Raw genomic sequence first — 144179 nt, forward strand, 5'->3', positions numbered from 1 at the left:
TCAAATGGCTACCCACTTTGACTGCTTGGGACGTGCTGTCCCCTGGTTACGGCCCTGATTGCTTTTCTTGCATGTTGATATGGCATTTACTGATGACTGTTACTGACTTGTTATCTTACCATGTGAAATTTAATAAAAATAAATAAATAAATTATTCCTCCATCCTCTGCTAAGGTTTCTCAAGTGGAGCCAGCTTGTTCAAATGTATGAGGCAACACAAAGCTCTCTGCCCCTCTCTGTAATACAATGCTGTAGAAAGTGAGGTGGGAGGTTAATGGCTGCAGTAAAAATAATTTTCAGTGAAAAACGCACTGCTCTCTGTCCACCAGAATGCTGACATGACTAGGAGGTGAAACGCTGCTGTAAAAAAAAATTTCTGTGCAACACACAGCGCTGTCCGTCCCTATCTATCTCTGCAGTGAAAGGATGAAGTGACTAGCTGGAATATGGCTGCTGATTATATAGGGCTGTGACATCACAGGGGTGACTGGCTGCTGATAGGCTGCATCCTGCATGTGGTTCAGGGTCGTTCCGCCTACCCTTTTTCCCGCCTTCCCAGAGTTCCTTGCCCCATGTCCTCACATGTGGATCTGCCATTTTAGATGCCCTGGAGCCTGGACCGCACTAAATGGAGTTTAACGAAGTGATTTGCGCGATAGAATCGCAGCGATATTCGCATTCGTTGCCAATGGAATTTTTCATGAAATTTGTAACAAATTCAGATTTATCAGATTCGATTTGCTCATCTCTAGTGGTTACAGGTAAGTAGTCATGTTTTAAGCCCTGAGCACAAGCGGATAGCAGATGGGTTGACAGATGCAGGAAAGAATGAGAAGGGATTGGGACCATTTTAATGGCCCAGAAAGGATTAGTTTCCTTACAGGTCTAGGAGGCAGCTGAGCCATAAGTGACCATAAAACTAAGAGGAATTGCTTTATGCATGCAGGTTACCTTTATGAGTACCACTAACTATAATGAATATGCAATAGGTATGAACATATTACCTTAATATGCATCTTCACGATACCCAGTGTAAGAGCTCACACACCGGCACAGAGCTTGTATTGAGAGACATGGAGTCCATAATTGCAACACAGTGTTTTGCCATTGGATCTCTACTAGAGTCCTGTGTGGGACTGTTTTTTTAATCCTGCTTTCACTGGATTTTTGACCATTCCCACCTGCTGGAGAGTCACACTCCCACCCACTCCTGCTAATGGGTGACCCTAGTGTCTGTATCTGTGCATTACCATACACATAGAGATATGTGCAGAGCATTGCTCCCTAGTGTCTGTACTACAGACACTAGGGTACAATGCACTGCACATACTCCCATGTATCTAGCAGTGTATTCACCGGTGCCCCCACATGGACTGAGCCCCCACAAGGATTGTGTCCCCTCATTGACTCTGTACCATCCCCCATCCCCACTCCCATCATGTGCAGGCAGAAGTTCATGATGGGAGCTGTAGCTCTGCAACTACTGGAGAGTCAAAGGTGGGGGAGCATGACTGTTTACCTTACAGTTTCCCCAACCCAGGTGCCGGCAATGCTCCGCTGCTCTTCTGCCTCTTCTAGCTAGGCCTGGCCAGAGCAGATTATGCAGTCAGCACTAATCGCCTCACCTGCATCGCAGAAGAAGTGCCTGACCGAATGTTCCCGCCCACAGAAGCCTCATTCCCACCCGAGCCCACATGTTTGGGAGTGGGTCCCGTGGGATCCCAATCCCAATGCAGGGCTCAAATGTGTACTTCTGCAACGTGTAAATATACTATAAACATCTACTGCTACTTTTGGTTCTAGGGAGTCTTCACCTCAGTTCAGCTTTGAAGCCTGATAGAATATATCCGATCCATGAATATTATTGTTAAAGCGGTCTTGTCAGCATTTTTTTTCCTTCGGTATATAAACTAAGGACATGCTGTATAGGGCTTCTGATTCTTAATCCAAACATACCTTTGTTTTGATAACTGATTCCTCTAGCTCCAAAATATCAGGCTTTTAACCCCTAGACAACACAGGACATAAATGTGCACCCTGGACATCTGGTACTGCAGTGCGTACATTTACGCTGCTAATGGCGGATATCGGTGATCATTGCTAATAACAGCATCTAAAGTAGAGAATTACTTTTGTCAGTTAGCTCAGTGGTCTGAAGCACCCCCCTCCGCACCTCCGTGCTATCCGATCGGTCTTCTTCTGATACGGTCTGCTTAAGAAGACTGTACTGTACTAGAAGAGCAACAATGTCACTATACAATGCTATGCTATGGCATAGCATTGTTTAGTAAAAGCTATCTAATAATATATAAGGTATATAATAGTCCCCTATGGGGACTTAAAAAGTGTAAAATAAATATTTAAAAAAGCCCCTCCGATAAAAAATTTAAATCACCCCTCCTTCCCATATTTACATTTTTATTATTTTACAAATAAAAAAAAATAAAAACAAACAGATTTGGTATCACCCTAATGTTATTGTTTTTTAACTACACCAGATACGACCAATACCAAACATATGAGGCTGTGCCTGGTAAACAAAGGAGGGGACATGGTGCTTGCTGGTACACTGTGGCCCCTCCAGTTAGTTGATCAATTTAGGTGGAGGGAGTCCTATCTTAAAGACAGGTAATCGATATCACAGCCCCAGAAAACTCTTATAACAAAGTTTTTTCTATTATTATTTTTATGTGTATTCTAAATACTGGTTTTCAAAAGTATTTTATATTCTCTTTGCACTAAACATCTGAGACCACAGTTATATGGCAGAGGAGATGAGAAAAGGAGAAGTTACAATGGGTTTATGACAGCCATAAACTAAATTTGTTTTTAACACGATAGTTATAAATTAAGAACTAGTTCAGATGCCAGGGTTAACAGCTACAGTATGTCAATATTTATTATGGTCCTGTGTAAATAGAATGAAATTATGAAGTTCCGGCTGTACACAGCCACCAGTAGCAGAAGCTTAGAAGCATGTTCCATAGTGCTAATACATTGAACTCAATAATACATAAGTGAGATACAATATATGGTTTTATAGGAAAGCATTGTGTTCTAACACTTAAAGCGTTATTGTCATTAGCAAGAAAAAAAAAAGCTTAAATCAGTGTAATAATATGCCTTAAGACCTGTATGCAAAATAATACGCATGTGTTAATATGTAAAATACCTTTTGATCTATGCATTACTGTGATGAGTCTTTCTGCATTTCTCTGAGAGGCTTGGGGCATTTCCCCTGGAGTATGATGACCTTCTCCCCTCCCCCCTCCCCTGTCATGAGGTCTGCACAAACATTTTTACATTTGCAAAGTTTTCTACCTGAATGCATATATACCTCTAATGCAGCCATGTGAAACTATATGGTGCTAAGACAGAAGATTTTTTTTTTTGAATTTTCACAACTTTGTAACCAAAGTGCATGCTTTTTTATAACCCTAAAGCAGCCATGTGGAACCTATATGGTGCCAATACACAAGAAATAAGTTCATAAAATGACCAAAAACCATTTTACATATAAATAATAGTTTAGCACCTTGTCACTGTGCAGAAAATAAACTTTGACAGGTAACAAAATGTGCAAATGTTTTACTAGACAGTAATTAAATGTAACAGTTACAATAAACTTGCTGTTAATTCTGTTAATGTGCAAAAATTCAAGAAAGTTAAAATTCCTTGAAACATATTGCTAACTAGCTTTCTAGTCCAATTTTAGAACAGGAAAATAGTACCAGTATCATGCCAAGCAAACCAGCAGTTTTCAAAACTTAATGTGCAAACTGTTACGCCGAGCGCTCCGGGTCCCCGCACCTCCCTGGAGCGCTCACAGCGTTCTCCTATTCGCAGCGCCCCAGTCAGACCTGCCGACCGGGTGCGCTGCGATAATGTTCCCAGCCGGGATGCGATTTGCGATGCGGGACGCACCCGCTCGCGATGCGCATCCCGACTCGCTTACCAGACCCGTTCCCCGTCTGTGCTGTCCCGGCGCGCGCGGCCCCGCTCCCTAGGGCGCGCGTGCGCCGGGTCTTTGCGATTTAAAGGGCCGGTGCGCCACTGATTGGCGCATGAGGTTTTAATCAGTACCTTCACCTGTGCACTTCCCTACTTATACCTCACTTCCCCTTCACTCCCTTGCCGGATCTTGTTGCCATTGTGCCAGTGAAAGCGTTTCCTTGTGTGTTCCTAGCCTGTGTTCCAGACCTCCTGCCGTTGCCCCTGACTACGATCCTTGCTGCCTGCCCTGACCTTCTGCTACGTCCGACCTTGCTCTTGTCTACTCCCTTGTACCGCGTTTATCTCAGCAGTCAGAGAGGTTGAGCCGTTGCCGGTGGACACGACCTGGTTGCTACCGCCGCTGCAAGACCATCCCACTTTGCGGCGGGCTCTGGTGAATACCAGTAGCAACTTAGAACCGGTCCACCGACACGGTCCACGCCAATCCCTCTCTGGCACAGAGGATCCACCTCCAGCCAGCCGAATCGTGACACAAACATTAGTCAAAGTGCTTTAAAACAAGTAAATTAGTTTGACAGTAGATACAAACAGGGATCATTAACCTTTAGGACAGCCTGTCTAATCTGCGGCCCTCGAGATGTTGCTGTACTACAACTACCATGATTCTTCTAATGAAACAGCCAGGGAATTATGGGAATTGTCGTTCTGTAACTTTTGGGGAGGGTGCATGTTGGAAAGCCCTGATTTGAACAGTTTTCTAAAGTTTTAGAGGATAAAATATGTAACAACTTATAAAAGTAACAACTTAAAAAAATCTAGTCAAGACTTTGAAAAAAGAAATATTAACCAACATTGTAATTTACTGGAATAAAGACTTGAAGAATAACTTTGAATTCCTTGAAGAGGTCAATTCACATGTCGGGAGGGGGAGAAGAGACAGGACGACGTCCGTTGCACGGCTACACGCCGATTCTGCCGGTCCCTAGGGACTGGCAGAAGCGGCGTGTAGCCGCGCAACGGACGTTGTCCCGTCTCTTCTCCCCCTCCCGACATGTGAATTGACCTCTTGAAGGAATTCAATGGATGAAGCATGAACATCGAGTGCCGTGAGTTATTCTTCAAGTCTTTATTCCAGTTGCAATAAATACTGTCCTTTCATGTTCTCACAGAGCACCGGTACATTGTCATGCCATAGACTGTTGATTGTTGGCATTCATGGGCCTAATTCAAGCTAAGAGTGGTAGTGTGGACGGTTGTAGCAGTGCCGACTGCATTTTCTTGATAGAATAATTGTAATTTACTGACATGCTTATAAGCAACATTACTTGTAACAAGCTGCTTTTTGAAGCGAAAACATCAATGATGGTTTCATTGCTTAGTCCAATCAAGGCCTCTTTCTCCACGGACATAAGCATAAGGGCCTCCAAATGTGTTTGAGAGAGGGAATTCCTTAGTTTATTTAAGATGTATTTCAGTTTTGAAAATGATCTCTCACATGCTACTTGCGAAGAGGAAAGTGTCAGTGTCAATTTGTATGCATTAAAAAGTGAACTTTACGTCAGACTGTATAAGTTGTAACGCACCAATACATTGTAGCAGCAGGCTATACAGCTCTTACAAGTCTTGCACTTTCCACTTTTATCACCAACATTGGAGTATGGCTGTTCCTCAGTTTCAGAAATAAGATTAGAATGGATGGTGTCTTCATCTTGACCTTCATAGTTAGCATCACTATATTCTTCACCAAGTGACATTTTCAATCTTTGCTACTTTGATGCAAAATCAAGTAGCTCACTTTGCAGTTTCTCTTTAGTTGCATTGGAGTCAAATTTAATTACAAGTCTTTCTAATGCACTGTTGGGAAGGTCTATTAAAATATCTTCAACATTTTTGGGATCTAAACATGCCAAATCTGTAAATAACTGACCATGTGTTGTAAATCGGCCCCTTAGGCTATTAATGATCTTGTCTAAGGTCACATTGTACACCTCCACCCGGAACTGATCACTCGCTAACAGAATTGGTTCGTCTACTGCAAGCTCACAAGCCATTCTTTTCTTACGTTGTATTCTTCGAGGTGATGGAAAGTCATCCTCAATCACAACTTTGCAGTTCGTTGTATCCAACTTGCTGTTTGCCCAGACTGCAAACTTCTTTGCAGCATCTATAATCATTTGGGAATCACGATCATGTGCTTGGAAGTTGTTTACTGTTTCTGTCACCATTCGGTATGCTTGCAGTACATCCATACCTTGTGTTTGCAGGTACAAGGATAGTGGAGTGGTATTCTTGAAAACAAATAAGTACAGCTGCACAGTTATAGCTGTGTGGAATTTTTTGAGGGATTCTAAGTAAGTTCCAGCCTTGTATCTGATGTCAGCATTAAAATGATCAGACTGTGATATCTCTGCCATGGTATGGATCAAATATACATACAAGGCATGACTTGGATCATTAAATGAATCAAACACCTTTGTAAGTGCTATATCTCTGGACCACCATCTTGTTTCTCCAATCACAGAAAGAGATCGAAATCTCTCTTCCTGTGACTTTTCACGCTGTACATTCATCCGGAGGTAGGATTCACGGATAAATACAGCACAGGAGTTTAACAAGCCAAACAGCAATATTGCCTGAACAGATATCTTTGTGACATCCATCATTACCAGATTTAGTACATGTGCATAGCAACACACATGAATCTGGCCAGTTGCTTTATTACTCAGCCAAGTGCTGAATCCGTTGTACTGACCCTGCATATTAGAAGCACCATCTGTACCCAACACAGTTTGTTACATCAATTTCCATGGATTCTAATACATCGCCAACCAGTTCACACAAAGCCTTCCCTGTCGTGGATGTGCAGTTTACCACTGCAACCAGACGTTCATGGACCACATCTGTGACATACCGAATTATTATTGAGGACTGGTCTGAGACATTTATATCCTGTGTAGTATCGAGTTGTATTGAGAACATGCCAGCATCTCTGATCTCTTGGGCAATACCTTTTTTCAGAAGTGCTGAAATTACACAGATGATATTGTTTACTGTAGTTTTTAAAATTAATGTAACAAAGCCACCACGTCCTTTGCTACTTGTTGCACTTTGATGCAGCTTTTAACTTTTTTTTAATAACTGTATCGAGGTGATTTTTCAGCAAGGGATCAAATTTGCTTAGAAGTAGCAAAATCTCAAGGAAATTTCCATGGTCCAACTTTTCATTATCTAAAGTATATGCTGCGTCAGCTGTTGCCCGATAGCTTAGGCCTCTTTTTCCAATCAACTTGATGGTTTTGATTATCCTCTCTAGGATAACACACTTTCTCTTCACTTCCTCTTTTCTGGCTGTTGTTTGTTTCTCAAAGAAATGACTAGATACGTCCATATTCTTTGACCTCATCAAACAGGATTCAGAGCTATTATTGCGGAGGTTGCTTCTTTCGTGCTCTTCAATTTTCTGGTATGTGCTTTTCATCAATGCAACCATCAATAAAAGCACTGTCATCTGTCTTTTTACTGAATGCAGAAAAAAGCACCATGTCCATGTGAATATGTCAACCAGTGACGCTTCTTTCCATCCCGCCTCTGATATCACTTTTTTGAATTAAAAGAAAGGACAACTGGTTGTCATGGATGAAACAATAAGAAGGAATCTACATTTTCAGATCATCTGTGTCAGACATACCCTCCTTAATGCCAACTATTTCTGAAATATCTTCTTTTGCCAATGATTCTTCATGTTCATCCGTTTCTAGATTAACAGGAGCATCTGTATCTATATCTGACTGTACCGTGCTTTGCACAGCGCTATGCATTGCTGTGCTTTGCATTGCTGTGCTAGCACCACTGTCTTCATGTGGAGATGCAGGTGGTAAGTCATCCTTTGTTGCCACTATCTTAAACAAGCTACTGACTTTTTGATACTGGTGTGCATCTTTTTCTAACAGTTTTTTTTTCACGTTCTTTTTCTGCTCCACCTTTCTGTTTTCTTTTACCTTCACCTTTCTTATCCATGGCAATCACTAAAAAAATAAAAATAAATAAAAAAATTTTTTTAAAAAAAGAGATATTTGCTATATTTGAGTCCGCTACAAAACACAAATGAATTAAATCTGAACCATGGGCAAAACGATCCAGAATCCCAAACTATGGGAAGGGTAATTCTAATCAAATTGCTTAGAAATGTCCGCTGGGTCATTTGAAAATATTAGACTGAAACATGCCCAAGGAAGCAGTATAGTTAGGTGCAGTATAGTTCTCCCACATAAGATGCAGTATAGTTCCCTCACATTAGGTGCAGTATAGTTCCCCCACATTAGGTACAGTATAGTTCCCCCACATTAGGTTGGAAGTATAGTCCCCCCACATTAGGTGCAGTATAGTCTCCCCACATTAGGTGCAGTATAGTCTCCCCACATTAGGTGCAGTATAGTCTCCCCACATTAGGTGCAGTATAGTCTCCCCACATTAGGTGCAGTATAGTCTCCCCACATTAGGTGCAGTATAGTCTCCCCACATTAGGTGCAGTATAGTCTCCCCACATTAAGTGCAGTATAGCTCCCCCAAATTTGGTGCAGTATAGTTCCCCACATTAGGTTGGCAGTATAGTCCCCCAGATTAGGTGCGGTAAAGTTCCCCCACATTAGGTGCGGTATACCTACCCCACATTAGGTGCAGTATAGTTCCCCCAAATTAGGTGCAGTATAGTTCCCCACATTAGGTTGGCAGTATAGTTCCCCCACATTAGGTTGGCAGTATAGTTCCCCCACATTAGGTTGGCAGTATAGTTCCCCCACATTAGGTTGGCAGTATAGTTCCCCCACATTAGGTTGGCAGTATAGTTCCCCCACATTAGGTTGGCAGTATAGTTCCCCCACATTAGGTTGGCAGTATAGTTCCCCCACATTAGGTTGGCAGTATAGTTCCCCCACATTAGGTTGGCAGTATAGTTCCCCCACATTAGGTTGGCAGTATAGTTCCCCCACATTAGGTTGGCAGTATAGTTCCCCCACATTAGGTTGGCAGTATAGTTTCCCCACATTAGGTTGGCAGTATAGTCCCCCACATTGGGTTGGCAGTATAGTCCCCCACATTAGGTGCAGTATAGTCCCCCACATTAGGTGCGGTATAGTTCCCTTACATTAGGTGCGGTATAGTTTCCCCACATTAGGTGCGGTATACCTCCCCCACATTAGGTGCAGTATACCTCCCCCACATTAGGTGCAGTATACCTCCCCCACATTAGGTGCAGTATACCTCCCCCACGTTAGGTGCAGTATACCTCCCCCACATTATGTGCAATATTGCTCCCCCACATTAGGTGCAGTATACCTCACCCACATTAGGTGCAGTATAGCTCCCCCAATTTGGTGCAGTATAGCTCCCCCAATTTGGTGCAGTATTGTTCCCCACATTAGGTGCAGTATAGTTCCCCCACATTAGGTGCAGTATAGTTCCCCCACATTAGCTGCAGTATACTTCCCCCACATTAGCTGCAGTATAGTTCCCCCACATTAGGTGCAGTATAGTCCCCCCACATTAGGTGCAGTATAGTCCCCCCACATTAGGTGCAGTATAGTCCCTCACATTAGGTGCAGCATAGTTTCCCCACATTAGGTGCAGCATAGTTTCCCCACATTAGGTGCAGCATAGTTTCCCCACATTAGGTGCAGCATAGTTCCCCCACATTAGGTGCAGCATAGTTTCCCCACATTAGGTGGAGTATAGTCCCCCACATTAGGTGCAGTACAGTTCTCCCACAGACATACAGCCTTCAGCCATATACAGTGTATGGCTGGAGGCTGTACGCCTGTTTACTGCCCCACTTCAGTATTCCGACCACCGCTCCGGGGTCACGATCTACTGCTATGGCCTATGGGTCGGAACACTGAAGATGACGTGCCGCTGGTCACTTACCATGCGCGCGTCCTCCTCACCGCTCCGCTCTGCTCTGTTACTATGGGCACACGCACGGGATGTCAGTGATGTCCCTGCGTGGGCTACCTCCCGGCAGCCCCTGCATTTTTAAAGTTAATGCGGGGCCGCAGAGAGGTAACCGGGGCATTCTTGTGTCCCGAAAAGATTTTTTGGACACAGGGATGTCCCTAATGTGATGACGGCCCCCTGAGGGCCCGGGGCCCGGAGCAGGCGCTCAATGAGCACCAATGATGATCCGGCCCTGGCGGCCGCTGGAGGGCGAAAAAATGCAGCCACATCCAAAAGCGGCCCACCAGAAAATTTCCCGGTATCCGGATTGGCCAGTCCGGCCCTGTTCAAAGCTGTCACCACATGCTGTTTATGTGTAACAAAAGAAAAGGAAAGCTGACAACTATAAACCGATGCACACCCAATAAACCATGTCTATGAATATGGAAAAATTGTTTTTATTAGACACAAAAAGAACTGCACAAACATTTAAAATCCCTTAAAATTTAATGAAAACGAGTGGATGAGTGTAGTCCTCAAACACTAAACCCATACCATGGCTACCATAGCCCAAAAGGGAGGGTCCCATCAATCTAATATATAAAGATAGTGGCTACCTACAAGACCTCTAGACAAAGAATTAATTGGATAATGTATCCATAATTATCAAATTCAATATGTACACAATTCATAGCTCTAAACATGTAATCACAATATGCATGATACCATAGTATAATTGTGATAAAAAAATAGGCTCAATGTCAGTGAGTATGAAGAGCCAACTAAATGTAATATCTCTAGTAACACCGGGACACCATTACCTGGCTACAGGGATGAGCAGACTCCACTCGTTACGCCACAGGCAAAGGTGGCTTCCTCAGGAGTGATTGCAAGCTCTCAGTGTCAATAATTTATATGCTCCATAATTGAAAAAAATTGTCATAATTTCCTCTTTTTGTGGCGTGGATCCGGTCAGCATGCTGGACACTGATCATCGCGCTATGCGCTCTATTACTGGAAGTGGGGCAGAAGCATAGGACGGAAGTGTGCAGGGAACATCCAGCCCATATTCTGCACATCACCGCTCAATAGTGGGAGCGCATCTCTTACGTAAGAGATCCTACCACACTTCCTCTGGCCCATAATGACGCAGAGCGGAAGTGTGGCATAGGTTAACCATAATGGACTGCGCATCCCCGCCGGAAGTGGGGCAGGAGCGCAACTAAGCAAAAAATGATAAAATCATTATGGAACCAAATATATGTAAATGTATGCCACAAATGTAGGCAGCTAAATAACTATGGAAGGTGAGTATGGCATCTAAAGGCATATCTAACATCACTTTGCATACAAATAAATATAAAAATTGCATAGCAAAAATATCTTATACAGAATTACCTTTAAAGTGGACATGAACTGTTCATGCTCACAGCGGGAAGATTCTCCTGCTGCAGGCATGCAGTGCTGTCCTACAATACCTCCACCAAAAATTACAAAGTGAATATATCCAAAAGCATATTAATTTAAAAAAAAGGGTAAGGGAGAGAAAAACGAGGAAGAAAGACAGAAAGGGAAAAGGGGGGAGGTGCCGGCACCAAAAATAATGTGAAAGACCCAAAACTATGATTACTACCCCCAAAAATGTTTAAATAAATTTATATAGAAATGATTAGGGGGCCCCCCTAACTTATACTAAAGATCCGCAGAGTCCAAATTTCATGTTGAAAAAAATATAGTAATCCGGCTATTGAAAAAAGTTAATCTAGGCATCGCAGAACAGGTGTCCATCCAGAAATTTCTAATAAACACAGCGTCCAGTTGGTTGCCCCAACAATAATGTTCATGAAAAGAGAGCTGCCAGCCCCCAAAAGTTCCACACAGGTATAGTCAACTCTTCTTTTTGGGTTTTGTTTTTCATCCTGCTAGCACCGACTTGTAAATAAAAGGACCTCAGAAATACCCATAATTAAGTGGTTACCATCAATCCTGAATCAGTAAAACATACTATTTCCTCCTCTGTTAACATCATGATATCAAGCCAAATGAAATCCTAGATAGATACAGTTAGAGATGAAAAATGCAGCAAAAATAAAGCTTAAAGGGGTTATCCACCATAGGTTATTTTAGTACGTACCTGGCAGACAGTAATGGACATGCTTAGGAAGGATCTGCGCTTGTCTTGGGGCTAAATGGCTGTGTCATGAGATTACCATAACACTGTGGCTAGCTTTTTGTGAACTGGTATTTCCTGTTTGTTTTCTTTTTTTGCCTACAAATCCCATAATTCCATTTTCCTCCCTCCCACACATCAGCCACGCCACCCATTGAAACATAAATGAGCTGCATCCATTCAAAAGCCCTATGGTTTTCAATCAGGGTGCCTACAGCTGATGTATTAGTTGCAGATTGATCTCTATCCCACCAAACGATCCCTCCACCCAGTGAAGCAGACAGGCTCCCTGTCATCAGCTGACTAGTGAGTCATGTCTCGGCCGCATTGCAACCTGGGAAAAATCTGAGACAACAGTCATTTTGTATGCTGTTAAATATAAATATTGGGGCGAAAATCACATAAGAATTGTGAGAAAACCATCACACACAGGTATAGACACTATATTATGAACTACATTAACTGTACAGCCCCTATAGCATAATCAAATTAAAAAAATCCTGGAATACCCCTTTAACAGTACAAAATCAAAAGAGAAGTGAGGAGAGTGGTGATGGTGTGTAGTCTGAAAGTTACTTAGTGTGTAAAAAAAAGTATATAAAGGAGAATGAAAGTACAAAAACTACATGTAAGAGTGGATAAAGCATATTTACATGTATGTGACCTGAGTGTAGCGACTGTGTAAGAATGGATGTGAACCAGGAAAACTAAGTGCAAAACGAAAAACACTAGTGAAAAAAATAAAAATAAAATATCTGTATATAAAAAATAAAAAAAAAAGTAAAAATATGTTATTTTTTTTATATATATTAGGTATTATGTATGTGTTACATTTGAGTATAATATGAATATATGTTGAAGAGGAGTATATAAAAATAGATGTAACCTCTATCAATATATGCGGCCCTATTAGTGCAATGTTGGAATTATTTACCCAAAAATCCAGTAAAAGTCAGTTCCTCATTGAGGCCATGGGGTGTGACCGTGTTCAGGTCATAAATCCATTTGGATTCATGTCTCAAGAGGAGACCCACAATGTCTACCCCCCCCCCCCTTATAGCATAGGATACTTAGTCCAAATCTACCACCCTCATGCCCCAGACCTGGTTGCAAGGACACACAATTGCGTATACCACGTTCCCAGTTTTGCAATTTACATATTGCTGTAGCTCATATTTACTTCCATCTCCAGTATGGAGATACTGCATGTTGTTTGGCACAGAAATCGGTGCGGCTTCTGCACCAAAAACCATGCAGTCTATGTGAACATGCCTTTAACCCCTTAAGGACGCAGGACGTAAATGTATGTCCTGGTGCGGTGGTACTTAACACACCAGGACGTACATTTACGTCCTAAGCATAACCGCGGGCATCGGAGCGATGCCCGTGTCATGCGTGGCTGATCCCGGCTGCTGATCGCAGCCAGGGACCCGCCGGCAATGGCCGACGCCCGCGATCTCGCGGGCGTCCGCCATTAACCCCTCAGGTGCCGGGTTCAATACAGATCCCGGCATCTGCGGCAGTGCGCGATTTGAATGAATGATCGGATCACCCGCAGCGCTGCTGCGGGGATCCGATCATTCATAACGCCGCACGGAGGTCCCCTCTCCTTCCTCCGTGCGGCTCCCGGCGTCTCCTGCTCTGGTCTGTGATCGAGCAGACCAGAGCAGAAGATAGCCGATAACACTGATCTGTTCTATGTCCTATACATAGAACAGATCAGTATTAGCAATCATGGTATTGCTATGAATAGTCCCCTATGGGGACTATTCAAGTGTAAAAAAAAATGTAAAAGTAAAAAAAAAGATCCCCTCCCCCAATAAAAAAGTAAAACGTCCGTTTTTTCCTATTTTACCCCCAAAAAGCGTAAAAAACTTTTTTTATAGACATATTTTGTATCGCCGCGTGTGTAAATGTCCAAACTATTATAATAAAATGTTAATGATCCCGTACGGTTAACGGCGTGAACGAAAAAAAAAAAAGTCAAAAATTCCTACTTTTTTAATACATTTTATTAAAAAAAAAATTATAAAAAATGTATTCAAATTTTTTATATGCAAATGTAGTATAAAAAAAAAGTACAGATCATGGCGCAAAAAATGAGCCCCCATACCGCCGCTTATACGGAAAAATAAAAAAGTTATAGGTCATCAAAATAAAGGGATTATAAACGTACTAATTTGGTTAAAAAGTTTGTGATTTTTTTTAAGCGCAACAATAATATAAAAGTATGTAATAATGGGTATCATTTTAATCGTATTGACCCTCAGAATAAAGAACACATGTCATTTTTACCATAAATTGTACGGCGTGAAAACGAAACCTTCCAAAATTAGCAAAATTGCGTTTTTCTTTTTAATTTCCCCACAAAAATAGTGTTTTTTGGTTGCGCCATACATTTTATGATATAATGAGTTATGTCATTACAAAGGACAACTGGTCGCGCAAAAAACAAGCCCTCATACTAGTCTGTGGATGAAAATATAAAAGAATTATGATTTTTAGAAGGCGAGGAGGAAAAAATGAAAACGTAAAAATTTAATTGTCTGAGTCCTTAAGGCCAAAATGGGCTGAGTCCTTAAGGGGTTAAAGGGTTTGTCCATTAATATAAAGTTAACTCTTATCCACACTATATGGGAAAACAGCAGTCTTACTGCTGGGACTCCTGCCGATCCTGAGGATGTAGACACAGTTGTCCCTGGAGTGAACAGTGCAGACCTCACCAGCGTAGGCACTGCTCCAATCATTTTCTATGGGGCCACTGAACATTTCTATGTATTCATTTTGGGGACAATTATACCCCTATCCTCAGGATCGGTGGGGGTTCCACTGGTCAGAACCTCATCAATCTGCTTGTTATCTCCTATACTGGGGATAGAGAATAACTTAATGAAATAGGAATATAAATTTAATTTATTTTGCCTATAAAGCAGTCGTCTCCAAATTTTGGACATCCAGTATGCCTGGACAGCCAACAGCTGTCCAGGCATACTGGGAGTTGTATTTCTACATCTCTCAGCATGCCTAAACTCCCTGGCCCACACACAATGAGACAGTCCACCGGCACTACTAAGCAGAAGCCATACATCACCGTACATATTACCATCATACCTTTACTGACCAAACTTTATACTGAGACCAATATTACCAATAATAGCAGTATACAATGAGGACTACTATCACTATACATATAACCACCATACTGTTACTGACCAAATCCTGTATACGGAGACCAATTTTACCAATAATACCAGTATACAAGATGGAATATTATCACCATACATATTACCATCATGAAACAAAGGAAAAAAGGGGATCCAGCTCCTTGGTGTGCAGAAAATCCAATAAAACTTTACTTTTAATTATGCATGATAAAACAAGGAAAATCTACCACATAGTGGCAAGTGACATGTCACTGGTAAAAAGGGGGTGAAACGCTGACGCGTTTTGAGCTATCGCTCTTTGTCATGCATGACTAAGAGCGATAGCTCGAAACGCGTCAGTGTTTCACCCCCTTTTCACCAGTGACATGTCACTTGCCACTATGTGGTAGATTTTCCTTGTTTTATCATGCATAATTAAAAGTAAAGTTTTATTGGATTTTCTGCACACCCAGGAGCTGGATCCCCTTTTTTCCTTTGTTTCACTGTGCTACGGGGAGTGGCGGCTCCCTGCATCCGTGCTCCGGGACTATTACCAGATGCCTACATGAATCTTATGGTGAGCTGATCAAACTCTCTGTGTTTTCATATTACTATAATACTGTTACTAACCAAATCCTGTATACTGAGACCAATATTACCAATAATAATAATAATACCAGTATACAAGGAGGAAATATAACCTACATACAGTGTCCATATAGTGACAGATATCAGCTCTACGCAGGCTCTACAGACCACATAAGTGATACATACAGTTACATCAGGTGACATCTTCTCTGATCGGAGTCGTTCACTTTACTTATTCTTCTTTGTCTGGCCTAGACCATCATGGTGATTTTTTTTCAGCCACAACTCATCTCTGTGGAACCTGCAATACAAACATTTTAGGCTCTGCACTTTTCCAGAACCTATAGCGCTCCACACAGTAATAATAACCCCCTTGGTGTCTCACACAGTAGAGTGAATAGATATATGGGTTAGGGAAGTGTAGGTTACTTCCCCCTTTAGGTGGTCAGCTCACTCCAGTAGGTAGAAAGTGCCCGAGTAGGTAGTTGCCACCTGTAGGTATGTCCCCCTGTAGATAGCTGCCCCTGTAGGCAGTAGCAGACCCCTATAGGTAGATTCCCCCTGTAGATAGTAGCCCCCTGTATATACCTAAAGTCACCTGTATATAGTTGCAGCAACCCCCCTTTAGGTAGTAGGCAACATCAGCCGCCTTTAGGTAGTTGTACTAACACTAGCAGCCCCCTTAGAAAGAAACAGTAGTCTCCTTTAGGTAGCAATAGTAGCCTCCTTTTGGTATGCATAATAGCCCCCTTTAGGTAACAATAGTAGCCCCCTATAGGTAACAATAGTAGCCCCCTTTAGGTAGTAACAGTATCCCCTTTAGGTAGTAAACATTAGCCTCTTTAGGTTGTAAACACCAGCCCTTTTAGGTAATACAGTATCCCCTTTAGGTAGTAAACAGCAGCACCTTTTAGGTAGTAAACAGTAGCCCCCTTTAGGTAGTAAACAACAGCCCCCTTAAGTAGCAAACAGTAGCCCCCTAAAGGTAGTAAGCAACAGTAGGCCCCTTTAGGTAGTAACAGTAGCCCCTTTAGATAGTCAGGATGGGAAAAAAAAACACACACACTCACCTAGGGACCTGGCTCCTGCGTAGCATGTCCTCTCTTCTCCTCAGTTCTGTTCTCTGGCGCGTGATGACGTCATTCACGGATCGGAGTGCAGAAAAAAAGATGCTCGGGCCTCTTGTAGCAGCCACAAGAGTGATTGACAGGATGTGGAGCCATACAACAAGCTAGGCCAAAATACTTTTTGTTCCCTCACCTACCAGACAATGGGAAAAAAAAGTGATAAAAAAATAATGTTGCCAATGAAAACATTTAGAACAACCTTCACACGTCTCCAAAAAGTAGGAATAAAAAATTTATTTTTAGGGTGTTTTTTGTGAAAAGTAGTAAAACATTACAAATATTTTAATTTGGGATTGCTGTAATTATACTGACCTACAGAATAAAGTTAGTCTTTCCTTTATACCACACTGTAAATGTCATAGAAACTAAACCCGTTAACAAACACCCAAATTGTAATATTGCTGTTCATTAAATCAGAACACAGTGCAGAAAACAGGAAGTAGGTCAGGACACAATGGTTTAACAGAAACAGATCAAGAAGCAATAACTAAACACAGAAAACAAAACCGGAAAGGCAGGCAAAACATAAACGAATAATAAGGGTATATTCAGGGAAGACACAGGCGGACATTCCGCACATTTGAAATTTCCGGCCTACTCTAGGATCTCTTGGCAATGCGCCGTCTCATAGACTGCATTTCCGTGCGAAATCCGCAGAAAGAATAGACATATCTATTCTGTCTATGGATGCCGGAATTGGAATTTCCACAGAAATTCCACGGTGTGCACAGCGCAGCGGGATCCCATTGAAATCTATAGGACTCTGCTGCAGCGGAAAATTCTGTCGGAATTTGGCACGGACGTTCCGCTGTGTGAACATACCTTAAAGAGTACCTCTCATTAACTTGATACATTTTATAATCCTCCCAGTTCACTGCCCCCATCATGATAAACCACCCCCTGATTTTATTTTTATTATTTTTTAGTTTTCTTCCTTGATATTGCTCTGTATTTTCAGCTCAGGTTCAGATTCACATACTGGGAAGGGGTGTTGCCCAGCAGACGTGACATCATCTGAAGCCATACAGGGGAGAACTTCCTCCCTTACTCTGCATTTCCTTGGTTCGGACTTCTGCCTGGCCAGCAGGAGTCCAAAGTATGTGCAAAAGTTGGTGGGAAATGTGCTCTGGACAAGCAGGGAGACACCTAGTGGCAGCTTTTTTAAACACAAAACATAGAAAAAAAAATTTTTTAAACAAAATATATTAGAAAGATTTTTTTATACACCATAAGGAGTGCAATAGCAAACAGTTTTAATGAGAGTGCCCTTTTAAGGCAGGGAACACAAACAGAGAAGCAGGCTCAGACTAGCTGTGGTCAAAACCAGGAGGACTACAAGGTGCAGAATGGCATGCAAGAATAGTCTGGAGTTATCAGTCAGTTACACAAAGCAAACAGACAGTTACAACACCGATATATCAGGTATGAGCTGCAATCACGAGTGCGGGTGGTACACATCCCACCCGCTGGTGCTGATTGGACTGGCATCTGTAGCTTCAACAGGACCTCAACCAATAACTTGCCGCAGCCGGGTCTCATCTTGACCAGGGATTGTCTAAGCAACAAGTTCCTGGTTAATGAGCAATGGGGACCTGAGATATACAGTAGGTAAGTATCACTCTTTTTATTTTCACATTTTTCTAAGCAACATATGAAATATGCCTTATGCTGGAATAAGTATCAGATTGTGTGGGTTCGACTGCTGAAACAGAGCCCCGACTCTCAATGAGAGCACTTGCTTTATGAGAGTAACGGAGCTGCACAAGTTCTCTACTCCCATACATATGAATGGAGCATGTGCCGTCAACAGCACGCGCACTCACCGAGAACCGGGGCCACGGAGCTGAATTCCCCTCAGAAATTCTGCCGTGTGAACATAACTTTTATCTGTGTATCACCAAATCACCAAAATTCTGGTGCATGCACTTTTGTTTCTCTTGTTGATTTTGTTGATAAAATAAATACTACTATTTTTTTTTGTATAACACAGGACAAAATGTAAGTGTAAATGTTGACTACCAAGTGTATACCACAAATCTCTATGTGAAACCAGGATGTGTATCCAGTGGCTGTGAAGGAGTGGAGAAACTCAAGTATCTCATAGTAAGCCTTTGAAGATATATATATATATATATTTATTTATGTAATTTATACTGTGTGGAATTGCAGTGGGTGCATTTGTGGTGCATACTGTTAAACTTTGCCTCATTTTGTTCTGCAGCAACAAAATAGACTTGGCTGTGCCATTCTTGGTCCAACATGTACTTATGCCACTTACCAGATGCTTTCGTAAGTAAATACCTTAATTGACAAAAAATGACATAGCAATACTATTACTACTAATAACATGACGCATTTCCATTTTAAATCACTGTAGGTATAGTTCACACCTATGACATGGGTCTATTGCAGTTCTGCCATACATTTTTCCAGTAACTTATTGGGAAAACCCATACCATCCATCTATCTGTTTCTGCAGCACCCATATCGGGGGAGATTTATTAAAATCTATCTAGAGGAAAAGTTGTTAAATTGCTGAGTTGCCCATAGCAACCAATCAGATCGCTTCTTTTTTATTTTTCAGAGGCCTTTTCAAAAATGAAAGAAGCAATCTGATTGGTTGCTATGGGCAACTGGTCAACGTTTCCTCTGGACAGGTTTTGATAAATCTCCCCCATTGAGATTAAATTTTTACTTATTTCTGAGAGACATGTAGGGTATATGTAAGGCTATGTTCACATCTGTGTTGAGTAACCTCCCTTAGGAAATGTCTGTTATGGACATCTAACGGAGGTTATTCAATGCAGATGTAAACTGATGTTATCAGAAGTTTATTAGGCATTCTGATGCCGATAATGGAAGCCGGTACAGAAAACTGTACAGGTGAAGGAAACTGTGCTCCCGCCAGCACTGCACACCCTCCACCCAACCACCCGCCTGCTATCTGTTGCAAGACTACAACTCCCAGCCTGCCCATACATTGAGGACATGCTGGGGGTTGTAGTCTTGCAACAGCTAGCAGGTGGGTGGACATACACCTGTACAGTTTACTTCAATACACCAGCTGAGGCCCCCCCCCCCCAAAAAAAAAACCTTCCCCAGCTTCCAAATAAAAAATTATTTAATTTTTAAACATCTGAAATTTGTTGACTACATATCCCTGGATGTGGAATTCTTGCTTTTATTTTAGGCTGCTTTCACACTATAAAATTCATCCGTTTTAAAGATCCGTTTGATGTTCCGTTATGAAAACTAAACGTCCGTTACTATCTTCCGTCACAAAATAATGTCCTTTATTAATAACGGACTATAACGATTAATGTAAAAATCCCATAGACTATAATGGGATTTTCTAACGGACGTTTAATGGCAGATTTTCAGGGTTTTCATAACGGAACATCAAACGAATCTTTAAAACGGATGAATTTTATAGTGTGATAGCAGCCTTAATGTTATTAATATTACTTTTATTTATTTATTTTATTGAAAAAAAAAAATGTACAAGAGATGCAGGAATGACAAGGCCAGCATGCAAGGATATGTTGTCAACAAATTTCACATGTTTGAAAACTAAATAATTTTTTATTTGCAAACCGTGGAAGTTTTTTTTGGGGGGGGGCGGGTAGGGACCAGAGTCCCGTCCAGTAAATGGAAGGTCACTGCCCGCCCCCAAAAAACTTTCTCAGCTTCCAAATACAACATTTTGTTTTCAGACATCTGGAATTTGTTGACTACCTATCCCTGCATACTGAACGCGGCACTCCCGCTTGTTGTACCCAAAAAATCCTGCATGCCCATTTTTCCTCTGCTTAAAAAAAAAAAATTAAGGGGTATATCCCCTATCCTCTATCACCTGCGATCTCAGTGCAGCTCCCGGCATTCTGTGCTGGGCGCTGCTTCAGAGACGTGACTTCACGTTACGCCATTCACGATAGCGTACACGTAATAAATACTAAAGTCCAAAATTGCTAATTTTGGTCATTTCATATACCATAAATTTTTTTTATAAAAAGCATTCAAAAAGTCCCATCAAAATAAAATTTGTACCGATTAAAACTACAGATCATGGCACAAAAAATAAGCCCTCATATAGCCCCATATGCGGAAAATGGAAAAAGTTATAGGGGTCAGAAGATGACAATTTTAAACATATTCATTTTGGTGCATGTAGTTATATTTTTTTTAAAGTAGTAAAATAAAATAAAACCTAGATAAATTGAGTATCCCTGTAACCGTATGGACCTACAGAATAAATATAATGTGTCATTTTTACTTCAAAGTGCACTGCGTAGAAACGGAAGCCCCCAAAACTTACAAAATGGCGATTCTTTTTTTTACTTTTACCCCACAAATAATGTTTTTTTCTGCAGATTTTGGTATAAAATAAGTGATGACATTACAATATGCAATTGGTGATGCAAAAAACAAGTCCTTATATGGGTCTGTAGGTGAAAAATTTAAAGTGTTATGATTTTTAGAGGGGGAGGAGGAAAAACGTGCAAAAACAAAATTTGGCCTGGTCCACAAGGTCAAAATGGGTTTTGTCCTTAAAGGGGCGCTCAAGTGGAAAACATTTATTTATTTATTTTTTAAATCAACTGGTTCCAAAAAGTGAAACCGATTTGTAAATTACTTCTATTAAAAAATCGTAATCCTTCCAGTACTTATCAGCTGCTGTATTCTCCAGGGAAAGTTCCTTTCTTTTTGAATGTATTTTCTGTCTGACCACAGTACTCTCTGCTGACACCTCTGCCCATTTCAGGAACTGTCCAGAGCAGGAGAAAATCCCCATAGCAAACCTATCCTGCTCTGGACAGTTCCTGACATGGACAGAGGTGTCAACAGAGAGCACTGTGGTAAGACAGGAAAAAAAATTCAAAAAGAAAAGAACTTCCTGTGGAGAATACAACAGCTGATAAATACTGGAAGGATTAAGATTTTTTAATAGAAGTAATTTACAATTCTGTTAAACTTTCTGGCACCAGTTGATTGAAAAATTATTTTTTTTCCTCTTGAGTATCCCTTTAAGGGGTTAATCATGGTACGAGACAGAATAAATATATTTGTGTAGAATCTATTATGTATCTGAAGGTTACGTCTGGTTTCTCTGATCTGTTCCCTTAACAGGTTGCAGGATATATTTGCTGTCCCTGTAATTTCGGCTGGAAGCTTTGGCCTGTCCTGTGACTACAAACAATTTCTCACTCGCATTTTAATCCCAGCCAGGAAGATAACATATTTTTTTCATAAGTTTTGGAAATATAGCCACCCTGTCAAGCCGCCATGGAATTCTGTGTATATCTACAAAAGGGAGAACTCCTCGGAATCCTGCTACTGGTAAGGATAAAAAAAAGGTATTAATGTATTTATTGGTGGGAAAGATAGGCCATAGGCTATACCATATATATATATATATATATATATATATCCTGTTCCAAATTATTATGCAAATGATATTTTTCTCATTTACCTAAATAATTGATGTAAATAACAGTCTGCATAATTCTTATGTTATCAACTATTAAGAGTGCAATTCAAATTGTATTGAACAAACCTCCTAATGATAACAGTATTTTTTTTTACATAAACAAACTTACAATGCGCTGTTCCAAATTATTATGGACAGTAAGTTTCAAAACACTTTATAGGTTGTAAAGAACTGAAAATGTTAATTTGTTGTGTTTGCAGCATATTTACTGAAATCAAATGCTATTTTAATCAAACTTTGAACAATATTTTAACTTTTTAAACATTTTAACAGGTCATGTTACATTTTAACACAGGACCCCTTATTTGATAGCAGCTTCACAAGTCTTGCAACCATTGAAGTTGTGAGTTTTTGGACAATTTCTGCTTGAATTTGTTTGCAAGATGTCAGAATAGCCTCCCAGAGCTGCTGTTTGGATGTAAACTGCCTCCCACCCTCATAGATCTTTTGCTTGGGGATGCTCCAAAGGTTCTCAATAGGATTGAGGTCAGAGGAGGATGGAGGCCACACCATGACTTTCTCTCCTTTTATCCCCATAGCAGCCATTGATGCAGAGGTATTCTTTGCAGCATGAGATGGTGCATTGTCATGCATGAAGATGATTTTATTATGGAAGGCATAGTTCTTCCTTCTGTACCAGGGAAGAAAGTGGTCAGTCAGAAACTCCACATACAGTCAGATCCATAAATATTGGGACATCGACACAATTCTAAAATTTTTGGCTCTATACACCACCACAATGGATTTGAAATGAAACAAACAAGAAGTGCTTTAACACCAGACTGTCAGCTTTAATTTGAGGGCATTTACATCCAAATCAGGTGAACGGTATAGGAATTACAACAGTTTGCATATGTGCATCCCACTTGCTAAGGGACCAAAAGTGATGGGACAATTGGCTTCTCAGCTGTTCCATATCCAGGTGTGTGTTATTCCCTCATTATCCCAATTACAATGAGCAGATAAAAGGTCCAGAGTTCATTTCAAGTGGGATATTTGCATTTGGAATATGTTGCTGTCAACTCTCAAGATGAGATCCATCATTAGGCTGAAAAAACAAAATAAACCCGTCAGAGAGATAGCCAAAACATTAGGCGTGGCCAAAACAACTGTTTGGACCATTCTTAAAAAGAAGGAACGCACCAGTGAGCTCAGCAACACCAAATGACCCAGAAGAACAAGGAAAACAACTGTGGTGGATGACCGAAGAATTCTTTCCTTGTTGAAGAAAACCCCTTCACAACAGTTGGCTTGATCAAGAACACTCTCCAGGAGGTAGGTGTATGTGTGCAAAAGTCAACAAACAAAAGAAGACTTCCCCAGAGTGAATACACCACAAGATGGAAATCATTGGGGAGCCTCAAAAACAGGAAGGCCAGATTACAGTTTGCCAAACGACATATAAAAAAGCCTTCACAGTTCTGGAACAACATCCTATGGACAGATGAGACCAAGATAGACTTGTACCAGAGTGATGGGAAGAGAAGAGTATGGAAAAGGAAAGGAACATGATCCTAAGCATACACCTCATCAGTGAAGCATGGTGGTGGTAGTGTCATGGCATAGTGGGCATGTATGGTGCCAATGGAACTGGTTCTCTTGTATTTATTGATGATATGACTGCTGACAAAAGCAGCAGGATGAATTCTGAAGTGTTTCGGGCAAAATATTAACCGTTCACTTGATTTGGATGTAAATACCCTCAAATTAAAGCTGACAGTCTGCAGTCAAAACCCATCTTGTTCGTTTTATTTCAAATCCATTGTGGTGGTGTATAGAGCCAAAAATGTTAGAATTGTGTTGATGTCCCAATAATTATGGAACTGACTGTACTTTGCAGAGGTCATCTTTACACCTTCTGGGACCCTAAAGGGAGCCCAAACAGCTCTCATGATTTCGGCCCAAAACATGACTCCTCTACCACCTTGCTGATGTCGCAGCCTTGTTGGAACAGGGTGGCCGTCCACCAACCATCCACTAATCCATCCTTCTGGACCATCCAGGGTTGCACGGCACTCATCAGTGAACAGGAGTGTTTGAAAATTAGTAAGCCAGAGGTCTTACCTCTCCTTCTGTGCTGGTCCCGGCTCTCGGATTGATAAAGCCTGGCAGGACCAGGCTTTATTAATTGAGTGCAGAGCACACAGATCAATGGAGTTCTATGGAACTCTATTGATCTGTATGAGGAATCTAACGATTCCTCCTAAAAGGGGACTTTTATATACTTGTACACTGTGATCAGATCACCCCTAAGACGTCTTTTTTCTAAACGAAATAACCCCAAGCTTGATAACCTGTCTTGGTCCTGTAATCCTCCATTACCATCTTTGTCATCCTCCTCTGCACTCTCTCCAGTTCAGACATGTCCTTCTTATACACAGGTGCCCAGAATTGGACACAATACACCATATGTGATCTGACTAGTAATTTATACAGAGGCAAAACTATTTTCCTGTCACCTGCCTCTATGCCCCTCTTGATACATCCCATTACTTTAATAGCCTTGTCAGCAGCTGTCTGGCACTGATCACTAAAGTTGAGTTTACTGTCCACCAGTACCCCCAAGTCCTTTTTGGTAGACATTTTCCCTTATGTCTTATTTTTTAGCACATGATTGTACATTTTGATGTCTTGGCCTGTGTTTGTATAAACTAACATTTATCCACATTAAACGTCATTTCCTATGTCTGTGCCCAAGCCTCTAGCTTCCCCAGATCCCTCTGTAATATTATGTTATCCCCCTACATAATATCATACAATATTATCCTCCTATGTAATATTATGTTGTCCTACTCTGTGGTGATTACAGTATTCTAATAAAAATCATTGGGGAAGATTTATCAAAACCTGTACATAGAAAAAGTGGAACAGTTGCCCAAAGCAACCTATCAGATCGCTTTTTTCAGTTTTCAGAGGCTTTGATAATAATGAAAAAAGCAATATGGTTGTTATGGGTAACTGCACCACTCTTTCTCTACACAGGTTATGATGAATTTCCCCGATTGTGATTAGAGGGATGGGAAATTTACATTTATCTACTTATACTAGTAGTACAACCAGCAATAACAATACACAGTTATATATCGTAGAATATATTACACAAACTGGGAACTAGGAAACAGCTTGTCCTCCTATATGTACAGGAGGACAAATGGGCATTTTTAAAGGGGTATTTATATCAACTGGCTCCAGAAGGTTAAACAGATTTGTAAATTACTTCTATTAAAAAATCTTAATCCTTCCAATAATTATCAGCTGCTGAAGTTGAGTTTTGAGACTTTTTTGTCTGGCAACAGTACTCTCTGCTGACATCTCTGCTTGTCTTGGGAACTGCACAGTGTAGAAGAGGTTTGCTATGGGGATTTGCTTCTACTCTGGACAGTTCCTTCTGATACTTCACCAGCTCATAAGTACTGAAAGGATTAAGATTTTTTAATAGAAGTAATTTACAAATCTGTTTAACTTTCTGGAGCCAGTTGATATATATTAAAAAAAAGTTTTTTCTACATGGATTTCATCACTTCCTGGTTTCCTCTCTGAACTGTGACCCTGCTGTTGCCAGGCAACAAGAGCTCACACTTTCCCACAATCCCACTACACAGGGGGACAGTACATTTTCTGGTACAATAGTTTTTATCCAGCAATAAAATAGCTATGGACGTAGACCTACTAGGTATAAGTATAGAAATTAAATTAAAAAGGCGACATGGGACCAATATTTTAATAAACATATAATATTTGGCTAAGCGACTCACATCTTAGCAGGGCCCATGCATCCAATGTAGTGGTTTAGATATTACAGTGTGGATAAAAAAATTTATGAGAATACAGATAAAAATAGATTAAAATATATGATGAAACAATACCAACTAAAGAGCATAGGAACACTGCTGGATGATACGGTCTTATAAGTCACTGGTTAAAAAGTTCCTATGCTCATTAGTTGGTATTGTTTAATCATATATTGTCATCCGTTTTTATCTATATTCTCATTCATATTTTTAAAAATGTGATTAAAAAGGCCCATCTAAACACAGGTGTTACAGATAAAAACTAAAAATTATGGTGCAAAAAATGAGCCCTTAACCCCTTAAGGACCACGGACGTATGTGTACGTCTAAGCACCCTGGTAGTTAAGGACCAAGGACGTACGCGTACGTCTGTGGGCATTTTGGTCCCTGCCGCATGCCGGGCTGGGACCGAACCGGGGTGACTGCTGATATCGATCAGCAGTCACCCCGCGCAAATGCCCAGGGGGTCATCAGACCCACCCATGTCGGCGATCGGCGCAAATCGCAGTTGAATTCACACTTGCGATTTGCGCCGATTCCGGGTCATACAGGGTTATGGTGACCCGGAAAATAAGGGGGATCGGGGTTGTCTAAGAAGGGATAGGAGTGAAGTGGCAGGGGTGCCACCCCTCCTATCCCTGCTATTGGTTGTCTAGAAGCGACAACCAATAGCAGATCGGGGGCGGGGGGGTTAACTTTTAAGTTTCCCCGTTCTGCCCACCCACAATAGGCCGGGCAGAATGGGGAAACAACAGAGGACCGACGGCAGAAGATCTTCTTACCCATCCGGTGGATGCAGGCAGCGATGTCGTGCGGCTGGCTCCCTGGATCCTACGGAAGCCGGTGAGTTGCCTAGCAACATCTGGAGGGTTACAGTCTGAGACCACTATACAGTGGTCTCTAAACTGTAGCCCTCCAGATGTTGCAAAACTACAACTCCCAGCATGCCCAGACAGCTGTTTGGGCATGCTGGGATTTGTAGTTTTGCAACAGCTGGAGGGTCACAGTTTCGAGATCACTGTGCAGTGATCTGTAAACTGTGGCCCTCTAGATCTTGCAAAGCTACAACTCCTAGCATGCCCACACAACAGTTTGCTGTCAGGGCATGCTGGGATTTGTGGTTTTGCAAAATCTGGAGGGCCACAGTTCGGAGATTACTGTGCAGTGGTCTCTAAACTCTAGCCCTCCAGATGTTGCAAAACTGCAAATCCCAGCATGCCCAAACAGCAAACAGCTTTCTCGGCATGCTCGGAGTTCTAGTTGCGTAACTCCAGCTGTTGCATAACTACATATCCCAGCATGCCCTTTGACGATCAGTACATGTTGGGAGTTGTAGTTTTGAACCAGCTGGAGGCACACTGGTTGGAAAATACTGAGTTAGGTAACAGAACCTAACTGAAGGTTTTCCAACCAGTGTGCCTCCAGCTGTTGCAAAATTACAACTTTCAGCATGCTCGGTCTGTCAGTACATGCTGGGAGTTGTAGTTTTGCAACAGCAGGAGGTTTGCCCCCCCTCCCATGTGAATGTACAGGGTACATTCACACGGGCAAGTTTACAGTAAGTTTCTTGCTTGAAGTTTGAGCTGCGGCAAATTTTTCGCCGCAGGGCAAACTCCTAGCTTGAAACATACCGTAACCCCCCAGTGCGAATGTACCCTAAAAACACTACACTACACTAACACATAATAAAGAGTAAAACACTACATATACACCCCTTAAACCGCCCCCCCCCCCCCCAATAAAAATGAAAAACGTATTGTACGGCAGTGTTTCCAAAACGGAGCCTCCAGCTGATGCAAAACAACAACTCCCAGCATTTTCGGACAGACACTGACTGTCCAGGCATGCTGGGAGTTTATCAACAGCTGGAGGCACCCTGTTTGGGAATCACTGGCGTAGAATACCCCTATGTCCACCCCTATGCAATCCCTAATTTAGTCCTCAAATGCGCATGGCGCTCTCTCACTTCGGAGCTCTGTCGTATTTCAAGGAAACAGTTAAGGGCCACATATGGGGTATTTTCGTACTCGGGACAAATTGCACTACACATTTGGGGGGGATTTTTTCCTTTTACCCCTTATGAAAAGGAAAAGTTGGGGTCCACACCAGCCTGTTAGTGTAAAAAAAAAAATCTTTTTTACACTAACATGCTGGTGTTGCCCCATACTTTTTATTTTCACTAGAGGTAAAAGGAAAAAAAGACCACCAAAATTTGTAACGCAATTTCTCCTGAGTACGGAAATACCCCAAAACAAGGCTCAGCAGTGAGAGTGCACTAGGTACATTTGAGGCTTAAATTGGTGATTTTCCCGCGGTTTTGACATAAACGCAAAAAAATAATTACCGACATGTGACCCCATTTTGGAAACTACACCCCTCACGGAATGTAACAAGGGGTGTAGTGCGCCTTACCACCCCACAGGTGTTTGACGAATTTTCGTTAAAGTTGGATGGGAAAATGAAAAAAATAATTTTTTTTCACTAAAATGCTGGTATTACCCTAAATTCTTCATTTTCACAAGGGAAAATAGGAAAAAGCCCCCCAAAATTTGTAACCCCATTTTTTCTGAGTAAGAACATTCCCCATATGTGGATATAAAGTGCTCTGCGGGCGAACTACAAGGCTCAGAAAAGAAGGAGCGCCATTGGGATTTTGAAGAAAACATTTGTCCGGAATTGAAGGCCACGTGTGTTTAGAAAGCTCCCATAGTGCCAGAACAATGGACCCCCCCACATGTGACCCCATTTTGGAAACTATACCCCTCACGTAATGTAATATGCAGTGAGCATTTACGCCCCACAGGTGTCTGACAGATTGTTGGAACAGTGGTCTTTGAAAATGAAAAATGTAATTTTTTATTTTCTCAGCCCACTGTTTCAAAGATCTGTCAAACGCCAGTGAGGTGTAAATGCTCACTGTGCACCCCTTATTAAATTCTGTGAGGGGTGTAGTTTCCAAAATGGGGTCACATGTGCGGGGGTCCACTGTTCTGGCACCACGGGGGTTTTGTAAACGCACATGGACCCTGACTTCCATTCCAAACAAATTCACTCAAAAGCTTAATGGCGCTCCTCCTCTTCTGAGCATTGTAGTTTGCCCGCAGAGCACTTGACGACCACACATGGGATATTTACATACTCATAAGAAATGGGGTTACAAATTTTGGGGGTAATTTTCTCCTATTACCCCTTGTAAAAATGTTAAATTTGGGGAAAAACCAGCATTTTAGTGAAAAAAAAATATTTTTTTCATTTACACATCCAACTTTAACAAAAAGTCGTGAAATACCTGTGAGGTGTTAAGGCTCACTGTACCACTTGTTACGTTCCTTGAGGGGTGTAGTTTCCAAAATAGTATGCCATGTGGGTTTTATTTGCTGTTCTGGCACCATAGGGGCTTCCTAAATGGGACATGCCCCCCAAAAACCACTTCAGCAAAATGTGACTCCTCTTCTGAGAATTGTAGTTCACCCGCAGAGCATTTTACGTCCTAACATGGGGTATTTTCATACTCAGATGAGATGGGGTTACAAATTTTGGGGGGCTTTTTCTCCCACTACCCTTTATAAAAATGGTAAATTTGGGGGGAAAAAACACTTTAGGGAAAAACATTTTTTTTCATTTACACATCCGACTTTAACGAAAAGTTGTCAAACACCTGTGGGATGTTGAGGCTCACTGGAACCCTTGTTATGTGCCTTGAGGGGTGTAGTTTCCAAAATGGTATGCCGTGTGGGGGGTTTTCTGCTGTTCTGGCACCATAGGGGCTTCCTAAATGCGACAGAAAAACTCACTCTCCAAAATCCCATTGTCACTACTTCCCTTCTGAGCCCTCTACTTCACCCGCCGAACATTTGACATACACATATGAGGTATTTCCTTACTCGAGAGAAATTTGGTTACAAATTTTGAGATGGTTATTCTCCTATTACCCCTTGTAAAAATTCAAAAACTGGATCTACAAGAACATGCGAGTGTAAAAAAATTAAGATTTTGAATTTTCTTCTTCACTTTGCTGCTATTCCTGTGAAACATCTAAAGGGTTAACACACTTACTGAATGTCATTTTGAATACTTTGAGGGGTGCAGTTTTTATAATGGGGTCATTTGTAGGGTATTTCTAATAAGAAAGCCCTTCAAATCTACTTCAAACCTGAACTGGTCGCTGAAAAATTCAGATTTTAAAAATGTTGTGAAAAATTGGAAAATTGCTGCTGAACTTTGAAGCCCTCTGATGTCTTCCAAAAGTAAAAACATGTCAACTTTATGATACATACATAAAGTAGACATATTGTATTTGTGAATCAAAATATAATTTATTTGGAATGTCTATTTTCCTTACAAGCAGAGAGCTTCAAAGTTAGAAAAATGCAAAATTTTCTATATTTTCATCAAATTTTTGAATTTTTCACCATGAAATGATGCAAGTATCGACAAAAATTTTACCACGAACCTAAAGAAGAATATGTCACAAAAAAACAATCTCGGAATCAGAATGAAAAGTAAAAGCATCGCAGAGTTATTAATGCTTAAAGTGAAAGTGGTCAGATGTGCAAAAAACGCTCTGGTCCTACAGTGAAAATTGGCCTGGTCCTTAACCCCTTAAGGACTCAGCCCATTTTGGCCTTAATTTTTACGTTTTCATTTTTTCCTCCTCGCCTTCTAAAAATCATAACTCTTTTATATTTTCATCCACACACTAGTATGAGGGCTTGTTTTTTGCGCGACCAGTTGTCCTTTGTAATGACATAACTCATTATATCATAAAATGTATGGCGCAACCAAAAAACACTATTTTTGTGGGGAAATTAAAACGAAAAACGCAATTTTGCTAATTTTGGAAGGTTTTGTTTTCACGCCGTACAATTTATGGTAAAAGTGGCGTGTGTTCTTTATTCTGAGGGTCAATACGATTAAAATGATACCCATTATTATATACTTTTATATTATTGTTGCGCTTAAAAAAAATCACAAACTTTTTAACCAAATTAGTACGTTTATAATCCCTTTATTTTGATGACCTCTAACTTTTTTATTTTTCCGTATAAGTGGCGGTATGGGGGCTCATTTTTTGCGCCATGATCTGTACTTTTTTTTGATACCACATTTGCATATAAAAAAACTTTTATACATTTTTTATAATTTTTTTTTTTAATAAAATGTATTAAAAAAGTAGGAATTTTGGACTTTTTTTATTTTTTTTCGTTCACGCCGTTCACCGTACGGGATCATTAAGATTTTATTTTAATAGTTCGGACATTTACACACGCGGCGATACCAAATATGTCTATAAAAAAATTTTTTTACGCTTTTTGGGGGTAAAATAGGAAAAAACTGACGTTTTACTTTTTTATTGGGGGAGGGGATTTTTCACTTTTTTTTTACTTTTACTTTTACATTTTTTTACATTTTTTTTTACACTTGAATAGTCCCCATAGGGGACTATTCATAGCAATACCATGATTGCTAATACTGATCTGTTCTATGTATAGGACATAGAACAGATCAGTATTATCGGTCATCTCCTGCTCTGGTCTGCTCGATCTCAGACCAGAGCAGGAGATGCCGGGAGCCGCACGGAGGAAGGTGAGGGGACCTCCGTGCGGCGTTATGAATGATCGGATCCCCGCAGCAGCGCTGCGGGCGATCCGATCGTTCATTTAAATCGCGAACCGCCGCAGATGCCGGGATCTGTATTGATCCCGGCACCTGAGGGGTTAATGGCGGACGCCCGCGAGATCGCGGGCGTCGGCCATTGCCGGCGGGTCCCTGGCTGCGATTAGCAGCCGGGATCAGCCGCGCATGACACGGGCATCGCTCCGATGCCCGCGGTTATGCTTAGGACGTAAATGTACGTCCTGGTGCGTTAAGTACCACCTCACCAGGACGTACATTTACGTCCTGCGTCCTTAAGGGGTTAAGGGGTTAATCAGCCCTGTATACAAAAAAATAAAAAAATTCTAGGGGTCAGAAAAGGACAATTTTAAGCATACTTTTTTTCATTAAAAAAAGTTAACATTTTTTAAAATGTGAAGTAAAAATCAAACAAAACCAGAACAAATTGGGTTTCATTGTAACAAGATAACAAGTAATTCATAAACATTTGGTTTTTTGGCACATAGAACATATACAAAAAGTGGTACCGATTGCGCAAAAAAATAAGCCCTGTATATAGAAAAATGATAAAGTAATAGGTGGTTAAAATAGGGAAATTTTTAATATATTAATTTTGCAAAAAAAAGTGTTTTAAAAAAAAAAGCAGAACAATAATAGAAAAGCGTGTAATTGTACAAGGGGGATAATTTTAATCGTATTGACCCACAGAATAAAGGTGGCCTATAGGGGGAGATTTATCACAACCTGTCCAGAGGAAAAGTTGCTGAGTTGCCATAGCAACCAATGAGATCGCTTCTTTCATTTTTGAAAAGGCCTCTGAAAAATGAAAGAAGTGATCTGATTGGTTGCTATGGGCAACTTAGCAACTTTTCCTCTGGACAGGTTTTGATAAATCTTCCCCATCATTTTTGCCGTAAAGTGTACAGTGTGAAAATGAAACCTTCCAAAATTTGCTAAATTGCTGTTTTCTTTTCAATTACTTCACAAAATGAGTGATGTCATTACAAAGGACAATTGCTTGCGCAAAAAACAAGCCCCCATATCGGTATGTAGATGAAAATATAAGATTTATGATTTTTAGAAGGTGAGGAGGGAAAAAACGAAAATGGAAAAATAAAATGGGCTGTGTCCTTAAGGGTCGATTCACACATACAGTATTCTGTGCATATTTGATGCGCAGGATTTGAAGCTGTGTTCAGTCATTGAGTTTACATTGAAATCTGCAGCAGAAAATCCTGCTCATCAAATCTGTGTAGAATATTGTACGTGTGAATAGACCCCAAAGAGTAAAATTTTGACCCACAAATTTGTTTGCCCTGGATGTGCATTGTATTCGATGGACACAACACACTTCCAGGCGTTCCTAGCACCAGCAGGTTCTGCCGGTGCCCGCTGGCTGCAGAATGTCTGCCAGAAATTGCCCAGCCAGGCATTTTGCAAAAAAATCCACCGTGTGAACATGCCCTTAGTGAATCAAACGGTATGTTAAATGCAGCCTAAGGATGTGCAATTTTAATTTCTAGTGTTATACTGACACCTACTGGAGGATCTACCAATTTCTTTCCTGGTAAAGCAATGAGGTTTTTTTTGTAATTAATTTTATACTTTAATTTGGTTTAAACAATCTTTTCCAACAGCCTACATTTTGTATGTATAATTTTAAACTTAGTAATGTACATTAAAAACATTGTTGGTATTGGACCATATACATTGTACAAATGTTATGTCCGTATAGATTTTTAATTGGGCGATTCTATTTTGTTCTTCTATCTTTTATGTCAGTGGTCTGTAAATTGTGGTCTCCAGATGTTGCAAAACTACAACTCCCAGCATGCCTGGACATCAAACCCAAAAAATAGCCTTTTTTTTATTAAATACTTTTTTTTAATGGTATGTGAACATGGCCTAAAACATTTCAGCTATCAAAATATGCAAAGACAAAATATTTTTTTAAATGTTTTTTTACAGTAAGATATGAAGAACATTATGACAAAGCTACGTAAATTTTGTATCACTGTAATTGTACTGAGCCCCAGAAAAAATGTAGTCATTTGGCAGTGGACACTGTAAAAACAAAATCTAAAAAACAATGGAAGGAGGAATTGTGAGAGCTCTGCATAGAATCGGAAGCCCCACAAAGTTACAAAATGGCGTCTTTTTTTTTTGTTTGTTTGTTTTTTTTCAATTTTGGACCACAAATATATATTTTTTTGTTTCGCCATAGATTTTGTGTTGAAATTATTAATGCATTTACAAATTAAAATTGGTGGCGCAAAAAACAGGCCCTCATATGGGTCTGTAGGTGGAAAATTGAAAGCGTTATGATTTGTAGAAGGTGAGGTGGAAAAAACAAAAGCGCAAAAAAAAAAAAAAACAATGTCCTGAAGGGGTTAAATGGGCAGTGTCAGATATGAAAACTTTCTATGTGTATCTTGGCAAAACAATAGTTTCTCATTCAGCTCCATTGGGGACACAGGAACCGTGGGTATATCTTGCTGCCACTAGGAGGCTGACACTAGGCATAGCATAAAAAAGGTTGGCTCCTCCCAGCAGGATATATCCCACCTACTGACTTAGAGACACTCAGTTTTAGCTTAGTGTCCTAGGAGGCAACACAGGTCTGGATTGCTCCAGGCCTGGTCTATTTTATTATTTTCTATAGTTAGTGTTTAGATTTTTTCTCCTTTTTTGTTTTTTCTAGATAGGAGCGACAGGAGCGTGGCGCTGCCTGTTTCCCCACATGCGACTGAAGGGCACTGTTCCATAGAGTATGGTCCGTTAACCCTTCCTCGCCACCAGCCAGCATCAGGTTTGTACCTTGGGTCCGGGTCACCTATTGCCTCTGCTCGCCCCGCTTAAAAAAGCCTGGCATGATGCAGTTGGCTTAGTCTGGTGAAGACTTCTGGGGAGAAGACTTCTAGGGAGGTGAGTATACCTCCATAGTTAGGTGAGTATGTTCCTTTCTCCCCGGCACCCCACTCACCCACCCCACTTCATCTAACCTGGGGCCCCTCAGGGGTTAATAATAGGGGGGTATTCCCGATAACCTTTATTAAAATTGTTGGAGGGGCCTTTTTTTGTGAGGAGGGGGTACTTTTGGGGGCATGCGGCTGTTTTTTTCTGGGGTGCTGGCTGCTACTGCGGCATACTTGTACTTCCGGTAGCCGTCCCCACACACGGGGAAACCGCTGCCAGCTTCTCTCTCCTCCGGGCGGCATTTGCGGCCGTCCGGTCCGGGACCTACCCGCTATTTCAGTCCGCAGGCGGTCTCGACTCTTATTATATCCGGCAGCCGTCCCCACAGTTGGGAGACGGCTGCCGGCTTCACAGGCATCAGGGCAGCATTTTCATGCGTTCGGCCCGGACCCAGGCCGCTACTTTAGCCCGCGATTTTGGCCTGGTCCCGGCCGCGAGTAGCCCCGCCCCCCTTATTTCGCACTCTCTGCGCGTCCAATGAGCGCAGCACACGCACAGGGAGGGCAATTTCAGCCTATCCGGCGGCAGCGCGGGCACGTCAGGCCTTTTCTCAGCCTCTCCCGTGGTAGGGAGAGTTGTAACTCCTCCCCTACGGGATCACGTGACGCTGCTCCGGAGTCCAGCACTACTCCCTCACCGACGCTGCTGCACTCTGCTCCTGTGGGTCTTCTTTCGGTCAGGGACACCTTCCATCTACAGGACTCTGGACCTTCGGACCCTGCTCCTGAAGTTTCCTTTACACGTACTCATCGCTCTCCCAAGGTTTTCCATCCTCATAAGGAGTTTGATGACCTTCTGGAGACTGCCTGGAAGCTTCCGGAGAAGCGTTTCCAAGGTGCTAAATGGTTAAAGACTCTGTGTCCATTCCCTCAGGATCTTATCTCTAAATGGACCGTTCCACCATCTGTGGACCCCCCAGTCTCCCGTTTATCCAAATCCACCACTCTACCGTTGGCAGATGCCGCTTCCTTCAAGGATCCCACGGACAAGCGGGTCGAGAATTTGGCCAAGTACGCATTTGAGGCAGTGGGATCCTCCCTGCTCCCAGCCTTCTCTTCAACCTGGGTCGCGAAGGCCTTATCGGTGTGGGCTTCACAGCTCCGTCAAGGGCTGTTGTCTGGGGCCTCCCCTGATGATCTGGCTGTGATTGCTCTCCAGGTTTCAAACGCAGGTAAATATTTATGCCAGGTTTCATTGGAGTCTGCTCGCTGTGCGTCTGTCACGTCTGGCAATCTGGTCGCCATTCGCCGCTCTATGTGGCTTAAAGCTTGGAACGCCGATTCAGCTTCCAAGAAATCCCTGATGGAAATGGCCTTTACTGCCGGCCGCCTTTTTGGGAAACGGCTAGACAACATAATTTCCGAGGCTACAGGCGGTAAGAGTTCTTTGCTTCCCCAGAACAAGGAGCCCCGCCCTGCGGCTCGTGGGGGTTTTCGTAAGTCGACCTCCTTTCGGTCCTTTTCCTCCCTGGGCCCTGGGTGCCAGGATAAATCGAGCTCCTCGCAAGGTAGGCAGGGCCCGTCCTTCAAACTTCGCCCATCATGGAAGCAGGATAGCCATTCCAACCGGTTTCCCGCTAAATCGGGAACCCGCAAACCTTCCTTGACCTGAAGGGACGCCCCCACCCGGAACTACTTCTCGGGTGGGCGGTCGCTTACTCCTTTTTCGGGACGTCTGGTTGGCGCAAGTCCAGGACTCTTGGGTTTGGGACGTCATCTCCGATGGTTACCGAATCGAGTTCACTTCTTTTCCCCGGGATCGTTTTTTTCGGTCCCGGCCTCCTCATTCACCTGCCCTGGGTGCAGGTTTTCACTCTGCCTTTCGCACTCTGCTGCAACAGGGTGTCATTGTGCCCGTTCCATCTCAGGACCGTTTCAAGGGTTTCTATTCAAACCTCTCCGTTGTGCCCAAAAAGGAGGGTTCGGTCCGACATCTTCGACTTCGCCACTTCCGAATGGAGTCCCTAAGGTCGATTGTTGCATCCATGGATCAGGGCAAATTTCTGTCTTCAGTGGACATTCGGTATGCGTATCTCCACATCCCGATTTTTCCTCCTCAACGTTTTCTGAGTTTTGCCGTTCTGCAGGGTCACTTTCAGTTCGTGGCCCAGCCCTTCGGCCTGGCCACAGCCCCCAGAGTCTTTACCAAGGTCATGGCGGCTGTTATGGCCATTATCAGGTCCCAGGGGATCTCTGTCCTCCCTTACCTGGACGACCTGCTTATCAAGGCTCCGTCCCGGGTCTAGAACGAGGAGAGTCTCCACATCACTCTGCTGACCCTAACCAGCTTCGGGTGGCTGATCAATGAGGAGAAGTCCCATCTTTCTCCCTCCCGGTCTCTAGTTTTTCTGGGCCTCCGGTTCAATACCGAGAGCGCCCGGGTTTTCCTCCCTCCAGACAAACGGAGCGCTCTGCTGTCCGGTGTTCATCACTTGAGACGCCCTCATCCAGTGTCCATTCATTCCTGCATGGCAGTACTGGGCAGGATGGTGGCGGCCATGTTGGCGATTCCGTTTGCACAGTTCCATTACCGCCCACTTCAGTGGGCCATTCTGTCCCTCTGGGACGGATCCCCTCTGTCCTTGGATCACCGGATCCCTCTGCCCACCTTGGCTCACCAGTCACTTCTTTGGTGGCTCCGCTCTCCTCTCCTTCTGAGCGGCCGCTCGTTTCTACACCCTGACTGGCTGGTACTGACGACGGACGCGAGCCTTCTCGGTTGGGGGGGTGTTCTCCTGGATCGGACGGTCCAGGGCCGGTGGTCCCCTCAGGAAGCCAGGCTCCCTATCAATGTCCTGGAGATCTGGGCAATCTTCCTTTGTCTCCGGCACTGGGAGTCCTTTCTCCGAGGACGCCCAGTCCGCATTCAGTCGGATAACGCCACGGCCGTGGCGTATGTGAACCGCCAAGGGGGCACTCGCAGCAGCGCGGCCATGACCGAGGTGTCCAAGATCTTAACCTGGGCGGAGCGCATGGTCCCCTCTCTATCAGCGATCCACATCCCGGGGGTGGACAACTGGAAGGCGGACTCTCTGAGTCGCTCCTCTCCCGATCCCGGGGAGTGGTCCCTTCACCCGGAGGTGTTCGTGGCCATTTGCCATCGCTGGGGGACTCCAGACGTGGACCTCTTTGCGTCCCGCCTAAATCGGCAGGTTCCAACCTTCGTGGCAAAGTCCAGAGATCCTCTGGCTGCGGATGCCCTCGTTATTCCCTGGTCTCGGTTCACTCTCCCGTACCTGTTTCCGCCTCTTCCTCTCCTTCCCCGGGTGCTCAGGAAACTCAAGGCAGAGGGCATCTCGGCCATCCTGGTGGCTCCAGATTGGCCCCGCCGCTCTTGGTACGCCGACGTGGTTCGGCTTGTGGCGGACGTTCCCTTTCGGCTGCCAGATCGCCTCGATCTTCAGTCTCAGGGGCCTCTTTGCCACCCCAATTCACAGCCGCTGCGTTTGACGGCGTGGCGGTTGAAACCGCGGTATTGAAGGCCCGCGGTTTCTCATCTGGGGTTATTCGCACTATGCTCAGGGCGCGTAAACCGTCCTTGGCTAGGATTTACCATAGGACTTGGCGGGCCTATTTTTTGAAGCGTGTCTGGCTCTTAGTTCTCTTAAGGGGCAGGTGTCTGCGCTGTCTATTCTTTTCCAGCGGCCTCTAGCTTCCGACTCTTCGGTTCGCACCTTCCTCCAGGGAGTGGCTCATGAGATTCCTCCCTACAGGTCTCCTTCTCCCAGTTGGGATTTGAATTTGGTTCTGAACGCCTTGCAGTCCGTTCCGTTCGAGCCTATCCACGACATTTCTCTTTGTTTCCTTTCTTGGAAGGTCGCCTTTTTGGTAGCTGTGACCTCGATCCGACGGATGTCGGAATTGGTAGCTCTCTCATGTCAACCTCTTTCCCTGATTCTTCATAGAGACAAGGCAGTTCTTCGGCCAGCTCCTTCTTTTCAACCGAAGGTGGTGTCTTCTTTTCATCTGAACGAGGATATCGTTCTTCCTTCCTTCTGCCCTGCTCCGTCCCATCCCAGGGAGCGTTCTCTCCACAATCTGGATGTGGTCCGGGCTTTGAGAGTTTACCTTTCGGCCACCTCTTCCTTCCGACGGTCGGAGTCACTGTTTGTCCTTCCGAAGGGCAGGTGCAAGGGGTTGCCGGCTTCTAAAGCCACCATCTCCAGATGGATCCGGTCCGCCATTTCTGAGGCGTATCGTTCCAAGGGGAAGGATCCTCCCTTCCGGGTTACGGCTCACTCCACTCGCTCTGTGGGGGGCCTCTTGGGTGTTTTTTTAACAGGGCTTCGGCCCTACAGGTGTGTAAGGCGGCCACTTGGTCTTCTGTGCACACGTTCACCAAGTTCTACCAAGTGCACACTTCTGCATCCGCCGACGCCTGTTTGGGGCGTAACGTTTTGCAGGCAGCGGTGGCTCTGCCGTCCGCTTGAATCCGGGTTGCGTTGTTTTTCCCTCCCCGGGGACTGCTTTGGTACGTCCCACGGTTCCTGTGTCCCCAAATGGAGCTGAATTAGAAAAGGGGATTTTTTACACTTACTGTAAAATCTTTTTCTCAGAAGCTCCATTGGGGGACACAGTGTTTTTGTTGCGGTCTGAGAGTCGGTCGCCTGTCAGTCTGTTGGTTCATTTGTTTTGACTGGGCTCCCTTCCAGACTCTGTATTTTTCGGTTCCTCCTATTGCTTTGGGACTAAAACTGAGTGTCTCTAAGTCAGTAGGTGGGATATATCCTGCTGGGCGGAGCCTACCTTTTTTTATGTTATGCCTAGTGTCAGCCTCCTAGTGGCAGCAAGATATACCCACGGTTCCTGTGTCCCCCCAATGGAGCTTCTGAGAAAAAGATTTTACGGTCATTTTTTTTATGGAATTTTTTTTTCTAATACACATTTTGTTAAAGAAAACTGCCTTTGAAACCACTAGAGGTCCGCATACCTCTTGGGCACTGATGAGTCCCACAGCAGCCTGAGTATGTCCAAGGGTCATGAACATGAAATGGCTGATGGACAAGGCGGCAGAAGGAACACAGCCTGCGGCAACACTGCTGTAAAACAGAGCTTTACCAAACATGTGCCTCCAGCTGTTGCAAAGCTACAACTCCAAGCATTCCTGGACAGTCAAAGGATATCTGGGCATGCTGGGAGTTGTAGCTTTGCAACAGCTCTAGGCAGAGTGAGGAAGGGGGAGGAGTCCTCACAGTGCAGGCAAGAGATGGACACGCCCCCTCCCTTTGACAAGATGAAAAAGACATTGAGCTGCTGTAATATGCAATTTTTTTGTGAAATATGGGTGATAGAGACATAAAAAATTACATGTACATGATCAGGATTAGGTACTGAGAAACATAACAGGATCAAAACCTTTGACATGTCTTCATGTCATTACATAAGTTTATATAAGTGACAGTGGTTTAAGTCCTTGTCGTATCTCAAATATGTTGTGCTATAGGAGGTGTTCCTCTTGCATTGATATCCACACATGCTCTAGGATCCATCTGTTTCCATATTATCCATGGCTTTATATACCAAGTGAGGCACAGGGACACAAGATACCACACCTGACAGAAGAGTTTGCCAAGTTCTTGTTCCCAGACCTCCCCTGATGAATTCTGCATCACCCCAGGAGCAAACACATAGGGAGGAGAAGCAGTGGATCATGGATTGGATATATTTATTTAGGATTAATATTCTGTAAAAATAAATGTAATGTGTGCCCTATACTTTCATGGCAGGTACATTAATGCCTTAGAGCCAACTGTGTCCTATTTCACCGGTGCAGTCAGCTTCAGAGAAACCTTGAAACAAAGCGACTTGAACCGAGTTCTAGAAAGTCCGTACCGGAAAAGCAATGGTATGGAGTTAAATGTAACAAAATGCAATAGAATTAATAAAAGTAAAATTGTCTTCCTCATTCTAGATGTCCCCTTTATTATCACAGTTAGACTAGGTTTCCACACAGGTTTTTTATGGTGTTTTTCAGAAAGCTGTCACTGCATCTTTTGAGCCAAAACCAGAAGTGTATTCAGAATGAATGTGAAATATAAAGGAAGGACTTATACTTCTCTTTCCTACCAGATCCACTTCTGACTTTGGCTCAAAAACTGTAGTGGCAGTATTCCAGAATACACTAGAAAAATTCCTAATCTAGCCTTAGGGTACGTTCACACATACGGATCCGCAGCGTATTTTGAAGCTGCGGATCCGCCGACAATTGACCCCTTCATTGTGCCCCAAGCTGTGCCTGCTTGTAGCAGCGATCCACCACTACGAGCAGACAAGCTGCGATGTGCGAGTCGCCGTGCTCATGCAATCCTCCTGCTTCCTGAGCTTGGCCGGGAGCAGCCGGGATCTGTGCGAGTATGCTGTGCATGCGCGTGGTGACTCGCACATCGCAGCGTGTCTGCTCATAGCGGCGGATTGCTGCTATGAGCAGGCACAGATGGAGGCGCAATGTAGGGGTCCATCATCGGCATCCGTGTGAACGTGGCCTAAGGCTATATTCACACGGCAGAATTTCCGCACATCCGCACCAATTCTGCGTCCGCATTCATTTGGGAGGTTTCTGGCTTGTGTGGATTTCGTGTGGAATCGGTGTGGATTCCGTACGGAATCCAATTCAGAATTTCTAAAGTGTGAATGGGAGTGCGGAATCCCATTTGAAGTCTATTGGGCTTTAATTTGATGTGGAATACGTGCGGAATTCAGCATGCAGAAATGATGACATGTGAATATAGCCTAAAGGTGATCTGTCACGCCATACCAGATACAGAGCTACAGATCCCCGCTGATAGGTGCTGGGGAATAAGATAAATCACACCTATAGTTTTGCTGATCGCTGTTAGTAAGGTTATAGGAGTGCCTTTTTGTTAGCAGCTAGAGGCTATATTTCTGCAATTCCGCACAGGTTCCCTTAAAGGAGTATTCCGGCCCTAATACATCCTATCCCCTACCTAAGGATAGGGGATAAGATATCTGATCGCGAGGGTCCCGCTGCTGCGGACCTCCCGCAATCTGTCATTCAGCATCCATCTTTGCAAGACCCCTCCCATAGACTTGCATTGAGGGGGTGGGGCTTGATGTCACACTGGGGTGGAGTCGGACGTCACGATACTCCGGCCCTGTGGTTATCATGCTGCACACTCGGAGCCTCCAGCACTGTGGAGAGCTCGCAAAGGTGAGTGTTGAATGACAGATTGTGGGGTTTCCCAGCGGCGGGAACCTCACAATCAGACATCTAATCTCATCTTAGGGGATAAGATGTATTAGGGCGGGAGTACCCCTTTAAGCAAAGCTTGCTAAACAGTATTGCGTAATTCCACTGGAATTGCAGCAGAATTTCTGTGTTCTCAGAAAACATATTTCCACCAAAATTTAAGCCAAATTGACTTCAATGAGACTCCGCCACCGAATTCCATAAAATATCAGACTGGTCTTATATTTTCGTTCAATGCCGAAAACGGAATTCCCACGATGGGATGCCCACCGCGGAAATTCTGCAGTCTGAATGGGACTGTGGAATCCCACTGAAATCAATGGGCAGTAAAGTCCGGCCCAAGAGCCAACCTGGCGGTGCTGAATGCAACACGACATGCTCTAGGATCTGATGTATATGACATGTCTTACTGACGTGCTATTCATTTTGAGAACATGGTTTTGTAAAGCGAAATAAAATAATGTCTGAAAAAGGAAATAAAATAAATACACAAAATGACTAAATCCTAATACACCCGCCTCTCTCACTACAGTGCTACTGATGTGCGGCTCCCCGGCTGACGTCCAGGCGTTAATGAACACAGTGAAAGTTCCTGATCAGATGGTCGTCATTCTCATCGATCTTTTTAAGTAAGTCCAAACTGTGCAGGATGTGAAGGAGATTGGTCCACACTCCTTATTGTATCTGAATAGTTATCTTTTGGTCAAAAAATATATTAAATTACAATAAAGGAATTTAGTTTTGGAGGCTTAAGCCAATGTTCACAGTGTCCAATTTTCAGGCGTACTTTATTTTCTGGGCAAATTTTTAGACAGAATAAATGCAGCCACAAAATATAATATGCTACCAAATTTGACACTGTGTGAACATAGTCTTAAACTCAGTTACAAGTTTTATTAAAGGGGTATCCAGGGCAAAAATATTTTATCCCCTATCCAAAGGATAGGGGATAAGATGTCTTATCGCGGGGGGCCCGCTGCTGAGACCCACCGCAATCTCCCTGAATCTCCAGTTTCGGAAACCTCCGGGTTTCCAGGACTGTGGACGTCACACCACGCCCCCTCCATTCATGTCTATGGGAGGGGGCGTGACGGCCGTCACGCCCCCTCCCATAGACATGAATGGAGGGGGCGTGACGTCACGTCCCCAGTCCCGGAAATCCGGAGGTTCCGAAACTAGAGACGCAGTCCCCGCATAGAATGTGGGTGCTGCAAGGAGATCGCGGGGTGTCTCAGCAGCGGGCCCCCCGTGAGCAGACATCTTATCCCCTATCCTTTGGATAGGGGATGAAATGTTTTTGCTCGGAATACCCCTTTAAGTCTTTGTCAACCAGGAAAATGCAACAGGATGCATAGCTGTAACTACCTGTAGCTTTTGACTTGAATTGTGCAAAAAATGGATCATCAAGATTTTTTTAAATTAATATTTTATAACTTTTTTTTAACACGGCAGATTATTCAGATTTGTGAAATATATTTCCTGATTAAATACTATTGGGGGGAATCTATCATTTGCAACTTTCTCACCTTTTTTAAAGGGGTATTCCAAACTTTTTGTTATATATCAACTGGCTCCGGAAAGTTAAATAGATTTGTAAATTACTTCTATTAAAAAAACCTTAATCCTTCCAATAGTTATTAGCTTCTGAAGTTGAGTTGCTGTTTACTGTCTAACTGCTTTCTGATGACACTCACGTCCCGGGAGCTGTCCAGCTCCTATGGGGATATTTTCACATCATGCACAGCTCCCGGGACGTGACATCATCATTGAGCAGTTAGACAGAAAACTTCAGAAGCTAATAACTAATGGAAGGATTAAGATTTTTTAATAGAAGTAATTTACAAATCTGTTCAACTTTCCGGAGCCAGTTGATATATATAAAAAAAGTTCTTGCCTGGAATACCTCTTTAAAGCTTGAACTTTCCCTCAGTTGCACACAATGAATCAAATTGTTGAACGATGTGCAATGAATTTGAATCCACTTTTCGCTCTCCTACTGGGTGTAGGGGGGTTGCGCAAATTTCGCAAGTTATATATATTAAAGCACCACTTTTATATATCGAAAACATGCTCCTTTAACTAGGTTTGCAAGTGTCTGAAACACAGAAATGCTGCAAATTTGTAGAGTTGTTGTGGACAATTTCTGGTGGGGGAGAAGAAACATAGTATTAGTGGTTTTCTTCTGCCCTGTTCTATTACATTTGTACTATTTCAGCGTGATGGAATCTCTCCCGTATAGGCCTACTGTCATGGCCGTAAATGTTGGCACCCCTGAAACTTTTCAAGAAAATGAAGTATTTCTCACAGAAAAGGATTGCAGTAACACATGTTTTGCTATACACATGTTTATTCCCTTTGTGTGCATTGGAACGAAACCAAAAAAGGGAAGAGAAAAAGCAAATTGGACATAATGTCACACCAAACTCCAAAAATGGGCTGGACAAAATTATTGGCACCCTTTCAAAACTGTGGAAACATAAGATTGTTCCAAGCATGTGATGCTCCTTTACTCGCCTGGGGCAAGTAACGGGTGTGGGCAATAAAAAAATCACACCTGAAAGCAGATAAAAAGGAGAGAAGTTCACTTAGTCTTTGCATTGTGTAACTGTGGTCTGTGTGTGCATGGACAACAGAAATAGGAGATGAGAACTGTCTGAGGACTTGAGAACCAAAATTGTGGACAATCAACAATCTCAAGGTTACAAGTCCATCTCCAGAGATCTAGATTTATTTGCCTTTGTCCATAGTGCGCAACATTATCAAGAAGTTTGCAACCCATGGCACTGTAGCTAATCTCCCTGGGCATGGACAGAAGAGAAAAATTGATGAAAGGAGTCAACGCAGGAAAGTCCGTATGGTGGATGAGCAGCCCCAAACAAGTTCCAAAGATATTCAAGCTGACCTGCAGGTTCAGGGAGCATCAGTGTCAGCACAAACTATCCGTCAATATTTAAATGAAATGCTATGGCAGGAGACCCAGGAGGACCCCACTGCTGACACAGAGATATAAAAAAGCAAGACTACTGTACATTTTGCCAAAATGAACTTGAGTAAGCCAAAATCCTTCTGGGAAAACGTCTTGTGGACAGAAGAGACCAAGATAGAGCTTTTGGGTAAAGCACATCATTGTACTGTTTACCGAAAACGGAATGAGGTCTACAAGGAAAAGAACACAGTACCTACAGTGAAATATGGTGGAGGTTCAATCATGTTTTGGGGTTGTTATGCTGCCTCTGGCACTGGGTGCCTTGAATATGTGCAATGCATCACGTAATCTGAGGATTACCAACGGATTTTGGGTCGCAATGTACAGCCCAGTGTCAGAAAGCTGGGTTTGCATCCGAGATCTTGGGTCTTCCACCAAGACAATGACCCAAAACATACGTCAAAAAGCACCCAGAAATGGATGACAACAAAGCGCTGGAAAGTTCTGAAGTGAACAGCAATGAGTCCAGATCTAAGTCCCATTGAGCACCTGTGGAGAGATCTTAAAGGGGTACTCCGGTGAAAACCTTTTTTCTTTTAAATCAACTGGTGGCAGAAAGTTAAACATATTTGTAAATTACTTCTATAAAAAAATCTTAATCCTTCCAGTACTTATTAGCTGCTGAATGCTACAGAGTAAATTCCTTTCTTTTTGTAACACTGATGACATCACGAGCACAGTGCTCTCTGCTGACATCTCTGTCCATTTTAGCAACCATGCATAGCAGATGTATGCTAAGGGCAGCGTGGTGGCTCAGTGGTTAGCACTGCTGCCTTGCAGTGCTGGGGACTTGGGTTCAAGTCCCACTAAGGACAACACTAAATAAAGCATTAATATTATTATAATAACGTCAGCAGAGAGGACTGTGCTCGTGATATCATCAGAGAGCATTCCAAAAAGAAAAGAATTTCCTCTGTTGTATTCAGCAGCTAATAAGTACAGGAAAGATTAAGATTTTTTAATAGAAGTAATTTACAAATATGTTTAACTTTCTGCCACCAGTTGATTTAAAAGAAAAAAGGTTTTCACCGGAGTACCCCTTTAAATTGCTGTTGGTAAAAGGCGCCTACCAATAAGAGAGACCTGGAGCATTTTGCAAAGGAAGAGTGGTCCAACATTCCGGCTGAGAGGTGTAAGAAGCTTATTGATCATTGTAGGTAGCGACTGATTTCAGTTATCTTTTCCAAAAGGTGTGCAACCAAATATTAACTTAAGGGTGCCAATACTTTTGTCCAGCCCATTTTTGGAGTTTGGTGTGACATGTCCAATTTGCTTTTTTCTTCAATTTTTTGGTTTAGTTCCAATACACACAAAGGGAATAAACATGTGTTTAAGTTTGGATTCTTTTTTTGTGTGTTTCTTTCTTTAAAAAGTGTACCTGTCATTAGCTAAAACATTTTAAACAATGTAGAAAATAACATTATATTTATAATTGTAATATACATTTGTTTAAAAATATCAGTATCCTTACAGCTATTGTCTGTGTGTCTCTGTGAGGAGACCAAATACAGGGAAGTGTGGGTGGACAAGAAGGGCTCTGTACACTGAGGACAAGCAGGGCTCTGTACACTGAGGACAAGCAGGGCTCTGTACACTGAGGACAAGCAGGGCTCTGTACACTGGGGACAAGCAGGGCTCTGTACACTGGGGACAAGCAGGGCTCTGTACACTGGGGACAAGCAGGGCTCTGTGCACTGGGGACAAGCAGGGCTCTGTGCACAGAGGACAAGCAGGGCTCTGTACACTGGGGACAAGCAGGGCTCTGTGCACTGGGGACAAGCAGGGCTCTGTGCACTGGGGACAAGCAGGGCTCTGTGCACAGAGGACAAGCAGGGCTCTGTGCACAGAGGACAAGCAGGGCTCTGTACACTGGGGACAAGCAGGGCTCTGTGCAGTGAGGACAAGCAGAACTCTGTACCCTGAGGACAAGCAGGGCTCTGTACACTGAGGACAAGCAGGGCTCTGTACACTGGGGACAAGCAGGGCTCTGTACACTGGGGACAAGCAGGGCTCTGTGCACTGGGGACAAGCAGGGCTCTGTGCACAGAGGACAAGCAGGGCTCTGTACACTGGGGACAAGCAGGGCTCTGTGCACTGGGGACAAGCAGGGCTCTGTGCACTGGGGACAAGCAGGGCTCTGTGCACAGAGGACAAGCAGGGCTCTGTGCACAGAGGACAAGCAGGGCTCTGTACACTGGGGACAAGCAGGGCTCTGTGCAGTGAGGACAAGCAGAACTCTGTACCCTGAGGACAAGCAGGGCTCTGTACACTGAGGACAAGCAGGGCTCTGTACACTGGGGACAAGCAGGGCTCTGTACACTGGGGACAAGCAGGGCTCTGTACACTGGGGACAAGCAGGGTTCTGTACACTGGGGACAAGCAGGGCTCTGTGCAGTGAGGACAAGCAGGGCTCTGTGCTCTGAGGACAAGCAGGGCTCTGTACACTGGGGACAAGCAGGGTTCTGTACACTGGGGACAAGCAGGGTTCTGTACACTGGGGACAAGCAGGGCTCTGTACACTGGGGACAAGCAGGGCTCTGTACACTGGGGACAAGCTGGGCTCTGTACACTGAGGACAAGCAGGGCTCTGTACACTGAGGACAACCAGGGCTCTGTACACTTAGGACAAGCAGGGATCTGTACACTGAGGAAATGCAGTACTCTCTTCACTGAGGACAAGCAGGGCTCTGTACACTTAGGACAAGCAGGGCTCTGTACACTGAGGACAAGCAGGACTCTGTACACTGAGGACAAGCAGGGCTCTGTGCACTGAGAACAATCAGGGCTCTGTACACTGAGGACAAGCAGGGCTCTGTACACTGAGGACAAGCAGGGCTCTGTGCAGTGAGGCTCTGTGACACACTCCTGGCTTACATAGCAGGATGATAGAAAAGCCAGGAGCCTGCACAGAGCCCTGCTTGCCGTGCCCTAACTTTCTGTATTTGGACTCCTCACAGAGACGCACATGCAATAGCTTCAGGGACAGCATTCTTTCACCCAAAAATATACACGTTTTTTAACGAATATATATTAAAAACATACATTTATTGGTATTATCTACCTTGCAACGGACAGGTACACTTTCATAACAACTGATTTACCATAAAATGTATTGTTACAGATTTTGCTGTGCATTATTATTTTTGCATAATCAGTAACATCTGCAACGGTATTCACCAAAGCCCACATGACTTGTTGCAGATTTCTGTTATGGACTTCCCAGCAGATCCATCCTGTGTGCATTTATCGTAGAGAAAACCACATTTCATTCATTCATGAGTTCACTTTCCCTTTTCTTCACACAGTCCCCAGTATTATGAGAACAGCTCCTCTCTGCCCTATATGAAGAATGTGTTGGTGTTAACATTGCCTCAGTCAAATTTTAGTGGAATATCTAGTAATTCTAGCACAATACTGGTAAGTCACTATTTGCATAGCTGATGATACATACTGTATATGGTTACATTCATTCTGTGACAGGCATTTCAAGATGTTTTTATGTTTCTGTCAACTGAGCCGTAAAATTTGGGAAAAGAAGAAAGGAACATAAAGTAAAATGGAACAAAAGGGGAAAAGTATGTATAACATTGAGGTTAACAGACAGTAAAACAACTGCTGCAGGAAGGTAAAAAGATTCTGACAGCTAGTATACTGGGCTATAGTGTGGGTGAAGAGCTGTAGAATGAGGGGTTATTAACTGAAATATGTTGGTTAGGTACAGGGTTACGCGTATAAATAGTTTTATTCCTAATGCGCCCCAGCGTGCCTTGGAGGCAGGGAGTCGGCTGACCGAGCTCCCCTGTCTCCTCCATATTACCCAGTCAGCCTTCCCCCCCAGCTGGTCCAGGCCATCTATGCTGCAGGGACTGTCCGGTGGGGAGAATTAGTCGTTAACGGCTGTTGTTGCGCATGAACGTCCCTGTGCGTCGTCGTCAAGGCAACGTCACTTGTCCGGGGCCGGCCCGAAGCGCGGAGAAGAGGCTCCCCTGGTGAAAATGGACAGCCCGCAATGACTAATCCTCCCACCGGACGGTCCCTGCAGCATAGATGGCCCGGACCAGCTCACCCTAACTTCCCGCCGAGGGAAGGTGAGTACAAAACTAAAGGGGGGGGGGGCTGGATGATGACGACGAAGGCTGCAGTGGTCTTCAACCTGCGGACCTCCAGAGGTTTCAAAACTACACTACAACACCCGGCATGCCCCGACAGCCGATGGCTGTCCGGCCATGCTGGGAGTTGTAGTTTTGCAGCATCTGGAGGTCCACAGGTTGAACACCACTGATGAAGGGATTGACAGGCGGAGAGTTCACTCGAGTATAAGCCTAGGGGGGCGTTTTCAGCACGAAAAATCGTGCTGAAAACTTCGGCTTATACTCGAGTATATACGGTATACTAGTTCTACAATATGGATTAAGATGCCATATTGGGTTTGTAAATACATGGTTGATTACTTATCCATTTATTTTAGATGAAAGATGACTATGCAGCTGGATACTTAGATGCGGTTCTACTGTTTGGACATGCACTGAAGACATTACTCTTGAAAGGAGATTTAATTAGGAAAGCCGATTTAATCCTCCAATTTCGGAACACATCAATCCAAGGTTTGTTTACACGACACTGTAACTATATTACCTGGAAACATACAAATAAAATAAACTATAATTTGGCTGTTAAAGGGGTTGTCCCACCCATTATCATATATGTAATTATATAATGATTGCTGAGACACCAATACTACCCAAACCAGGGGTGTTGCTAGGTCTTTGAATGACCAGGGGCTAGAGCCCATAGCTCAAACCATGTCCCTAACCTCACCCTCAGTCATGCCCCTTACTATGCTCTCATCCATGCCAATCACATACAGCCTTCTCCTTTAGTATTCCCACTACTACCAGCGGGCAACTGTACATTGGGTTTCCAGAAATCACACTCCTATCACCATCAGATCTCAACATGTACACACTGCCTGAAAGTTATAGAAATATATGGTTGCAGCAATCACACTACTATTACCCTCACACAACCTGTACATGCTCAGGTACATACTGTATATACTAAGATCTCACGGATAGTTAAAAAGGAAAAAATATTAAAAAAGTTAAAATAAAAATAAAAAAATACATGTAATGGTGACATGGTACCCATAAAAGATAGTCATACAGTTACAGAATAACAAGAATATACAAAGGAATATCACCATACATATTACATAAATATTACCAGCATACTGTTACTGACCAAATCCCTTAAACTGACCCCAATATTACCAATAATACCAGTATACAAGGAGGAATAATATCAACATACATATTACCATCATACTGTTACTGACATAATCCTGTATACTGAGACCAATATAACCAATAATACTAGTATACGACAAGGAATATTGTCACTATACATATTACCATCATACTCTTTCTGACCAATTCCTGTATACTGACCAATGTTATCAATACTACCAGTATACAAGTAGGAATAATATCACCATACATATTACCATTAGTGATGTCGCAAACATAACATTGACTTCAATGGGCAGGCGAATTTTAAAACCCACAGGGACTCTTTCTGGCCACAATAGTGATTTAAAAGTTGTTTCAAGGGGACTAACACCTGGACTGTGGCGTGCTGGAGGGGGATCCATGGCAAAACTCCCATGGAAAATTACATAGTTGATGCAGAGTCTAGTTTTAATCCATAAAGGGCATAAATCACCTATTATTCCTAAATTCTTTGGAAAAACATGCTTTAGCCCCCTTTAGGCAGCACATAGAGCCCCCTTTAGGCATCACATAGTTAGATTCCCCCATATTAGGCAGCACACAGTTAGATCCCCCCTTTAGGCAGCACACAGTTAGATCCCCCCTTTAGGCAGCACACAGTTAGATCCCCCCTTTAGGCAGCAAATTCTCCCATATTAGGCAGCACATAGTTAGAGCCTCCCTTTAGGCAGCACATAGAGCCCCCTTTAGGCAGCACATATTTAGATCCCCCTTTAGGCAGCACATAGATTCCCCCATATTAGGCAGCACATAGTTAGAGCCCCCCTTTAGGCAGCACTGGTTTTATTTCACAGCCAAAAAAGGTATTTTTTTTATTTTTTATTTGAACAACTGTCACACCAAATGTGATTTGCACTAGTGTGACAATGAGCAAAAAAGGTTGCCAGCGGAGTTCCACTTTTAAGCAGAGGTCCCCAAGCAGGGTGCCTCCAGCAGTTGCAAGACACACGGACTGAACTTATAGGCCTTTTAATACTGTAGTTAGTTGCTTGAAGGAACTTAAGTTTTACACTGGAGTAACCCTTTTAACCAGCGGTCCCCTCCCAACCAGGGTGCCTCCAGCTGTTGCAAGACACACGGACTGAACTTATAGCTCTTTTAATACTGTAGTTAGTTGCTTGAAGGAACTTAAGTTTTACACTGGAGTACCCCTTTTAACCAGCGGTTCCCTCCCAACCAGGGTGCCTCCAGCTGTTGCAAGACACATGGACTGATATTTGAGCCCTAAAAAGGGCTTTTTTGGGTGCTGTCCTTAAAGCAGATGTTAGACTAGTGCTTTAGGAGTAAAGTGGACCCTGAATACACCACCTAGCAGCAACCTAGCTATCGCTTTCCCTATTACAGCAGGAGCAGCTTCTCTGTCCCTCCACTTTCTAAGCCTGCAGCATGCCGAATGAAGGTAAAATGGCGTCCGTGCAGGAGGTAGGAGGGTCTGGAAGGGAGGGACTGCTGCTGATTGGCTGTAATGTGTCTGTTGACTCTGACTCAGAGGGTCAAAGTTCACATATGTTCGCCCGGCGATGCGAACGCGAACATGCTAAGTTCGCCGGGAACTGTTCGCCGGCGAACAATTTGCGACATCTCTAATTACCATCATACTGTTACTGACCAAATCATGTATACTGAGACCAATATAACCAATAATACGAGTATAGAAGAAGGAATAATATCACCATACATATTCTGTAACTGACAAAATCCTGTATACTTAGACCAATATAACCAATAATACCAGTAAATAAGAAGGAATAATATCACCACACATATAACCACCATACTGCTACTGATCAAATCTGTTCAAAATAAGACCAATCATACGAATATTACCAATACACAAAAAAGCTAAAACTGTCATCACCTCCAAACAAAATGAAATACGTGCACACTGCTAGTTTTGTGTGTTACCAGAAAGGGACCAACACTACACCATGACCACCACTACCATCACCACTGACTAATAAAAAAAGGATGATTGGGAGGAATATTTCAAATATACGCTGGATAATCCATTTTGTACATATATCAAGTGGTATGGCAGATATATAGATATCCTCCTTCTTATTTGGAGGGGGGATGTCAGTGTGATTTTATCAGTTGTCTTAATAATAAGCATTTCAATCTCCAGTTTACTCATCACCTCAATTCTAATACTATCTCCTTTTTGGATTTGATTTTGTGTGGTGTCTCGGGGGAAAACATATCTACATGTACGCATCGGAAACCAACTGCGCGGTAAAGCATGCTGGAAAAAGAGAGGGGATCCAGACTTCATTCTTAATAGGGCTGAAATTATTGTTGATAATAAAAATAGAAACCATCTTCAAAAATGGATGCAAGAAAAGAGAAAATAAACCTACTTAAATTCTTTAATATAGCACAGAATTTTCAGCTATTTCCAATATAGTGAAACCACTGCTATATGATGATCCCAAATATGGAAAAAATCTTACAGAAGTGTCTCTAGAAAGGGCGTTACCTTGGGCAACATGTCACGAGTATGTTACATGTCCAACATCAAAAAGCATGGCTCGATAGCGTGGGTTTCTATATGTGTGGTTCCACTCCCTGAACAACTTAAAGAGAGCTTAAAGGGGTACTCCAGTGTAAAACAAATGTTTTCAAATCAACTGGTGCCAGAAAGTTATATAGATTTGTAAATTACTTCTATTTAAAGATCTGGCCACAGTGCTCTCTGCTGCCACGTCTGTCCATGTCAAGAACTGTCCAGAGTAGAAGCAAATCCCCCTCTGGACAGTTCCTGACATGGACAGAGGTGGCAGAATTGGTAAGACTAGAAAGAACTACTCAACTTTCAACAGCTGGTACTGGAAGGATTAAGATTTTTAAATACAAATAATTAGCAAATCTGTATCACTTTCTGGCTCCAGTTGATTTGAAAATATTTTTTTCTCCACCAGAGTACCCCTTAAAAGGGGTTGTCCCACCATTTCAAATATATGTAATTATATAGTCTAAAACAAAAATAGGGAAACAGAAACATAGCTGCACATCCACAAATTGTATTTATATATATACTTGCTTCTCAGCATAATTTTAAAAACAAACAAGTTGTTAGTATACATTTTGTTCAAAAAGTACAAGCCCACTCGCCACATCAAGGCCACCTAGTCAGAGTGGGTCCTTAACCGAACACTGGTGTAGCGCCCGGCGGCGACCACTGCCTCCGAGACACCAAGCCCACAGGGGGAACGACCCAATGGTCAGGCAGCCCCACTACTGCCCGACCAAGCCCCCCGGCTCCGGACCACCCCACCCCACAGATAAAGCATCACAGCAACAATGGCCGCCACAGAGCACCACACCAGTGTGAACACCTACCATGTGCTCCCTGCCAGAGGGCTGGGAAAATGCCAGGAGGAAACCTTTATGCAGTCTCCTGCTGAATGGGTGGAGTGGATTGCTGAGACAACAATATTATCCAATATGTAAAAAAATGTCTGCTGCCTTGTTCAAAAGTTTTTCCCCTACCTGTAGCCGATGTGATTGCCTTGTCATGTTGTTGCCCTTGGCTTAGCCCCACATGGCTCCTGAGAAGACTGGGTCACACATGCTCTGTTCCCCAGCTCCTCTCTTCTCCACGCACTGAGCACTAAAGAGCAGCCTTTAGAGCTCTTAGGCATTGATAAACACATGTTTTGGGACTTATTTAATTGCCGTTTCAGGTAGAACCTGTGCCGTGTAGCAAAGTTTTTTCCCATACAAAACTACAAGCTGTTGTGCAAAATCTCAAACAGCTACACTTAAATGCCCACTGTCACTTAAAAAAATGTTGACATGTCATCAAGACATGTCAAGGGTTTTCATTGGTCAAGGTCTGAATGTTCAGGCCCCCACCGATCAAGAGAACGAGCCAGGGGTCCCATCTCAGCCTGGTGATTGGCTGAGCAGGCCGTTACTGAAGCTCATTTCCGAGTGTGGAGGCTGGAGTGCGCCGAGGATGGGTGAGTAGCCAAGCCCTGTACAGAAGATATTGCAGAGATATTTAGAGAGGCTGGCATTCCAATTTTAACCCCTTCCCGCAGAATGACTTATATAAACATCAGGTTATGCAGCTAGTTCGCACATCCTGATGTTTATATAAGTCATTCAGTGCGGCATCGCACGGGTTAACAGGCAGAAGTCCTGCAGAAGTTACCGGCGGGAGACAAGTTCTGCCACACACCCCAAGACCTGTGAATGGTCCTGGTAAGCAATCACTGTGATTGGTCCCTGTGGACCAATCACAGTGTCTCAACTGACTGGGGGGGGGTGAAAGTTCAGATCCCCTGCTCTGCTGGCCCCTAGAAGTCCGGGAAGAGCGGGCTAGATGACCCCGAGAGCTGCGGGGGCCAATGTGGCAGGGGGGGGGGGGACATACCTGAGGACCGTTGCAGGCAGCGGGGACCGTAGACTGGCGGCAGGCAAGTGGGGGAGGCAGCGGTGGCGGCATCAGAGGCAGCAGTGAAGATCACTGTAAAGTGAGTTTCAAAACTACAACTCCCAGCATGGGAGCCTTCGGCTGTCCGGGCATGCTGGGAGTTGTAGTTTTGCAACATCTGGACGGCCACAGTTTGGAGACCACTGTGCAGTGGTCTCCAATCTGTGCTCTTCCAGATGTTCCAAAACTACAATTCTCAGCATGACCAGACAGTCCAGGCATGCTGGGAGTTGTAGTTCTGTAACATCTGTCCCTTCAGATGTTGCCGAACTACAACTCCCAGCATGCCTGGGCAGTCTGGGCATGCTTGGAGTTGAACTTTTGCAACATCTGGAGGGCTACAGTTTGGACACCACTACACAGTGGACTCCAAACTGTTCTCCTCCAGTTGTTGCAAAACTACAACTCCCAGCTTGCCCTTCAGCCCTCTTGGTTTGCTGGGAGTTATAATAAAATAATAATTTTGTCCCCCGCTGAAATTCCTCAATGTGAATGGGTCTCACAGAAGACCCATTCATACTGATGCTAATGTTCGCAGCACGTAATTCCACTCGAGGAATTCTGCAGGAATTACGCAGTGTGAACATACCCTTAGATAGCAAATTATTTCAATATAACAAAAATAACATAAATAAATAAACAAACAAACAATACAAATGAATGCACATAAAATATGATTTAACTCTAAGAACTTTATGTGAATAGGTGCATTCGGTCCAATAATACTGGATGAGATGGGGGACAGAGACCTAAACCTAACTCTATTGTACACCTCTGTGACAACCAATAAAGTAAGTAAAAATCATCAAAACCCTGCTGAGAAGACACAATGTTATAATTGCATTCATTTTGAACAATTTACCCAGCATTATAGTAAGTAGCATCCTAAAGCTATCCCCATGCCTGAGGTTAATGAAAAATGGTGTGAAAATACAACTTCTGAGAGCCAGGATGGGAAAACTGGTGTAAGGGATAAGGTTAGCGTGGGGTGCTCAGAGGTGACCGTCAGCGGTTTTGCGCAGCATCGTGCGCGAAACCGTCAGCAGTCGCCTCTGATCACCCAACGCAATCCTTGTCTGCCCGCCTGTTAAGGTCCAGAAGAGGAGCCGTATGACCTGTATTGCTGCGGTGAGTTCAGGATATCTTTTTGTTTCTCCGATTACTGTGACAAATTTTAATAGGACTGTAATGATCCAGAGACCTGCAAGAATCAAGTAGGCCAGAACAATCAACATATTGTAAAGCCATTGCCAACGAGCAGTAACTTACAACCATGTTTAAACAAGTATACAGTACATTATGTAGTATTGCCACAAGTACATAGCACAGCAGTGCACAGCAGTTTATATATCATTTTTTTAAATATTTTTCCTTGGACACTATAAAAATAAAGTTAATATTCCCCTTTACGAGTTCCCCGCAGCTCCAGGTGTGACGTCATCCAGTCTCTCACCTGTCATTTTTCTTTCTACTTTTAAGACACGTCTCAGGAGTGACAGCCTGCTCAGCCAATCACTGACTGAAGTGGGACACTAAAGTTGTCAGTGACTAGCTAAGTGGGCATTATCTACTGTGACGTCTTTCTCTAAAGTAAGAAGAGTGATGGGTGGGAGATCGGATGATGCCACATCTGAAGGAATGGTGTAGAGGATTATGCCATTATTTCTTTTTTTTATATCACCATATTTTTACTTTTTATAGCACCTCCAGAAAAATATAACAGATTGTTAAATGCCGAGATAACCTTTTAACAATGATGGCCTATTCTTAAAGGGGTACTCCAGTGAAAAATGTTTTCAAATCAACTGGTGCCAAAAAGTTATACAGATTTGTAAATTACTTCTATTTAAAAATCTTAACCATTCCAGTACTTATCAGCTGCTGTATACTACATAGAAAGTTGCATAATTATTTTCTGTCTGACCACAGTGCTCTTTGCTGCCACCTCTGTCTGTGTCAGGAACTGTCCAGAGCAGGAGAGGTTTGCTTAGTATTGGAAGAGTTAAGATTTTTAAATAAAAGTAATTTACAAATCTGTATAACTTTCTGCTGCCAGTTAATTTGAAAACATTTGTTTTCCACCGGAGTACCCCTTAAAGATAGTCAATGTTTAGCATCTTGGAGAACAGCTTTAAAAGCTATGGACACCTTTAAATAATTTGTCATTTTATTTAAGTACCGTACTTATTATAGTACGGAACATTCTCTCATAGGTCTTTATTAAAAATATTGCTAAGTTTCTCTTCTACAGCCTTCTTTTAACCACATATAGCCTGGGTTCACACTGTGTAAAATTTGGTGCATATTTTATTTTCCGCATGGAAAACGCGTCCATAATCTGTAAAACTACAGCCGCATTTTTGCAGGATATCTGTGCATAAAATGCAATGCATGCCATAAATTTTACGTAGTGTGTACACAGCCATTGTGTTGTCTGCTGAGTTCCTGTTCACAGTAAAATCTTTCAAAATCAGCCTGACATGTTTAGTCTCCAGCCTTTATTTCTCCTCTACTGAACAGACTTCTAAGCTGTTTTATGACCAGATCAATGGACAATTTCTGGTCATATGTGCAAAGCAAGAATAATAAATGCCATAACCTTTAAATATACATAACTACATACAAGGAAACAAACATGATGTCCCATTTACATTCTATATTTCTGTTTAGTATACAGATTTTTTACAGTTTGACACAAGGACTAATGATACTTCTGTAGTAGACCATTTACCATCATTCATATGGAAGAATCAGAAACTTCCTAGTGATGTCCCTGATACTGGTAAGTTCATCTGATTGATCATATGTTATTTTCAATTATACTGAAGCCAGTAAATATTCTGAGTATATATAATCTGTATATTAGATTGAAAGTAAAGTTTTTTCTTTTATTATAGGACCTAACATCATGACAATCGCAGTCTTCACCCTAACCATCGCTATTATACTTGTTCTTATCATTGCACTTCTTGTTTTCAGGTAGGTTTTAATCATTTAGAAATAAACATGCTATTAAAGGGGTACTCCGGTGGAAATTTTTATTTTTTTATAATTCAACCAGTACCAGATAGTTAAACAGATTTGTAAATTACTTCTATTTAAATATTTTTATCCTTCCAGTACTTATCAGCTGCTGTATGCTCCACAGGAATTTCTTTTATTTTTGAATTTCTTTTCTGTCTGACCACAGTGCTCTCTGCTGACACCTCTGTCCATGTCAGGAACTGTCCAGAGAAGGAGAGGTTTGCTATGGGGATTTGCTCCTACTCTAGACAGTTCCTGACATGGACAGAGGTGTCAGCAGAGAGCACTGTGGTCAAACAGAAAACAAATTCAAAAAGAAAAGAAATACCTGTGGAGCATACAGCAGCTGATAAGTACTGGAAAGATTAAGATTTTTAAATAGAAGTAATTTACAAATCTGTTTAACTTTCTGGCACCAGTTGATTTAAAAAAAAAAAAAATTGTTTTCCACCGGAGTACCCCTTTAAGTCCCCATTCACCTCAAATTTTTTTGTCTCCATTCGCCAACATACATTGGAATACCATGAAGGGCTCATTCACACTACAGATATTCCAAGTGGAATATAAGAGACATCGCACTTTGTTTTACCCATGCCCGCTCCAGAAAGAATCTCTGCCTGAAATGTGCTTTGAAATTCATTGCCAACTATAAAATGGCACATTTCAGAACGGTCCTAGCGCCGGCTTGTTCTGCCCCAAAATTTAAGCCCTAAAAAGGCGTAGGTTGTGCCAAAAGATTTCTATGGGTGCTGTATTGTGAGCCCGCACAACATGAATTGGTAATATGGCTGTGTACATGAGGCCATCATACTCTTCACCATGATCTCACATTTTGGGATCGCAAAACGCATGTTTTTGTAAGTCCACGAATTCTGTACTTTTTATACAGATGCTGATTTCTATCTTATATAAAGGCTGCATTTGAAATGCTATTTAATAGCATTTTCAACATCTATTAACACATTAATATAGTTTTATATAGATTACATGTGTGTTAAAGGGGTACTCCACTGCCCCAGTGTTCGGAACATTTTGTTCCGAATGCTGGGTGTGGGCTGCAGGGCTCGTGATGTCACGGCCGCGCACCTCATTACGTCACGCCTCATTACCTTGATAAAGGCTTAAAGAGGTACTTTGGTGGGGGAAAAAAATGTTTTTAAATCAACTGGTGCCAGAAAATTATACTGATTTGTAAATGAGTTCTATAAAAAAATCTTAATCCTTCCAGGACTTATCAGCTGCTGCATGCCCCAGAGGACGTTGTGTAGTTCTTTCCAGTATGAGCACAGTGCTATCTGCTGATCTGTCCATGAGTAGGAGCAAATTCCTATAGCAAACCTCTCCTGCTCTGGACAGTTCCTGACATGGACAGAGGTGTCAGCAGAGAGCACTGTGATCAGACAGAAAAGAACTTTCTCTGTAGCATACAGCTGCTGATAAGTACTGGAAGGGTTAAGATTTTTAAATAGAAGTCATTTACAAATCTGTATAACTTTGTAGCACCAGTTGATTCGAAAGCATTTTTTTTTTCCCACTGGAGTACCCCTTTAATGAAACACGTCGGTTTTAATCATCATTTTTGTAGTCCATTTGGACATGTTTTTAATGTGCTCTAATGTGGAATTTTTACTTCTACTTTCCATGAGTGCTTGAGTACCTCCTACAAGGAAGTTTGTTTTCCTACCTGTTTGTTAAAGGGGTACTCCACTGCCCCAGTGACTGGAACATTTAGTTCCGAATGCTGGGTACGGGCTACGGGGGTCGTGACATCACATCACGCCCCCTCAATGCAAGTCTATGGGAGGGGGCGTGACGGACGTCACGCCCCCTCCCATAGACTTGCATGGAGGGGGGGTGACATCACGAGGGGCGGCTGTGATGTCACGACCCCCGCACCCAGCGTTCTGAACTAAACGTTCCGGACGCTGGGGCAGTGGAGTACCCCTTTAAGCCTATTAACTTGGTGGGTTATTTTTTTTTTACCAAGATATACCAGATCTATCCAATAGCGCTCAAATTAATCCAATAGCGCTAAATGACTACTGAAATTCCCAGAATCTCTATTGCTCATTCTATAGACACACAAGGTAACATTTAATATAATTAATATATTATTCTACAATTAAAAATCTAAATATTTTGTAGAAAGTACCGCAAACAACAAGAAATGATGCAGAAAAGGTGGTCCCATATTGCTCCTGAGAAGATTTTGCCACTGGAGACAAATGAGACTTCTCATGTCAGCTTGAAGGTAATTGTAACCAAACATATTGAAGGAGATTTATGAAAACCCGTCCAGAGGAAAAGTTGCCCAGTTGCCCATAGCAACCAACCAGATCGCTTCTTTCACTTTTAACAAGGCCTCTGAAAAATGAAAGAAGCGATCTGATTGGTTGCTCTAGGCAACTTTTCCTCTGCACAGGTTTTGATCAATCTCCCCCATTAATCCTACTATTTACAGGGATGTTCTCATAAACACAGAAATGCATCACCGACTGAAATGTGAGGTAGCAGAAAACACGGCATCGTACAGGGCAGTCTAATGTAGCGCATTCTTTATCAGAGAGTTGCTTCAAAGCAAGCAAGTTTTTATATTTTTTAAGAATTTTTTCTTTTTTTTTTCTCTAATTTTCCATTTTATTATCTAAGTTACCTCCTGAATTCCTGCAATTTTTATTTTCGCTACTAATCATCTTAAAACCAATCTGAGACTTGTTCTGTCTGTGATGATAAGGAAGAGACTAGTGGAAAGGGATCTGTAGAGCACTACAGTGATAGGTGACACCAATAGATAGATGAGACAATAGGTGAAGCTCACAGCTCTGCCTCCCCCTGCCTGTGGAATGACCTTTGCAAAGGTCACAGAGTATGCCCAGTAATGTTACTCATTCATGGGAATGGGACAGGTCGTGTATCTTGTTGCCTTTATCATTGGGACCTGCTGTAAAGCATATCTCTAAATGCAGTTAAAAACATCTCAGACAAGATGGCAGTCCCCATAATAATGTACTAAAAAATAAAGGAATACTGTAGTGGAAAATACCTTAGCTGGGACCCCCCGCAATCTCCAGTCCGCAGGAAGGGAGCGTTCCATCTAGCTGTCACGCCCCCTCCATGTATCTCTATGGGATACATGGGGGGCGGGGTGTCAGCCGTGCATCATGCAGGAATGGACACGCTCGCTTTCTACAGACTGCCGGGGCCCCGTACAGGAGAGAGCGGTCGGACCCCCCGTGATCTATAATTTATCCCCTATCCTTCGGATAGAAACAGATTAAGAATATATTTCCGTATTTGGCTCCAATCATTAAACAAAAAAAGAAAATCTAGAAAATCCATTCACTAAAATTTTATTTATCAAGCAGTAGATAGTAATTTCATGAATAGATAATAATAAAAATATATTTCTTCTAGTTCTATAGAGAAAAGAAATAAAAAAAAAAAAACATGGCCACACATCCACTCGTTGAGCTATCGCTTCCCAACAACATTTTTAAAACTAACATCAGGTAGTTAGCACAGTATACGTTTTGGTCAAAGTATATGAGCCCTCTTATTGGCCACCTAAGTGGGTCCCTAACCTAAATGTCATATGGCTGAGTGGCACCTACCATTGCCGCAACATCAGCGCCCACAAGTCACATCTTAGGCTGGGTTCACACTACGTTTTTCAACTACGGTTCCCGCATACGTTTTCTATCAAAAACCGTATGGGAAAAAGACAGATGGAACAGTATGGGAAAAAGTAAACCGTATGCATTTTTAAACAGTATACTGTTTTTAAAAGTGCATACTGTTCCGTCCGTTTTTATAGAAAAAAAAAAACCATACGTTTTTAAAAATGTTGTCCATTTTTAATGGGAGGGGTGTTGGGTGGGGACTTTAGGATTCAAATGCGCATGTGCAAAGTAAAAACGTATACGTTTTTCCCGTATGGAACCGTATACATGTGCGTTTCCCATTGACGTCCATGTTAAAAAAAAACGTATGTACGGTTTTTAAACCGGAGACAAAATCGTGCACATGCGCATTTGAATCCTAAAGTCCCCACCCAAGACCCCTCCCATTAAAAATGGACAACATTTTCAAAAACTTATGTTTTTTTTTTCTATAAAAACTGACGGAACTGTATGCACTTTTAAAAACAGTATACTGTTTAAAAACGCATACGGTTTACTTTTTCCCATACTGTTCCATTCGTTTTTTCCCATACGGTTTTCGATAGAAAACGTATGCGGGAACCGTAGTTGAAAAACGTAGTGTAAACCCAGCCTTACTTCAGCTTAGCTTTACTTAACAGTGGCATTTCACTACATTTCCTGCTGTGTGTATGTAAGCTTTAAATTTTTAAATTTTATGTACTATTTAATGTAATATCTGACTGCTAATTTTTGAACAAAAAAAAATTACAGAAAAAAAAGAAAATATAATAAAGAAAATATAAATAAATAAATACGAAATATTTTCTCAGCACTAGATAACGTTAGATTCCTCTTCAGTGAATTAGTAATATTGATATCTGGCTATAATAATAATTATAATTCCTTCATTTATATAGCACCAACATATTCTGCAGCACTGTACAAAGCTTGTACGCTTTGGAGTGTGGGAGAAAACCCACGCAAACACGGCCAACGCGCAAACGCTTCACAGATGTTGTCCTTGGCACTGGTAGTGATTCATGGATTTGTAGCAAGAATCAGAAAAGGCAATGTGTATTCCAAATAATATTTTCTATTTATGATTTTTTTTAGATTGATGAAGATAAACGGAGAGAATCACTACCAAGGCTCCGACGAGGAAAATATGACAAAAAGGTATGGGGTAGGAACCGAGAATCTCTTTGGATTTGGTTTTGATAGCAACCTTGACAGATTACAAATATATTTTTTTTAAGGTTATTATTCTGAAAGATTTGAAACATGATGGAAACTTCTCGGAAACACAGAAAATGGAACTCAACAAAGTAAGAAGTGTTTATTGTTGACTTGTGAGGGAATGGTGGTACTTGACTGTTAAAGGGGTTAAGTTAAACAGATTTGTAAATACTTCTATTAAAAAATCTTAATCCTTCCAGTACTTATCGGCTGCTGTATGCTCCACAGGAAGTTCTTTTCTTTTTGAATTCCTTTGTCTGACCACAGTTCTCTCTGCTGACTCCTCTTTCCATTTTAGGAACTGTCCAGAGTAGGAGCAAATCCCTATAGCAAACCTATCCTATTCTGGACAGTTCCTGACATGGACAGAGGTGTCAGCAGAGAGCACTGTGGTCAGACAGAAAAGAAATTCAAAAAGAAAAGAACTTCCTCTGGAGCATACAGCAGCTGATAAGTACTGGAAGGATTAAGATGTTTAAATAGAAGTAATTTACAAATCTGTTTAACTTTCTGGCAACAGTTGATTTAAAAAAAAAATTCTACCGGTGTACCCCTTTAAAAAAAAGAAAAACTTAGCATAAAGGAAAAAAAAAAAACAGGAAAAGATGCCCACATCCTTAATAGAATTTACAAATACACTTTATAAATTATCCCGAATAAAAGACCAACAAGATTAAAAACCAGTTAAAAGACAACAATGTTACATGGCCCTTGTACAATACATTTAGGACATCAACCTTAGCACCCATACCCATAAAAGTTATGAACCAGAAAATATAATGGTAATATCCAGACCCCAGTAAATTAAAGGGGTACTCCCGTGGAAAACTTTTTTTCTAAATCAACTGGTGCCAGAAAGTTAAACAGATTTGTAAATTACTTGTATTAAAAAATCTTAATCCTTCCAGATGATTTAACCCCTTAAGGACACATGACGTACTGGAACGTCATGTGTCCACTCCCGATCTATAACGCGGGGCGGGCCTGGCCGTGGCTAATAGCGCGCGGCATTGATCGCTGTGCCACGCGCTATTAACCCTTTAGATGCGGCGTTCAAAGTTGAACGCCGCTTCTAAAGTGAAACTGAAAGCATGCTGGTTAGCTCAGTGGGCTGTTCGGGATAGCCGCGGCAAAATCGCGGCATCCCGAACAGCTTACAGGACAGCGGGAGGGCCCCTACCTGCCTCCTCGCTGTCCGATCGCCGAATGACTGCTCAGTGCCTGAGATCCAGGCCTGAGCAGTCAAGCGGCAGAATCATCGATCACTGGTTTCCTATGAGAAACCAGTGATCAATGATAAAGATCAGTGTGTGCAGTGTTATTGGCCCCTATGGGAGCTATAACACTGCAAAAACAAAAATTAAAAAAAAAGTGAATAAACATCATTTAACATCTTCCCTATTAAAAGTTTGAATCACCCCCCTTTTCCCATAAAAAAAAACAGTGTAAATAAAAATAAACATATATGGTATCACCGCGTGCGGAAATGTCCGAATTATAAAAATATATCATTAATTAAACCGCACGATCAATGGCGTGCGCGCAAAAAAATTCCAAAGACCAAAATAGTGCATTTTTGGTCACTTTTTATATCATGAAAAAATGAATAAAAAGCGATCAATAAGTCCTATCAGTGCAAAAATGGTACCGTTAAAAACTTCAGATCATGGCGAAAAAAATGAGCCCTCATACTGCCCCATACACGGAAAAATAAAAAAGTTATAGGGGTCAGAAATGACAATTTTTTACGTATTAATTTTCCTGCATGAAGTTATGATTTTTTTCCAGAAGTACGACAAAATCAAACCTATATAAGTAGGGTATCATTTTAACCGTATGGACCTACAGAATAAATATCAGTTTTAAAAAAAAATAAATGTACTACGTAGAAACGGAAGCCCCCAAAAGTTACAAAATGGCGTTTTTTTTCAATTTTGTCTCACAATGATATTTTTTTCTGTTTCACTGTAGATTTTTGGGCACAATGACTGACGTCATTACAAAGTAGAATTGGTGGCGCAAAAAATAAGCCATCATATGGATTTTTAGGTGCAAAATTGAAAGAGTTATGATTTTTTAAAGGCAAGGAGCAAAAACGAAAATGCAAAAACGGGAAAAAAAAAACGGTCCTTAAGGGGTTAAGGGCTAAATACGGTACGTTACTTTTTAGATTTCTCTGATGTCATGACCACAGTGTTCTCTGCTGACCTCTACTGTCCATTTTAGGAACTGTCCAGAGCAGCATATGTTTGCTATGGGGATTTTCTCCTGCCCTGGACAGTTCCTAAAATGGACAGCAGAGGTCAGCAGAGAGCACCGTGGTCATGACATGAGAGAAATCTAAAAAGTAAAGCATTTCCTCTGTAGTATATAGCCCCTAAAAAGTACTGGAAGAAATAAGATTTTTTAATAGAAATAATTTACAAATCTGTTTAACTTTCTGACACCAGTTTATTTAAAAAAAAAAAAAAAGTTTTCCATGGGAGTTCCCCTTTAATATCTTTTGATTGGTCAGGATCCCAGTGCTTAGACCCCCAACAATCTCTAGACACAGTCAAGGGAAGCACGCTTCTGCAGCAGATGCTTCACTCCTTGGCTCGACACTCAGTCCATCTCATTGAAGGTGACAGGCACCATTATATGTCTATGGAATCTGTCTCCTGCAATGAGAGGGATATCTATGTCTAGAGATCACTGGGGGTCTCAGTACTTAGATCCCAACTGATGAAAACTTTTGACAGTGTCAAAAGTTTTTTTAAATGACAGAAACACTTTAGGAAAGGCCTATTTTCTTGAGGTTTTGATGGAATTCCAGTACACGATATGTATAGATATAGAAGTATCTTATATATTAATTATGTAGGACAATATACATGTAGCCTTGAACGTTTACCTATATATTCAAGTTTTCCTATAAACCTGGAAATGATGTAGCTTTGCTGGTTATATATGTATATCTGAATGACACCCATTCTTACTTTTCAGCTTCTACAGATAGATTATTACAACCTGACAAAATTCTACGGAACAGTGAAGATGGACGCCATGATATATGGTGTGATTGAATACTGTGAAAGAGGCTCGCTGCGAGTAAGATAATTCTTACACTTAATTCAAGTAATATGTACTCATGTTTAAAGGGGTATCACGGGTTTATACATCTTATCCCCTATCTAAAGGATCGCAGGAGTCCCCCGCAATCTCGGTGCACCCCCCGGCATTCTGCTTCCGAGACGGGGACTTGACGTCACTATGATGCCCCATTGTGATGTCACGCCACGCCCCCTCCATTCATGTCTAAGGGAGGGGGCGTGACGGCCGTCACGCCCCCTCCCATAGACATGAATGGAGGGGGCGTGGTGTGATGTCACTATTGGGTGTAACTGTGACGTCACGTCCCCGTCTCAGATGCAGAATGCCGGGGGCTGCACAGTGATCACGGGGGCCCCAGCGGCGGATACATACATACATCTTATCCGACATCCTTTGGATAGATGATAAGATGTATAAACCCGTAATACCCCTTTAATGCATTTGCAATGATTTCTAGATGGAAACATGTGAAGAGGGTCACGTTTTTATGTAATAAATAAAACCATTGATTGTAATGGGGACTATTCACTCGTAGAAATCACCATAAGCTAAGCAGTCCAAACGCCTAGTAATAGACCATGGTGTAAACTAGAATTTTTTTTCCCATATCATGCACACTCACCATTACTAGTCATACATCTCCTTTTGTTTTATGAATGGTGAAAAGAATGTTTATGTGCCATACATGTTAGGGCGCAGTCATAGTTTGTGTATTGCACATTAAGTGTTTACCATTTTTTGTTTGGATGGAAAATAATGGACTTGTTTTTATACTTCAGGATGTTCTCAATGATAAAATATCCTACCCAGATGGCACGTTTATGGACTGGGAGTTTAAAATCTCTGTCATGTATGATATTGCTAAGGTAAGACTATGTATACACATATGTATTTACCATGTGGTTATTTATAGGGTGAATGTTGTATTGATAAAGTTTGGTGTTAATAGAAGCTCCTACCTTAAAGACTAAGCTCCCGTTTGTTCCTGTATCAAAATGTGTGTATGAATTTTAACCCATATACGGCTTGAAAAATGATGTCCGGTTGCATCCGTTTTTCAGGAGAAAAAAAACTTACACGTTTTTAACTTTTCACTCCATTATGAATAAAGTTTCACTTGTTTCATTGAAATTCTAAGAAAAAAAACTGTGCAAAGTCAAAATCCGTAAGGTGCAAACTGGATGGAACCGTACACACATACAGTTCTCTACGGTTCCCATTGACTCCCATGTTAAAAAAAATAAATGTATACGGTTTCAATACGGTTTTTCACCCGGACCAAAAACCGTGGTAGACTATGGTTTTGGGTACAGGGAAAAAAATGGACAAAACCGCACAAGACTCAAAACGGATGCAACCGGATGCATTGTTTGGCATACGTTTTTCAATGGAGTCAATGCATATGGTTTTCAATACGGTTCCATCTGGTTTTCAAATTGAAAATGTATACAGAAACTGTATTGCAAAAACGTGGTGTGAATGCACCCTTAAATGGTTTGCCTGATGTCAAATGAAAATATTGTGTAAAATAAAAATAAGTTACTAATATACTCTAATTTTCAAATTTTTAGATATCACCCAATTTTCCTCCCTAGTATGTACTCTGGGCAGTTTGGAGCTTTTTTGTAAGCTGTGACGTTCTGACACAGGCAGAAGGATTCCTTCCCCTCTTTGTTTGTCCGTGATGTTTATGGGAAGGCTGCCATCTGGTTTTGTTCATCAGCTAAATCATTCTCCTTCTTTGTCTCTGCATCAGCTATGATAGACAAGGCTTCCCTATTGAACTGAAACAGACCGCTAACCCCTTCATATACAGCTTTAGCAGCTGCCAGTGAAGAGCACCATGGAATGTATGTACAGAAGCAGGGACTCCTATCACTTGCTGGTATCCCTGCTCTTGTACTTACTGAGTGGCAGTGCATACATTACTGTTAGTATTGCCTCTGACTTAATATACGCTAGCCAGCATCCCCAATCAACTCATATCTGCCATACAGTACATTTGCTGGGCTAAGAGCATACAGAATCAACACTCATCTTGTAGATGATGGCACAATGTTTTATCTCAATAAAAATACATCGGAATATAATACAGAGCTTCTGCAGTGAACTTGTGAGTCCCCAGTAACGCATTTATATGACAAACGTAAAGTAGAACATGCCACAGAATTAATTTATGTGTATATATATATATATATATATGTATATTAACATGTGTGTTCAAGGTCGGCATATGAGGTAGGAAATATATACATTTATTGTTACTTTTTCTTGCCAACAAGGTTTATAGGGGCTGGGATATGAAAAAAGGATAGCAGGTTGGCATATGAGGACAGGAATATAGAGCATCAGTGTTACTTTTCCTCTCCAACAAAGTTTGGCCTGGGTCAAATGTCTGGTCTTGATTTATAGGGGTATTCCAGCTTTTTACATTTTATCCCCTATCCAAAGAATAGGGGATAAGATGTATGATCGCAAGGGTCAAGCTGCTGGGGACCCCCGCGATCTCGGTGCAGCCCCCGGCCTTCTATTCCAGGCGCTGCCTCTGAGACGGGTACGTGACATCGCGACCACGCCCCCTAGGGATGTCACACCATGCCCCTCCATTTATGTCTATGGGAGGCCGTCACGCCCCCCCCCCCCCCCCCCATAGGCATGAATGGAGGGGAATACCCCTTTAATGGTCTTTTTTTTTTTTTTAAACATTTCATAAATCAATAGAACAAGCGAATATAGCAAACTGTTTAATAAATTTTATTAGACAAAAATGCTTTTCTTCTGTTATCAAGTTTCTTTCCATGTGGAATCTGCATGCCAAAATTCTTAAGTGTGAATGTGCAGAATCCCATTGAAGTCTATTGGGCTTTAATTTAATGTGGAATCCGCATGCAGAATCTGCGCGGAATTCTGCATGCGGAAATTCTGCCGTGTGAATATAGCCTAAAGACATCTTAGGGCTTTATACACACTTTAGACTCTTTCATACCTGCCATGCCTCTGTTGCTGTACTTTAGGCTCTGTACGGAGACACAGAAGTGCATCTTCTCCTCTGTGCCCTGGAGAAATTAAAATTATAGATTAAAATAATTATACAAATTATAAGTCTGCAGAGCATAAATCTTCTAATAAATGCCATATGCAAGTTATATAATTGCCAGAAATAGTGCTGCTCCTCATGTACACATCCAGCTTATCCTCAAAAGTCACCTGAAGTGTCAGGTACTCTTTAATGACTTATTGTAAATTTCGCTTCATTGCGTTACAGGTGCTTTCACACCACGTCTTCAGCGTAAGACTGCTGGATCCGGCTGGGGGAGGGAACAACCGTGCGCTCCTGTACCACAGTGCTGAAATCCATTGACTTTAATGAGCCGACCGGAATCACCATTTGACTCCGGTCCGCTCATTTTCGACCCATATCTGGTTTTCTGACCAGACCTAAAACTGTAGTATACTATGGTTTTAGGTCCGGTCACAAAATCAGATACAGGGAAGAAATTAGCTGACCTGAGTCAAGCGGTAACTCCGGTCGGCTCATTAAAGTCAATGGATTTCAGCCCCGGTCCGGCTGGGGTACGGGAGCGCACGGGTTTCCCCTCCCCCAGCAGGGTCTAGCAGCCGTAGGCTGAAAACGTGGTGTGAAAGCACCCTAAGTTATATTGTTACCAAGTCAATAATTTCTCCATTTTAGGGTATGTCCTATCTACACTCCAGTAAAGCTGAAGTCCATGGCAGACTAAAGTCAACAAACTGTGTAGTTGATAGTCGTATGGTGGTAAAAATCACTGACTTTATCTGCAATTCTATTCTGAGCCCTAAGAAAGGTAAGTGAGAACACCATACATCATAAAATAAATTTTTTTACGAAACAATCTGTTTAGGTAATTCATTTCAAGTGTAAATCCAGCTATTTTAGGCTAAAAATTCTATAATTAAATAAAGAATTAAAAAAGAATAATAAGGCTGTACGTAACCACAACTTAGGGAAGCCTTTTGAAGATGGATTTTATATTAAAGAGTTTATAAATTCTTCTTTTTTATGTTCCTCCTAATGGTATCTGGAGGCACTCAGCATTATTATTGAAAAACTCTCTCTTTTAAAGGGAAGCTGTCAGGTACCCTGACACACTGGCCCCAAGACCCGACAGGTAAGTGGAACAACATTCCGACATTGTCCTCCTCTGGTCTATGTAATGCCACATAGACCAGAAAATAGTTTTAAAGGGGTACTCCACCACCCCAGCATTCGGAACATTTTCTTCTGAACACTGAGTGCGCGCTGCGGGGGTCATAACATCACGGGCACAGCCCTCGTGATGTCACACCACACTCCCTCAATGCAAGTCTATGTGAGGGGGTGTGGCAGCCACCACGCCCCCTCCTATAGACTTGCATTGAGGTGGCGTGACGTCATGACCCCCGCAGCGCACACCCAGCATTCAGAACAAAATGTTCTGAATGCTGGAGCAGTGGAGTACCCCTTTAAACTGGCCATGCCATGATTGGTATTCAGTCACTGGGCTGGGGATGCGGAGGCTTCCAGTCACTCTCGCTGTGTCGCTGTGCCCTCCTCCTGCCCACATCAGCTTGATTAACAGCCTTAGTGCAGGAAGAACCCCTGAGAAGACTGGAAGCTGCCATGCCCCCTCCCCAGAGACTGTATACCCATCATTACATGTCTGGTTTAAAATTATTTTTCTGCTCTGTGTGGTATCGCAAGGAGCAGAGGAGACCAACGTGTGAACGCTCTTCTCACCTGTTAGTCTCTGGGGCAGGTGTATGAGGCCTAGGGGACTAGACAGATTATCTTTAACAAGATTTGCCAAACTTTTTAAAAGGAGTTCTCAGGTGAAAAACAATTTTTTTAAAAATCAACTGGTGCCAGAAAGTTAAACGGATTTGTAAATTGCTTCTATTTAAAAATCTTGATCCTTCCAGTACTTATCAGCTGCTGTATGCTTCCCAGAAAGTTCTTTTATTTCTGGAGTTCTTTTTAGGTTGACCACAGTGCTCTCTGCTGACACCTCTGTCCATGTCAGGAACTGTCCAGAGCAGGAGAGGTTTGCTATGGGGATTTGCTCCTACTCTGGACAGTTCCTGACATTGATTACAATAATCTCTGCTGACACCTCTGTCTGGCAGAAAAGAACTACACAACATTTCTCTGGAGCATACAGCATCTGAATAGTACTGGAAGGCTTAAGATTTTTAAATAGAAGTCATTTGCAAATTTGTTTAACTTTCTGGCACCAGTTGATTAGAAAAATGTGTTCTCTCCCGGAGTGCCCCTTTAAAGGAGTACACCAGGATATGAGAACTTATCCTCTATCCTAAGGCACGTCCCCTCAATTCAGCTCTTTGGCAGAGCCGGAGATTGCCAAATGCAGTGCTCCGGCTTTCCCATAGAGTTGTATTGAGGGAGTGCGTCAGACACCGCTTTGTGCGGTGATTTAACACGCCCCCTTCCTGGGAACTGCCGGGGTCCCACAGGGGAGATCCTGGGGGGGGGGGGGTTGCCAGTGGTAGGACGGCCCGCAAGCAGAAACTTATCTGCTATACTTAGGACAGAGGATAATTTTTTAAATCCCGGAGTACTCCTTTAACGTCATTCATTCTTACTTATTTATTAAAGATTTGTGGATGGCTCCCGAACACGTACGCCAAGATGGGGCATCTCAGAAGGGTGATGTCTATAGCTATGGAATTATTGCACAAGAAATTATCCTGAGGAAAGAAACATTTTACACAGATCAATGTCATGATGTTAAAGGTAAAAGGATTTCTATAATATACAAACTTACTCCGGTTTGACATTGACATGTGTCTCTTTAAATGGTAATAACTTTAGAACGCTTTTTCTGAGCAGAGCGATTCTGAGAGAGTTTTTTTTTTGTGACATATTGTACTCATATAAGTGGTGCATTTTTTGTGAAAAACTCCAAAATATTTTGAAAAACTGGAAAATTTCTGGCTTTGTTTTTTAAATTTTTTTATGGTGTTCACTGTGCGGTAAAAGTGATGTTATATTTATTTTGTGGGTCGGTACGATTATGGCGATACCCATTTTATATAACTTTTTATGTTCTTCTTTTCCCTTTTTTGTGTTATCATTTTCCGACAGCCGTATCTTTTTTTATTTTTTGTACGACCCCATTGATTGAGTTTTTTTTTTTTTTTTTTGCAGGACGAGCTATACTTTTTATTGGTATCATTTTTGTAATACCTGTTACTGTTTGATCTTTTTTATTCCGCTGTTTGTACCAAAATTGCAGAACTTTCCACTTTTTTGTTATAGGTTTTTTTATGGCGTTCACTGTGTGGGATAATTTACATTATAGCTTTATAGTACATGTCATTATGGACGTGGCAATACCTAATATGTATAGGATTTGTGTTTTTTTTAATGATAATACAGGGCTTTTATTGGAAAAGGGACATTTATTTTATTTTATATACACTTCACACTTTTATTGAAGAACCTTTTATTATTTTATTTTACACTTTTTGCAGGTTATACTATGCTGCAATACATTTGTACTGCAGCACAGTAAAACTTGATGAGCTGCACACACTACAGTCTCTGGCTGGATCTCACAGGCTTCCGTAGCTGGCAGACAGGAGGCTGGCCTCCTGCTCTCATAGCAACCAATGGCGACCCGAACAGGGAAGCATCCTCCACTGTCAACACCATAGATGCCATGATTGATCACGGCTTCTATGAGGTTAATGCTGCCGGGACCTGCACGATCACGGCCCCGGCAGCTGCGACGGGACCCTGGCTGTGATTGACAGCCACGTCCCGCCGCCAATCTCTTAAGCTGCGCGTGGCAGTGCAGGAGAACAGCAGGAAGTATGCATACGTCCCAGTGCACGAACATGTCGGTGCTGGGACGTATGCATGCGTCCTGTAACGGGAAGGGGTTAAATCTTCATAAAACGACCTCAATTGTGATTATAGGAGATATCCCTTTGGCCTCATGGTAATATTTCTCTAATCACACTTTGAATAAGAGAACATATCAAAACCAAACAAATGTGAACTGAACACACATGTGAACTGACCTCAACCACTTTTATGAGTCTATGATTTCTCCTGGGTAAACTCCAACACCAGCAGTCTAATTAGATGACCAAGTGCAGTGATCAAATGACGCCCCTTCTCTCTGCAAAGCCAAATGATTCATGGGAAATGTCGGCAGCATTAGCAAGTCATTTCAGTGATGAATTGACGATCAGTATGGCTGTTAATAAATTTCTGCCACTTTAGCTAAAACAAGTAAGCAGAGGGCATACACAAAAACCCTTATATTATTCTGGATCAATAAATTATCCTGCACTATATAAGCAACACAGTTTTTCCCCCAGAGTGTCTCTTTAACAATGTATATGGGTGTAGCTGAAAATTGCTATGGCCAAAATATATTACAAATATTTACCTAACATTTCACAATTTAATTGGTATTCCGCCCCTAGATGTCTTATCCCCTATCCAGGGATAAGATGTATGATCATGGGGGTCCGGCTGCTGGGACCCCCCATGATCTCTGGCGCTGCACCCCAGTCATCCGATGCACGAAGTGTACTTCTCCATTCATGTCTATTGGAGAAGACATGATGGCTATATACTTGCATATGTACTGGCAATTGAAGGGGCATGGAATGACATCATGAACACGTAAGCTCCAAGGTTCCCTGCTCAGAACGCTGTAGTGCCTGCCCGAAGATCGTTGGAGTCCCAGTGGCCTGACTCCCCCACAATCAGACATCTTGTCCCCTATACTTTGGATTGGGGATAAGGTATTTAGAGGATGAGTACCCCTATAACCCCTTTAAATTCATAAAAGTTATCAAAAAGTCCATCAAAAACAAAAATGGTACCGTTAAAAACAACAGATCATGGCACAAAAAATTAGCCCTCCTTCATCCATTTATACGGGGTCAGAAGAGGACAATTTTTACACCTACTAATTTTCTTACAAAAATTTACAAAAATGTATTTGTATGGACCTACATAATACCGAATAGTGCACTGCTTAGAAACGTAACCCCCTAAAAGTTGCATAATGGTGTTTTGTTTTTTTAAAATAGAAAATAATGATACAGGAAATTCAAAAATGTGGTATTGTTAACAACTTTCAGAACCTTATTTGTTATACTTGGTCATTCAGAAATTGTTAATTTAATTTGTTGAGAATAAAAATGTATGAGTTACAAACTAACTTAATATTGATTCATTGTGTGTTTTATTTCTTGATCAATGGTAACCAAAGAAAAACTTGCAAGAGTGAAAAATATTAAAGGAGACTGTCCATTTCGACCAGACCTTCACTTGGACACAGTAGAGGAACGGGAAATAGAGGTGGAAAAGATTTTTATTTAACAATGATGGTTTCTTGATTTTGTTTTTGGCTCATTGGTATAATGAAAGTAAAAATGTAATACAAATATCTACCGTATTTATCGGCGTATAACACGCAAAATTTTTAGCCTAAAGTCTACCTGCGTGTTATACGCCGATAAGCCGCTGCAGTTCAATGATTTAAAGCGGGCGCTTTAAATCAATGAACTGCAGCGGCTTTGCAGGTGCAGAGACCGCCACCGCTGCCGGCTTCTCTGCCCCTGCCTGTCCTGGGGTCTAGAGCCCTGCTGCCGGCCCTTCTCTCCCCCTGGTTATCAGTGCCGCTGCCCGTTCTCTCCCCCTGACTATCGGTGCCAGCACCCCATTGCGGCGCCGATAGCCAGGGGGAGAGAAGCGGCACCGGCAATGGGGCAGCGGCGCCGACAGACAGGGGGAGAGAAGGGGCAGCGGCACCCATTGCCGGCGCCGCTGCCCCGTTGCCTCCCCCATCCCCGGTTGTATAATTATCTGTTGCCGGGGTCGGGTCCGCGCTGCTTCAGGCCTCCGGTGTGCGTCCCCTGCGTCGTTGCTATGCGCTGCGAGACGCAATGACGTCACTCGTCATTGCGCCGCGCTGTGCAGTGCATAGCAACGACGCATGGGACGCACACCGGAGGCCTGAAGCAGCACGGACCCGACCCCGGCAACAGGTAATTATACAACCGGGGATGGGGGGGGCAGCGGCGCCGGCAATGGGTGCCGCTGCCCCTTCTCTCCCCCTGGCTATCGGCGCCAGCAATGGGGCGCCGGCACGATAGTCAGGGGGAAAGAAAGGGCAGCGGCGCAGACAGCCAGCGGGAGAGAAGCGGCGGCAGCAGGGCTCTAGACCCCAGGAAAAGCAGGGGGAGAGAAGCCGGCAGCGACGGCCCCTCTCTCCCTGCCTTTCCTGGGGGTGTATCGGGTTATACGCATGCACACACACGCACCCTCATTTTACCAGGGATATTTGGGTAAAAAACTTTTTTTACCCAAATATCCTTGGTAAAATGAGGGTGCGTGTTATAGGCCGGTGCGTGGTATACCCCGATAAATACGGTACATAAACATTATGTTAATAGAAAAAGTAGATCAGTAAATTGGGCTTGCTGATGTTTCTTGTGATTTTTACATTAAATTTCTATCCTTACATTTTTTACTATTCTTTTCGTACATTTACAATCTACGCCTATCCAGATTTCAGACCTAAGTTCAAGCTACAGAATCTCTCTCTACCCAACATAAATGTAATTATGAGCAAATTGCATAAAGGTGGAAAAAAGGCAATACTTACCCAATACTGGAGTATAAATCAATTCAACTAGTACCATCCCATACTATGAGGATATCGTCTACATATCGTAAATAATGTTTCACATGACGGACTAGGGTATTAGTTTCAGAAAAACATAGCTCTATTCAAAAATGTCTAGGAAAATCTATGCAGACGTGCAAGTGATCGGTGTGCCCATGGCTGTGCCATGGGCTTGTCTGTTTCATTGTCAATCATGTGATAAAACATTATTTGGAATGAGACATAGACACATAGAATGTGCTGGCAGATAAGAACCATTTGGCCCATCTAGTCTGCCAAATATTCTGAATACTATGAATAGTCCCTGGCCCTATATTAAATGAAGGATAGCCTTATGCCTATCCCTATCTTACATAGTGCAGGGAGTATGTGAAAAATGAGGGAACAGAGATGGCGCCCCAATTGTGCCATTACCTTTTTACAATTGCATGTATGTCGCGAAAGATAAGAGAGAAAATGCTCACCGTGTGTATTTATACAGTAGAGGGGCTTCAAATTTTCAAAGATGGTGGGTAACTGAGGTCACTGGGGGCAGATTTATGATGTCAGTTCCTGTGACCTCGGGGAGGGATTTGCTGGAGGCTTAAATAGGGTTTACCTATAACATAGAGGAATTTTACCCATAGAATTCAATAGGCCCGTTTGGGTCTATAGTAAGTTGCACGGAGCTTTACTTTAAGCTAAGCAGCTCTGGGTATGGCAGCTGTATGGGAGACAGGAGTTGTGCAGCAATTGAAACAAGCTGTGAGTGTCTTTAACTCAGCAGTGTAATGGAGATTGGCTGATGAGTTGAGGATACTTTTGTGAATGGGTTTTGTATGTGGATGTGGTGGGGGTGTTTAAAGTTGTGTGTGTGTGTGGGAGGGGGAGAGGTAGGGGAGCTGGTGCCTCTGCATACATATTAATGGAATGGTGAAACGGTGCATAGAGGTCACATTGGTAGGTAAGATAGAAAGAGGAAAGAGATAAGAAAATTGAAAAGGCCAGAAGTGTACTGGAGATTGGCTGCTGAGTTGATGATAGTTTTGTGAATGGGTTTTGTATGTGGATGTAGGGGGTGGGGTGTTTAAAGGTGTGTGTGTGGGGGGGGGGGGAGAGAGGTAGGGGAGCTGGTGTCTCTACATGTTAATGAAACGATGCATAGAGGTCACATTGCATTATCACATTGGTAGGTAAGATAGAAAGAGGAATGAGATAAGAAAATGCATCAGAGGTGCATTGTTATGTGATTACATTATGAGTTCTGTGGCATCATTTAACCTATGAGGTTGGAGCGTTCCCAGATGGTAGATCCAATACATCTCTCGCTGTTTTAGTGCTGAAAATCTGTCACTTCTGTGTGCTGTAATGTGGTCAATGGGACATATGGTGATGGGGTTGATTGTGTCGGGATGTTTTTCTGAGCAATGTTTGGAGAGGCTGTGGAGGCGAATTTGATGTTGATGTGGTTTCTGTGTTGATTGAGATGGAGGTGTAGTTCTTGGGTTGTTCTACCAATGTACTGTTGGATGCAGATGCATGTGATTAGGTAGATAACATAGCTGGATTTACAGTTAAGGGGGAATTGTTGAACATTTAATTCCTTGATTTATTGGAGAATGTTTTCTGTTTGTGATTTATGGTGGTGCATCATAGGCATCTCTTTGTTTCACATTTGTATCATCCTTTAGTTTTTTTATTTTTGGTGGGTGGTTGTGACTGGTTGTATGGCGTCTTAGCCTGCTGTGGGCCAGTATATTTTTTAGTGTGGGTGCTTGCATGAATGTCATGCCCGGTTTGTTTGGAAGTGTGTTTTTTTTAGGATTGGATCAGATTGGAGTATGTGCCAGTGTTTCTGGAGGACGGATTGGATTGAGTTGTGGGCGGAATTATAGGTTGTGATGAAGTTGAGTTTGATTTTTTTTTGGGAGGGGGGGTTCTTTGTTTTCTTTTGATTTCAAGCAGTCTTCTTGTATTAGTGATTTGGTTTTGTTGTAAGCTTCTTTTAAGATGTTTGCGAGGTAGCCTTTGGATAAAAAACGGTTTTGGAGGGTTTTGGCTTGGGTGCAAAAAGTACTGTTGAATGTGCAATTTTTCCAGATGCGTTTATATTGGTTGAAGGGTATGTTGGTTTTCCATTTTTTGTAATGTCCGCTGTTAAATGACAAGTAACTGTTTGAATCAACTTTTTTTTAAATGCGTAGCGGTAATGTTGTTGTTTTCGTGGTAAATCTCCAGGTCCAGAAAGTAGATTTTCTTGTTGGATTTGTTGGAAGTGAGTGTGATACCCCAGTAATTGTTGTTTATGGTGGTGATGAGTTCTTCGATTAAATGTGATGGTCCGTTCCATAGCAGGAACAAATCATCTATGTAACGGCAGTATAGTAAGACATGTTGTTGGAATAATGGTTGGGAAGTGATGAATGTTTTTTTCGAAAATCCCCATTACCAGATTTGCGTTCGATGGTGCTGCCCGTCGTATGTGAAATAATTGTGGTTGAGAATTATCTGCAAGCAGTGCAGTAGGAATTGTCTATGTTTTGTGGGATGGTGAGATCTTCTTCCAGGATGAGTTTGATGCAGTTCAGGCCTTTGTCGGGCTTTATGTTTGAGTATAACGCTGTGACATCCATGGTCACAAATATAAGTTTGTTAACCATTGTATGGGATGGAGTAATTGGATTAGATCATCTGAATTTTTTAAATGACTGGGGAGGGATTAAATGTAATCTTGTAAAATGAGGTCCAGGTAATGAGAAATTTGTGAGGTGGGACTATTGTTTCCAGAAATGATAGGTCTGCCGGGGGGGGGGGGGGGGGGGGTTCTTGTTTTTTATGGACTTTTGGTAGGTGGTAATAAAAGGGTATGGAGTGGTTGTCTATATATAAGAATTTATTTTCATTTTTGTTTATGATGTTCTCGGCGAATGCGTGGTCCAGAAGTCTTTTTATGATTTCTTGTAGTTTGCGGTAAGGAATGTGAGTTTTTTGTAGTAATCTTCCTCTTGAAGGATTTTTAGGGCTTCAGTATGGTAGTCATCGTAGTTTTGTAGGATGAGTCCTCAACTTTTGTCTGCTGGTCTTATGACTAATTTTTTATTCTCTTTTAGGTTTTTGAGCGCTTGTTTTTCATTTTTTGTCAGTGATCCGTTTCTGGTGGTTGTGGGTATTTGTTTGAGGTCTTGGGCTACAAGGTCGTGGAATGATTTGATAAGGTGACCTTGGCTGTGGGTGGGATAGAATGTTGAATTATTCTTTATTTGGGGGTGTTTTCCTTCCAGTTGATCAATTTCCTGGGGTACTGAGTTGGCAGACATTAACTGGCTGGGCAATAGGAAGTGCCTTTGGAGTGTAAGCTTTCTGGTGAAATGGTGCAAATCTAGAAATAACGTGAAGTCATCTGGCTTATTTGTAGGGCAGAATGATAGTCGTTTTCTTAGAAGCGAGATCTCGTATGGATTCAATGCTTAGGAAGATAGGTTGAAAAATTTTACCAGTGTTTCTGAGTCTGTTTTCTCATTGGTGGGTATTATAGATTTAGTTCTGTTTTTCTTTCCCTCTTCTTTTTTGTTTTCCTCCTCTTTTTCCTCTTCTGTATTTTTTCTTTACATTGGTGTGATTGGTAGAAAGAATTGTTCTATTTGGTGGTTGGCTTCTAGCTTAGCCCTAAAAAAGACTCTGATGTGGGTGGATGGGCTGAGAGGGTTGAGGTATAGAGGGTTTTAGAAATGGTACAAAATTCTGATTTCCATTTTTGGCATTGTCAGTGGTGATTTTTTTGCTATGGTTTCATTTTGGATTTTTGTTATTCTAGCGGTCAGATTTCTATTTAATTTGTGGTAGTCGGGATGTGTGGTGAAATCATTTAATTCTGTAATTGTCAGATGTATTTAATTATTTAAATGGTCACGTAGCGCTGTTCTTTTTTTTTGCTTATGTGTTCGATCATTAAGTTAGAGCAATCAGACAATAGCTTGACCCATTCCCCTGTGTATGTTTCATCATTTTTGAAAGTCGATTCATTAGTGAGCCGCAAATCTCTGGGTGCTAGGTTCTCTGCTAGTTAGATATTGAGAAAGTCAATGACTAGACTGTGTCTAAGTTTATCTTGTAGTAAACTTTCCAGTTTGTGGAATAGGTTGATCATGGTGGTAGTGTCAAGAGTGAACACCGGTGTTGCATCAGTATCTGTATTTTCCTGGGTTTGATGTGTAGTACCGGTCAGTTCAAGTATTAACTTCTCGCGATCTCACAGACTGGTTGTGGGCACACGGGTGACACCGTCGTATGCAAATCTGCTAATGGGGATTTTAAAAAAAAACATTCATCACTTCCCAACCATTATTCCAACAACATGTCTTACTATACCGCCGTTACATAGATGGTTAGTTCCATAGCAGGAACAAATCATCACATTTAATCAAAGAACTCATCACCACCATAAACAACAATGACTGGGGTATCACACTTACTTCCAACAAATCCGACAAGAAAATAGACTTTCTGGACCTGGAGATTTACCACGAAATCTACACCATCATTACCGCTACCCATTTAAAAAAACTTGATTCAAACAGTTACTTGTCATTTAACAGTGGACATTACAAAAAATGGAAAACCAACATACCCTTCAACCAATATAAACGCATTCGGAAAAATTGCACATCCAACAGTACTTTTCGCACTCAAGCCAAAACCCTCTAAAACCGTTTTTTAGCCAAAGGCTACCCCGCAGACAGCTTAGACGAAGCTTACAACAAAACCAAATCACTAACTCAACAAAACTGCTAGAAAGCAAAAGAAAACAAAAAAAAAAAAAAACTATCAATCAAACTTAACTTCATCATAACCTATAATTCCTCTCACAACTCAATCTGATCCGTCCTCCAGAAACACTGGCACATACTCCAATCTGATCCAATCCTAAAAAATGCACTTCCAAACAAACCGGGCATCACATTCAGGCGAGCAACCATACTAAAAAACATACTGGCCCCCAGCAGGCTAAGACGCCATACAACCACACAAAATAAAGGATGATACAAATGTGAAACAAAGAGATGCCTATCCTGCACCACCATAAATCACAAACAGTAAACATTCTCCAACAAATCAACGAATGAAATGTTCAACATCAAATTCCCCCTCAACTGTAAATCCAGCTATGTTATCTACCTAATCACATACATCTGCAGCCAACAGTACATTGGTAGAACAAAGTAAAAACAAAAGGAAAAATAGCCAGCACAACAACCTAATATACAGGTGCCCGCTGCTGTGGCAAATACAAAATGTACAAGAAAGAAAGTTGCAACAGCACTCTAGGTCAAAAAATGGAGGCTCTTAGCGCACTTTTTGATCAAAAGTGCTGTTGCAACTTTCTTTTTTGTACATTGGTAGAACAACCCAAGAACTACACCTCCATCTCAATCAACACAGAAACAATATCAAACACAAATTCGCCCTCCACAGCCTCTCCAAACATTGCTCAGAAAAACATCCCGACACAATCAACCCCATCACCATATGCCCCATTGACCACATTACAGCACACAGAAGCGACAGATTTTAAGCACTATAAAAGCGAGAGATGTATTGGATCTACCATCTGGGAACGCTCCAACCTCATAGGTTAAATGATGCCACAGAACTCATAATGTAATCACATAACAATGCACCTCTGATGCATTTTCTTATCTCATTCCTCTTTCTATCTTACCTACCAATGTGATAAATGCAATGTGACCTCTATGCACCGTTTCATTAACATGTAGAGACACCAGCTCCCCTACCTCTCTCTCATCCCCCCCCCCCCCCCCACACACACCTTTAAACACCCCACCCCCTACATCCACATACAACACCCATTCACAAAACTATCATCAACTCAGCAGCCAATCTCCTTCACACTTCTGGCCGTTTCAATGGACTAGAGTTAGATTACACTCGCAGCTTGTTTCAGTCCAGCTCTCTGCCATACACAGAGCTGCTTAGCTTAAAGTAAAGTTCAGTGCAAATTGCCATAGACCTAAACGGGCCAATTGATTTCTATGGGGAAAATTCCTCTATGTTATAGGTAAACCCTATTTTATCCTCCAGCAAATCCCTCCCAGAGGTTACAGGAACTGACATCATAGATCAGCCCCCAGTGACCTCAGTTACCCACCATCTTTGGAGCCCCTCTACTGTATAAATACACACACCATACAGCAATATAGCGGACCTGACAAAGAGAGCAATCTCCTCCTGAAAACGCGTTGTCCTGTGCACCAAAAAACTGTATAACTGATATTGTCCATGTATACCTTGTACATTGGAAAATAAAAAGTTATTACTGCACATCTGCAAAACTTGTCTTTGTCACCCCGGTGAAGCGCTAAAGAAGAAGTTGGATTTTGGGTTTCATCCCTTGCCAGGGACACCCGCAACCTGCTTCCAGCCTGTCTATCTTATATGAAGGATAGCCTTATACCTATCTTATATGAAGGATATCATTATACCTATCTCTATCTTTTATGAAGGATATCCTTATGCCTATCTCTATCTTATATAAAGGATATCCTTATGCCTATCTCTATCTTATATAAAGGATATCCTTATGCCTATCTCTATCTTATATGAAGGATAGCCTTATACCTATCTCTATCCTATATGAAGGCTAGCCTTATACCTGTCTCTATCTTATATGAAGGATAGCCTTATACCTATCTCTATCTTATATGAAGGATAGCCTTATACCTATCTCTATCCTATATAAAGGATATCCTTATGCCTATCTCTATCTTATATGAAGGATAACATTATAGCTATCTCTATCTTATATGAAGAATAGCCTTATACCTATCTCTATCTTATATGAAGGATAGCCTTATACCTATCTCTATCTTATATGAAGGATAGCCTTATACCTATCTCTATCTTATATGAAGGAAAGCCTTATACCTATCTCTATCTTATATGAAGGAAAGCCTTATACCTATCTCTATCTTATATGAAGGATATCCTTATACCTATCTCTATCTTATATGAAGGATAGCCTTATACCTATCTCTATCTTATATGAAGAATAGCCTTATACCTATCTCTATCTTATATGAAGGATATCCTTATGCCTATCCCATGCAAGCTTAAACTCCTTCAATGTATTTGCAGTGGCCACTTCTGCAGGAAGGCTATTCCATTCATCCACTACTCTCTCGGTAAAGTAATACTTCCTCATATTACTTTTAAACCTTTGCACCTCTAATTTAAAACTATTTTATCTTGTGGTAGTTTTTCTTCTTTTTGAATCTCCTCTCCTCCTTTACTTCATTGATTTCCTTTATGTATTTAAAATTTCTATCATATCCCCTCTGTCTCTTCTTTCTTCTATACATGTTTAGGTCCTTTTACCTTCCCTGATAAGTTTTGTCCCGCAAACATGGACATGTTTAGTTTAGTGGCTCTTATCAGAACTCTCTCCAAAATATCTATATCCTTCTGGAGATACGGCCTCCAGTACTGTGCACAATACTTCCAGTGAGGTCTCACCAGTGTTCTGTACAGCGGCATGAGCAGTTCCCTCTTTCAATTGCTAATACCTCTCCCTATACACCCAAGCATTCTGCTCGCATTTCCCGCTGTTCTATAAGTCTTCTGAAATAATGACCCCTAAATCCCTTTTCTCAGATACTGAGGTCAGGACTGTATCACATATTCTATATTGAGCCCTTGGGTTTTTACGTCCCAGGTGAATTATGTTGCACTTATCCACATTCAATTTTAGTTCTGACCATTCCTCTAGTTTACCCAAATCCTTTTCCATTTGGCCTATCCCTATAGGAACATCAACCCTGTTACATATCTTTGTGTCATCAGCAAAAAGACCAAAACCTTACCATCAAGACCTTCTGCAATATCTCTAATGAAGATATTGAACAAAATGGGTCCCAGTACAGATCCCTGAGGTCCCCACTGGTAACAAGACCTTGCTCTGAATATTCTCCATTGACTACAACCCTCTGTTGTCTGTCCCCCAGCAACTGCCTAATCCATTCAATGGCGGATATCCAGGGGGGGGAGGGGGGCAACTGGGCCGATATTGCTGCCCCTCCTGTACTATAGCATGGTGGAGCTCTCGCTCCACCATTCCCTCACCTTTCTCACATGCTGCTCCATTCTTACAGCGTGTGTGTAGCGGACGCCATCCACTGCAGGCCGACGCAATGTCACATCATCGCGCCGGCGCCCGGAGATCACGTCCCCGCGGCTCACACTCTGCAAGAATGGAGCAGCATGTGAGATGGGTGATAGCTAGAAAGAGCTGCGAGAGGGCATTAATTACAGGGTGATTATCTATCTATATATATAAAACTCAACGTGTGTGTGTATGTGTATGTATGTATGTGTGTATGTTCCAGCATCACGTCCAAACGGCTAAAGATATTAACATGAAACTTGGCACACGTTACTTATATGTCTACAACAAACATAGGATAGGTGATTTAACCCTTACTCACCCCCATTTGCCAGGGGCGGGGTTTATGTTTAAAGTCCCATACAAGTCAATGGGAAATATATGTTACTGCATAACTTCCAAACGGCTGGAGATATTTCGATAATACTTGGTCACATGTTACTTATATATCCACTTAAAATATAGGATAGTTAATTTAACTCTTAACTACCCCCATTTGTGAGGGTCAGGGTTTTTGTTTAAAGTCCCATGCAAATCAATGGGAAATATATGTTCACACATAACTTCCGTACAGCTGGAGATATTTCAATACCTGGTACACATATTATGGGTCGGGATAGGAGGTTGACATAGGAGGTCGGGATAGGAGGACGGGATAGGAGGACGGGATAGGAGGTCTTGATAGGAGGTCGGGAAAGGAGGTCGGGATAGGAGGACGGGATAGGAGGTCGGGATAGGAGGACGGGATAGGAGGACTGGATAGGAGGACCGGGATAGGAGGTCGAGATATGAGGACGGGATAGGAGGTCGTGATAGGAGGACGGGATAGGACGTCGGGATAGGAGGACGGGATAGATGGACGGGATAGATGGACGGGATAGGAGGACGGGATAGATGGACGGGATAGGAGGAGGGGAAAGGAGGACGGAGAAGGAGGATGGGAAAGGAGGTTGAGATAGGAGGACGGGATAGGAGGATGGTATATGATGACGGGATAGGAGGTAGGGATATGACAACAGTATATGAGGACGGGATATGAAGTCAAAAGCTTCCTCCTTTGTTTATTTTCCTCCCCAACAAGGATTAGGAAGGAAAAACCTGGCAACGCCGGGTACTCAGCTAGTATATATATAAAACTCAACGTGTGTGTGTGTATGTATGTATGTGTGTATGTTCCAGCATCACGTCCTAAAGATATTAACATGAAACTTGGGACACATGTTACTTATATGTCAGCAACAAACATATGATAGGTGATTTAACCCTTACTTACCCCCATTTGCCAGGGGCGGGGTTTATGTTTAAAGTCCCATACAAGTCTATGGGAAATATATGTTACTGCATAACTTCCAAACGGCTTGAGATATTTCGATAATACTTGGTCACATGTTACTTTTATATCCACTTAAAATATAGGATAGTTAATTTAACCCTTAACTACCCCCATTTGTGAGGGTCGGGGTTTATGTTTAAAGTCCCATGCAAATCAATGGGAAATGTATGTTCCCACATAACTTCCGTATGGCTGGCGATATTTCAATAACTGGTACACATATTACAGGTCGGGATAGGAGGACGGGATAGGAGGTCGGGATAGGAGATCGGGATAGGAGGATGGGATAGGCGGTCGGGTTAGGAGGACGGGATAGGGGGACGCGATAGGAGGACCGAGATAGGAGGACTGGGATAGGAGGTCAAGATAGGAGGTCGAGATAGGAGGTCGAGATAGGAGGACAGGATAGGAGGTCGAGATAGGAGGACGGGATAGGAGGTCGAGATAGGAGGACAGGATAGGAGGTCGTGATAGGACGACGGGATAGGAGGACGGGATAGGACGTCGGGATAAGAGGACAGGATAGGAGGACGGGATAGATGGACGGGATAGGAGGACGGGAAAGGAGGTCGAGATAGGAGGACGGGAAAGGAGGACGGGAAAGGAGGACGCGATAGATGGACGGGATAGGAGGACGAAAAAGGAGGACGGGAAAGGAGGTCGAGATATGAGGACGGGATAGGAGGACGGGAAAGGAGGTCGAGATAGGAGGACAGGAAAGGAGGTCGAGATAGGAGGATGGGAAAGGAGGACGGGATAGGAGGATGGGATAGGAGGTCGGGATACGATGACGGGATAGGAGGTCGTGATATGACAACAATATATGAGGACGGGATGTGAAGTCAAAAGTTTCCTCCTTTGTTTATTTTCCTCCCCAACCAGGATTAGGAAGGAAAACCGGGCAACGCCGGGTACTCAGCTAGTTAAAACTAAAACTCATGTGGGGGGGGGGGGGAGCAATGCACAGAAAAGGGCACATTATAAGTGAGGGGCACATAACTGGGGGGCATTATAAGTCAGGGGCACATGTCAGGGGGGGCATTATATGTGAGTGGCACATGACAGGGGCATTATAAGTGAGGGGCAAATGTCAGGGGGGCATTATATGTGAGTGGCACATGACAGGGTGTCTCGCTAACTTGTACTCATTTACTAAGCTAAGACCCACTAGTTTTTGTCGAGTTTTTCCAAGTTATTTTGGCGCATAGTGTCTGAGACATTTCTCAGACAGTGTGAGACAGTGTGTACCAGGAACATCCGACTAACCCAACACTGCATTATGAAAAGCCAAAAAGGGGCGTGGTCTGGTGCAAAGGGGGAGTGACCAACCCAAAAAGGGGCATGGTTTTACAACCCAACCTATGTACTATTGAATTCACAGAAAATCCTGTGAATAAATGGCTTGAAATTTCAACCTAGAAAAAGCTGGATGGACAGAAGATTTTCACAACTTGTAAATCTATGATCCCTATAGTAAATAGAGAGGAATCCTACAAGTCTGAAACAGCATTTTACACTAGTAAAAACCCAACACTCTTAGTAAATGAGGCCCATCATTCTTATTAAAAGGTTACTCTGCTGGAAAACTTTTTTTTTTTTTTTTTAAATCAACTGGTGCCAGAAAGTTAAATAGATTTGTAAATTACTTCTATTTAAAAATCTATCTTAATCCTTTCAGTGCTTATCAACTGCTGTTTGCTCCACAGGAAGTTCTTTTATTTTTTAATTTAATTTCTGTCTGACCACAGTGCTCTCTGCTGACACCTCTGTCCATGTCAAGAACTGTCAAGATGAAGGAGCAAATCCCCATAGCAAACCTATCCTGCTCTGGACAGTTCCTGACATAGACAGAGGTGTCAGCAGAGAGCACTGTGGTCAGACCGAAAAGAAATTCAGAAAGAAAAGAACTTCCTGTGGAGCAAACAGCATCTGATAAGTACTGGAAGGATTAAGATTATTAAATAGAAGTAATTTACAAATCTATTTAACTTTCTGACAGCAGTTGATTTAAAAAAAAAATAATAATAATCCACCGGAGTACCCCTTTAAATCATGTCTCAGTAACAGCCACTAAATCTACGTATTTTTCGTCCTATAGGACGCACCGGCGTATAAGACGCACCCAATTTATAGGTGCAAAATCTAAAAAAATAAAGATTTTGAACCCAATAGTGCTCTTCAACCCGCGGACCTCCAGATGTTGCAAAACTACAACTCCCAGCATGCCCGGACAGCCAACGGCTGTCCGGGCATGCTGGGAGTTGTAGTTTTGCAACATCTGGAGGTCCGCAGATTGAAGACCACTGCATAGGAGGTAATACTCACGTGTCCCCGCTGCTCCAGACCTGTCACCGCTGCCCTGGATGTCGCTCCATCGCTGTCGCCGTCGCTCCGGAACGTCTCTGCTGCCAGCCGGGTATCCTCGCTCTCCGTCGCCGCCAGCACGTCGTTACGCACGCCGACGCACGTACGCGACGATGTGATGACGAGGAAGGAGAGTGCCGGCCATACAGGGGATCCCTGAATGGCGAAAACACCGAGGAGGCAGGTAAGGTCCCTCCCGGTGTCCTGTAAGCACTAACCCGGCTATTCAGTCGGGCTGTCCGGGACCGCCGCAGTGAAATCGCCCGACTGAACAGCTGGGTTAGTGTCACTTTCCCTTCAGATGCGGCGGTCAGCTTTGATCGCTGCGTCTGAAGGGTTAATACAGGGCATCACCGCGATCGGTGATGTCCTGTATTAGCCGCGGGTCCCGGCCGTTGATGGCCGCAGGGACCGCCGCGATAGGGGTGTATTTGCCGTATAAGACGCACCGACTTTTTTCCCCCAGTTTTGGGGAAGAAAAAGTGCGTCTTATACGGCGAAAAATACGGTACATTCTAAGATGCCATTATTGATCCAAGTTCATTGAACTTATTCCTTAAACTGCGAGCATTTTCAGACAAAACTCTGAGCTTGTCTATTTTTGACCTATGTGCTACTTGTATGTACTGTGTGCTATTATGCAATATCATAGAATGTTGCAGAATCTTTAAATCCCTTTTTATTGGACTAACAGTATTTTGTGGAGACAAGCTATCGGGAGACCTCCCTTTAGGAAAGACTCCCAAAAGCTTGTCTCTACTAAATACTGTTAGTCCAATAAAAAAAAAGATATTACAAGATTCTGCAACATCCTATTATTTTGTATCTGCATCACTGGACTAATGTGGCTGCTCCAAACTACTAAGTAAAAAAATAAAGCCGGACAAATGGAGTCAACAAACAGAGTTTTGTTGGTGGTGGACAAAAAACTGTGCATGGCTTGTAAACCCCCATCATGAGGGATGTGGGTGTACAGGCTCTCTACATCAATAGACACTAGTTGGTAAGTATCCTGCCATGGGAACCCATCAACTGCTATAAGGAGCTTACTAGTATCCTGTAATACGGAAGGAATCCCTTTTCAATGGATGAGCAATGAGCCATTCTAAATAGCTAAACAGATATTCGGTTACACTGCCTATTCCTGCAACTATTGGGCATCCTTTGGGGTTTTTAAAAAACGTGTATACCATTTTGCAGGTTTTGGTGATACCGGAATACATTTTTCAGCAGCCTTAGTGGATAGAATGCCTTTCTTTCCTTGCAGATGTTATTATGTTGGAACAACAATTTGTGTACTTGTGTACTCACATTCGTGAACTACTCCCTCAGTACAGGCATATGGCCACATGTTTCATTGCACATATGGCAGATTGTCATGGTGGCAACCCAATAGATATCCTAATAGAATATTAGAATATTATAGACTATTAATAAACGTAACAATCTATCATTCTTTATCTGAATCACATTAGTTTTCTTTGTAGTATGTATATTTGTATATACTGTATTTGTAACCCGCTCTATTGTTGTCTATACCTATGGTAACCCAGGGTCCAAGCTCATATATACTCACCTCTACCGAGATACGCTAGCACAGCTAGAATGAGTGTCAATTGATGCAAAACACCTCATCGCTGCTAGTGGAACTCCCCTGCACCTCAAGTGTCCAGCTCCCTCTGCCCGCATGGGATCTTTATTCCATATGTATTTCCTGAAGTAAGACTAAATTTTGAATTAATTTTTACTCCAGTATTGGGTGATTGCTGCCTTTTTACCTCCTTCGTGCAATTTGCTCATCAAATTATCACTGCTTATGTGAAGCTTTAAGCACCCCGCCAGGAGTTACATGCAGAATACTGCTCTGATAATCATGTGAATCTGTTAAGGTTGGAAGTGCACTGCCTGGCTATGAATGTTTCTTTGCACATGTCTATAAAAGTTATTATGTTATTTAAATCAAGGTGTTCTGTGAGAGTAGGGTCACACATAGCGTATACGCAGCACATTTCACACTGCACAAAATCTGCCAGGCAGCGGGAAATACTCTGCATATTCCTCCATTGAGCAGACACAAAGGCTACCCGGTGGCAGCCCTGTGTGTGCAGTAAGGTTAAGAGACAGGCCCAGCACACCAATGTGACTGTGATGTGTGGCCGGCCTCCAAACCTCACTGCTGCTGGGTAGCCCTGTGTGTCTGCTCATAGGAGAATACGCAACATATTTCCTGCTACTGACGGATTTTGCGCAGTGTGAAATGTATAAGCTATGTGTGACCCTACCTTTTAAGGGGGTTTAAGTATTCAAACCCGACATATCAGTAAAAGGAGCCAGGAGAAGTGCATGCTTAGTGCATTCTTACCTGGCCTTTGTCACGTGGTCAAGACGGTCTCATAATGCAAGTCTATCGACCATCTCGCTCATGTAGACATAGAGAGGGGTGAGCTCCTCTCTCCCCACTTGTTTTAGAAATCGGTCGACCAATGAAAAGTTTTGACATGTCATGAACATGTATTTATAATCACAGGTACATAAATTGTAGAATGGTTATGGGTTACCTTCCTGCAAAACAACCTGTGCTTTTTATGGTATATTTTCAGGTTTATGTTCTTGTGAAAACTTGCTGGGAGGAGGATCCTGAGAAGAGACCAGACTTTAAGAAAATTGAAATCACCTTGGCAAAGATATTTAGGTATTCTTTTAAGATCTAAAGTTACAAAATAGTAAATGTACACGTAATATATATGCTGTTACAAATAGAAGAATTCATCCTGCTATTTGGTATTCTCTTGTCTACTAGTTTGTTTGAGGTTATTGCTATGCAATGATCTCACAGCTGATGTAACACTCTGGATTAGTGTTGAGCGGCATAGGCCATATTCGAATTCGCGAATATTCGCGAATATATGGACGAATATTCGTCATATATTCGCGAATATTCGCATATTCGTAATATTCTCGTTTTATTTTCGCATATGCAAACATTCGCGTATGCGAAAATTAACGCATGCGAAAATTAACATATTAAAAATTAGCATTCGCACAAGTTCGCATATGCGAAAATCAGCATATGTTAATTTTCGCATATGCGAATTTTCGTCCGACAGTCTCACACAGTAGTATTAGAGTCTTCTTTACACCACACAAGCTGGAAGCAGAGAGGGGTGATCACTGTGATGTGTGCTGTGAAGAAAAGAAAAAAAAAACGAATATTCGTAATTACGAATGCATAGCGCTATATTCGCGAAATTCGCGAATTCGCGAATATGCGATATTCGCGAATAATATTCGAATTGCGAATATTCGCGAGCAACACTACTCTGGATCAGCTAAAAATGTCTGGTAAAGGAGATCTGCAAGATACGGGATAAGTGTCTTATTGTGGGGGGTCCAAATGCTCCCCGCGATCACCTGTACCTCTGCCGCAACTCTTCCATGCAGTAGGCATGTCGGCTGCAGCATGACACCGCGGCCGACACGTCCCTTCCATGTTTCTCAATGGGAGAGGTAGAGAAGCAGCGTTTGTACATCCCCGCCTCTCCCATAGAGCTGTAAGGAGGGTGTGTGTTGTCGAACTCAGTGAGGTCGACGACATGTGCATTAGCCGCTGCAATGCCGGGTTCCCATACGGGAGATTGCGGGAGGGTCCCAGCAGTCGGACCCCCCGCGATCAGACACCAATCCTCTATACTGCGGATAGGGGATACAATAGTTTTGATGACTGCAGTACTCTTTTAACCTCTTAAGGACGCAGGGTCAGACCCGGTACCTAGCAATGGCCAGGACCCATGGCTAATACCGGACATCACTGATCGCAGTTGATTTTCGTGTGAAAAAATTATTCCCGGCAGCTCAGCTGAGCTGATCGGGACCACCGCGGTAAAACCGCGGTGTCCTGATCAGCTGAGGACACGCGAGGAGGGTCCCTACCTTCCTCCTCGGCATCCAATAGGCAATCTACTGCTCCATGCCCGAGATCCAGGCTGGAGCAGCAGAGCACCGTTAACACTGATCAATTCTATGCTATGGCATAACATTGATCAGTGTATGCAATCAGAAGATTGCATGTAATAGTCCCCTATGGGGGCTATACAAGTGCAAAAAAAAGTGAAAAAAAAAAAAGTTAATAAGGTCAATGGCGTACTCGTAAAAAAAAATTCCAAATTCCAAAGTTGCTGTTACGCCGAGCGCTCCGGGTTCCCGCTCCTCCCCGGAGCGCTCGCTACACTCTCGCTCCCGCAGCGCCCCGGTCAGATCCACTGACCGGGTGCGCTGCGATACCGCCTCCAGCCGGGATGCGATTCGCGATGCGGGTGGCGCCCGCTCGCGATGCGCACCCCGGCTCCCGTACCTGACTCGCTCTCCGTCGGTCCTGTCCCGGCGCGCGCGGCCCCGGTCCCTAGGGCGCGCGCGCGCCGGGTCTCTGCGATTTAAAGGGCCACTGCGCCGCTGATTGGCGCAGTGGTTCTAATCAGTGTGTTCACCTGTGCACTCCCTATGTATACCTCACTTCCCCTGCACTCCCTCGCCGGATCTTGTTGCCATTGTGCCAGTGAAAGCGTTCCCTTGTGTGTTCCTAGCCTGTGTTCCAGACCTCCTGCCGTTGCCCCTGACTACGATCCTTGCTGCCTGCCCCGACCTTCTGCTACGTCCGACCTTGCTTCTGTCTACTCCCTTGTACCGCGCCTATCTTCAGCAGTCAGAGAGGTTGAGCCGTTGCTAGTGGATACGACCTGGTCACTACCGCCGCAGCAAGACCATCCCGCTTTGCGGCGGGCTCTGGTGAATACCAGTAGTGACTTAGAACCGGTCCACTAGCACGGTCCACGCCAATCCCTCTCTGGCACAGAGGATCCACCTCCTGCCAGCCGGCATCGTGACAGTAGATCCGGCCATGGATCCCGCTGAAGTTCCTCTGCCAGTTGTCGCCGACCTCACCACGGTGGTCGCCCAGCAGTCACAACAGATAGCGCAACAAGGCCACCAGCTGTCTCAACTGACCGTGATGCTACAGCAGCTACTACCACAGCTTCAGCAATCATCTCCTCCGCCAGCTCCTGCACCTCCTCCGCAGCGAGTGGCCGCCTCAGGCCTACGACTATCCTTGCCGGATAAATTTGATGGGGACTCTAAGTTTTGCCGTGGCTTTCTTTCACAATGTTCCCTGCACTTGGAGATGATGTCGGACCAGTTTCCTACTGAAAGGTCTAAGGTGGCTTTCGTAGTCAGCCTTCTGTCTGGAAAAGCTCTGTCATGGGCCACACCGCTCTGGGACCGCAATGACCCCGTCACTGCCTCTGTACACTCCTTCTTCTCGGAAATTCGAAGTGTCTTTGAGGAACCTGCCCGAGCCTCTTCTGCTGAGACTGCCCTGCTGAACCTGGTCCAGGGTAATTCTTCCGTTGGCGAGTACGCCGTGCAATTCCGTACTCTTGCTTCAGAACTTTCCTGGAATAATGAGGCCTTCTGCGCGACCTTTAAAAAAGGCCTATCCAGCAACATTAAAGATGTTCTGGCCGCACGAGAAATTCCTGCTAACCTACATGAACTCATTCATCTAGCCACTCGCATTGACATGCGTTTTTCCGAAAGGCGTCAGGAGCTCCGCCAGGATATGGACTTTGTTCGCACGAGGCGTTTTTTCTCCCCGGCTCCTCTCTCCTCTGGTCCTCTGCAATCCGTTCCTGTGCCTTCCGCCGTGGAGGCTATGCAAGTTGACCGGTCTCGCCTGACACCTCAAGAGAGGACACGACGCCGCATGGAGAATCTCTGCCTGTACTGTGCCGGTACCGAACACTTCCTGAAGGATTGTCCTATCCGTCCTCCCCACCTGGAAAGACGTACGCTGACTCCGCACAGAGGTGAAACAGTCCTTGATGTCAACTCTGCTTCTCCACGTCTTACTGTGCCTGTGCGGATATCTGCCTCTACCTTCTCCTTCTCCACTAAGGCCTTCTTGGACTCCGGATCTGCAGGAAACTTTATTTTGGCCTCTCTCATCAACAGGTTCAACATCCCAGTGACCAGTCTTGCCAGACCTCTCTACATCAATTGCGTTAACAATGAAAGATTGGACTGTGCCGTGCGTTACCGCACGGAACCCCTCCTAATGTGCATCGGACCTCACCACGAAAAAATTGAGTTTTTGGTCCTCTCCAATTGCACTTCCGAAATTCTCCTTGGACTACCCTGGCTTCAACACCATTCCCCAACCCTGGATTGGTCCACAGGGGAGATCAAGAGTTGGGGTCCCTCTTGTTTCAAGGACTGCCTTAAACCGGTTACCAGTACTCCTTGCCGTGACCCTGTGGTTCCCCCTGTAACCGGTCTCCCTAAGGCCTATATGGACTTTGCGGATGTTTTTTGCAAAAAACAAGCTGAGACTCTACCTCCTCACAGGCCTTATGACTGTCCTATTGACCTCCTCCCGGGCACTACTCCACCCCGGGGCAGAATTTATCCTCTCTCTGCCCCAGAGACTCTTGCTATGTCTGAGTACATCCAGGAAAATTTAAAAAAGGGCTTTATCCGCAAATCCTCCTCTCCTGCCGGAGCCGGATTTTTCTTTGTGTCCAAAAAAGATGGCTCCCTACGTCCTTGCATTGACTACCGCGGTCTTAATAAAATCACGGTAAAGAACCGCTACCCTCTACCTCTCATCTCTGAACTCTTTGATCGCCTCCAAGGTGCCCTCATCTTTACGAAACTGGACTTAAGAGGTGCTTATAATCTCATCCGCATCAGAGAGGGTGATGAATGGAAAACAGCATTTAACACTAGAGATGGACACTTTGAGTATCTGGTCATGCCCTTTGGCCTGTGCAACGCCCCTGCCGTCTTCCAAGACTTTGTTAATGAAATTTTTCGTGATCTCTTATATTCCTGTGTTGTTGTGTATCTGGACGATATCCTGATTTTTTCTGCCAACCTAGAAGAACACCGCCAGCATGTCCGCATGGTTCTTCAGAGACTTCGTGATAATCAACTTTATGCCAAAATGGAGAAATGTCTGTTTGAATGTCAATCTCTTCCTTTCCTAGGATACTTGGTCTCTGGCCAGGGACTACAAATGGATCCAGACAAACTCTCTGCCGTCTTAGATTGGCCACGCCCCTCCGGACTCCGTGCTATCCAACGTTTTTTGGGGTTCGCCAATTATTACAGACAATTTATTCCACATTTTTCCACCATTGTGGCTCCTATCGTGGCTTTAACCAAAAAGAATGCCAATCCTAAGTCATGGCCTCCTCAAGCGGAAGACGCCTTTAAACAGCTCAAGTCTGCCTTTTCTTCAGCTCCCGTGCTCTCCAGACCTGACCCATCTAAACCCTTCCTATTGGAGGTTGATGCCTCCTCAGTAGGAGCTGGAGCGGTCCTTCTACAAAAAAATTCTTCCGGGCATGCTGTTACTTGTGGGTTTTTTTCTAAGACCTTCTCTCCGGCGGAGAGGAACTACTCCATCGGGGATCGAGAGCTACTAGCCATTAAATTAGCACTTGAGGAATGGAGGCATCTGCTGGAGGGATCAAGATTTCCAGTTATTATTTACACCGATCACAAGAACCTCTCCTATCTCCAGTCTGCCCAACGGCTGAATCCTCGCCAGGCCAGGTGGTCTCTGTTCTTTGCCCGATTTAATTTTGAAATTCACTTTCGGCCTGCCGATAAGAACATTAGGGCCGATGCTCTCTCTCGTTCCTCGGATGCCTCGGAAGTAGAGCTCTCTCCGCAACACATCATTCCTCTTGACTGCCTGATCTCCACTTCTCCAGCCTCCATCAGGCAAACTCCTCCAGGGAAGACCTTCGTCTCTCCACGCCAACGCCTCGGAATCCTCAAATGGGGTCACTCCTCCCATCTCGCAGGTCATGCGGGCATCAAGAAATCCGTGCAACTCATCTCTCGTTTCTATTGGTGGCCGACTCTGGAGACGGATGTTGTGGATTTTGTGCGAGCCTGCACTGTCTGTGCCCGGGATAAGATAAGACTTCTTCATCCTCTGCCTGTTCCCGAACGGCCTTGGTCTCTGATTGGTATGGACTTTATTACAGACTTACCCTCATCCCGGGGCAACACTGTTGTTTGGGTGGTCGTTGATCGATTCTCCAAGATGGCACATTTCATCCCTCTTCCTGGTCTTCCTTCTGCGCCTCAGTTGGCAAAACAATTTTTTGTACACATTTTTCGTCTTCACGGGTTGCCCACGCAGATCGTCTCTGATAGAGGCGTCCAATTCGTGTCTAAATTCTGGAGGGCTCTCTGTAAACAACTCAAGATTAAATTAAACTTTTCTTCTGCTTATCATCCTCAATCCAATGGGCAAGTAGAAAGAATTAACCAGGTCCTGGGTGATTATTTACGGCATTTTGTTTCCTCCCGCCAGGATGACTGGGCAGATCTTCTACCATGGGCCGAATTCTCGTATAACTTCAGAGTTTCTGAATCTTCTTCCAAATCCCCATTTTTCGTGGTGTACGGCCGTCACCCTCTTCCCCCCCTCCCTACTCCCTTGCCCTCTGGTGTACCCGCTGTGGATGAAATATCTCGTGATCTTTCCACCATATGGAAAGAGACCCAAAATTCTCTCTTACAGGCTTCATCACGCATGAAGAAGTTTGCTGATAAGAAAAGAAGAGCTCCCCCCATTTTTTCTCCCGGAGACAAGGTATGGCTCTCCGCTAAATATGTCCGCTTCCGTGTTCCCAGCTACAAATTGGGACCACGCTATCTTGGTCCTTTCAAAATTTTGTGCCAGATTAATCCTGTCTCTTATAAACTTCTTCTCCCTCCTTCTCTTCGTATTCCTAATGCCTTTCACGTTTCTCTTCTTAAACCACTCATCATCAACCGTTTCTCTCCTAAACTTATCTCTCCCACTCCTGTCTCCGGTTCTTCAGACATCTTTCCCGTAAAGGAGATACTGGCCTCCAAAAAGGTCAGAGGAAAAACCTTCTTTTTGGTTGACTGGGAGGGCTGTGGTCCTGAAGAGAGATCCTGGGAACCTGAGGACAATATCCTAGATAAAAATCTGGTCCTCAGGTTCTCAGGCTCCAAGAAGAGGGGGAGACCCAAGGGGGGGGGTACTGTTACACTCTCGCTCCCGCATCGCCCCGGTCAGATCCACTGACCGGGTGCGCTGCGATACCGCCTCCAGCCGGGATGCGATTCGCGATGCGGGTGGCGCCCGCTCGCGATGCGCACCCCGGCTCCCGTACCTGACTCGCTCTCCGTCGGTCCTGTCCCGGCGCGCGCGGCCCCGGTCCCTAGGGCGCGCGCGCGCCGGGTCTCTGCGATTTAAAGGGCCACTGCGCCGCTGATTGGCGCAGTGGTTCTAATCAGTGTGTTCACCTGTGCACTCCCTATGTATACCTCACTTCCCCTGCACTCCCTCGCCGGATCTTGTTGCCATTGTGCCAGTGAAAGCGTTCCCTTGTGTGTTCCTAGCCTGTGTTCCAGACCTCCTGCCGTTGCCCCTGACTACGATCCTTGCTGCCTGCCCCGACCTTCTGCTACGTCCGACCTTGCTTCTGTCTACTCCCTTGTACCGCGCCTATCTTCAGCAGTCAGAGAGGTTGAGCCGTTGCTAGTGGATACGACCTGGTCACTACCGCCGCAGCAAGACCATCCCGCTTTGCGGCGGGCTCTGGTGAATACCAGTAGTGACTTAGAACCGGTCCACTAGCACGGTCCACGCCAATCCCTCTCTGGCACAGAGGATCCACCTCCTGCCAGCCGGCATCGTGACAGTTGCATATTTTTGCAAAAAGTCCCATCAAAACAAAAATGGTACCGATAAAAACTTCAGATCAAAAAATTTGCCCTGTTTGCAGAAAAATAAATAAAAAGTTATAGGGGTAAAAAGAGAACATTATTAAATGTACTAATTTTCGTGCATGTAGCTATAATTTTCACCAGAAGTAAAACAAAATCATCATTTTAATCTTATGGACCTACAGACTAAAGATAAGGTCATTTTTACCGAAATTGTTCTGCGTAGAAACGGAAGCCCCCAAAAGGTACAAAATGACATGTTTTGTTTTTTTTTTTCAATTTTGTCCCACAAATATTTTTTTTTTTTTGCCGTAGATTTTTTTTGTAAAATGACTGATGTCATTACAAAGTACAATTGGTGGTGCAGAAAACAAGCCATAATATGGGTCTGTAGGTGCAAAATTGAAAGGGTTATTATTTTTAAGAAGTGAGGAGGAAAAAAAGAAAGTGCAAATACGGAAAAACCCTCAGTCCTGAAAGGGTTAAGTTAGAGATAGATTAAAGTGGAGTTCTTCTCTTTATAGCTCCCTGGTCTTTGCTGCATGGTGCATAATATAGCATATGCTATCTGCATTTGTCCAGTTGTTCTTTTCTGTCTAAGTGCTCTCTGATGACACCTGTCTCGGGAAACGCCCAGTTTAGAAGAGGTTTGCTATGGGGATTTGTTTCTAAACCAGGCGTTTCCCGAGACAGGTGTCATCAGAGAGCACTTAGACAGAAAAGAACAACCTTATCTTCAGAAGCTCATAAGTACTGAAAGGATTAAGATTTTTTAATAGAAGTAATTTACAAATCTGTTTAACTTTCTCGAGCAAGTTGATATATAGAAAAAAGTTTTTTTTCTGGAATACCCCTTTACTTCCTAGTTGCTTAGTTCCTTGATTCAGTTCCTGTTCGGTCTTGCTCATGCCTCTGGGTCCTGGTGCCTACTTGTTGCACTTCTAGGGTTAGTTTGCAGATTAGAGTTATCTTATGGATATTTGTAGGAACAGTGATGCTTAAAGGTGTCTGGTGTTAGATTTAGTGTTCAGGGAGAGTTCCAGGGAAAAGGATAGGTCATACAAACTGACAACTTGAAAACTCTTTTAAAATATTTTTATTATGACGTCCCTAAATATAGGTTACTGTTCTCATTTCTAAGAAAACTTTGTGTTTCTATAGCAATTTTCATAACCAGACAAATGAGAGTTATATGGACACCTTACTGAGGCGATTGCAGCTCTACTCCAAAAATCTAGAGCATCTAGTGGAGGAACGCACCAAGCTGTACAAGGCAGAAAGAGATCGAGCTGACCGATTGAACTTTATGCTTCTACCAGGGTAAGTGTTCATTAGCTAACGTAAGCCATATAAGAAAAATAAGAAAAGAATGTACTCAGCTGCAATGGAAAGCATACTTCTCTGGTCAAGAGGTTTAGTTTTGAAAACTGAACACTAAAATGGGAAAGAAATTCCAAACTCCAGTTCCAAATTCCACCCAGCCACAAAACTGTGACTAGGAACAGGATGAAAGAAGTAGTAATAGAGCTAGCGCCTGCCACTCTATTTAAATTCCAAGCCCCCTGATGAAGCTGTGAAAATAGTGAAACATGTTGGGGGGACACTGTGTTGGATGATCTAATGTTTTACTACACATCAGTGACAGCTGGTAATCATAGAGTTAACTTTCAGGTCTGGAAATCAGTGCACAAGAAAAGTAATTTTCAGTGCAAATTGCTCTATTGATACAATCATGAAGTAATGATATTGCAGTTTACAAAACTCCCATATGAAATAAGGAGTACAGGCTCCAATAATAGAGTGGGGTTCAATAAGATAAAAGCCTGCGGAAACCTATGCGCTGAACATTTTTACGCTATCTGATCAAACTATTTCTAAAAAAAAAATATGGCACTAATGTCCAGAGCTTAAAGCTTTGGGAAATGGCCACTGTCCTAAGTGGAAGCTTCTAAGTCCCATATCTACACTCTGCATCACTGATTGTTGTAGCTTGTATCTTTGATCCTCTTTTATCTCATAATAGCTGAGTACCCGGTGCTGCCCAGTTTTTCCTACATAATCTTTGGCGGGAGGAAAAGCACCAAAGGAAGAAGCTTTTGTCCTCCTATCCCATCCTCATATCCTGTCCTCATATCCTGTCCTCATATCCAGACTTCATATCCCTTTCCCATATCCGGACCTCACATCCCAACCTGACATCCCAACCTCAAAGGGGTGTGGCTTAAAGGGTGGGCGTGTATTTGCAAGATAGGGCATGGCGTGGAGGGGGGGGGGGGGTGGCTTGCCAGCCAGACTGATGCATTCACCAGGAGATGCAGAGCTTGTGGTGTAAGATAGCAGAAGTCCTATGTACTTGCATGGGACTTAAAATAAAAACCCCATCCTTCACATAAGAGGGGTAGGTTAGGGTTAATTTAAAGGGTTACTCCGCTCCCCAGCGTCCGGAACATTGAGTTCCGAATGCTGTGTGTGGGCTTTCGTGTTCACGCCCGCCCCCTCGTGACATCATGGCCTGCCCCCTCAATGGAAGTCTATGGGAAGGGGGCGTGACAGCCGTCGCGCCCCCTTCCAATAGTCTTGCATTGAGGGGGCGGGACGTGGCATCATGAGGGGGCGGGCGTGAACATGGAAGCCCGCACACAGCGTTCGGAACTCAATGTTCCGGACGCTGGGGAGCGGAGTAACCCTTTAACTATTTAAATATATTTTTATTTGACATATAAGTAACATGTAACAAAGTATATATATATCTTCAGCCATACTAAATTTATGCTGGAACATACATTTCCCATAGATTTGCTTTGGACTTTAAACAAAAACCCCGACCCTCGCAAATGAGGGTAGGTTGAAGTTAGAATCAGGCATTTAATCTCATTTTAGCTGGAGATTCCTATTTAAAGGGTAACTCTCATTAAAACTATGTTTTTCCCCCATCTCATACACAGACTTTGGACCGAAGCCCAAACACAGGGAGTGCAGCCTGGAGTGCTGAGGGGGGTGTGTCCAACCAACAGCATATGGCAGTTATGTGTGAGAGGAGCTGTGATTGGATGAGGCTGGACACACCCACTCAGCACTCCAGGCTGCACTTTCTGTGTTTGGACTTCGGTCCAAAGTCTGTGTATGAGATGGGGGAAAATGTGCTCTTGAGCTTTTTTAAGCACAAATAAAACAGAAAACTTATTTTTTTTTAAACAAAGTATATTAGAAATATTTTTTATTTACCATAAGAGTGCAATAGCAAAAAAAATGTTTTAATGAGAGCAACCCTTTAAATAGGAATCTCCAGCTAAAATGTGATTAAATGCCTGATTCTAAATACATTTTGAAAAAACAGTCATATATTAAGAATTATGACAGCAACTTCAAGCTCAAAATAGGGGCCACTTTATTGTATTCATTTAAGGTCACATGCGAGGTATTCCTAAAAGGGGTTCTGCGAGATGATGCCAAAATACAAATCCCAGCATGCTTGATTAAAATTGAAAAAGATGCCCAGGCATGCTGTTAGTTTTAGTTTAGAAACAGCTGGAGGGTACCTGTTGTTGAGTAACTCCCATATACTGACCAGTGTTAGGCATATGCATAGCACAGATCAGGGATATCATCGATCTTCTGCTCAGATCTGCTCAATAACCGACCAGACAAGAAGAACCCTTGAGGTGGAATGAGGCAGGTAAAAGGACCTCTGTTCGCCATTTTTATGGCTCATGAAAGCTAGCGGAGATATGGGAGCATCATAGGAGCACAGGTCCACAGCACACATGATGGATGGAACAAACGAGTATGTATTCATCCTTTAAGTAAAATATATGATGTTTCCTCAAACTAATAAATCATTGATGTGACGGACTGACTCCGCCAAAAGTGGCTTCTCCTTCCGGATGACAAGCCCCAGCATATCACAAGCAATATCCCCAGGCAGAACTAGAGAGTCTGGGAGATAATCCGATAAAGGTAATACAGGTAATACAGTCTGGGAGATAATCCAACAAAGGTGATTAGCTCTCCCTATACAGTGCCTTGAGTGCAAAAGGTGTATTGTGCACAGAAAGTGGACCGTGTGCAGAAAGTGTATGAAAACAGTAAATAAAAGTATTTTAACTCTGAGCTTTATGTCACTGGACAACATCAACTGAGGGGTACAAATAGTGATGTCCTAAAGTCCATCCAAGTAGGTAGAGTGACTCTAGGATCCGTCACAATTGATAACTTAGAAAAGGGTATCTGACAATATACTACAATCAGCATTTAATATTGTTTAACTGTATCAAAGTGAAAGGGAGAGGAAACGATAAGTAAGGTCTGATGCATTAGTAACCTGCCTTTGTTATCTTTGCACTATGAGAAGATCAAGATCAATATCCAAAATCTAGTCAATATTACTGACAATCTGAAAAGTAGTTAAACTAGTAAAGAATGGCAAGAAAGTTGATTGAAGTAACACTTAAAGGGGTACTTCGGCGCTAAGACATCTTATCTCCTATTCAAAGGATAGGGGATAAGATGCCTGATCGCGGGGGTCCCGCAGCTGGGGACCCGCGTGATCTTGCACCCCTTTAGAATCAGTCCCCGGAGCACGTTCGCTCCGGGTCTGATTACTGGCGATCACAGGGACAAAGCATTGTGAGGTCATGCTCCGCCCCCTCAATGCAAGCCTATGGGAGGGGGTGTGACAGCTGTCACTGATTCTAACAGGGTGCTGCGTGCAAAATCATGGGTTTCCCCAGCGGCGGTCCCGATCAGGCATCTTATCCCCTATCCTTTGGATAGGGGATAAGATGTCTTAGTGCCGGAGTACCCCTTTAAGAACGTAATTACAAGTATCAATTTTAAGGGCATAAGACAGAGAGGAAAGGTTGAACATTATGGATACTTATTATTCCATCCTTTTAAAAATAAAATAAATGATTTAGGGCATCTTGCTATGTGCTGTCCAAGATGGCTTATATTTGCGTGAAAAATATGGTCATTGCAGAAGATTTATGCGGGTAAATGAAAAATATGCAGTTTATAAATTCATGAGTATTTCACTCCAAGGTACACTGAAACATACACCTCAGGATGAAATGCTCCACCAGAATGTACAAAAAAAATAGCTTGCGCAAAATTTTGAAATATAAACACAAAAAGGGGGTAACATTTTTTTATACTTGGCCCCCATTGAGTTTTATATATATATCTACAGTAGATTGCTTTTGTACAATAGGAAGCTTTACATTTCTGTTTTTTTTTTACTGCAGGCCCGTGGTAAAATCCCTGAAAGAAACAGGATTAGTAGAACCAGAATTCTTTGAAGAAGTCAGCATTTACTTCAGTGATATTGTTGGATTTACTACAATCTGCAAATACAGTACACCCATGGAGGTTGTGGATATGCTGAATGACGTGTACAAAGATTTTGATCGCATTTTAGATCATCATGATGTCTACAAGGTACTAAGATAAATAGATTGTTTGTCAGCATGTTACATAGTCAACAAAGTTGAATGAAGACCCGTTCCCATCATGTGCAATCCAAATCCTACTGTGATAAATACAAAATTCATATTAATGTGCAATTACACCCCGAATTACAAGGCATAGTGCAAAATCTGTGCTGTCATTCTGTTCCGTGAATAGCACTGGTATTATAATAGGTATTATTTACTTGTATTATAGGGGTTGTCCGGCAAAAAAATTTCTTTAAATCCATGATCAGACTGCTTAAACTAAAAAAAAAAACTATACTTACTTCCTTTGGTACCCTCGTAGCCTCTGATATTGCTCCTCCCAGTCTCCACCGCACTCCACTTCCTGGTGCCAGGGGTCAATAGGTGCTCAGCCAATCATGGGCTAAGGTGGGACACTGCTGCCAGTAGTAATTGTCTGAGTGTCAATGTGACGCTTTGGGTTCCAGGGAGTAAAGTTCACCGGAGATCGGCAGCAAGGATCGGTGCAAGACATTATCACTCAGGGAATTACTGGCCGCAGTGGTGTCCGGCCTCAGCCAGTGATTGGCAGCTGGGCAGCACTTTTACATCCCGGGCCCCAGCACCAAGAAATGGAACGCGGAGGATAGAGAGAGCAGAGATACCAGAGGCTACAGAGGAACCAAGGTAGGTAAGTACATTTATTTGTTTAACTGATCTGAATCATTTAGACGCTCATTGAGCAGGGGACCCTGTGGGCATTGCAGGATTTCAGTCTTTCGTGGTGTAGAAGTACCCGCCTGGCAGTTATTTTCAGGATGCACACTTCATTGTGTCGAGACAGAGAAAGAAGCACATCTTGTGATGCACCTCTGCTGGCGTATATTTACAGGAGTAATCATTCAATAAAAATTCCGCAACACAATCCATTTGCACTTCATCTGATGGAGCGATTTTGCCAGGGCGCCACCTCTCGATGCTAGTTTCATAAGATCAATCCCTCTAAAACATAATACCAGTGTGTTCCCATTATAAAAATGAAATAACTGACAGGAGATTCCTTTCATTTTCAGGCCTGGTTCACACTATGTAAAATTACAGGGTGGATTTCTTTTTTCATGGCTAATGTTTTACAGATTATGGCTGAAAATTAGCATGTAAAATAGAATACGCTGCAAAATTTTTCTAAGTGTAAACCCCGCCTTATATCAACTAGAAATGGATAATATGAGGCCATATTCACAATCTACAGATTTAAATGGACACTGTCAGAAGAAAAAAAAAATAATAATTATACGTAGTTACTAGGGATCGACCGATTATCGGTTTGGCCGATATCGTCCGATATTCACGATTTTCTAAGTTATCGGCAATTACCTTGCCGATAATGCAGGCACTTTAAATCATTGAACTGCAGCGGCTTTTGCGGGGCCAGAGACTGCCGCCGCCACCCACTTCTCTTCCCCTGCCTGTCCTGGGGTCCTGAGTCCAACTACCGCCGCTGCCAGAGACCGCCGCCGCCACCTGCTTCTTTCCCCCTGCCTGTCCTGGGGTCCTGAGTCCAACCACTGCCGCTGCCAGAGACCGCTGCCGGTGCCCCTTTGCCTCCCCCATCCCCGGTTTTATAATTACCTGTTCCCGGGGTCCGCGCTACTTCTGGCTCCGGCGGCATCCTGAGCTGTCACTGTGCGCCGGGCCACTGACGGTGACATCGCGTTGAGGACGTCACTTGTCATTGCGCAGCGCACAGCAACAGCGCAGGACACCGCAGGAGCCAGAAGTAGCATGGACCACGGGAACAGGTAATTATAAAGCCAGGGGTGGGGGAGGCAATGGGGAACCGGCGGCGGTCTCTGGCAGAGGTGGTGGTTGGACTGAGAACCCCAGGACAGGCAGGGGGAGAGAAGCAGGTGGCGGTGGCGGTCTCTGGTAGCGGCGGTGGTTGGACTCAGGACCCCAGGACAGGCAGGGGGAGAGAAGCGGGTGGCGGCGGCGGTCTCTGGCCCCGCAAAAGCGCTGCAGTTCATTGATGTAAAGCACCCGCAGAAACAGTTTATCAAGGTATACCTGCACACACACGCACCCTCATTTTACCAAGGATATTTGGGGGGGGGGATTAAAATGTACGGAATATCGGTATAGGTTATTGGCTATCGGCCTGAAAGTTCACAGGTTATCGGTATCGGCTTTAAAAAATCAATATCCCTAGTTGTTACTGATGAAAATTAAAGACTTTTTGTAATATGGTTATTTTTTAAATATTTAATAAAGAAAACGCTCATGAAAATTCTACCACTAGGGGACCCCATACCTACTGGGATACTAACCAGTCCTGCATCAGCATCAGGCTTGTCCATGAAACATGGACAAGAGATGACTCATGGATGAGCAGGCGCACAAATCACCTCCCACCACCACAAGGGAGGGACACGCCCCTTTCCCCAGAAAGAATTGCTAACAGCTGAGTTGATAAAAAGAGGTATTTTTAGACTAAACATTAGTGTCCTCCTCAGGTTGAAACCATTGGAGATGCTTATATGGTAGTCAGTGGTCTTCCTAATCGAAATGGAAATCGACATGCGGTAGATATATGCAGGATGGCTTTGGATATTCTAAGTTTTATGGGGTCTTTTGAATTGGACCATTTGCCTGGTTTGCCTGTATGGATCCGGATTGGAATTCACTCAGGTATGCATTTATTCTGTTGAAAATACGTTTTTTTTATGGGATTTTTTAAAATAATCTGTAAACTATATGTTAAAATGAAAAGTATTTTTCTTTTATATGCCATATGAAACTCAAACTTTCTTGCATGTTTCATTAGAATAAATGGTAGTTACTAAATCTGTGAACTCACTTAAAGGGGTTATCTGGTATTTTGCAAAACTTTATATCCTGCAGGGGTCTGGAGAAAATAGAAAACGAACCTATACTTATTCACCACTGATTCCCATGTTGGTCCCCTGCAGCTACCCTTGGGCTCCATTCGGTCCCCTTATCTTCTTGCTTGAAGCAGGATCTGCCACCTCAGCCATTTACCAGACACAGCGGTGTCCCTTCTCTCCCACTGCTGCTAAGGCTGGGTTCACACCACGTTTTTGAAATACGGTTACCGTATGCGGTTTTCCGCTAAAAAAACGTATGGCAAAAACCGTACGCAACTGTATACAACCGTATGACTCCAAATTAAAACGTATACGGTTTTTCCCCGTACGGTTCTATCCGTTTGCATCAGTTTTTGCCAACGGTTTTGCTATTTTGTTGGAATTAGTTTTCCAGCAATTTAATAAAGTTACTATTGTTCTATTGAAATTCCTTCTGCGCATGTGTCAACTCCAAAAACGGATTAGAAAAACCTTGTGCAACTGTATTCTGAAATTCTGTGTACGGTTCTCATAGACAACAATGTTAAAAGAACCGCATATGGTTCGTATACGGTTTTCCAACCGGAGGCAAAAACGTGGTCGACAGCGTTTTTGCCTACGGTTGAAAAATCGGCAAAACCGTATCCGAGGCAAAACGGATGCAACCGTACACAACATTTGGAATACGGTTTACAATGCATTCTCTATGCATACGGTTTCGGATACGGTCGTATACGTTTTTTTGCGGAAAACCGTATACGGTTACCGTATTTGAAAAACGTGGTGTGAACCCAGCCTAAGCCAGCAGGTATTGCCACGAGCACTCATTTCAGAAGCAGGAAGAAGACAGAAGGTCAGGGGACCGGATGAAGGTGATCAGGGGACCGGATGAAGGTGATTAGGAGCTGCAGTGGACCAAGGCTAGTTAAGTATAGTTGTTTTTTTTTTCTTCAAATTTAGGGTAGGGGGGGGGGGGGGGGGCAAATGTAGCACATCCACAGTGGATTTCCTGCAGCTTATATTCTACTTGCCTAATTCTGCAGTGCATAAGCTGCTGTGGATGTGCTAGGTGTGACCCTACACTTAATTTTATTTATATTACCTCGGATAAATGTTGGATAAACTTTTACTTTTTTCCAGTAGCCACTAATGGAGAATGAGTGCATGTGTGACAATTTCTGGTGATGAAGTTTGAATGAAATGATTCCTTTTTGAAAGATAATTCCACTTTTCCACCTGAAAAATAAAAATAGGATAGATGTCATGTCACTTATTTGATCTATTGCTTGTTTTAAACAGGACCATGTGCGGCTGGTGTGGTTGGAATTAAAATGCCAAGATACTGCCTTTTTGGGGACACTGTTAATACAGCTTCACGGATGGAGTCTACAGGATTGCGTAAGAATCCTTCAAAATTTGCAGAGATTTTGCAAGATTTCCAGTGCAGAATACTTACAAAAAAATTTTCATCATCTGAATGTGTCATAAAGCACAATTAAGAAACAAATTAAAGGAGTTGTTCAGGTGTTATTTATGGTGTAACATGCTGCTAGGGCTGCAAAGAAAATAACAAAAATGTATACCGTACTTACCCGTCCCGTTTTCCTGCAGCTCCCGGTTTCCTGACTGCCCAGTGTTTGCTTCAGCACTCTTCTTCAAAACGCCTGTTAACGTGCCGTGCAGATAGGAAATACCTGTTCAGCATAGACAGTACATGATGATGAGCGGGAATTTCCTGTCTACATAGCACGTCAGCAGAGGTTTTGAAAAGGAACAATTGGGAAACCGTGAGCTGTAGGAGAGCAGAACTGGTAAGTATACATCTTTATTTTCTAAGCAGCCTCAGCAGCAAGTTAAAATATTAATAATGCTCACACAACCCCTGTAAATATTTATTCATCCTGCATTGATATACAATATTTCTTCAAACAGCTTTACGAATACATGTAAGTAAATCAACCATTTCTATTCTGAAGAGGACGGACTGCAAATTTCAATATGAAGTAAGAGGAGAAACTTATCTCAAGGTAAGTACATATTATAAGATATTATGCACTTTAAATAGGAAGTATGTATAATAATGCAGCATCTGAAGGAAATAGTGTAGAGAAATCCGCTAATAACAAAAAACACCATCAATCACAGGAGTAAACTAAGACACCTACTATAATTCTTAGAAATTAACATGACATGGATTGTAATATTATAGTACTTGATAAAGTAATAGCTTAAAGGGGTACTCCGGTGGAAAACTTTTTTTTTTTCTAATCAACTGGTGCCAGAAAGTTAAACAGATTTGTAAATTACTGCTATAAAAAAAATCTTAATCCTTCCAGTACTTATTAGCTGCTGAATACTACAGAGGAAATTATTTTCTTTTTGGAACACAGAGCACTCATGACCACAGTGCTCTCTGCTGACACCTCTGTCCATTTTAAGAACTGTCCAGAGTAGGAGAAAATCCCCATAGAAAACATATGCTGCTCTGGACAGTTCCTAAAATGGACAGAGATGTCAGCAGAGAGCACTGTGGCCTTGATGTCAGCAGAGAAAACTGTGTTCCAAAAAGAAAAGAATTTCCTCTGTAGTATTCAGTAGCTAATAAGTACTGGAAGGATTAAGACTGTTTAATAGAAGTAATTTACAAATATGTTTAACTTTCTGGCACCAGTTGATTTAAAAAAAAAAAAAGTTTTCCACCGGAGTAACCCTTTAAAGGGAATCTGTTAGCTGTATTTGCTACTAAATGCTGCAGACACAGTTTGGATAACTGTGGTAAACACAGCAGATGTTTTTGTGGAATGTTGGCCCAGAAGTTTTTTGGCGGACAGTCTGCAGACAGCGGGTGTTTGCAGAACATGCTGGGACTAGGACTGCTTGAAATGTGCCATCTCTATAGACAGCAAAGCATTTCCAGGCAGATTCCGCAAAATCAATGTATATTCTGTCTGCAGAGGTTTGAATAAGAATTTCCGCAGCAGATGTTTCCACTGTGAAAATTCCACTGTGTGCACGATGCAGCAGAATCCCTTTAAAAATAATGGAACTGCGACTGAATTTTTTCCGAAATTCACCCCCACTAGGTAGGCAGTCTCCACATTAGTTTATAGGCAGACTTTCCCATTAGACAGATAGGATAACTACCCTCCATTAGGTAGACTGCCTCCTCTTAAGGTAGGTAGCCCCATCTATTAGGTAGATAGTCCCTCCTTTAGGTAGGAAGCACCATACAAATAGCTATGCCCTTCATTAGGTAAATGGTACCTCCATTAGGTAAATAGCCCCATCCATTTGGTAGCTAGCCCCCCATCCATTCGGTAGATAGTTCCTTCATTAGATAAATAGCCCCTTCGTTAGGTGAAAAGCGCCCATTTATTATGTACAGTAACCCCCCGACATGCGATGGCCCCGACATATGATCAAATCGACATACGATGGCCTCTCATAGTCGGGGCCATCGCATTAACTGCTATCCGACTGCGCAAAATGCTTAAGCTGCTGTCGGATAGCAGTTTAAGCATCCCGGACAGGTTCACTTACCTATCCCCGCTGCTCCGGGTCCACTTCGCGATCCTCCGGCATTTTCTGCATCTTCTCCAGTGTCCGGGCCTCACTTTCCGGCACTGTTATTACGTTGTGCGCATGCCGTCCCGGCACGCAACATAATAACATCACCAAAAAGCGAGGCCGGGACACCGGAGAAGATGCCGAAAAAGCCGGAGGATCCCGAAGAAGACGTTGGAGCAGCGGGAGTGGTGAGGACGCGGTCCGGAGCGGCGGGGACAGGTGAGTATAACTTCCTATACTTTACATTGCACGAATCCCTCAACATACGATGGATTTGACAAACGATGGGTCGTTTGGAACGAATTACCATCATATGTTGAGGGACCACTGTAGTTAGCCACTCGTTTAAAGGAAAACTGTCACTAAACTCCCCCCGCACTAACCAGAAGTACTGGCTGGTAGTGCGGGGGACGTTGATCAATATGCTGCCTATCATGCCCGGATCCATCCCGCTGTTCGCCCGTTATCTTCATTTTTCCTGATATGCAAATGATCTTCTAACTGACACGGGAAGGGTTACATGCCCTCATCTGGCACTATGACGTCAGCGCTGCTTGTCCGCAGCACCGCCCGGCTTATGAATATTCATCCGCTCCCTCTGCCTCTCCCTCTCCTCCCTGCTCTGTACAGGACTCCACTGCACTGAGGGTGCTTCCAGGTGTACACCGTAAGCAGCATATGCGCAGTGGAGTCCTGTAGAGAGTGGAGACGAGAGGGAGGGGATGAATATTCACAAGCCGGGCGGTGCTGCGGCCGAGCGGCGCTGATGTCACAGTGCTAAATGGAGGCATGTAACCCCGCCTGTGCTAGTTAGAAGATCATTTGCATATCAGGAATAATGAAGATAACGGGTAAACGGCTGGACGGATCCGGGCATGGTAGGCAGCATATTGATAAGCGTCCCCCGCAGTACCAGCCAGTACCTCTGATTAGTGCGGGGGGGAATTTAGTGACAGTTTTTCTTTAAAGGGGTTATCCAGGAAAAAACTTTTTTTTATAGATCAACTGGCTCCAGAAAGTTAAACAGATTTGTAAATTACTTCTATTAAAAAATCTTAATCCTTTTAGTACTTATGAGCTTCTGAAGTTGAGTTGTTCTTTTCTGTCTAAGTCCTCTCTGATGACACGTGTCTCGGGAACCGCCCAGTTTAGAAGCAAATCCCCATAGCAAACCTCTTCTAAACTGGGCATTTCCCAAGACAGGTGTCATCAGAGAGCACTTAGACAGAAAAGAACAACCTTAACTTCAGAAACTCATAAGTACTGAAAGGATTAAGATTTTTTAATAGAAGTAATTTACAAATCTGTTTAACTTTCTGGAGCCAGTTGATATATATAAAAAATGTTTTTTTCCTGTAATACCCCTTTAAGTAAATAACTCCCCTCCATTACTTAAAAAGCCCTACCCATTAGGTAGGTAGCCACCCCATCACTGGGTAAATAGCCGCTCCATTGGGTAAATATCCCCATCCATTAAGTAGGTTGCCCCTCCATTAGGTATATACAGACCACTCCCTCTTTCCCCATCCTTATCAGTACTCCCTGTGCAGAAAAAAATAAGTTACTCACCTTAACTCCCCTGGAGCTCCTAGTTCCTCTTTTTCCTGTGCTGGAAATGGCAGTGTGATGACATTATAATGCTGCTGTGCACTCTCAGCTTCTTGTAGGACACAAGCCAAGAGTAAGCAGTTGGGAAGGGAGCTTATGGCTCTCTGCTCTGCTGCTCTCTAGATTGGGCACGTAATAATATAAAGAAAACCATGGCACAGCTGTCAGTGTGCCCTGTGCAGGTGAACCAATTGCACCTATGGATAATGCGGCCGTGCTTTTTCTCTAAACAGGTTTTGATAGATCTTCTACATTGAGTCCATTGGGGGACATGTATCATTTCCAGTGTATAATAGAAGTTTTTTACCCCTCTTCCTGTTGTCTAAATTTGGCGCAGCTGCGTTAAATTTATCATTCTTGTGCAGCTACTTTCTTGAATTGCGTTTAAATTTAGAATTCTCCTCAGAGCATAAATTTACACCGCAGCTCTATTTAGTAGGAGCTTTGTCTGCAGCGTATCTGCACCTAAACAGTAAGTGTGTCCTCGTTATTAGTTTTAGAATTTTTTTCTTCATTATGTAGAGTTTTAATCTCACAATAATACCACTTTTTGCACCCAATTATAACACATCAATTATACCAATGTCCTTATTCTTCATTTAACATCTGTGACCCCCCTGTGCAAATCACCTCAAATGTACATGGTGCACTCTACCTTATGGGCTTTGTTGTGCGCCCGCAGAGCACTTTGCGCCCACATATGTGGTATCTCCGTACTCTGGCTAAATTGTGTCCCAAAAAATGGGGGTCTTTTTTCCCTTTTACCTCTTGTGAAAATGTAAAGTATGCGGCAATACCTGCATGTCAGTGTAAATAATTTTATTTTTATACACTAACATGCTGGTGTAGACTCCAACTGTTCCTTTTCATAATGGGTAAAAGGAGAAAAAGTCCCCCAAAATCTGCAAGGCAATTTCTCCCGAGTACGGCGATACCCCATATGTGACCCTAAAATGTTGCCTTGAAATACGACAGGGCTCCGAAGTGAGAGAGCGCCATGCGCATTTGAGGCCTAAATTAGGGTTTTGCATAGGGGTGGACATAGGGGTATTCTATGCCAGTGTTTCCCAAACAGGGTGCCTCCAGCTGTGGCAAAACTCCCAACATGCCTGGACAGTCAATGTCTGTCCGGCAATACTGGGAGTTGTTATTTTGCAACAGCTGGAGGCTCCATTTTGGAAACAGTGCCGTACCAGACGTTGTTCATATTTATTGGGGAGGGGAAGGGGGGCTGTGTAGCTATATGTGTATATATAGTGTTTTTTACTTATTTTATTTAAGTGTAGTGTAGTGTAGTGTTTTTAGGGTACAGTCACATGGGCGGGGGTTGACAGCGAGTTTGCTGCATCTCAATCTTGCAGCACTCCCTGTAAACCTCCGCCCATGTGAGTGTACCCTGTCCATTCACATTGGGGGGGGGGGGGGGGGGGGGAAACATCCAGCTGTTGCAAAACTACAACTCCGAGCATGCCCTTTGGCTGTCCGTGCATGCTGGGAGTTGTAGTTTTGCAACAGCTGGAGGCACACTGGTTGTGAAACACGGAAACAGACTCAGTGTTTCGCAACCAGTGTGCCTTTAGCTGTTGCAAAAACGTCAAATCTCAGCATGCAGTGACAGCAGAAGGACATGCTGGAACATGTAGTTATGCAACAGCTGGAGGCATACTGCTACAACTCCCAGCATGCCCTTTGGCTGTCCGTGCATGCTGAGGGTTGTAGTTATGCAACAGCTGAAGGCACACTGGTTGCAAAACACTTGAAAGTTTTTTACTTAACTTAGTGTTTCCAAACCAGTGTGCCTCCAGCTGTTGCACAACTTCAATTCCCAGCATGAATGGTCTGTCAGTGCATGCTGGGCGTTATAGTTTGGAGGCACAGCTGGAGGCACACGGGTTGGGAAAAAGAGTTAGGAAACGAACAATGTTTCCCAACTAGTGTGCCTCCAGCTGTTGCAAAACTATAATTCCCAGCATGGCCAGGCATGCTGGAAGTTGTATTTTGGCAATATCTGAAGGGTCAGATGTTGACAAACTACAACTCCCAGCATGCTTGGGCAGTCTGGGCATGCTGGGAGTTGTAGTTTTGCAACAGCTGGAGGTCCACAGTTTGTAGACCACTGTATAATGGTCTCCAATCTGTGGTCTTCCAGATGTTACAGAACTACAACTCCCAGCATGCCTCAACAGAGTGGGCATGCTGAGATTTGTAATTTTGGAACATCTGGAAGAGCACAGATTGGAGACCATTATACAGTGGTCTCCAAACTGTGGCCCTCCAGATGTTGCAAAACTACAACTCCCAGCATGCCCAGATGGTCAAATGGTAAGATGGCTGGCTATCAGTGATAGCCACCATCTTACCGGGCGCTGGGGAAAACTATAACGGAAAGCAATAAATTTTAAAAATAAAAGGAGAATGATCTACAGTGTTAAGTGGATTACAAAGCTATTTTAATGTGAGGGAACTTATTCAATGATAAGTAAGATGTCAAACATTTCCTATGTAAATGTATTAAATTGTTGGATCATAAAACAACAAAACCAATATACAAGTGATCTAATGAATAACTGAACTGGAAACAAATATTCTATATGCAAATTATTTTAAAAGTGCTTTGGAATAACCAAGGAGTAAAAATATAAAGCAAACCAAATGAGGAATTGAGATAGGAAAGTAAAAACATTCTGGTGGTTCCTTAGTAGAACTTTCCTTCAGAAATAGAAAGGATTTCGCTACGTGCAGTTAAAGTTGGCTTATATTTATGGGGAAAAAGACGCACTTGCGTCAAAATTTTTGGTGCAAAGGAAAAGAACGCAGGTAATAAATCCATGTGTACTATAGATGTCACTCCATGGTACCCTGATTCAGCCACATCTGGAGGACATGCTCTACCAAAACGTGCGCAAAAAAATGGGAAAAAACAAGCGCTTGCGCAAAATTTTGCACAAAAAAATACACACAAAACAGGGGTAAAATCTTTGATACATGTCCCCCATTGAGTCTAAAACTTACCATAAAATTTTTTTACCTATTTTTTTTACATTAATTAAAAATTTAGATTGTGAGACCAAATAGGGACAGGGACTGATGTAAGCGATGACAATCTCTGTATAGTGCTGCGTAATATGTTGGAGCTATAAAAATGAATAAAATAATATTATTTTGAAAATGCTTCTTATGATCTCTACGTCTGTTTTAGGGGAAGGGTACAGAAACAACATACTGGCTTACAGGAGAGAAGGATCAGGAGTACAACCTCCCCATACCACCATCTGCGTAAGTTATTCTTACAAAAACGTTTTTGTTCTTTTCTCTTTTTTTTTTTTAAACACAAAATCGAGCTTGAAATTGAAGTGAATGTATCACCTAGATTATTTTTTTTTACTGATTAGAGCCAGAAACATGTCCTTTTCTTTCTAATTGGTTTCTATTTTCCAATTGTATTCATTTTTCTTTGGACATTATTATGAGCAGTTTTTAACAGCATTTTGAGATATGCTTTACAGCACAAGCCCCATGGACATGGGCAACAGTAGACTGGAGCTGACTCTTTGACATGTATGGGAAAAGTGTCTGGGCATGCTTTGTGACCTATGCAGAGGTCATTCTACAGTGAGGGGGTGGAATGGGAATGGTGGTGGTTGCTGTATCACTACTGTTGTCACCATTTTAATCCAGAGTGTAATGATAAGGAGGATACTGCTGCCTAGTGGCCAGAATGAAAACTGCAAGATTTCAGGACTATTTTTTATATTTTTTAATATAGATAGTACAATGAAGAATTTATATCCTTGAAAAGTATGTTATTTATCATATTACATAATTTTAACAATTAAAGGGGTACTCCACAGACATCTATCCTCTAACCAAAGGATAGGGGATAAGATGTCTAATCACAGGGGTCTTGCTGATGGTACCCCTCCCTCACCCCCCACCCGCGATCTCCATGCAGCACCCGGTAATCTAAACAGTATGTTTAGAATGCTGGGTTTCCACAGCTGGAGACGTTATGTCATGCCATGCCCACTCCATTCATGTCTATAGACGTGGCGTGACGTCTTTGGCTGTCCAAACCCAGCGTTCTAAACATACTGTTCTGTTTAGAATCCCGGGTGTGGCACGGAGATCGTGGTGGTGGTGGTGGTGGTGGGTGGGTTCCAGCTGCGAGACCCCCTGCGATCAGACATCTTATCCCCTAGGGAATGGGTACTCAACAATTTTTAGTGAGGGTCCACTTATCCAGGTCTGCCATGCGGTGAAGGTCCAAGCTGAACGCTAAGGCCTGGTTCACAACTGAAGTGTGGAGGATGTATGACCTGAATGCTGCCACACACTGTGGGGGAGATTTATCAAAACCTGTGCAGAGGAAAAGTTACCCAGTTGCCCATGGCAACCAATCAGATTTCTTCTTTCATTTTTAACAAGGCCTCTACAAAATGAAAGAAGCGAGCTGATTGGTTGCTAGGGGAAACTTTTCCTGTGCACAGGTTTTGATAAATCTACCCATGTATCCCTGAATATAATACTGCCGCACACTGTGCCCCTGAATATAAAACTGCCACACACTGTACCCCTGGTATATTACTACCACACACTGTACCCCCTGAATATAATACTGCCACACACTGTACCCCCTGAATATAATACTGCCACACACTGTACCCCCTGAATATAATACTGCCACATACTGGGCCCCTGGTATATTACTGCCACACACTATGCCCCTGGTATATTACTGTCACACACTATGCTCCTGCAATATTATTGCCACACGCTATTCTCCTGCAATATTACTGCCACAGGCTATGCCCCCAAATACATTTTCGACAAACACTGTGCCCTGTACCGAATAATTGTACCTCTGTGCACCAAGAATTAATGATGCCATTGTGCCCCAGAATTAATGATGCCACTGTGCCCCAGAATTAATGATGCCACTGTGCCCCCAGAATTAATTATGCCACTATGCACCCAGAATTAAGGATGCCACTGTGCCCCCAGAATTAATGTCACTGTGCTGCACAAAACTAATGATGCCACTGTGCCCCCAGAATTCTTGATGTCACTGTGCCACACAGAATTAATGATGCTGCTGTGCCCCCAGAATTAATGATGCCACTATGCCCCCAAAATTAATGATGCCACTGTGCCCCCAGATTTAATTATGCCACTGTGCCCCCAGGATTAATTATGCCACTGTGCCCCTACATGAACTTTGCCACTGTGACTCTCCTGCTGTTGCAAACTACAACTCCCATCATGCACAGACAGAAGGTCATGATGGGAGCTGTAGTTCTACAACAACTGGAAAGTCACAGGTGGGGGAACACAAATTTGAACCTGAGAGCTTGGCTTCCGTTCCAGGTCCAGTGCTGCTCCTCTACTGTGGCCTCTTCTAGTCAGGCTTGGCCAGAGCAGATGGTGCAGGTAGTGCTAATTGTGCTGCCTGCATCATAGGAGAAGTACCGGGCAGACGGGCAGGGAACACAGTTTTCCCCTCATTCCAAGCCACGGCTATTCATTTGTATCAATGTCTTAAAGACACCCATACAAATGAATGAGGGGAGATCCAGCCGGAGGTCCGAGTGACTGGTGGCCAGTTGAGTACCCCTGCCCTAGGGGATAAGATACCTGTGGGCAGAATGCCCTTTTAAAGGGTTATTTCAGTATGATAAGGTTATGGCACATTGCTATGACATAGCATCACTTTGTAATTGGTCGGGACCAATCTCTGGGACTTATCTGAACCTTAGCACTTATTTACTGCTGCACCCCCTTAAAATTTTTCACAGTCACCATCAATGCAGAAAACAGTCAAATTCATTTGAATTCAATGGAATCCATATATGGTTCATATATTAAGCTCGGCATTGTGGTGCACACAGGGAATGTTCATGGTCATAAGATAGTACAAAAATGTTAGAAATTCTCTTAACTCATTAATCGTGTTAAATGTATTATTTTTGTTGATATATGAAACAGGGAAAATCAACAGCGTCTACAATCAGATTTTGCAGATATGATTCAGGGGTCACTGAATACGAGAGAAGCAGAGGGCTACAAGGATAGACCACTGACCCGTGTGGCAAGTTATAGAAGCGGTACATTGGAATACCTACAGATAGCCACAAGTGGTCCACCAAGCACTCATCTGTAACAGAAGGATTTACCAATCGTTGCACTGGACAAAGGCTGAAGTGACATGGCGAGTTCTAATGCAAAACATTTACGTAGACACTTTAGTCTTAGTGAAAGCCATACAAATTTACTTACGTGTCAAAATACCAAAGATGATAAGGATAAGAGAAAATAGTCGACTTTCTTAATTATGTAGAAATGTATACACTTCAGTATATACTATGAAATAAAATAATAAAATAGTCTTCATCTTGTCTTCATTTTATAATGCTGACAATAATAAATTGTTCCTAAGGTAGAGTAATACATCATTATACAAAAGGGCATCTAAACAGAAGAGCAATAAGACAAATATAGATGATATTTGATTAAAGGGGTACTCCGGCGCTAAGACATCTAATCCCCTATCCAAAGGCCCCGTGTGACGTCACGCTCCGCCCCCTCAATGCAAGCCTATGTGAGGGGGCGTGACAGCTGTCACAATGCTCCGGCCCCGTGATCGCCAGTAATCAGACCCGGAGTGAATGTGACCGACAAAGAGCGCATGCGCTCGAAACGCGTCTGAGTTCAGGCTGATTTTACCTGTGTGCTGTGTTTCCAATAAAGCTGCATAGAAATAGTGCTGGATCATCTGCCTTTCATTTTCGTTGCTGGTGTTTGCTGGACACCGATCCGGGCACATTATAGGGGATTGGAGAGCTGGTGTTTCTACGTGGACTCTGCCGGAGTGAATGTGCTCTGGGGACTGATTCTATTGGGGTGCTGCGTGCAAGATCACGGGGGTCCCCAGCGATCAGGCATCTTATCCCCTATCCTTTGGATAGGGGATAAGATTTCTTAGCGCCGGAGTACCCCTTTAAATGTAATAAAGGGGTATTTCAGTGTAAGACATCCATAGGATTTGTCATAAATATTTAATAGCTAAGGCTCACATTTGCAGTGTCCCTAACTATCAGGAGAGAAGGGAACTTATAGCTGCCAGTCCCTTCCTCTGCTGGGACTCCTGCCTACCTATGTCTATACCTGCACCTTTGCTCAGGGCCTGCCCACGGCTTCCTTATTCAGATTGTTCACTCTTACGACACTAGGACGTGAGAGCTGGTGGGTGGAACTGTCAGTTTCTCTTTAAGACTCCCATACACAGACAAAAGTTGGGTGGACCTGCCAATTTCATTAAGACTGGCTGTCTATTGTGTATGGTTGCCTCTCAACTCTCCCCAACAGATGGCATTGGAGGAGAGATGGTTTAGGCAGGTTGAATTTCAACTGCTCAAGCATTTTGTTCTCTGGGAGGTAAGCTGCTGTCAGAGCGGTCACTGGCAGTGGCTTACTCCTCATCTCTCCATTCAGAACACTTGAACACTGAGCTGAGCTAAATGTTCATGTGCAGGGGTGTTGCTAAGGGGGGCCAGAGGGGTCATGGCCCCCCAACATTACTCTGTGCCCCCCTAATTTAAATTCCCCAATAGAAATTGACCCTCCAGCCAGCTGTCACCTCGCAAAGCAGTGGCAGAGAAACTCACCAGCTTCACCGAGGCCGTGCTGCAGCGTGAGTGACGTGCCGGCTGGGACACATTAACCCCTTAAGTCGGGTATAGATTCGTAATTGCTTTTTATTGAAAATCTTAAAAAGTGGCAATACTTGGTAGGACTACACGTTTCTGAGGGGCTCCCTACTTCCTCAGGTCTGAGTTACAGTGTGTGTATTACAGTACTTTATATACAGGGTGGGCCATTTATATGGATACACCTTAATAAAATGGGAATGGTTGGTGAAATTAACTTCCTGTTTGTGGCACATTAGTATATGTGAGGGGGGAAAATTTTCAAGACGGGTGGTGACCATAGCGGCTATTTTCAAGTCGGCCATTTTGAATCCAACTTTTGTTTTTTCAATAGGAAGAGGGTCATGTGACACATCAAACTTATTGGGAATTTCACAAGAAAAACAATGATGTGCTTGGTTTTAAAGTAACTTTATTCTTTCATGAGTTATTTACAAGTTTCTGACCACTTATAAAATGTGTTCAATGTGCTGCCCATTGTGTTGGATTGTCAATGCAACCCTCTTCTCCCACTCTTCACACACTGATAGCAACACCGCAGGAGAAATGCTAGCACAGGCTTCCAGTATCCGTAGTTTCAGGTGCTGCACATCTCGTATCTTCACAGCATAGACAATTGCCTTCAGATGACCCCAAAGATAAAAGTCTAAGGGGGTCAGATCGGGAGACCTTGGGGGCCATTCAACTGGCCCACGACGACCAATCCACTTTCCACCAGTGTTTTTCTTGTGAAATCCCCAATAAGTTTGATGTGTCACATGACCCTCTTCCTATTGAAAAAACAAAAGTTGGATTCAAAATGGCCACCATGGTCACCACCCATCTTGAAAAGATTCCCCCCTCACATATACTAATGTGCCACAAACAGGAAGTGAATACCACCAACCATTCCCATTTTGTTAAGGTATATCTATATAAATAGATAAATGGCCCACCCTGTATACATATTTCAATGAATACATTAACCCAACATTTGAAGTTTGACGGCTCTGAATGCCATTGGAGGCTGAGTATGATATCAGCCTCCAGGGTCTATTGGTGGTGTATAGGAATGAATGGGCTAGATCTATAAAATTGCGATTCTTTGCCCATTGTGGTCTATGGAGATCTTGCGGCAAATGGGGTAGAAAGCTAAACAGCAGTAGTAACGTGGGTGGGAGACCCTGGTGTAGGTTCAATTCCCAGGTTGATATACAGTGTTGGGATTATACTTTAATTAGGATAGACATGATTTTTTGAACTGTGGGAACTAGGGGGGAGATTTATCAAAACCTGTCCAGAGGAAAAGTTGCCCAGTTGCCCATAGCAACCAATCAGATTTCTTCTTTCATTTTTAACAAGTCCTCTACAAAATGAAAGAACTGATCTGATTGGTTGCTATGGGCAACTGGGCAAATTTTCCTCTGAACAGGTTTTGATAAATCTCCCCCTAGGTCAATTGGATACCACACATTACCTCCTGTTTCAATTAACCTAGCTGCCCATTTATGGTATCCAATTGACCTAGTTCCCAAGGTTCAAACAATTTCTCAACTATCAATTGACCCATATATGTCTATCCTAATTAAAGTATAATCCCAACACTGTATATCAACCCAGGAATTGAACCCACACCAGGGTCTCCCATCCACATTACTACCAGGACCCTGCTGTTTAGCTTTCTACCTCGTTTGCCGCAAGATCTCCATAGACCACAATGTGCAAAAACTCACAAAGTTATAGATCTAGCCCATTCATTCCTATACACCACCAACAGACCCTGGAGGTTGATGTCATATACTCAGCCTCCAATGGCATTCAGACCCGGCAAACTTCAAATGTTTAGTGGGTTAATGTATTCATGGAAATGTGTGTGTATATATATATATATATATATATATAAAGTACTGTATCCACACACTGTAACTCAGACCTGAGGAAGGAGGGAGACACATATAGATAGATGTATTAAATGAGTATATATATATTTTTTCTTTCTTTTTTTTGGGAATCACCATCATTACTGAAACGATAGAAAAAAAAAGGGTTGAAAAGACTCATAAAAAATGTGTTAATAAAGCTAAAACCTTGCTTAAAAATAAAATTGTGCAAAAAAAATTAAAAAATTACAAGTAAGAATTGCTTGAAAAAGATGAGGCAGGTAAAGGAGCAAACAGCCAGAGAATTTACTCCGCTTTCTGAAACTTTATACATGCTTTAACCTCTTAAGGACGCAGCCCTTTTTCACCTTAAGGACTGAGCCCTTTTTTCGCGATTCTGACCACCGTCGCTTTACGCTTTAATAACTCTAAAACGCTTTTACCGAATATTCTGATTCTGAGATTGTTTTCGTGACATTCTACTTTATTTTGGTGGTAAATTTTCGTCGTAAATCCCAAAATTTCATAAAATTTTAGAAAATTTTGAATTTTTCTAACTTTGAAGCTCTCTGCTTGTAAGGAAAATGTATATTCCAAATACATTTTATTTTTATTCACAAATACAATATGTCCACTTTATGTTGGCATCATAAAATGGACATATTTTTACTTTTTGAAAAAATTGGAGGGCTTCAAAGTAGAGCAGCAATTTTCAAAAATGTCATGAAAATTGCAAAATCTGAAGGGACAGATGTTACAGAACTACAACTCCCAGCATGCCATGGCAACCCACTGTCCTGCGCTGCCATTGGTCAGAATCAGTTCTGACCAATGGCAGGGGATAGGAGGAGATCGCAGCACTGCAACCTCGCTCCTATCCCTCAGGATGATTGGTCCGAATAGCAGAAAATTGCATGTCTGAATTGACATGCGATTTTCTGCGATCGCCGACATGGGGGGTCTCAGGACCCCCCCCCCCCGGCTAGTGGCAGGGACCGGAATTCCCACGGGCGTATGCATACGCCCCACGTCTTTAAAGGGGTACTCCGGTGCTTAGACATCTTATCCCCTATCAAAAGGATAGGGGATAAGATGCCTGATCACGGGAGTCCCGCTGCTGGGGACCCCCGTGATCTTGCACGCGGCACCCCGTTTGTAATCAGTCCCCGGAGCGTGTTTGCTCCGGGTCTGATTACCGGCAACCACATGGCTGACGGCGTGTGACGTCACTCTCTGCCCCTCAATGCAAGCCTACGGGAGGGGGCGTGATAGCTGTCACGCCCCCTCCCATAGACTTGCATTGAGGAGCGGAGCGTGAAGATCACGGGGGTCCCCAGCAGTGGGACTCCCGCGATCAGGCATCTTATCCCCTATCCTTTGGATAGGGGATAAGATGTCTAAGCACCGGAGAACCCCTTTAAGGATTCTGGATGCTGGGCATATGCATACGCCCGGCGTCCTGAAGAGGTTAAAGTGTCGGGTTTTCTTCCCAGATAATTCACATGAATTTCAGAGTGGTTTGAGTGATTCAGATTCTGTTGGGTTATTTAGGCGTGAAACCCGACAAAGAGTCGGAATCATGTTAGTAAATAAGGGCAATCATGTCTCGCTCCATCCACACACTCCATCCACACTGTCCAGGAGTTGGCGGATGCTTTAGTCCAGGTCTGGGAGGACATCCCTCAGGAGACCATCCGACACCTCATCAGGAGCATGCCCTGGCGTTATAGGGAGGTCATATGGGCACGTGGAGGCCACACACACTACTGAGCCTCATTGTGACTTGTTTTAAGGACATTACATCAAAGTTGGATCAGCCTGTAGTGTGGTTTTCCACTTTGATTTTGAGTGTGACTCCATATCCAGACCTCCAGGGGTTGATAAATTTGATTTCCATTAATAATTTTTGTGTGATTTTGTTGTCAGCACATTCAACTATGTAAAGACAAAGTATTTCATACGATTAGTTCATTCAGATCTAGGATGTGTTATCTTAGTGTTCCCTTTATTTTTTTTGAGCAGTGTACATACTGAAACAACAATTAAGAGCAAAGAGACTTCTTAAGGGCTCATTCACACTACATGAATTCCTAGCAGAGAAATTCTAGTGCAGCAGTCTCCCATTGTTTTCAATATGATTCTGCTGCACCATCCACACTGCAGAATTTCAGTGGGGTACGAACATGTTCACTCTTTTGGTGGAATCTGCTCGAAAATGCACTGCTGTCAAGAGAGAGGGCACATGTCTGAGCGGACCTAGCAGGTGGCATCTGCGGCACATGGAATGTCTGCCTGAAGTTTCTCAGGGTGGATATTCCCTAGTGCGAATGAGCCCTAAGGTTGGGTTCACACTTACGAAGCTCTGGACTGAATACTTCCGTCTGGAGCTTCCGATTGCGGTCAGCGCCAAATGAATCTGTTGGCACTAGGACAAGGCGGACATTGCCTCTTCACAGGTGGCAATGTTTGGGGTGCGGATTCTGCCTAAAGAATGGAACCAGAGAAGAAAAGCTGGCCACTAGAAAAGATGCACAACCAATGAGTAATAATAGAAATATGCAATTTGTACACAACATTTAAAACCACTTAGAAAACACAATGGGGGAAATGTATCATTATTTGTGTATGGTAGAAGCATTTTACCCCTTTTCCCGAATTCTAAATCATGCGCAGAAGAGCTAAATTTATCAATCAAGCGCAATGAGCTTCATAAATTGCGGGTAAATATAGTAATCTCCTCAATCCACTCTTTGGAATCGATGATTTAGAGCATCTTGCTACGTTAAGTCCAAGATGGCTTATAATTGCGCAAAAAAAAACAGCTCTTGTGGCAAAATTTTTGGTGTAAAGGAAAAGTACGCAGTTAATAAATCCATGCGTACTATAGATGTCACTCCAAGGTACCCCGATTCGGCCACATCTGGAGGACATGCTCTACCAAAACGTGCGCAAAAAAATGCGCAAAAAAAAGGGCTTGCGCAAAATTTTGCGCAAAAAAATACACACAAAACAGGGGTAAAATCTTTGATACATGTCCCCCATTATACTGTACATGTGGTGGAGGCAGGGCCGTTTGAAGGAATTTGGGGGCCCCAAGCAAAATGGACATGGAAGGCCCCCCCCCCCCCACTTGATGTTCATGCACGTCACGCTCTAGGGCCGGCATCAGGAAGTAGTAACGTCGGCCCTTGAATGCTGGGAGCGTGACGTGAGCGAACGCCTATACGAGGCCCCCACATTAGGTGCAGCACAGTTCTCCCACTTCTCCCACGTTAGGTGCGGCACAGTCTCTCCCCCCCCCCCCCCCCCGTTAGGTGCGGCACAGTTCCCTCCACGTTAGGTGCGGCACAGTTCCCCCCACATTAGGTGCAGCAGAGTTCTCCCCACATTAGGTGAAGTATAGTTCCCCCACATTAGGTGCAGTATAGTTCCCCACATTAGGTGCAGTATAGTTCTCCCCACATTAGGTGCAGTATAGTCCCCCACATTAGGTGCAGTATAGTTCCCCACATTAGTATAGTCCCCCACATTAGGTGCAGTATAGTTCTCCACATTAGGTTGGCAGTATAGTTTACCCCACATTAGGTGCAGTATAGTCTGCCCACATTAGGTGTAGTATGTTCCCCTACAGACATACAGCCTCCAGCCATACAGTGTATGGCTGGAGGCTGTATGCCTGTTTACTGCCCTACTTCAGTGTTCTGACCACTGCTCCTTTTGTCCACCCACCATAGCAGTAGGTCCCGGGACTGGAGGAGCGGTGGTCGGAGCACTGAAGCTGATGTGCCGCTGGTCACTTACCATGCTGGCCACCGCATGTCCTGTTTGCTGCTCCACTCCTCCGTGTTGCTTTCCAATGGGCGCACGCACGGGATGGCGCAATTGCCCCCTTCCCCCCCCCCCCCCCCCTGGATCTGCCACTGCATGCATTATATACACACACAACACACTGTACACATTACATACTGTACATGCATGCTTCATACACACACACACACCACACTGTATACATTACATACTGTACATGCATGCTTCATACACACACACAGATACTGTACATACATGCTTCATACACACACAGATACTGTACACATTACATACTGTACATGCATCATACACACACACACTGTACACATTACATACTGTACATGCATCATACACAACACACTGTACACATTACATACTATACATGCATCATACACACACCTACTGTACACATTACATACTGTACATGCATCACACACACAGATACTGTACACATTACATACTGTACATGCATCATACACACACATACTGTACACATTACATACTGTACATGCATCATACACACACATACTGTACACATTACATACTGTACATGCATCATACACACACATACTGTACACATTACATACTGTACATGCATCATACATACACATATACTGTACACATTACATACTGTACATGCATCATACACACATACTGTACACATTACATACTGTACATGCATCATACACACATATACTGTACACATTACATACTGTACATGCATCATACACACATACTGTACACTACATACTGTACATTCATCATACACACACTGTGCACATTACATACTATACATGCATCATACACACACTGTACACATTACATACTATACATGCTTCATACACACACACAGATACTGTACACATTACATACCGTACATGCATCATACACACACACACACTGTACACATTACATACCGTACATGCATCATACACACACACACACACACACTGTACACATTACATATTGTACATGCATCATACACACACATACTGTACATATTACATACTGTACATGCATCACACACACACACACACACACTGTACACATTACATACTATACATGCATCATACACACACAACATACTGTACACATTACATACTATACATGCTTCATACAGATACTGTACACATTACATACTGTACATGCATCATACACACACACACTGTACACATTACATACTATACATGCATCATACACACACAACATACTGTACAAATTACATACTGTACATGCTTCATACACACACACATACTGTACACATTACATACTGTATATGCTTCATACACACACAGATAGAATAGATCAGTGTTTCCCAACCAGGATGCCTACAGAGGTTGCAAAACTACAACTCCCAGCATGCCCAGACTGCCTTTGGCTGTCTGGGCATGCTGGGAGTTGTAGTTTTGCAACAACTGGAGGCACTCTGGTTGGGAAACACTGGTATGGATACACACATGCACTTTACATATAGTCATCCACAGTAATAACACACACACAGGCACAGTACATAGACATACACATATGTACACACATATATATATCCACACACACACGCTTATACACACACACATATATATATATATATATATTTATATATACATGCAGGGACACCTACTGTAGTCAGGCCCCATGTTGTACAGCCACTGCGGTCTCCTCTCCTCACAGCTCTCTCCTCCCCCCTCCCCCTCCTCCTGCTCAGACGGCTGAAGGCTGAGATAAGAGTCCGAACTGAGGGAAGATACCAAGTGCAGCGGGGGTGGGGGAAGCGTGATTGTGGTGAGGTGAGAACTCCAAAGCTGCAAATTAGTTTATTTTAAAAACATGTCAGACATTCGGGGGCCCTCTTGTTTGGGTGCCTAGGGCCCGGAGCACAAACTCCAAGAGCACGATGGTTAATCTCTACAGGACGGGCAAGCACTGGCTGTGCTTGGGGGCCCCCAGCCAGCTCGGGGCCCCAAGCAATTGCTTGGTTTGCCTGTCCTGTAGCGACAGGCCTGGGTGGAGGAATGTAATCCTCGAAACACCTACCCTCAGGTGAGTAAAATACAACCTAAAAGGAAGGTCCCTGGCAATATAATAAATATATCATGAAGCCTGATAAAAGTCAGAGTATCACAATATGTGAATGCTCAAATGTGGTCATGTAAACAAATATCTAGAAATGTGAGGAGCCAAAAAGAATGCAAAGATAGAAAGATAAATGCCTCATGTATTACCAGAACACATATCTGGCAATAAATGGAAAAATAACTATCCGTGTGGCAGGGTACCCTCACTACCCTGAGGGACACAGCAGCTCCACTCTTTCCGCTGTTAGGTAGCAGAACGTGTGGAGCTGCTGTGTCCCCCAAGGTGGTGAGGGTACCCTGCCGCACGGTAGTTATTTATCACCAGATATTTGGGTTTTGGTGACTTTTTTTTTATTATTATCGCACACACTTTGTTGCACTTTCCTTATGTTTGATAAAATTATTGCATGTCCATTTTTTTTTTATTGTATCTGGCTTCATAATATATTTATTACATTGCCAGGGACCTTCCTGTTAAAGGGGTATTCCAGGCAATTTTTTTTATCCCCTATCCACACTGCTGAGACCACCGCAATCTCCCTGCAGCAACTGCATTCTATGCGGGTGCTGAATCTCCAGTTTCGGAAACCTCCGGGTTTCCGGGACTAGGGACGTGACGTCACACCATGCCCCCTCCATTCATGTCTATGGGAGGGAGCGTGACGGCCGGGTGCTGCAGGGAGAGGGGGGGGGGGGTCTTAGCAGCGGGCCCCCCACGATCAGACATCTTATCCCCTATCCTTTGGATAGGGGATAAAATGTTTTTGCCCGGAATACCCCTTAAGGGTACGTTCACACGAACAGATTTTCGCAGCGTATTTAGCTGCAGATCCACTGGTGAAGGCCCACTCTATGCTGGCTTTACATGTGCTTGCTGGTAGCGGCAATACGCTGCTACCAGCAGACAGTGCAGTGATGTGCGCGGCGTACTCGCACATCGCGGCCACTCTCCCTGCTCTGAGCTAGGCAGAGAGCTCCCGCGATGTGCGAGTATACTGAGACTTGCACATCGCAGTGTGCCTGCTGGTAGCGGCGTATTGCCACTACGAGCAGGCACATGTAAAGCCAGCATAGAGCGGGCCTTCATCAGCGGATTTGCAGCGTAAAATACACTGTAAATCCACACGTGTGAACTTATCCTTAAGTTGTATTTTACTAACCTTGGGGGGTAGATGTTTTGAGGATTACATTCCTCAACCACATGTACTACTGCTCAAAAAAATAAAGGGAACACTAAGATAACACATCCTAGATCTGAATGAATGAACTAATCGTATGAAATACTTTCGTCTTTACATAGTTGAATGTGCTGACAACAAAATCACACAAAAATTATCAAAGGGAAATCAAATTTATCAACCCATGGAGGTCTGGATATGGAGTCACACTCAAAATCAAAGTGAAAAACCACACTACAGGCTGATCCAACTTTATGGAATGTCCTTAAAACAAGTCACAATGAGGCTCAGTAGTGTGTGTGGCCTCCACGTGCCGTATGACCTCCCTACAACGCCTGGGCATGCTCCTGATGAGGTGGTGAATGGCCTCCTGAGGGATGTCCTCCCAGACCTGGCCTAAAGCATCCGCCGACTCCTGGACAGTCTGTGGTGCAACGTGGTGTTGGTGGATGGAGCGAGACATACAGCTGAGTGATTGCTTTAGTAATATTTATATAACTGTGTTATATTTGTTATGTATTGTTCCTTGGCCACGTTGTTTTCTTTGGCCAATCTTTCCTTTGTTGTAAATTTCTCAAAAAAAATCCAATAAAAATTATTTAAACCAAATGTGCTCAATCGGATTCACGTTTGGGAAATGGGTGGGCCAGTCCATAGCATCAATACCTTCCTCTTGCAGGAACTGCTGACACACTCCAGCCACATGAGGTCTAGCATTGTCTTGAATTATGAGGAACCCAGGACCAACTGCACCAGCATATGGTATCACAAGGGATCTGAGGATCTCATCTCGGTACCTAATGGCAGTCAGGTACTCTCTGGCAAGCACATGGAGGGCTGTGTGGCTCCACAAAGAAATACCACTCCACACCATTACTGACCCACCTCCAAACCGGCCATGCTGGAGGATGTTGCAGGCAGCAGAACGTTCTCCATGGCGTCTCCTGACTGTCACTTGTGCTCAGTGTGAACCTGCTTTCATCTGTGAAGAGCACAGGGCGCCAGTGGCGAATTTGCCAATCTTGGTGTTCTCTGGCAAATGTCAAACGTCCTGCACGGTGTTGGGCTGTAAGCACAACCCCCACCTCGGGCCCTCATAGAGTCGTTTCTGACCATTTGAGTGGGCACATTTGTGGCCTGCTGGAGATCATTTTGAAAGGCTCTGCCAGTGCTCCTCCTTGCACAAAGGCGGCTGCTGGGTCGTTGCTCTCCTACGGCCTCCTCCACGTCTCCTGATGTACTGGCCTGTCTCCTGGTAGCGCCTCCATGCTCTGGACACTATGCTGACAGACAAAACCATCTTGCCACAGCTCGCATTGATGTGCCATCCTGAATGAGCTGCACTACCTGAGCCACTTGTGTGGGTTGTAGACTCTGTCTCATGCTATCACTAGAGTGAAAGCACCGCCAGCATTCATAAGTGGCCAAAACATCAGCCAGGAAGCATAGGAACTGAGAAGTGGTCTGTGTGGGGTGTCTTGCTAATTGCCACCTGTTGTCCATTCCATTTAAACAACAGCATGTGAAATTGATTGTCAATCCGTGTCGCTTCCTGAGTGGACAGTGTGATTTCACAGTGTCATTGACTTGGAGTTTCAATGTGTTGTTTAAATGGGCACTGTCACCAACTTTATTTTTTGATATGTTGTAGTACTTATGTACTACAACATCTCTAATATACTTTTATTTTTATTAAAATTGTTTCATTTGCATTTGAAAACCGGCCACTAGGGGTCTCCCTCCTAGTGGCCGGCTGCAGCCTGGCGTGACGTCATGCCTGAAAAAGGACTGATTTTGGCCTGGCAATCAGTCCTTTTTCAGTTAGGCTGCACTCACTCCCTCTGCCTGTCAATCAGACAGGCGAGAGCGAGCGCATTGGCTCCCCAGCCACACCCGCTGCCGGAATCTGCAGTAAATGTAATGAGGGAACGAGGTATGCGGGAGGAGGGTTTGTGATTGAAGGGAACGAGGTATGCGGGGGGGGGGGGGGGGGGGGGGTGTGATGGAGGGAACGGGGTATGGCGACGGAGGGGACGGGCTAGCGCTGCATGTAACTAATAGTTTATCTACACAGGGTGCCTCCAGCTGTTTCAATACTACAACTCCCAGCATGCCCTGACAGCGAATAGATGTCAGGGCAAGCTGGGAGTTGTAGTGATGAAACAGCTGGAGACACCCTGTGTAGATCAACTAAGGGTGGAAGTCCCCCCCCCCAGCAGGCATCAGTGACGTGGTGCCTGCTGGGGAAGTCTGCCTGGTAGTGAGCACACTGCCAGGCAGACAAAAAGCATTTTTAATATAGTAAAAATAAAAATTTAAAAGCAGGGAGGGGGTTAGGGATAGATTGGCAATAGGCAGGGACAGAAAAAAAAAAAAATAGGATGGTGGGAGCTACCCTTTAAGTGTTCCCTTTATTTTTTTGAGCAGTGTATATTGTGTTAAGTAGTTTTAAATGTTGTGTACTAGCTAGGTGGTTCAATAAAATTGCATATTTCTATTATTACTCATTGGTTGTGCATCTTTTGTAGGGGCCAGCTTTTCTTCTCTGGTTCTATTGTATTTTTGGCCACTATTTGCACCCATTTTTCATTTAGCGGTGCCCATCCTTTTCTCTTTCTGTGGTCCGCCTAAAGAATGGACATGTCCATTCTTTTGGTGGTTGATAGTAACTCTGTTTTGGGGCTTAGGATTGTGTAGCCTTTGCAACTGTCACTATAGTCCAAAAATATTTGTTCCAAAACTTTGGTTTACAGTTTAGTATGTTTTCCTTCTGAAAAATGTCCAACCAAAAATTCTTACTTGGTTTGCTCTTAGCTTCTCATCACGTCACTGTCTATATGGTGTTCTATCATTCTTTCATATCATATAGCTTGCTTGAAAATGGGTTTTATTGATTAATTGAAACCTTGCTGCTTGACATTGGTTTAATAAAATGGCACTTTTGCTTTCCCAATACTGGAGTGCTGCGCGGTTGTATGCTTATCTAAGGGGGACGTTGGCACTCTTTTCTCTCTAATTGGACCAAGTAGTAGTGCTATCCATTACGTTTTCTTTTTACAACTATACATTTTTTTTCAACATTATATAAAATGTTTTTGTTAGACAGGTACACTTTAAAAATATGGCATTACCATTAAAAATTAGGTTTTCACCCCTTTTTAGGTTTGTGTAGTTTTATCCCTTTGGTGTAGTTTTTCTTTCAGAAGGAGAACTGCAGTAAATCACTCTCCCATCCTCTGGCCCGGTCTTCTTCCAATTGTTGGTGCCCTATGCAGCCCCCAGCATTCAGCTTAAATAGTCGGCCACAGCAATGACCTGCCTTGGCCAGTGAAAGGCATAGCAGCAGTGTCATGTAACTTTTTTTTGCCAGACTTCCCCTTTAAGATTGCATCATGTTCCTGGTGTGTTATCTCTGGAGTTCTGCTTACATAGACAAACAATTTGACTAAACTAACACCACAAAAGTAAATGGGCACTGTCAAATAATTTTTGGGGTAATTCACAGAGAATGCAGAGATAACAGAGGAAACAGTTACCATGGCATTTACCCCTTTTGTTTTGTGTAAAATTAGTCCTTAATGTTGAAGCAAGCTGTACTGCAGCTTTTACTTGTCATTTTGAAAGAAGTCGCTAATTTATGTGCAATGAACCACAAGTCACTCAAAGTCTAAACCACACTGTATGAAGTTTCTTTACTTTCTTCACAATATTTCCTGCCAACATTCTCATTGATGCTTTTGCATACAATCTATGATAGGCAGTACAACTTTTTAGCCACATGAAATACATCACAGGGAAAACATGGTTACAAAAAAAAAAAAAACTCTCTCTCTCTATACACATGGACAAGCAGGGCCCTGTACCATGCTCCAGGCTGGTCAAGGTGCCGAGAACCCCGCTTGTCCTGCACTAAGGAAGATGGTGGAAGTTCCCAAACGGCAAGCAGAGAGAACACGTCCCTTCCTTCTCAGTGAACTGCAATCAAGTGAGCGCCAGAACGGAGAGGATACCAGAAGGTAGGGGAAAAAAAAATAAATAAAAAAAAAGTACCCAAAAATGAGAAGCTGAGCTAGAAGCAAGAGTGAGTGAGCAAATATGCAATTTTCTTTGTTGTTCGCTTAATTTATGACAGGTAAGCTATAAATTAGCAAGCTTGTCACGGACACTAATACATTTCCTGTTGCAGAGCCATTGGCCAAAATCTTGTTAAATGCCCTTGTTTCTTATCCAACTTATTGTATATTTCACAGCTTAAAAACACAAAAAACCTTGACATTTGTAAAAATATTTATTTACATACAACGTAACAATATCTCTTGCAAGCAGAGTATTACAACCTGATAACCAGTGCTTACCTGCTTAGAACTAGAACTTATTACATTGAGAGTTGGAGTGTGAGGTTTAGAATTCAATGGAAGAATTTACCAGCTGCAGAAATCTTAATGTACTTTCTCTGTAGTTTCTTGGTACCAGTGAACAAGCCCAGTCTTTGTGACTGCAGTTTGAAATAACCATTTTTACTTGTTCAAACTGATAAAAGCACAATTTTAGAAATACATAATGGGATTTGCATTGCACATAAAGACACCATCTGAGTTTCCGGAACTAACAAAACTAATTCCTATGTTGAAATTCTGAGTAAAGATTTTGCAGCTGGAAAAAATCTATTACCAATACAAAAATACCTATCCTCGCAAAAAAAATGCGAGAATACACTGTACATATGAAGCAAATTCATGCAATTTATCCAAATATAATAAAATGTTCCGATTCATTTAAGGAGGCACAAACAAGTTGCAGAATTGGAAGATGTGCGGCAACCAATACAACTGAATGTTCCATTTATTCTTAAAAACATACTGAAACACAGTAATAATGTAAACCGTAGATTGTGAAGGTGTGTGCAAGACAGAACAGCCTGCACAGTTCCTGAACTAATTTGTTTTATTTAGAGGAATAGAAATAAGAAAAAAAAAAAAAGTGAAAAAAAGCAGCAGAAAATAGACACTCGAAAGAAAAGAAAATTTAAAACATTTTGAGGATTAAAACAACTGCTCTTTGGCATTGGGGTATGGGCGAATGTAATAGACCAAGGAAAGGTAACGAAATGACCAAATACTGTACTGAAAAAAAACAGCTCCTTTTCAAGTTAAGGCACAAAAGAAAAAGAAAATTCACAGGAAGGTCTAAAAAAGGAAAAAACAAACAAGAAAAGACATTAGCTTGTTAATCCATATAATGTGTCACAAGCAATTGTTCGGCGTCATGTCCCCAGCCAGTGGGGATTAAATACAAGTTTTGTCTTTGTGTATGAATAAACCACAAAACACTGGATTTCCTTTGTAATACTTGTCATAAGAGCTACAAATTTCCAAGTATCAAAGCAAGTCATTCCAATTCTATTGAAAAATTATATCACCACTATTGTCTCCTCCGTCAGTAGTTCATTTTGCACAGCTTTCACAATAGCTGCAAGTCTGTCCCCCTATTGATTTTGGGCCTATTGATATGAAAAACTTTCAGGATTAGTGTAGTCAGGAAAACCAATTCACATTCTGCAGAAGATTTGTCTTAGCAAAGACATTTCAAAAGTTCTGGGCAGAAATGCAAGCTAATTTTGTGACAATAGGCAAGTGCTGTACATGGTCTCCATAAAAGAAAACCCAGTAGTCCATCTAAAATAAATTTCAGGAAGGAGATCTTTTCTAATCGAAAACTTGAAAAGAATCTTTCCGCTATTTCCTAACTGCTCTGAGTTGAAATAACATCTGTCGACTGTGGATCACAAAAAGGTCCAAAGCGGCCATAAACGTCCTTTGCCCGTACAGCAAAATAGTATTTGCTGCCAGAAACAAACTGTGTAAGAGTACATGCCATAGGAAGAGGTAGAGCTTTCACTTCTCCGATTTTTTTCCACTGCGATGAAGAGGTTGCAGATGGGTCTTCATGGTAAGCATATAGATGATAGCTATCTACAATGGCACAAGTACGATCGACTTCTAATACACTCCAGGATAGAACAATTCCATTTTGGCTTTGTACTCTGGCTAATTTCAGGTGAGGTTTTTGAGGAGGAGATGTTGAGGAAGCTTCAGGAGGAAGGCGTTGAGGTTGAGGAGCTTCAGGAAGTGGTGCTGGGTGGATTGGCCTTGCAGGTTCCTATGAAAATAAAAAATAAAAACAGTAAGGCATTTTTTTTTCCCCCAAACAATTTTATTATAAAATGCCATGAATTTCATATGTAATGCTGCACAATAAAATGTAGGCAATGTTTATGATTAGTAACTTATACTAATCAGCCATAACCTTAAGACCTAAAATGGGCTCTGTCAGATACAAAAACTTTTGATATGTTGTTAAGCATGCAAAACCAATGTACATGGTCAGGATTAGGTCCATATTAAAAAAATAAATAAAAATGTTTTTGTTGGATCTGACTGGTACGCTTTAAGGACCACATGTTTTCATTTTTTGCACTTTCGTATTTTCCACCTCACCTTCTAAAAAAAAATCAGAACGCTTTCAATTTTGCACCTACAGACCCATATGAGGGCTTGTTTTATGCACCCATTGTACTTTATAAATGACAATCATTTCACCACAAAATGTACGGCAAAAAACAGAAAAAAAAATAAAAAAATATATATATTTGGGGGGGCAAAATTGGAAAAAACCCACTTTGTAACTTGTGCCGGGCTTCAGTTTCTACGCAATGCACTTTTCAGTAAAAATTACATCTTTATTCTGTAGGTCCATAGGGTTACAAGGATACCTAATTTATAGTAGGGATGTCCCGATACTAGTATCGGTATTGGGGCCGATACTAGCCATTTACATGGTATCGGGGACTCGTTTAATGTCCCCGATACTATGTCCAATACCTGCTGCCGCTCTGCTGCCCCGTTCTCCGGTCCTCCCGTCTGCTTCATAGTGTTCCATGGAGGAGCATGTGATACACACGTCACTCCGCCTCCTCTCCCACGCCCAGCGTAACGCTACGGAGGAAGCGGAGTGACGTATATGTCACATGATCCTCCATAGGACGTCATGTTGCGGACCGGGAGGACGGAAGAACGGGGCAGTGGAGCGGTAGCACCCAATGGAGGACAGCTGCAGGTGAGCTGTGTGCTGCTACTAATGTCTAAAGGAGGGCCCAGCTGCCTAAACGGGGGGGGGGGGGGGGCTGCTACTAATGACTGCCGGGGGCTGCTGCTAATGTCTGCAAGGGAATACTACCTACTATTAAAGACAATCTTACAGCAGAGTCACCTGCACTAACTTGAATTTATAGGTAGATAGTGCTTCTACTCTGGACAGTTCCCGAGACAGGTGTCATCAGAGAGCACTTAGACAGAAGAGAACAACTCAACTTCAGCAGCTCATAAGTACTGAATGGATTAATATTTTTTTAATAGAAGTAATTTACAAATAACTTTCTGGAGCCAGTTGATATATAATTATTTTTTTTCCTGGATAACCCCTTTAAAGGGGTTCAAAAGTAAACTGTAGTACTGTGCAGGTCCCCGTGTCACATCTGGGAATAGTCCCGATGTATACCTTAGATAATCCTAAAAATGTAAGCATCAGCAGAGCCTATAACAGTTCTGACTAATCAAGGCATGGACTCCAGCAGATTGATCTCTCAAGGTGTTGTCTTTAGCAGCAGAGGCCTGTAAGTTGTGATGTTCGGCCTTGCTTTACCAGCACATCTCAGAGAATCAATATGACAAATCTAGGGAACCTGGAGGACAAGGCAACATCTTAAACGTTTTAGCATGTTCCTCAAGCTATTCCTTAGAATTTCTGCAGTGTGGCTGGGATGCTACCCTTCTAAAAGAAGACACTCCGGGTATTACTGCTCCCATGAAGAGGTGTACTTTGTCTGCAACAGTGTTTATGTATAATGTTATGTATTATTAGAACAGCCTTATGACTTCTAGGGCACAAAAGGTTTTCAGAGTTTTACACTGCCTCTGCTGACTTGCCTTCTTCCCATAGTGCATCCTGGTGGTAACTCATCCCCAGGTAAGCAACATACACCTCCCTTGCAATTCACAAGATGTAAAGGAAAACATTTAGACCAGGACACCTTTTTCTTTATGGTGCAGTTCTGACACCCACATACATAGCAGGCATTTGTAGTGGACAGAAGTCAGCATGGGCCAGTGTTAACCAATTTCAGCAACTTGTGCTACAGTAACACCAGACATGCCAGCCTTTGCTCACCAAGTGCTTTAATAAGCATTGGGCCTATCATGATTCTGTTACCAGTTCACTTCTTGTCCTGCCTTAGATCACTTTTGTTGGCAAAAATAGCATAGCGTGTTCTGTTTATTTGCACTTTTGGTCGGTACAAACTTCTGCATATCAAGACCTGCCAGTTTGGAGATGCACCAACTCCGTTATCTAGCAATCAAAATCACTCACATTAGAAAATTTGATACCTCAAAAAGATGGCATCAAAGAGCTGCTTTGCATCCTTCCTTACAGAATTTTCAGAGGAGCATGAATTACCTGTATGTCTCCACACATTTATGACGCTCTTGTTTGTTTAATGCTGCCTAACACACACCATCCCTTACAAGGCACCAATGTCTCAAGAGAATTCAATTTCACTTCACCTGTCAGCGGTTGTAATGTTAAGGCCGACTGATTTACTTAATTTTTTTACCTTACATTGTGCAGCATGACAAAGGATTACAACAGTCACAGAATGCTAGTCACATATGATGGTTTACTTACTTGTTGGGGAGGTCGATGATGAACTGTGAGCTGTGGCCCATTAGAACTAATAGACATCCCATTATTATTTACTACATATGCAGTAGTTTGCGGCATTCTTACATTTACTCCTAGATTTTACAAAAAGAAAAATGAATAGACGAATAGGTTTATTCCATGTTATTCATTGATTTGTAGTTTGTCTGTCAACAATATGTTAAAAGCCAAAAAATAAATTTGACAGTATAGTAAAAACTGATTTAGGGTATTCAGTAAAATAATTCTAATACATGCACAGAAGGAGATAACTAAAAGCTAATACAAGGATTTGTTCTTGGCTCTATAGAGACATCACACAATGTACACATTTAACATCACTATGCATGAGAGAATTTGATTATTTTTTGGGATAAATATTGAACTAATCTAAAACAAAAGCGTTTAACCCCTTAAGGACTCATGGTTTTTCTGTTTTTGCACTTTCATTTTTTCCTCCTTACCTTTTAAAAATCATAACCCTTTCAATTTTCCACCTAAAAATCCATATTATGGCTTATTTTTTGCATCGCCAATTCTACTTTGCAGTGACAGTCATTTTACCCAAAAATTCACGACGAAACGGAAAAAAAAAAATCATTGTGCGACAAAATCGAAGAAAAAACGCCATTTTGTAACTTTTGGGGGCTTCCGTTTCTACGCAGTGCATATTTCGGTAAAAATTACACCTTATTATTCTGTAGGTCCATACGGTTAAAATGATATCCTACTTATATAGGTTTGATTTTGTCGGACTTCTGGAAAAAAAATCATAACTACATGCAGGAAAATTTATACGTTTAAAAGTGTCATCTTCTGACCCCTATAACTTTTTTATTTTTCCATGTACAGGGCGGTATGAGGACTAATTTTTTGCGCCGTAATCTGAAGTTTTTATCGGTATGATTTTTGTTTTGATCGGACTTTTTATTCATTTTTTAATGGTATAAAAAGTGACCAAAATACGCTTTTTTGGACTTTGGATTTTTTTTTTGCACGTACGCCATTGACCGTGCGGTTTAATTAATTATATATTTTTATAGTTCGGACATTACGCACACGACGATACCACATGTTTATTTATTTTTTACACTTATTTTTTTTTATGGGAAAAGGGGGGTGATTCAAACTTTTATTAGGGAAGGGGTTAAATGACCTTTATTAACACTTTTTTTTAAAATATTTTTGTAGTGTTATAGGTCCCATAGGGACCTATAACACTGCACACACTGATCTCTCATCCTGATCACAGGCGTGTATTAACACGCCTGTGATCAGTGTTATCGGCGCTTGACTGCTCCTGCCTGGATCTCAGGCACGGAGCAGTCATTCGTCGATCGGACACCGAGGAGGCAGGTAGGGGCCCTCCCAGTGTCCTGTCAGCTGTTCGGGACGCCGCGATTTCACCGCGGCGGTCCCGAACAGCCCGACTGAGCAGCCAGGTCACTTTCACTTTAGAAGCGGCGGTCAGCTTTGACCGCCGCTTCTAAAGGGTTAATATCGCACATCGGCGCGATCGGCGGTGTGTGGTATTAGCCGCGGGTCCCGGCCGTTGATGAGCGCCGGGACCGACGCGATATGATGCGGGATCGCGGCGCGATCCCGCTTCATATAGCGGGAGCCGGCGCAGGACGTAAATATACGTCCTGCGTCGTTAAGGGGTTAATATAAAAAATAAAAAAACACTGTTCATATACTAAATTGATGTTCGTTTCAGAAAGGAAGGACATTTTTTTTATAATAATATATATATATATATATATATATATATATATATATATATATATATATATTTATATATATTTTTTTTTTTTTATATTTATTTGGGGGTAGACTAAGAAAGAAATTATCTATATTCCCTTTAGGGTCAATGCACACTATGGACTGCCCGTACTGAATGGAGCTAGGACCACACAGACATATTTGATCCCCATAGCCAGCAATGCATTCAGGTGACACCATGAACATTGTTCATCCTTTCATCACATGAATTTCAGCGGTGGAAAGCTTTGCCGCTGAAATTCTGTAGTACACAGTGTAGCAGAATTCCATTGACTGCAATAGGAGTCTGTTGCAAAAGAAAATCAGCAGAATTTCTGAAATTCTGTAGTGTGCGTGGGCCCATAGAATCAGTGCTGTGGAGTCAGAGTCGAGGAGTTGGACAACATTTTGGGTACCTGGAGTCGGAAAACAATGCACCGACTCAGACAATTTAGATTGGAATTTAAAAAAAAGTAAGTTTAAATGTCCCAATTCACAAAAAGTTATAGTTAATGACTTCTCTACTGTAAGAATAAAGACCAATGCATGCAGTGCCTCACATAACCACAAAACGAACACATTAAGTGACCGTGAAGAAGCTTTTCATGTGCTTCACTATATGGCACGCAATGCACAATTAGCAACGGCAATACTTATACTTTCCATAGTGTTGTGTTCTGCTGTTACAGGGAACCCATGGGTAACCTAGCCTCTCACTGATAAGGGGTTAAGGAAATATGGGGGGACACAGACCATGGGTTTATGCTGCTGTCACTAGGAGGCTTGACACTATGGCAACAAGAAAAGTCGGCTCCTCCCAGCAGGGTATACCCGCCCACAGGCACCTGAGGTAATCAGTTTTTAGCTTAGTGTCTTAAGGAGGTGGACATGGTCTGGAGTTCTCCCCAGACCAGGTCTCATATTTTTATTTTCCTAGGATTAGGAGACGTGTAAGTTTTTCATTCCTTTTTCTTTCCTGTTTTCAGGTGGGGACTCAGGAACTGCGGCTCACTGTTTCCCCATTGCGATTGAGGGGGCACAGACATCGCGATTATGTACTGTTAACCCCCTCTCGCCAACAGTCAGCGCCTGGGGTTGTACCTCATGGGTCCGGGTCCCCCTACCTCCCTGCTCGCCTCGCTCGCACATGGAAGCCCGGCATGATGCAGGTGACAAAAGCTGGCTGAAGACTTCATTGGGAAGACTTCATGAGGTAAGTTCTTCTGACTAAGGTGAGTATTTCCCCTTGTTTTCTTTAGGGAGGACTTTCAACATCTGGAGACACCCAGTTTTTGGCCCACTCTTCTATATGGGGACTGTTGGGGCTGGCCAGGAGGGATTTCCCTAATTTCTTTATTGGGGGTTCTTTATTATATCTGGGGCTAAGCAGGCACATGTATGTTTCAGTTTATCATGTGTGTGGTGTTTCACAGTATTACTGCGCCTGCAAGAGGCAGCCGTGGCGCATATATCTTTTACGGGCGCTCGTTCTTACTTCCGTTTTGGCAGCGCAGCTGCTGACAGTATCTCACCCGCTCCCTCCCTTCCCCCGCTGACTCATATGCGTTTGCATATGCGCTCGGGGCCGGGAGAAGGCGCCATTAGGGGCCGAGCTGTATATTATTTCGGCGGCCCGATGCACGTTGGCTCCGCCCACCCAGGGTCACCGAAGCCTGCATAAGGGTGCGAACCGCACCCTAATCAGCGCTGTGCGCGAGCATAGGGGGTTATTGCAGGGCCAATCACAGAGCCCTTGTGTTTAGCACAGCCCCCTCTTCTTCATCAGCCGCAGTTCTCAATGGACAAAAATGCTACTCACAGCAGCTGCCTTAGGGACAGAATTGGGAGATTTGGTCCATGCCCAGAACTGTTCCTCTCTCCCAACAGATAACTAGCCCTTATTACACTTGTAAAGCTGTAACTCAAAAATTTCTGGTTCTACTGAACCCTCTTGTTCTGCCTGCACCACTGCTCCCCCAGACCCCCCCCTGCTATTTCTACCCCAGATGCTCTTCCAGACCCGATGGGTTCGGCTGCCCCTCCAGCCTGGGTTTCCTCCCTCTCCCAGTCTATATCCAACTTGGCTCAGGTCTCCCATTCTGTGGTGACTGCCTTGGAGAGTTCCTCCCTACACTGGCTTGGCAGGCACGGGCGCTCCCCTCACAGGCTTCGCCCCGTAACTCAGCTTGTAGCTCCCAGGACGCTCCAATGGTCGCCGCTCTGGCTCTCCAGACCCGCGTACCAGGTCAGTCTCTCTCTCTTCCAGGGCCGCCTCACATGTTCCCATTCAACTGGAGAACTTGTGGATGAAGTTTCCGCTTGGGACTCTGGTTCACCAGCGGACAAGAAGAGGACCGCACGGATATGCCTGATGTGGTGTACTCATTGGTTTCGGCCATAAGAGACACCTTCCAACTAAAGGACCCAGGAACTTTGGACGTGGTCCAGAAGTTTCCCCTCATCGTGCCCAACCTCTTCCAGGGCTGCCTCACCTCGTTCCCATTTACCTGGAGAACTTGTGGATGAGGTTTCTGATTCGGCCTCTGACTCAAAGGAATGCACGGATGCCTGATGCGGTGTACTCATTGGTTTCGGTCATAAGAGACACCTTCCATCTAAAAAGGACCCAGGAACTTCGGACGTGGCTCCAGAAGTTTCCTTTTTTCGTGCCCGACCGGCACCCAAGACCTTCAGCTCTCACGCTGAATTTTACGCCCTGCTGGTATCCGCCTGGAGGCACCCTGACAAGAAGTTTCAGGAAAAGAAGAAAATTCAAGCGCGGTATCCCTTCGCCAAGGACCTCATTGCTCAGTGGACCTCCTCTCCAACTGTGGATCTGCCGGTCTCCCACCTCTCTAAGGCGCCTACCTGGCCGTTGGCTGATGCGGCTGCCTTCAAGGATCCAGCAGACATGAAGGTGGTGACTTTGGCAAACTTTGCCTTTGAGACAGCAGGATCTTCCTGCTTTTGCTTCGGCCTGGGTGTCAAGGGCCCTTTCAGTATGGTCTCCCATCTCCGCCAGGGTAGTCTTCAAGATCCCTCTGGAGGATTTCTTTCATCTAGCTCTCCGATGCTCCGCAGCTGGAGATTTTCTGTGTTCTGCTTCCATGCGCAGCCACGGTGCTGCCTTTGCCGCAAGCTACCTGGTAGCCACCGTCCCTCCATGTGGCTTAAAGCCTGGAATGTGGACGCCGCCTTCAGGAAGTGAGGCGACGGGCGGAAAATAGTTCTTTATTACCTCTGGATAAGGCTCACAGAACAGCTTTCCGTCATAAGTCCTCCTTCGGGTTCTGCGGCCCTTTGGTGTCGGGCACCTTCACGGGAAGAGGGCTCCCTCCTTCCGGACCTGTCCCTCCCGGAGGTCGGCTATCCGTTCAGGCCATTTTGCGGCCCCATCAGACACCCGTAGGCCTTCCTCGGTCTGAAAGGTCGCCCCCACCCACGACCTCTTCCGGGTGGTTGGTCGCCTCTTACTCTTCTGGGATGCCTGGACCACGCACATTCAGGATCCAGCTCCTTTTTATCCAGGGAGTAATTGTCCTGGTTCCTTCAGGGGAACATTTTCAAGGTTTATTCCAGCCTCTTTGTGGTCCCCAAGAAAGGCGTTTCTGTTCGTCCAATCTTTGTTCTCAAGTATTTCAGCCAGCATCTTCTGCTCTCCCATTCGGAATGGAGTCTCTCCGTTCGGTGTTGGCGTCCCTGGTTCATGGGGAATTTTCGTTCCTCGGTGGGCATCAAGGATGCCTGCCTCCACATCTCATTGTTCCGGTCATCAGCGGTACCTCCGCTTTGCAGTTCGACTGTTATTTTCTATTGTGGCTCTCCATTTCAGTCTGACCACTTCTCCGCGGACCTTTACCAAAGTCCTGGCGCCTGCGATAGCCTTTTTACGGACAACAGTTGTTTCCGTGATTCCTTACTTGGACGACCTCATGATCAGAGCTCCAGCCAGGGCCCAGATCCTGGAGAGTCTTAGTATCAACCTCCAGACCTTGTCTCACTTCGGTTGGATGGTCAATCGGGACAAGTCCAACCGCTCTCCTGGGGCTCCAGTTCGACACGGCCTCTGCCCGCTTAGACTCCGCCGACCAATCGGCTGACTCTCTTATAAAGAGTCAGATGACTTCGGCACCCTGCTCCAGTTTCCATTCTCTTTTGCATGGATGTCCTGGGTCGGTTAGCGGTGGCCGTGCCATTTGACCAGTTTCATCACCGACCTCTTCTTCAACTGGTGATTCTCTTCCGGTGGGACAGGTCTCTATTGTCTCTCAACCGCAAGATCGTTCTCTCGACAGTCTTGTCCCTTCTACGGTGGCTTTGTTTCCCCTCTGCTTTTTACGGGGGCGCTCCTTCCTGCCCCTCCCTGCCAGTCATTCGGGCTGGGGAGGTGTTTTCCAGGACCGGCCGGTCTGGGGCCTTGGTCCCTCGAGAAGCCCTTTTCCCCTTCAACATGTTGGGGCCTAGGGCAATCCTTTCTTTGCTTGCTTCTTGGAAAATTCCCTTCTGGGCGGAACTCAGGTTTCCGGCCATCTCAGCGCTCTTCATTACGGGCGTCTCTGGGATGTGGTCTCTCTCAGCCGTCTAAGGCAAGTGGTCCCTACATCCGGAGGTATTTGCAGTGATCTGCAACCTCCGGGGCGCTCCAGGCGTAGACCTCTGCACATCCCGCCACAACCAAGTGTTCCTCTCGGTTGGGCTTTGCCCTACCTTATCTGTTACCTCCCCTTCCTCTCTTTTCGGGGTCCTGAGGAAACTCACAGCAGAGGGCGTTCCCGCCATTCTGGTGGCCCAGACTGGCCCCGGCGGGTGTGGTACGTCGTCGTGGTAAGGCTCCTGAACTACTTACCTCTGCACCTTCCCTATCATCCACACCTCCTACATCAGGTCTCCTGTGCCACCCCTATTTGCCGTCTCTGCTTTTGACGGCTTGGTGATTGAGACAGCGGTTCTGAGGACCCGCGGTTTCTCTTCACAAGTGGTTCGCACCATGCAGAGGGCTCACAAGCCTTCCTCTGCAAAGATTTACCACCATACCTGGCAGTCTAATTTCTGTTGGTGTGAAACCTTTTTCTCTGGTCGTGGTTGGCTTTCAGCTCCCTTAGGGGGGGGTCAAAGGTTCGCCCGTTTCCATTCTTTTTCAACGTTCTCTGGCATTCAATTATGTCTGAACCTAGTTCAGGGAGTGGCACAAGCTGCCCCTCCTTATCAGTCCCCTTTTTTCTCTTGGGACTTGCACTTGGTCTTAGATGCCCTGCAGGGCCCCCCTTTTGAACCTCTCAGGGAAATTTCTCTTCGCCTCCTTCCCCGGAAGGTGGCGTTCCTTATTGCTCTTCCCTCTGTTAGGAGGGTGTCAGAGCTGGCAGCTCTCTCCTGCCGTTCTCCCTTCCTGGTTGTATACCAGGACAAGTTGTTTTGTTTTCCGTCCAGGTCCGTCCTTCGTACCCGATATGGTTTTGGCTTTTTCATCTCAATGAGAACATCGTCCTACCGTCCTTTTGTCCGGCCCCTTCTCATCCCTGGAAGCGTTTGTTCCACAACTTGTTGTGGTCGTTGGCCAAGACAACCATTTTGGGAGCTTACCGCTGCAAGGGGAAGATCCCACCCTTCAGGGTTTTGGCTCATTCCACCGTTTTTTCGGGACATCCTGGTCCCTCCGCTACGTGGCTTCGGCTTTGCGGTTCTGTAAGGCGTCCGCGTGGTCGTCTTTGCACTCTCTCAAGGTGCTACCAGATTCATACCTTCGCATCAGTCGATGCTATTCTGGGCTGTAAGATGTTGCAGATGGAGGTGGTCCCACCGTCCACCTGTCTGGTTCCTTACCCACCCAAGGGACGGCTTTGGTACGTCCCATGGTCTGTGTTCCCCCAATGGAGCCGATAGAGAAAAGGAGATTTTTTTATGCTTACCGTAAAATCTCTCTCAAAGGATCCATTGGGGGACACAGCTCCCACCCTTTTTTCTGGTGTTCCTATTTCAGTTATCTGTCAGAAGGTGTGTTCAGTTGCCTTTTCTGATTGCTCGGACAGTTTGTGGTTTTCTCTTGACCTGTTTGTCTTCTCCTATTGCTCTGGGACTAAAACTGATTACCTCAGGTGCCTGTGGGCAGGTATACCCTGCTGGGAGGAGCCAATTTTTCTTGTTGCCATAGTGTCAAGCCTCCAAGTGACAGCAGCATACACCAATGGTCTGTGTCCCCCAATGGATCCTTCGATAAAGATTTTACGGCAAGTATAAAAAAAAATAAAAAATCTTTTTTTGCAGGACTAGAGACACTTGTATAAGTGAAGGGAATGGAGGGTCAATAGTTCAAAACGGAAGCTGTAAACCATTGGAAAAACTGCTGCCATTCAGCTAAGGCTATAAAAACTTGTAAACTCCGATTGTTAGCTTAAACTTTAAACATGACTATGGGATTCTACTAGGGAAATCATGTTTTATTATAAATGCCCCTTCCTGGATCCTCCCACTGCCCTATCTTCAGCAGCAGATCAGCACATAAAAAGGAGAAGGCAGCAGCTTCTGCCCAACTACCTCTCTCTGCTAGAAGAGCTTAGAAAAACTTGGTGGAACAGCTTCTTTGATTCAAC

The 144179-nt window shown here is 43.3% G+C and overlaps 2 protein-coding genes across 6 annotated transcripts in view; one reads left to right on the forward strand and one right to left on the reverse strand.

The window, feature by feature from the left end:
- The first annotated feature begins 18248 nt into the window (after window positions 1–18248).
- GUCY2C (guanylate cyclase 2C) lies at window positions 18249–116824 on the forward strand. 2 transcript variants are annotated; one of them, XM_056523784.1, is made up of 27 exons: window positions 18249–18518; window positions 18901–19013; window positions 19132–19199; window positions 22038–22247; window positions 40507–40625; window positions 42520–42616; window positions 48279–48390; window positions 49442–49577; window positions 55405–55490; window positions 57370–57481; window positions 57597–57678; window positions 59869–59974; window positions 62478–62540; window positions 62621–62689; window positions 65586–65690; window positions 66473–66559; window positions 69385–69517; window positions 71326–71463; window positions 73964–74052; window positions 89835–89926; window positions 98167–98325; window positions 102249–102441; window positions 104930–105104; window positions 106580–106678; window positions 107213–107307; window positions 113655–113731; window positions 116438–116824. In XM_056523784.1, the coding sequence occupies exons 1-27, from the start codon at window positions 18488–18490 to the stop codon at window positions 116610–116612; spliced, it is 3021 nt and encodes a 1006-aa protein (XP_056379759.1). In that variant the 5' UTR covers window positions 18249–18487; the 3' UTR covers window positions 116613–116824. The 2 variants fall into 2 exon arrangements, with proteins under 2 accessions (XP_056379759.1, XP_056379760.1); XM_056523785.1 differs by lacking the exons at window positions 18249–18518; window positions 18901–19013; window positions 19132–19199; window positions 22038–22247 and adding an exon at window positions 32704–32850.
- Window positions 116825–131343: 14519 nt separating this feature from the next.
- ATF7IP (activating transcription factor 7 interacting protein) overlaps window positions 131344–144179 on the reverse strand; it is a 54529-nt gene continuing 41693 nt past the window's right edge. For all 4 annotated transcript variants that reach the window (XM_056523786.1, XM_056523787.1, XM_056523789.1 and 1 more), the window contains exons 15-16: window positions 135817–135926; window positions 131344–133233 (exon numbers count right to left, since the gene is read on the reverse strand). In XM_056523786.1, coding sequence (XP_056379761.1) covers window positions 132817–133233; window positions 135817–135926 — 527 coding nt within the window. In that variant the 3' untranslated portion in view covers window positions 131344–132816. The remainder of the gene's footprint in view (window positions 133234–135816; window positions 135927–144179) is intronic.

The sequence above is a fragment of the Hyla sarda genome, chromosome 6, assembly GCF_029499605.1.
Source record: "Hyla sarda isolate aHylSar1 chromosome 6, aHylSar1.hap1, whole genome shotgun sequence".
Taxonomy (NCBI): domain Eukaryota; kingdom Metazoa; phylum Chordata; class Amphibia; order Anura; family Hylidae; genus Hyla; species Hyla sarda.

What these genes read in the sequence shown, in the direction of transcription:
- GUCY2C (XM_056523784.1), top strand. Translation starts at nt 18,488, where the DNA reads ATGAGCAATGGGGACCTGAGATATACAGTAG. An exon ending in TCGGAACACATCAATCCAAG is followed by an intron (nt 49,578 to 55,404) that starts GTTTGTTTACAC and finishes TTATGTGAATAG; the next exon opens with GTGCATTCGGTCCAATAATA. An exon ending in ATCATCATGATGTCTACAAG is followed by an intron (nt 102,442 to 104,929) that starts GTACTAAGATAA and finishes TGTCCTCCTCAG; the next exon opens with GTTGAAACCATTGGAGATGC.